Source organism: Argentina silus, assembly GCF_951799395.1.
Source record: "Argentina silus genome assembly, chromosome: 20".
NCBI classification, from domain to species: Eukaryota; Metazoa; Chordata; class Actinopteri; order Argentiniformes; family Argentinidae; genus Argentina; species Argentina silus.
In genome coordinates this window covers 1,509,017-1,641,869 of record NC_139674.1, presented here as the reverse complement: position 1 = coordinate 1,641,869, position 132,853 = coordinate 1,509,017, and the positions used below count along the sequence as shown (strand labels likewise).

The window sequence follows — 132,853 nt, the reverse complement described above, 5'->3', positions numbered from 1 at the left end:
CTATCTGACAACCCCGGGTAGTTCTGCCCAAAAAGACAATTCCCAATACAATTCCAATGGTGGAGTCGGTATTGTTCCTGGCCAAATGAGGTCGATTTCAGGGTGATTTCTTGGCCGTCATCATTTTTTTAATAGCCCAGATCAGACAATAGAATAATTTCTCTTACCTCTATAAAGCGCTGACGTCATATGTAAGAGTCTGAGCCAGGGGCGTGAACAGTGATTGTATTAGCACGAGCAAGTCACTGAGAACGAGCATGGAAGCCTTATGAACCATGCTAGATTTCGGCACGTTGCATCCAGAAGTGCCACAACAATTGAACACTAACACTAAAGTACATAAAATCACATTCTGTGTGCAGTATAGGACAGTACATGCATTATTATTTTGTATATTTTCAATAATAGTTACATGTAGCTATACCACACAGTCATGAATTCAAGATGACAATATAGAAGCCCAATAAAAATTGTATGATGATTCATTGATTTGAATGATGACTGTGATGCATAATAGTTCATTATAACAATGAAGACATTAAAACATTGCTTTTTCTATTTTGTTGAAGAAAGAGAAAGTGAGATAGGAAAAAACAGTAAAAAGGTACTGGATGAAACATTTTGCCACAGGTGTGCCTCTGGGGGATATACTGTATGGTGCAGAGGAATTACATTATGGGGGACACTTATTACAGTGGCCACTTCTGGCCACAATGACTGAAAGGGGGACACTGTTTTTCCCTTTTCAGCTGCTGCACAAGATACGTTAATATAATAATAATAATAGATTAAATTGAAAAGTGCCTTTCTCAGACTCAAGGACACTGTACAAAAGAAAAACTAATACAAAAAGATAAAATCGAAATTAAGTAATTAAAAAAGAAAATGGTGGAAGAGCTCACACAACTATATGGAATAGTGTTACTCAGGACCCATGCCATGCTGTAGGAAGGCGAGTCTGAACAGATGGGCCTTGAGCCTGGTCTTGAATGTATTGAAAGTATCAGAGCATTGCTAGAAACACCAAGAAGGACAAATGTGTGTATTAATGTTTCAGCAGAGGTATCAGGAGACAGGAGATGGTTTTGAGATGGAAGAAGGCAGACTTGGTAACTGACCGTATGTGGGGTTCAAAGGAAAGGGTTGGGTCCAGCAAGATCCCCAGGTTCCTTACCTCCGAGGAGGGGCAAATGGAGCAGCCGTCGATGGTGAGGACGAGGTTGCTGATTTTTTGAAGGAGGGTCTTGGGCGCCACCACCATGAGTTCCGTTTTATTGCTGTTGAGTTTGAGAAGACACCTGAAGATTGGTAGTCATCCATTCTTTGATTTCACAGAGGCAGGAGGTGAGGGAGGGGGGAGGAAGGGCGGCAGAGGGTTTGGTGTGAAGGTAGAGCTGGGTGTCGTCAGCGTATGTATGGAAATTGAGGCTGTGTTTCCGGATGATCTGGCCAAGTGGGAGGAGGTAGATGGTGAACATGTAGCCTTGTTTCACTGGTGCTGGCGCGGATCTGGACCCCCAGAGGGACACGTACTGCCACCTGTTGGACAGGTATGATTTGAACCAAGCCAGGGGTGTTCTGCTGATGCCGAGGGTTGTCTCAAGTCAATCGAGAAGGATGGTGTGTGAGATGGTGTCAAAAGCCGCGGAAAGGTCAAGGAGAATGAGTATATTGATATTGGCATCATCAGCAGCCAAGAGGAGATCATTGACCACCTTGACCAGAGCTGTTTCAGTGTTATTCTTGGCCCTGTATCCGGATTGTAGTTCAAACAGTTGGTGGTGTGACATATGGATCTGGAGTTGAGAGGCTACTGCACGTTCTTGAATCTTGCTGAGAAAAGGGAGGTTGGAGATGGGTCGGAAATTACTGAGGTTGTTTGGGTCCAGGCCCGGCTTCTTTAAGATGGGTGTGACAGCAGGCATTTTCAGTTCAGACAGAGCCAGTTGAGATAGATGAGTTGATGATGTCGACCATGAAGGGGTAGAGGACTGGCAAGCTAGCCTTGACCAGAGAAGTGGGCATGGGGTCCAGGGAGCAGGTGGACGACTGGGAACCAGAGACCAGCTTCATGATGCAGTCCATGTCCACTGGGGAGAAGGCAGAGAGGGAGGAGGGAGGTGGGGGTGGAGGAACAGATCAGTCAGAAGGGTAGGTGGAGAATGAGTGGGGGCGGGCTTGAGCTTCTGGTAGATGGCATCGATCTTACTTTGAGAGAAATCGATGAATCAGTTGCAGAGATCAGAGGACGTGGAATGGAGGGAGTTGTCAGGGGGCTGAAGGAGTCTATTAATGGTGGAGAAGAGAACTTTGGGATTTCCTTGACCTGTGGATATCAGATTTGAGTAATTTTGCTTGTGTGAGGGCAGATCTGTAGGTTGTAATGTGTTCTAAGTAGGCCTGTGTGTGAACAGTCAGACCTGTTCTCTTTCAAAGCCTCTCCAACTGGCGACCCCTAGCCTTCATGGAGCGGAGTTTTGTTTAGTATATATTGTATATTCTTTTGTATTGTATATTTCACATTGGTTGGCATTCTGCGGACAGCAAAGCAAGAATTTCGTTGTACAGGGAAACATGTTTTCTACTGTGCATATGATAATAAACACTTTGAATCTTGAATCTCTTGAATCTTTGAAGGTGACAATGCGGGTTTTGAGGGGTGCCATAGCGAGAAACCTTTGAGATACCTTCAAGTAAGAACAATGAAAAGTATCCTTACAGTGATAATTCCAATCCAATGGAATACTCAGTGATAAAAGTATGCAGCATTCCAAAAATGCGTGACAATCGACCTCTATGTTAAAATGTGCACTTTTAAGTGGTTATATTTTAAAAAGTAGAATGATTATCAAAGAGTTGAATACAAGCAACTCAAGTTCGACCACTCTGCACGTTCAAATATGAATAATTATAAAGTTGAATGCACATGTATGTTTTGCATACAAGCTGTAGGAGGAGTAGCAGTGAAAAGAAAATATAACTAAAAAAAGTTCCAGAAGAAACTTTGTGGGCTTGCAAATGTTTAAAGATGGTTAACTGTGGACAACACACACACAACAGTGTGGTGCACCTCACTGCTGGAACAATCTGCAGAGCACGTTTCAGTTGGTTGCTCTGGTGCCACTCGGGCAAGTTTTGATTGAGGACGTCATTGTTGAAAAATGTGTTTGTTTTTCTTTATTGTGTTTTATAATGTTGTCATTTTGTATTTGTATGATGTATGGTTGTAAACTGTGTGTATGCAGGGCTCCCTTGTAAAAGAGGCTCTCTAACTATAAATAGATAGTTAGAGAGATGAGAGAAGGTTAGAGGAGGTGGTTTTATTGGTTTACAGGAGAGTGCATTGTTGTGTAATTGTTAAGAATACATTTTAACCACTCCGAGTGTGCCATGGGTCTCCTATAAACATGTATCTGGGTCATGAGTCAGTCCCCAATATGGCCTCCAAAACATGGTCTTGTTTTGTCTAAGCCTACCTCTACGCTGTTGTAAATTCATTGCGTTTCACCCAAAACAACAGATGCTCTGCACCAAGGTCAAAGTCGAATGAAACTGTGTTCTGCTCTGTTTGTTATCCCTTTTCGGCTGCTTCTGGAAAGGGTCTGACTCTGGAATGGATTAAATAAAAGATGATTTGGACGATAGAAGTTTAAAGAAAGTTTTATTATGGTAGCGGATAAAGTTAAAGATGGTTTGGTTAGTTGGTTGGGTGGATGAATTGATAGATCTATAGATAGATAGATAGACAGATAGATGGCAGTGGATACAGTTTAAAGTTGGATTGGATTGTCAAGATTAAAAGATGAAAGAGGAGTAGCAACATTATGCTCTTCATTAGAACACGAACCCTAACCCTAAAAAGGCTTCAAGTTAAAAAAAGTCAAAATAGTTTTAAAAGTCAAAATAGTGCAAAGAAAGTTATTTAAGTGCAGTCAGTCTACACATGTTAAAGTTGAATTGAGGTCAAGCTTAAAAAGATGAAAAAGGAGATACATTTTGAAATGACCCCATTAAGAGCAAATAGCCAAACAAATAAATAAGATTTCAGGCAAATTCGAGTACACCCCGAAGGTCATAGATAGATAGATGGATAGATAGATAGATAGATAGATAGATAGATAGATAGATAGATAGATAGATAGATAGATAGATAGATAGGTAGGATGAGCCTGGTGTAGTTCAGTGGAGGTGGTAGAGAGTTGGTTGGTTAAGTGGTTGAGAGTGATTTTAGTGAGATTGGACTGGTAGCCAAGAGAGTGCATTGTTCTGTAATCATTCTAAGAAGGTGTTTTGCAGGTTGTTTTCATTCAAGAGTTGTGAAAGTTCCATAGCAGTTGCAGTACCAATCAGAATGTTGGCCTAAATCAACATCTACCATGTTAACAGGATGAGAGCTTTTTAAAAGCTTAATAGTTTAAAAAGTTTATCAGAGATGATAATGTACAGTTTTTGGCACATTTTACAGTTGAAATGGTCTTAATAGCTTAAAATGTGCTCTACTCAGCAGTAGTTCAAAAATTGCATCTTTTGGTTTCCATAGACCTCCATGTTAAAAAGTGCACTTTCAAGTTTGAATATCCACAGTCAGTTCTGGGTGATTTTCCTAACAGAAGGTCAGGAGTTCAGTTATGACCTGTAATATTTACCTGGCAAACCTCAGTAATGGTTAAATGACTAAATATTGATTTTATAAACTTTGTTAATCCTGGGGCGAAACAGTCCACAAAAAAACGAACTGTGGACGTTTCTCCCCAAGGCCTTGTTTCTACTGACACATTGTATTTGTGTTTGTGTGTGTGTGTTTGTGTGTGTGTGTGTGTGTATGTATGCTCATGTGACCTAACATCATTGTCCCTCTTTCTACAGGCTGTTTATTCTACAACGTGTAATATATACCCGAGATTAGCAAAACAGCGGGTCCAGCTAACTCCGCTACACCGACCGGAAGAGGCCCCAGACCGGCTCGGAAACGAAAACACAGGCGAGGGAGCCGAGGTGGGCTGAGAGCTAGGCTAAAGCTAACTCCACACCGACTCTCACTACCTAGCCTTTTCCTTGCAAATGTTCGTTCCCTGGCAAACAAGATGGATGAACTGCGGCTGCGGATCACCACCCACAAATGGATTATGGACTGTAATATCATGGTTTTCACTGAAACCTGGCTCAACAGCGAGGTTCCCGACAACGCTATCGAGCTAGCAGGGCGCTGCGTTCTCCGAGCAGACAGAACAGCAGGCGACTCCGGTAAGACCAGAGGTGGAGGTTTGTGCATTTATGTTAACAAGACGTGGTGCACGGACACTACCATCACCGAGAGTCACTGCTCAGCTAACCTGGAGTTTCTCATGGTTAAGTGTAGACCTTTCTATCTGCCCAGAGAGTTCACGTCTACTGTTATCACGGCAGCCTATATCCCCCCGGATGCTAATGCTAAGATTGCTATGAAAGAACTGTATGCTGCCATTAGCAAACAACAGACTCTGCATCCCGAGGCAGCCTTCATTGTCGCGGGTGACTTCAATCACTCCAACTTAAAGACTGTACTGCCCAAATTCCACCGAAATGTCTCTTGCCCCACCAGAGGAGACAGGACATTGGACCAAGTATACACCAGCATGGCTGATGCGTACAAAGCCGTTCCCCTCCCCCACCTAGGTCAATCAGACCACCTCTCATTGTTCCTACTGCCCAAGTACTCAGCACTCATCAAACGAGTGAAACCTACAGTGAGGACAGTCAAGGTCTGGCCAGAGGGAGCTGACTCAGCGCTCCAGCAGCGTTTTGGAAACACTGACTGGGGTGTGTTTGCCACTCAGGCCACCCATGACTCCCACACGGACATTAATTCATATGCCTCATCTGTTTTGGACTACATCAATTCCAACATCAGCAGTGTCACCACACTAAAGCGGATCACCACTTTCCCTAATCAGAAGCCATGGATGAACAGTGAGGTCCGACTCCTGCTGAAGGCACGTGACATTGCCTTCAGATCAGGGGATGCTCGGGCCTATAGCTCATCCAGGGCTAATCTGCAGAGGGGCATCAAAAAGGCCAAGCACAACCACAAGCTGAGGATAGAGGATCACTTCAGAAACAACTCTGACCCCCGACGCATGTGGCAGGGCATCCAGGCCATCACTGACTACAAACCATCTAACACCTCACCCCTCTCCGTTGACGCCTCCCTCCCTGATGAGCTGAACCACTTCTACGGCCGCTTTGACAGGGACAACAAGGAGGTGGCCATCAAGGCTGTGCTCCCTGCAGATCACCAGCCCCTCACTCTATCCCCCACCGACGTGTGTGCGGCACTGAGCAGGACTAACGCACGCAAGGCTGCTGGGTCCTGATGGGATCCCCGGACGCGTCCTCAGGGCCTGCGCTGTGCAGCTGACTAAGGTTTGGACTGACATATTCAACCTGTCCCTAGCCCAAGCAGCTGTCCCCGCGTGCTTCAAAACCACCTCCATCGTGCCGGTGCCAAAACACTCCACTGCAACGAGCTTAAATGACTTCCGACCAGTGGCACTCACGCCCATCATCATGAAGTGCTTCGAGAGGCTGGTCTTAGCTCAACTCAAGACCTGCCTACCACCCACACTGGACCCCTTTCAATTCGCCTACCGGCAGAACAGGAGTACAGAGGATGCCATTTCAACGGCACTTCACTCCGCCCTGTCCCACCTCGACAAGACTAACTCTTATGTGAGAATGCTGTTTATTGACTTCAGCTCAGCATTCAACACCATCATCCCCTCCAAACTGATCTCCAAACTCAGGCAACTGGGCATCAACCCCTCCCTCTGCAACTGGATTCTAGACTTCCTGACCAACAGGCCGCAGTCTGTTAGGCTTCACAACCACACCTCCTCAACCCTCACCCTGAACACCGGCGTTCCACAAGGCTGTGTGCTGAGCCCCCTCCTTTACTCCCTCTTCACCTACGACTGCACACCTGTACATGGCTCAAACACCATTGTTAAGTTTGCAGACGACACAACGGTGATCGGTCTCATCAGCAACAACGATGAGTCGGCCTACAGGGAGGAGGTCCAGCACCTAACAGTGTGGTGCAACGACAATAACCTGGCTCTCAACACCAAGAAGACCAAAGAACTCATTGTGGACTTCAGGAAGTCTAAAGCTGGCACACACACCCCCATCCTCATCAACGGGACTGAGGTGGAGCGAGTCACCAGCTTCAAGTTTCTGGGTGTCCACATCTCTGAGGACCTCTCCTGGACCCTCAACACCTCCACCCTGATAAAGAAGGCTCACCAGCGTCTCTTCTTCCTGAGGAGACTAAAGAAGGTCCATCTATCTCCTCAGATCCTGGTGAACTTCTACCGCTGCACCATCGAGAGTATCCTTACCAACTGTGTCACAGTATGGTATGGCAACTGCTCGGCATCGGACCGGAAAGCACTGCAGAGGGTGGTGAAAACTGCCCAACGCATCACCGGTTCCTCGCTCCCCTCCATCGAGGCTGTCCAGGGCAAACGATGCTTGCGTAAGGCACGCAGCATCGTCAAGGACATCTCTCACCCCAACCATAGACTTTTCACCCCACTCCCCTCCGGGAGGCGCTACAGGTCTCTCCGCACCCGAACCAGTAGGTTCAGAGGCAGCTTCTTCCCTGCGGCTGTCACCCTGCTGAACACGAACACTACACCTACCTGACAACCTACTACCCCCGCAACCCCCCCCCCCCACCCGGACAATTGCACTATTGCACTATACTCCCCTCCCCTGCTCTTACTCTTACTCAATACCACTGCTCTTCTGTACATACCTGTCCATACTGTTCATACTGTTCATAATGCACATAATGCACATATCCTATATTTTCTTTAATACTACTGCACATACTGTACATACTTGTTTATACTGTTTATACGGCATTCCATATTTATATTTATTCTGCATCTACCTCATGTTACTGTTAATACATATATACTGCTAGACTGCATTACCTATACAGCTCATATGCTGCTACACTGCTCATACTGTAACTATTTATTCTGCTATAATGCTACTGCTACTCACATACTGCTATACTGCACTGCTATATATACTGCTTATACTATACTATATTATACTGCACTACTACTGATCATATATTGCACTACCTGTAAATACTGTTCATTGCACTTTCTGCTATTTTGCACTTCTGGTTAGACGCTAACTGCATTTCGTTGTCTCTGTACTTGTACTCTGCACAATGACAATAAAGTTGAATCTAATCTAATCTAATCTAATATCTGATAGTCTATTGATATTTGTGTGTGCGTAAGTGTAATTTATTGCCTGTGAGCATGTGGTGTAATTTTTGCGTGCGATATGGTGTCCTACAGTTAACAATGTAGTGGGATGTTGATTAAATCTTTCAATAAAATCAACTTGCCTGGTGGCCATGGTGACTGGCTCATCAGTCAAGTGCAGAGATTTAGGAGCAGAATGCGCAAAGCATCTCCCAGGGTAAAACATTAATATACAGTATTTGTATGTTAAGTGTTTTGGAGGCAAGCATCGTCCACCACAATATGTGGACGTTTCTCCCCAAGGCCTTGTTTCTACTGACACATTGTATTTGTGTTTGTGTGTGTGTGTTTGTGTGTGGTTGTGTGTGTGTGTATGCTCATGTAACCTAACATCATTGTCCCTATTTCTACAGGCTGTTTATTCTACAACGTGTAGTATCTGATAGTCTATTGATATTTGTGTGTGTGCGTGTGTGTAATTTATTGCCTGTGAGCATGTGGTGTAATTTTTGTGTGCGATATGGTGTCCTACAGTTGTAGGTATCCTACAGGTAACAATGTAGTGGGATGTTGATTAAATCTTTCAATAAAATCAACTTGCCTGGTGGCCATGGTGACTGGCTCATCAGTCAAGTGCAGAGTTTTAGGAGCAGAATGTGCGAAGCATCTCCCAGGGTAAAATATTAATATACACTCACCGGCCACTTTATTAGGTACACCTGTTCAACTGCTCATTAACACAAATACAGTGCCTATAGAAAGTCATCATACCCCTTTGAAATAGTTACTATATTTGTCGTACAGCCTGAAATCAAAACCCATTAAAAATAAACTTTTTCCAGCTTTATGTACAAATTTAGCCATACAACATCAAGCTAATGAAAAAAAAAGGCGACAGTTCAGAAGATTTATAAAAAATGCAATTACAGCCATCAATCTGTTTGGATATGTCTCTACTAGCTTTGCACACCTAGATTAGAGAATATTTGCCCATTCTTCCTTGCAGAATTGTTTGAGTTCAGTCAAATTCTGTGGTGAGCGGCAATGGACTGCTCTCTTCAAGTCCATCCACAGATTTTCGGATTTAAGTCAGGGCTCTGACTTGGCCACTCAAGGACATCCACCTTTCTATCCTTAAGCCACTGCGTTGTTCTTTTGGCGGTATGTTTAGGATCGTTGTCATGTTGGAAGGTGAATGACCTGCCCATCTTCAGCTGTCTAGCAGAGGGACGCAGGTTGTCCTCAAGAATTTGGGTGTACTTGGCAGCATCCATTTTCCCTTCAATCCTGACCAATTGCCCCGCTGAAGAGAAACATCCCCACAACATAATGTTGCCACCACCATGCTTCACAGTAGGTATGGTGTGTTTTGGGTGGTGTGCTGTGTTTGGTTTTCGCCAAACATAGTGCTTGGAGTTCAGTCCAAAAAGTTCAATCTTAGTCTCGTCTGACCATAAAACCTTTTTCCACATGGCAACAGAATCTTCCAGGTGTGTTTTTGCATAGCACAAACGAGACTGACTGTGGCACTTTTTCAGAAAAAGCTTCTTTCTTGCTACCCTGCCATACAGGCCAGCTTTGTGTAAATCTTATGAGATTGTTGTCACATGCACAGACAGACCAGTCCCAGCCATAAAGACTTGTAAGTCCTTCAAAGTTGCCTTTGGCGTCTTGGTAGCTTTTCTGATCAATGTCCTCCTGGCTCTGTCATCCAGTTTGGACGGAAGGCCTGATCTAGGCAAGGTGTTGGTGGTGCCATACGCCTTCCACTTCTTAATGATGCTCTGAACGGTACTCAGAGGGATAGCTAAAGCCTTCGAAATCTTTTTGTAGCCTTCACCTAACTTGCGCCTTCCTACAACTGTCAAGTTATCTAGGTGTTACAATCAGTTCAGCTCTGCCCAAACTTGAAAACGGCTTGCTCAACACATGAAGGATGCAAAGGGACAACTCAATTCCTTTCTGGTGTTTTATTTTTCTTCCAGATGGTTTTGATGGCATTGGTAATATGTTGAAACAGTTGAATTGTTGAATAGAGTAGATGAAATGAATTGAATGACATAAGCTTAGGGACTAAGAAATAGGGAATAGGTTGATAACCTTAAAGATAAACAGAAAATAAACATGCATTACTTTACCTAATAAACAATGCATGACAAAGCAACAAAGCATGGCTTTGAATACAGTAAATGTTTAACCATCTCAATTTAATCTAGCACTTCAAGCAATTACTTCCACTGCTACATTATCTGCAGTCAGGAACTATTCAAAATAAAAGGAGTCACCACTCCTACTAGAATTAAACATGGAATTTGTGCTAAGCACTGAATGCAACATAATAAATCATTCCAAACATTTCATACCAGTTGCTTCTTTAGGGTTGAACAATGAGCTGTGTGTTTCTTGTTTGCAGGTTGAGGAATCCAAGCAAAAGGGTGGCAAAGCTAACTCCAAACATTTTTATACCCATGCTTCTCTGGCAGGTGTGCAGGTCAAAGCAGTCCCTCCAGCAACGCTGGCTAAATTGTTAGATCCACCCATGCATTTGGGTTATTCTGCCCTCTTCAGGCCTGGAGTTCTTTCCAAGAAAAGCTGCCGTTCCTCATTTTTAGTGTGTTCTGTCTTTTGACGCAACACCTCCCACTTGACCTCCTGGTTCTTGAACCCAAGGAGGTCACACAAACCTCTGTGTTGGGGCCGGTTCAATTTCAGTTGTCAGGTTTTCTTCTTCTTCAACAGGAAGTAAAACAATGATGCGTCTGACATCCCTATGAAGAACTGTAGCAGGTATTTTGGTTGAGAGTTTCTTTGATTTTCCTTTAGCAGGCTTTACAGTTGGGACTGGGTAGCTGGGAAAAGTTCTGACGTGCACATCTCTGACGATGCCCTTTTTGTCAATGTTGACACTGATGACTCTGGCAAGTCTATACTGACCCCTCCAGGCGTTTTGGTCAGCCAGCCAGACAACATCTCCAACAGCCACATTCCTATGTGTTGTGTGCCACTTACTCCTCACAAATAGATTGGGCCCAGCTAACTGACTCCATTTCCTCCAGAACCGGTCAACTTCTGTTTGGATAGCTCTCAATCTTTTGTATGGGTAGCTTTCAAAGTCAAAGCATCCAAGATGTCCTCTGGGTCCAGTCCGTCCAAGCAGAAGGGAATTTGGGCTGATGTATTCTAGGCAGTCCTCCCGGCTCTGAGTCCTGGCATCTATGGGCCTCTCATTGGCAAGGTTAGCAGCCGTGTAGAGGAATGTTTGAAACTCACTCCATGTGAAGAGTCCTTCTCCTCCCAGGTTGTGCAAGGCCCGCTTCACAGTGCGAACAGCTGCTTCTGCAGCTCCATTCCTGTGGGGGGAGTCTGCTGGGTGGATTTTCCAGCTCCATTCTGTTCCATACTTGGAAGCTTCATTTTCAAGCTCAGATTTACTGAGTTGATCCAGGAAGAGGTAGAGCTCTTTGAGGGCCGGTCTGGCACCCACAAAGTTCTTTCCAGGATCTGACCACAGTTTCTTTGGATGCCCTCTCAGTGCTGTGAATCTTTGGTAGGCCAGTAGGAAGCCTTCAGTTGACTGGTCACTGACAATATCTGTGTGTATAGCTCTGGATGCCATGCAGCAGAAGACAATTCCCCACACCTTGAGCTTGACTTTCTTTCTCACCTCGTCCTTGACTTCATACGGTCCAAATAAGTCCACTGTTGTGTATTCAAATGGTCTGGCTGGTGTTATTCGCTCGGATGGAAGGTCATTCATGATCTGCTGGCACTTTCTGGCCCTGGCCTTTCTGCACACCACACAGTTGTCAACTCTCTTTTTAGCCAGCTTCCGGCCTTTTATCACCCAGGCTTTCTTCCTCATCCGGAGGAGTGTACCTGCTATTTCTTCATGGTTTGCACCGTGGGCCTCTTGAGCTAGGAGAGTGGATATCCATGCCTCATATGGTAGAATCGGTACAGCAGTCTCGTCCTCATCAAAGCTCTGGAACCTTCCTCCACAAACTAATAGCCCAGTCTCTTCATCTCTGTAAACAGCGAGTCTGTTGAGAGTGGTGTCTTGAAAGATTATACCTTCTTGAGCTGCAAGGAACAGGTCTCTTAGTGCATCTTCACACCCCCCGACTGAGTACAGCTTGTTTGGCTCTGGACCTCCAGTTTGTTGAAAGAATTTCCTCCCACTTTGGTTTATCTGAGGCTGAATTCTTGCTCAACACCTCTTTCCATCTCGTTGCAGCTCTCCAAACCCAGGCAACGACTCGGATCAGCCTGGTCAGGCTGCTGAATTTCCTGATGTTAAACAGTTTTGTTACTGCAGAGCCGGCTGGTGGTCTTCGGATCTGAGTCTTAGGTTCATCTGGGTTATTTTGCCCATTTTGCTGTGCATCACTCTGACTTTCCCTCTGAACTCTCCCTTCAGGAAGTACATCACTATTGTTTCTCTTGGCCTGCGCTCTGGTCAGTGCTGCTGAGAAAGATTTCCTTTGAAGTTTGTCTATGCCTACCTTGGCATACGCGGCGACTTCTTTGGCTGACTTCTGTGGCCACTCTTCCACAGGTTGCCGCAGGAACGCTGGCCCATTCTGCCACATGGAATCTTCTTGGAGGTCTTCCGGGGCTGCCCCTCTCGTTATGACATCAGCACTGTTCAGGCCTCCCGGGATCCACCACCAGTCTTCGACGGATGTGGATTTCTGGATCTCTCCAACTCTGTTCGCGAAGAAAGTTTGATATCCATAGCTGTCTCTCTGGATTGCTCCCAACACAGTTTGACTGTCCAGCAGATGGAGCCATCGTTCAATTTCCATTCGACTGTGCTTTTCGACATACTTTCTAAGTCGTGCTGCATAGACAGCACCGCAGATCTCAGCTTTCACTGGTTCTCCCTTTTGGTCCAATGGTGTGAGCTTTGCTTTGAACTCAACCAATCTGACTTGGATGCCTTGCTCGGTCCTCCATCTGAGGTATACTACAGCTACATAGCTCTTGTCACTTCCATCAGAGAACGTTATTCCCCAAGGTTTTCCAATGCAGTTGACTGGTGTGAGGCTTCTGTGGAAGGTGATTTGGCCAAGACGTGTGTATTCCTCAAACAGTTGGATGGCTTCTTCTCTCAATTTTTCAGACAGAGGCTTGTCCCAAGTGTCTCGGGTCAGAGTTTTGCCTCCAGCTTCCTGAAATGCCTTTCTGACCAGAATGGCGCCCTTTTGTTTGGCAGGTGTGACGAGGCCTATTGGGTCATACAAGCTAGCTACTTGGCTTAGCAGTTCTCTTCTCGTCAGTGGGTTTGGAGTTTTCCCTCTCACCTCTTCATCAAGGAGATTTTGGCCAACTCTCATTTTCTTTTTCCTCTTTGAGAAATTGATTGAAGTCATGAGGTACAGTTTATCCTCTTTAACAAGGTATCCAACTCCAAGGGCTTTATTGTCTCCTTCCCTCATTTGGTTTGGGAGAATGAGTACTGTGATTGACTCTGCCCCTTGTTCTCCTGGTACGATCTCCTGCCTCCCACTTTGGCCTGACCGGACCCAGGGCTTGAGGAAGAACCCGCCTGCCTTCAGGATCTCTTCAACCCCTTTGATGTTCTGGTCCAGCTTTTGCAAGTCATTATGGGAAGTCAGGATGTCATCGACATAGGCATCCTCTTCAAGGATCCTACGTTCCTCCTCCAGGCAAGCGAACATGGGCAGTTTTGCTGTCTCTCTCATGGCCAGTTGCGCAATGCACCCTGCTGGTCGATCACCAATGTTGACTCTGGTGATGGCATACTTTTCAATCTCTCCCTCCTCAGTGTCTCTCCAGAGAAATCTGTGGAGGTGCATCTCCAGGTCTTCTAGCCACACAGAATTGTACATTTTCTTGATGTCGCCAAGGGCAGCATGGACGCCTCTCCTGAACCTGAGTAGTACTGCTCGGATGGGATTGAGGACATCAGGCCCTTTCAGCAGAAGGTCATTCATGCTGCCCCCTTTAAACTTCTGACTGCTGTTCCATACCAGTCGCACAGGTGTTGTGAGAGAGTGCGGGTTTGGCGCCACCAAGTGGCTGACATACCATACTGGTCCTTTCCAGCTGGCAATGATCTCTTTGGTGAGTTTCTTTGCTGCTCTTCTCTCCACCATCTCATGGACTTGAGCTGCATATGCTATCTTCCACTCTGGCTCTTTTCTGAGTTGCTTTTCTGTTCTCAAGAAGGTGGCTTCCACCCCACTCCTGTTGTTGGGAAGGGAACTTGGATCTTGAATCCAGGGGTACTTTGTGTCCCAGTGTGGTTCATCACTGTGAGCATCTGCTTTGATGTAGGTGAGGCCTTTCCTTATGATCTCCAGCTCTCTTTCCTCACTCAGAGTCATTTCCTTCCCTCCTGGTTGACAGTTGCCGCACCGGCATCCTCCACACCTTGGTTCGCAAGCTGCTCCAATGCTGTCCCATTTCCACCAATCCAAGAACTCTCTGTGAGCAACTGTGCCTTTGGTTTCAGCTATGAACTCCTGTGTTTTAGTTATCTCTTGATACTTGACAGCGGTTGCTCTCATGGATCGAGCAAAGTGTGTTTCAGACCTGTGTGTGGCCATATCCACTTCTTCAAACAGATCTGGATGTGCTCCACTAACAGTCTTTCCTAGCGGGCCTTCCCATAAGACAAGGTCTCCAATCACCTTCACTCTTTGCGGAGCAAGTCTTCCTTCGTGGTGGCTTATCAGTAGCTCAATGCTCTCTGGTCTCCTCAGATCTCCTAGATTGACCTCTGGGAAGAACTTCTTGAGTTGCTCAGGTTTGATGACTCTGTGGATGTTGGCAATTTCATTCAAACCATAGCAGACAAGCTCATGAGCTCTTTCCGTGCCTATGGTAAGTGTCTTTGCATTCATCATCTTCTCCATGACAGACCAAGCACCTCTTGCAGGCCCCCAGCTTTTCTACAGCATGCAACTTTTCCACAGGCTTCAGTTCTTTGAAACGCTTGCAAAAGAAGAGCTTTTCTCTATGCTTTTCATCTCCACAGACAACACAGCTGCCTTTCCTTGTGGACCGCGTGGACGCATATTTCTTTTCTGGCTTTTCACTCACTCCCAGCTGCTCTAGTTTTTCAAGAATTTCCTTTTGTGTTTTCAGGAATTTAAGAAGGTTCTCAAAGTGATTGTCTGGCGTGACATTACTCCTCGGGTTAACCATGAAGACAAGCCAATCTCTCTTGATGTTGTCAGGTAACTTGCTTTCTATGGATCTGATCACCAGAGGGTTGTTGATGGCTCCTGTATTTCCAAACTCTGTGAGGTCATCCAGGCCCTTCTCTATAGTTTGGATCATGTCGATAACTTTCCTAGGCTGATTTGCTCTTAAAGCAGGAATTTTCTCCAGATCCTCAATTATCTCCAAGGCAATTGTAGACTTGTTTCCATACCTGTTCCCAAGCACCCTGAACATGTCCTCAGCAGTATTGTAAGTAGACAAACGGAGGTCTCTGCATATTCTCTCATCTACACTGTCAAGGAGCTGGATCTTCTTCACCTCGACTGAGCCTGTTGGTTCCCCCTGCTTTTGCAGACTCTCCCAGTCTCTTCTCCATCGATGAAAATTCCTTTTATACCCACTGAACCTGGGTAGACAGATTGGTTTTATTCTCAGTGTCGGCTGTGGAGCTGGCACAGGCATCTGTGGCACTCTCCCTCTTTCTCTCGCCTCTTCTGCAATTCTTTGCGCTGTGGGAAATTCTGCCCTCCTTGCTTCAAAGTTGTTGCTGAATGCTTTCAGATCCTTCACTCTGCCTTCCAGACTTTCTTTTTCTGCTACTGGAATCCACATCTCCCACTCTGCTAGGCTTGTGATTGCATCTTGGACTTGTGTCTTCGCACCATCCCACCGTAGCTCGTAGCCATCTCTATTTACAGCGGTAACAGGTATTAGAGCAACTCCATCACAGGCTGTTTCGGCTCCTTTGATTGCAGACTTCACCTCTTCTTCCCCGTATCTAGGCCATAGGTTGGACAGGATCATCTTCCTGACCTCATCCAATCGTGCTTCGCATTCTTGGAACGTCTTCTCAAGTTCAGTCTGCTGCTGCTTGTTCAGGTCAGCTTCTTCACCCTCATCGGTTTCAGCTTCAATGTCTGCCAGAAGGCCAGTCCTGTATTCGTCATTTGTCTCACTGACCTTCCTCGCGTCCAACATGAGCTTCTTGAACTCCTCTTGTAGTTCACTCTTAGTCATGTGCTTTGCGCCTCTGCTAAGGAAGTTTGCTTGCTTGGTAAAAGCGCTTTTAGCTAAAGTTCTTTCTTGCTTCAGCTCCTTCACTGTTTTCCCAAGAGCTTCCTCCGCCATTTTGAGATGTCAGTCAATCCTCCTCTCTGCGACGACAGCTTTCCTGACTTCAGGCCGTTAATCCTTTTGTCTTCACTGCCACGCTGGTTATCAACTGTCAAGTTATCTAGGTGTTACAATCAGTTCAGCTCTGCCCAAACTTGAAAACGGCTTGCTCAACACATGAAGGATGCAAAGGGACAACTCAATTCCTTTCTGGTGTTTTATTCTTCTTCCAGATGGTTTTGATGGCATTGGTAATATGTTGAAACAGTTGAATTGTTGAATAGAGTAGATGAAATGAATTGAATGACATAAGATTAGGGACTAAGAAATAGGGAATAGGTTGATAACCTTAAAGATAAACAGAAAATAAACATGCATTACTTTACCTAATAAACAATGCATGACAAAGCAACAAAGCATGGCTTTGAATACAGTAAATGTTTAACCATCTCAATTTAATCTAGCACTTCAAGCAATTACTTCCACTGCTACATTATCTGCAGTCAGGAACTATTCAAAATAAAAGGAGTCACCACTCCTACGAGAATTAAACATGGAATTTGTGCTAAACACTGAATGCAAGATAATAAATCATTCCAAACATTTCATATCAGTTGCTTCTTTAGGGTTGAACAATGAGCTGTGTGTTTCTTGTTTGCAGGTTGAGGAATCCAAGCAAAAGGGTGGCAAAGCTAACTCCAAACATTTTTATACCCATGCTTATCTGGCAGGTGCGCAGGTCAAAGCAGTCCCTCCAGCAACCCTGGCTAAATTGTTAGGTCCACCCATGCATTTGGGTTATTCTGCCCTCTTCAGGCCTGGAGTTCTTTCCAAGAAAAGCTGCCGTTCCTCATTTTTAGTGTGTTCTGTCTTTTGACGCAACAACAACTTTATTCCTGGAGGCCTTTTGAAAGTACTTTTCCAACCATGGTGAATTCTTTGCAGAACCATGCACTTCTATAAGTGGAATCCTCAAGAAAAAGCTGGTTTTATTCTGAAGTAATCAAAACCACTACAATTGATGTCAGGTGGGGCAATTAGCCTGGTGTTTGATCTGGAAGTTGATTGGTTGCACCTGAGCAAGTTTATAATGGTATACTCTAAGGGGCTGATCACTTAACCAAACCAGGTATTTCACTAATTAATTTTTACTAATTGTCCAGAATTTTTAATTTTTTAATTTTCACTTTGATGATGAGGGTTATAATGTGTACATACAGCTCAAAAAGTTAGATTTGATTTATTTTAATTTCCAGGGTGTAATGTGACAAAAGGTAAAGATTTCACAGCATATGATGACTTTCTATAGGCATTATATCTAATGGTGTGGGGGATATTTCCTTGGCACACTTTGGGCCCCTTAGTACCAATTGAGCATCGTTTAAACACCACAGCCTACCTGAGTATTGTTGCTGACCATGTCCATCCCTTTATGACCACAGTGTACCCATCTTCTGATGGCTACTTCCAGCAGGATAACGCGCAATGTCACAAAGCTCACATCATTTCAAACTGGTTTCTTGAACATGACAGTGAGTTCACTGTACTCCAATGGCCTCCACAGTCACCAGATCTCAATCCAATAGAGCACCTTTGGGATGTGGTGGAACGAGAGATTTGCATCATGACATGCAGCCGACAAATCTGCAGCAATGATGCTATCATGTCAATATGGACCAAAATCTCAGAGGAATGTTTCCAGCACCTTGTTGAATCTATGCCACAAAGAATTAAGGCAGTTCTGAAGGCAAAAGGGGGTCCAACCCGATACTAGCAAAGTGTACCTAATAAAGTGGCCGGTGAGTGTCTTTGTGGTGTTGTCTCTTAAGACATATCTTCCAAGAGGGAAGTTTTCTAGTAGAATTAGGCACCGCCATCTTCTAACGTTTGGGAGGTCAGGCTGAGTAACACAAACACACTTCAGGCTTATTTGAATTAACATGACTCCAACAGAGTGTGAACAGGTGAGTGCACCAAAGCCGTCACCATGGCAACAGGAAGGGAAAGGGCGGTAACCTGGGAAGAGGCACAGGGAACAACAAAAACACACACACAACACACTACCGCCGTAACAGGGCGTAATGATTTATGGAGGGAATGATATCAGGAAGTGCCTAGAAGTTGGTGCATGAAAGAAGTAGAGCCAGGGGTACCAAGTACTAGAAATATTTTAACAGGAACAATACTAATCAGTACCGGGGATGATGTAATATTCTTTTTGATAATTACGATGGGCTCACCACCAATATTGTAGCAACCCGATAACTGTCTTCAGAAATGAGAGGGGAAACCAAGCCATGACAAGGTATAGGAACCGGGTGAATGATATTGGTGGCGAACAGCCAGGAAGTGTAAATGATTTGCATATGAGGGATGGAACCTACATTTGAATTGTATAAACATGGTTTGCTGAGGGACAAACGGGGGATGCTTCACGAACCACCTCGGCTTTTGTTACTTGTAATAAAAGTCTCTGAATAAACCATCAGCTCTCGTCTTTGGCATTTTATTTTTTAATTATAAGTATTTTAATTTATAATTCCACAACAAAATCTGCCGCCACATAGCCACATGTTCTGAAGTTTGTGAGTTTGCCGAACCCTGTTATGAGAATCTGTCGGTCACTATAAAAATGCTATAAAATGTTTAATGTTTTAACAAAGTCAGGTTTGTCTGCAGTGTTAGCAGCTTGTAGCTCAGTGACACCCAGATCACCATCTGCAGTAGACGTCATACTTGAGCATGTCTCCTAGTTTGGTTCCAGCCAGGTGCTTCTGGAAGGCCTGGTCCATCTGAACACTCTGCTCCTCAGTCAGGTGGTTCTTCCAGTCTCCCACCTCCCCTAGAGACAGACAGAGAAAAGCACCGGCCAGGATCAAAGCAGTACCGTTATTTATCATACGCACAGCATACAGCAGTAAACAGTCCAATGAAATGCTTTTGACGAGCAGTGCAGTGAAATACGAGGATAGGAGTAAAATAAAAGAGTATCAACAAACAAGTGTACAGTAAACATGTTGTCCCCCATGAATGATGTAGCGCCCGTCTATAAAAGGAGAGTGATGGAATGAAGCCTGTGAATGAAGTAAGACGTTTACTAAGACACTCTGGTTGTCTCTTTTACAGTGCTGTGTCCCTGTTGTGCACAGGGAGGGCTTTTCTCTGTTTCTTCCTTTCTCTAGCATTGTGACTGCCGATGGCACTTGTTCTTATCAAAGGTTTTACTGACGATGACTTTTGTATAGTTGATTCACTTACTTAGACAAATGTGCTTATTGTAAGTTGCTTTAAATAAAAGCGTCTGCTAAATGACTGAAATGTAAATGTAACAGGTTAATATATGAACAGTATGAATGTCGCCAAATCACTCCCTGTTTTCTTTATACATCTCCACCTGGTATTTGCTTTGGGCTTTATGTGTGTGTGCATGTGAGTGTAACAGCAGTCGTCACAGTGCGTGAGCGCACAGTTCTCGTCAGAGTCTGGTAACATCTGACCGAGAGGTAAACTGCATCAGGTCCCGCTCCGCCTAATATAAATTGATAAAAGTTGGAAACTGTAATCAGTGATCCATAAAACTGTTCTAGCTCTAATGAATAACCGATACCTGCCCTGTAATTTCTGTAATGATCCGATGTCCATATAAATAGTCACTCAAATCCTGAGGGAAAGCTAACGTTAGCTGGATAACTGTTGCTATATTTCTCTTTGCTAGCGGAAGCTATATTTTCATGCCTTGTGTCATTTCTTTTATCAGGGGAGCCAGTTGTCTAACCCAGGTATGGAGATGGTTTTGTGTCAATCTCTAAATATATATTCCCATTCATAATCTGTTGGCTATGGTGTATGATGTTCACGAGTGCAGCCTCTTTTGCGCCATTTGATGTGTGAGCCCAGTCTAGCTCGCACATCCAATCTAGCTTTGTAAATATGCACTTTTATATACTGTACCATACAATTATAACGAGAATATTAATCCATTTAATCTAATCTTTTGAGGGACTATTTATTTATTGTTGTGTTTTGTATTATATATTGAATTGAGGGTCTCTTTCATTCATATGGGTCATATCGAATCATTCTTTTCTTGTACATTTTTTATTCTGAAACATTCTTTTTATTATTCTCTATATTGTGAATCTATTTGAAATGTCTGTTATTATAATTATTCTGTATATAATATGCATATAGAGATTCTAGTAACATCTGACCGAGAGGGGAGCCAGCTGTATACTATAGCTATGCCACGCCATACCATTGACTGATTATCATCTGTTTCATGTTTTTTTGATTAGCCAGTAAAGACCCTGAGACCGTCCAGTTCTGCCTCCTTTTATACACCAGCACCAGAACACAATGCATCCCACCATCACTAGGCGCAGCATACCGGCTACACATTCGTAGCCAGACTGAAAAGTCATCGGAACCTGTAGTACTTATTTGATCAGTTCATCAGTCTTGCTTCTTACAGCTTTGCGTTGATTTCCGAGAATATTATTCGCAAGGTTATATCCTTACTTCTTTAGGGGCTGCGTCAATTATGCTAACACGAACATCTTAGGCATTTCTATGCTAGTAACAGAGTAACTTGCTTGCAGGGATGTAGAGAGTGTTTGTCATTATTGAGAGTGTTTGTGTTATGCTCCTAACCATCCCTCTGGCGCCACCTTGAGGCCCCGGCGATCATCGCTGGAGCGTCCAGCTCCAAGTCAACAGCGCACCTGTTCCCTGTCTCCACTCAGCACACCTGCAAACCATCTGCAATCACCACCCTATAAGAACCCTGCCTGAACTCCACTCCAGTGCCAGAACGTACTGTGATCCTACGATACCTCGTCCTCCCTGGTTTGCCCCTCGTCGACCCTTCCACGGACCTAGCCCCCTTACCTATTACTAGTGATGGGCAAATGAAGCTTTTGTGAAGCACTGAACCACTTGTGCCAATTGTTTCGAAAATGGGTTCATTACTCGAAGCTTCAGTTACAGTGACCTCTCCTGGCGAAGTGCAAGGCTGCAGTCAAATTAGGCAGGCTAGTTGGTGGACAGGAGGCTTTTAATTACACGCACGCACGCACGCACGCACGCACGCACGAACACACACACCTCAATGAGCAGTGTTGGAGAAACTACTTTACTTTTGTAGAAAAGATCTTTTGTTCTGAAGCATCTTTGCTTTGATCAACCTTGGATTTAAAGTATTGTAACGACCCTGTGAAAGGCCCGTTAGCAATTCCGCCAAGGGAGTTACCGCTCTTGGTGTTGTGGCTAGCGCGGCCGGTTTGTAAGCGAAAGATTGCGAGTTCGATACCCGCTTAAGGCAAGCTGCTCTACCACGCCGTTCGCTACAGCATCTTTGCTTTGATGAAATTCTTTGATGCACACACACACTAAGACTGAATATCATGTTCTATTTACAAATAAAGATTGATGAATGTGTGTATTGTGTTATTGAGGAGAGAGTGCTGGGGAAAATATGGCATAGGTTGGGTGTGTTTGTGTAACTATGGCAGGGGGTGATTATGTGGGATGGGGAACACTCAAAGATTACAAGAAGAACACTCAGAGAATACAAACGCAATACCAACAACTCAACAGCAACAACGCACCTACTACGACAATCCACAAATTGTGCATTGTTTAGAGCGGTTATAAAGTGTTGAGGCACTCAAATTCAAAACTGTCGCAACCTTTCACCTGTCAGAATCGAGACGAGGCAGTGCCAGTGAATCACCTGATTGGACCACGAACCAGTCAGGTGATTCATTCAGGCAACGAAGCAGTTGCTGCTTTGGACGTCATATGTCACGTGATTTTTTTCGCACCAAAGCAAGCTTCGAAGCAGTGCTTCGATAAAATTGTTGGTCAGTGTTTGAAGCACGTATCGAAGCTTCAGTGTCAAACTGCCATCACTACCTATTACTGGACCTGCCTCCTGACCATCTACCTGTCCGTCTACCTGCCCGACCCCCTGCCTGTTTGACTGCCCGCTCTCCTACCGACCCCTGGACCGAACCTCGACTACTCTCTTTGGATTCTCCACTAGTTCCCATTCCCCGTTCATTACATACTACTATCATTAAATACGCCTTTGAGCTTCATCTACCCACTCTGTGTAACGTCGTTTGGTTCCTCAGACTTTCTGTGTAACAGTTTGTCACATAAAAATATTTATTTCATAAACTGTAGTGGCAGACATCCTCATTTTCCACTGAAGTAGCCGCCATCTTGTTATAACATTTTTGTTTTGTTTTTTCACCCAAGTTTAATCAAGATTGTCCAGGTGGTGTCAGAGAAAAAGCTTGAGACATACGAACAGACAGAGACCGAATCATAGTCCCCTCTTCCATTTCATCGGTGGGGGACAACAATATACAATCAATAGTACCAACAGTGAGACAATGATATCATGGTCATCTGGCTGTAGTATGGCAATCACACAGCAGCACCATGCTATAACGATAGACAACAATGATATCCATCCATTATTATAGTTGAGGTGTTTGTAGTATGTTGCTCAGGTAGATATGAATGACATGTTTAGTTGTTGTATCGTTACTGTATGTAATGTGTGTGTGTGTGTGAACTGACCCTTCCTGAAGAAGATGTTGCCATGCTGTCCGTGTGTGTTTTTGGCGTTCTCCTTCATGGCGTTGAAGGTGCTCTGACCAGCGATGTTCTGGACCTGTTCTTCCGTCAGCGAGAACCCAAAGAACTCGGCGATCTGCTTCACCCCGGAAGCCAGGTTCTTGATAGGGACCACAGGAGAGGGATGACATCATCAACAGGTATTCTGGTTGTTGCTGGAGACATTCCGGTGGAATTGTTGTGAGTGAACTGAATACAAGCCTGGTAAAAGGCTTACACCATTATCAAATAACAGCAATATAGACATCAAGCCAAAGTTGATGCTGTAGAAACATCAGAAGGTGTTGAAGCTGTGTGTCACCTCCTTCTGCTCTTCGTAGATGACCACCATGACGTCAGGGTTGTCCATCTGTCTGTTCCAGGCCACAGCGTGGTCGAAGTAGGAGCCCCATGGCACTACAGCAACACAGTACAGTTACACACAGCACCACACACACACACAGCAACACAACACACATGAACACACACACACACACAGCACTGCAACACACATTAACACACATAGCCAGTAGTACTATCTTACAGAGCATTTAGATGTGTATCCAGTATTACTAGGTTAAAGAGCATTTAGATGTGTAGCCAGTATTACTAGGTTAAAGAGTGTGCAGCAGTATTGGTTCATCCTGGTCTCTCTCACCGTCTCCTGTCATGAAGTCATTGAAGAATGCATCCCATGAAGTGGGGGTGGGCAGGAGAGGATTGGTCTTCATGAAGTGGTAAAAGGACACAACTGTGTCTTTCGGGTTCCGGAACACCACCAGCATCTGAAACACAAGGTGTCGTACTGTGACATCACAGCATCAGCACCTGAAGACCTCCAAGGTGTTTAGGTTAGTTTATAAAATGGGTTTGGACAAATATGTCATCTGATTGGCTAAAACTGCGCTCCAAAGAATGGATTAATCTTTGACAATCACACAGCTGAGAAAGGGCTAACAAATATACATATGCCAAATGATGGCTTTTTAAAACAAAAAGCATTGCAAGCATCTCTCTTCCCTCAAATGATGTTCCCCGTAGTTACCACAAAACAGCAATGTCAATATCTCAAACCTAAAATACATATCTGACAAGCCAACACTGTAATAACAGTACCCCTAAGGATGTCATACTGGCTAACAAGTAATTTTTTTGGTCATTTTCTAGTTAAACTGATAGCGAGAATCTAAACAATTCTAGCAGGCTAATGCACTCATTTGCTAGCTAGTTATTGATTAATGAAGTCCTGATAAGCCTTAGTTATTGATTGATTAAGTCCTGCTGAAGTAGTGCTGTAGTTACTGATACAGTAATAACCCATTACCCATCATCAATAACCAAACCTAACCCTGCGTTCTGGCACATGCCGCTAAACCCATTAATGTTATAACAGTGATGATAATGCTGTAATCAGCTGCAGTCAACCTCTGATCAGCGCTCGCTACATCATAGATATTCTCGAACACTCTAGCTGTAGTCAGAATGTTAGATATTCTAGAACACTTTAGCTGCAGTCAGAAATACTCTAGCTCCATTAAAATCATGAACACCATCATGACCTCTGACCTTAGTTTTGTTCCTGATGAATGAGGCAGAAAAAGAATCAGGGTGCACGTGAGTTCCCAGGAACCTTGGAGACGGCATCTCCTTCAACGCCTGGAACACAAACACAGAAGAGAAACAAGACAGGAGAAGGGCTGGTGAGAGATGGAGGACACGGCCTCTAGTCAGGCCATGCTGGCCACCAATAATGCTTTAACATGCATGAGGGGAATGAACGAGAGCACAGAGAGAGGGAGGAGGAATGTCGTTCATCTGTTCAAGAAGCTCCAGACCTTCTGCATGTCCGGTGAGAAGTGCTCGAGGAGAGGAGGCAACTGAGGAGGAGATGCTTCTGGCATGATTTTATGCAGCATACCCATCGTCCAGTTGAACCCTGGAACACACGCACACATACCCACCCACCCACACACATACACACACACACACACACACACACACATAAACATGCAGACGCAGGATCAGGATACCTCCGCTGAAGGCTAAAGCCTGTCACGCCTGAGGTTGTTGTCTGGTGACTCTGGTGCCCTCCTCTGGCGCTCCGGTGCCAGTGCTCTCCCAATCACTAGGATCCATTTCACTTGTGTATTCTGTCTTGTGTTTGTTATACACTCACTGGCCACCTTATTACGTACACCTGTTCAACTGCTCGGTAGCGCAAATATCTAATCATCACATGGCAGCAACTCAATGCATTTAGACATGTAGACATGGTCAAGACGACCTGCTGAAGTTCAAACCGAGCATCAGAATGGGGAGGAAAGGTGATTTAGGTGACTTTGAACATGACATGGTTGTTGGTGCCAGACGGGCTGGTCTGAGTATTTCAGAAATTGCTGATCTACTGGGATTTTCATGCACAACCATCTCTAGGGTTTACAGAGAATTTTCTTGGCACACTTTGGGCCCCTTAGTACCAATTGAGCATCGTCTAAACGCCACAGCCTACCTGAGTTGTTGCTGACCATGTCCATCCCTTTATGACCACAGTGTACCCATGGCTACTTCCAGCAGGATAACGCACCATGTCACAAAGCTCAAATCATCTCAAACTGGTTTCTTGAACAAGACAATGAGTTCACTGTACTCCAATGGCCTCCACCGTCACCAGATCTCAATCCAATAGAGCACCTTTGGGATGTGGTGGAACGGGAGATTCGCATCATGGATGTGCAACCGACAAATCTGCAACAACTGCGTGATGCTATCATGTTGTGGCGGTAGGAATAGGGGGTTAGCAGACAACGCCACCCTGGGAATTGCACCCAGGGAAATATTAACCAATGAACTCTCAATTAGACTTTGGCACACATGTTCGTTGACTAACAGCACCAGAGACAAGGTTCCAAAAATAAGTTATCTTTATTATTATAAAAATAGAGGCTCTACATATAATATACAAGACAAGTATCAATCACACTGTATGAGAGTAGGGGGGGGAAACAAAGCTATCAGGGCTGAGGCTTACCAGCAGGGGGCGAGATAACAGGAGACGGAGGGAGAGGATCCAACAACACCAATCAATCACTCGTGCTCGCACATACACACCGCAAAAACAGGATCAAAATGGCAAAATAAGAGAAAAACCAGGAGGCACACGTGAACACACACGGGGAAAGGGACACCACCACCGAGAGAATCTAGCTGCCTCCCTGCCTTGGGCACTCAGCACCTGAAAAATAAAAGAAGAGAAAGAAGGTGAGGGAATATATAAACAAACAAACAAACAATAAACCCACAACTAGACAAAAGGACAGAAACTATGGTTGGGCGGCCAAGCAGAGGGTTAACTTAAGCAGGACTAACGCACACCATAAACAAAATCCCCTAAAGTAACCAAAACCTCCCCAGAACACACCCACACTGATTGCAACACAGACAGACAACACACAAGGACAAGACAACAGATAGCCGTATCAGTTAAAAATAGCGGTTGTTAGCGTCTTCGCCGCTATCTTCCAGGCAAGTGGCTAGCTCAGGGCGGATGAGGCAGCCATGCAGGTAAGTTACGTATGGCAAAAACAGCAGTAGGCACGGCCACAACCGGCAGTACCTAGAAGGCACACAGGACACCCCATTAGTGCTAAACATAATGGTAAAAACAAGAGCAATAGAGATCCAAATTATGGGATACGTACCAGGAAGTTGACGACTTCCCACTCCAACCAGCGAGCTCACGGAGCTCCGCTAAATGTTTACGTTCGGTATGAATCCATAGAGAATGTTACGCGATCAATAGCCCAGCACGCATCACTGACCAAGACAGGACACCGCCAAGCAACAGGTGGAAGCGCTGCAAAGCGACCACAGCGTGCAAAGAATAAATTACCAGGCTACAACCAAATTAGCCAGAGTCAGAGCATACATAGAAGGAGCGTACATACCGGTAGCCAGTTGACTGGGGGGGCGTAGCAGGAAGTAACGTGGGGACAAATTGTGGCGCCTCCCGACACAACGCTACCTCGGAATAAATAGGACGGTGACGCAAGCCATTGGCTGTGACAGCCCTAATCATTATGAAGGGCTACGCCCATGCGTCTCACCACAATCTACCCCCACATTTTCAGTCGGCGTCCCGACGAGAAACACCTTCAAACCCTCCGGTCGAAGAGCAGCACCGACTGAACTTGACTCAGGGCCACTGGGACACACCCCCTTCTGGCCAGCTGCCTGAGGTAAATGGTGAATGTTAGAATGTTGGCCCGCCATGGCTCTACCTGTCCGGCGTAGAGCCATTCCGCCAACGCTCAGCTCAGGAACTACTAACGATATCACTGGCACACTGACCCTTTTAGTACTTCTATTTTTATTTTATTGTATTTTAAAACTTATTGTGTTGTTGCACTACTCTGTGGCACTGTCACTTTTGCATTTCACTGTATACTTGTATGCACGTGACAAATAAATAAATCTTGAATCTTGAATCTCTACCGGATCCAGATTCTCCACCACCGAGACTACAGGTGTACAGTCAGTATGGACAACTCCACTAGTACTGGGTTGAGTGTCTAGAGTAGGGGAGGGGCCCCTTGGGATACTGGTGTTTACCGCAGTAGATCTTTGTCCAGCTGGTGGCATTGGCAGTCCCCCCGTTGGGGGGTCAGCAGGCCCCACATGGGGGCCCGGACAGGCAGGGACAACAACGGGTGTCTCTACTGGATGTAACACCGATGCCGGGGGCAAGAATGCCAGATCGCCATCCATGTCGTCCTCCATCACGACAACAGTCTCAGCAACCGGCGGACTAGTGTGAGGGGGGCCTACCAGTGCATCGCTCCCCATACGGGCTTTAAGAAGACCCCGATGTACCTGTCGGACTTTGCTCCGATCAGTCACTGGGGCGATAGTGTACACAGCCCCGTTGGCTGGGGGAGCTTTGATAACCTCATATACCACAGAGCTCCACAGGTCCTGAATTTTGTGGCAGCCCCTCATACTAAGATTACGGAGGTAGACCAACTGGCCCTCCCCCAGTGGTAAATCTTTGACCTGGCGATCGTAGACCTCTTTCCGTTTACCAGCTGCAGCCCGGAGGCGGCCTTCAGCCCCCTGAAAGGCAACTTGCAGCCTGGCTTGGTGTTCCTCAATCCAATCATGCACCGTCCCTGCAACAGGGTCGGGTACCGTTCCCAGCAAAAAGTCAAGCGGCAGGCGTGGCTCCTGGCCAAACAACAAGAGGTAAGGGGACTCACCGGTCACTGAATGGGGGGTGGTGTTATAACAAAAGAGTAGTTGTGGGAGGCAAGCAACCCAATCTCTTTTACGAGATACGGGCAGAGTGCGGAGGAGGTTATGTAGCGTGCGATTAAAACGCTCGCACTGGCCATTACCGGCCGGGTGGTAAGGCGTGGTACGTGATTTTTCAACCCCATAGAGCTGGCAAAGTTGTTGGATGAGAGTTGCCTCAAAACAACGACCTTGGTCGGAATGAATGCGAGCAGGGACACCAAACTTATAAAACCACTCGTTGACGAGCACTCTTGCCACGGTGGAGGAACGCTGGTCCTGGGTGGGGATGGCTAGCGAATACTTACTGAACACGTCAGTCATGACTAAAACATTTTCCACACCCGACCGAGACGGTTCCAATGACGTAAAATCTACAGCAAGTACCTCATTAGGCCGTGAGGCCAACAGATGCCCCATAAAGCTACGTGCTGGGGGTTTAGTATCTTTTGCAGTTTGGCATCGCTCGCACTCAAGGCACCAACGAGCCACATCGGAGGACATGCTCGGCCAATAGCACCGTTTACGCACCAATTCCAAGGTACGCTCTATCCCCTGGTGGCCATGCGCCTGATGCAGCTGGGTCAAAACATCAGACTTCAGACTAGCAGGAAGTAGTAATTGGAAATATTCCTCTGCTCCGTCTGAACGAAACATCCTACGGTACATAGCACCTTCCCTTTCCACTAGCCGATCCCACTGGCGCAAGAGAGCTAATGCCGACTTGGACATTTGCTGTCGCTCAGCCGGCCCAGGTTTAACACCTCGCCTCCAGTGTGGTACAACCTCCTGGAGGACGGGATCTTGCTCCTGACTAGAGCGCAAGTGGGAGATGTTATTTTCAGGCAAGGCTGTAACCACCGCTTGAGCCACCTGGGTTACTGGCTGTGCCTGGTCAACCTGCTGTAAGGAAGTTGGAAGGGTCGTGCCCAGGGCCAGATCCGCCAAACCAGGAGGGTCCGAGGGGTTCTGCCTCGACAGAGCGTCCGCATTGCGGTTCTGCCTGCCGGAGCGGTATTTGATCTCATAGTTGAATGGGGCCATCTGGGCAACCCAGCGCTGCTCTAATGCTCCCAGTTTCGCAGAGGACAGGTGACTTAAGGGATTGTTGTCCGTATAAATTATACAGCGTTGCCCCAACAAATACTCCCTAAACTTTTCAGTCAGGGCCCACTTGAGCGCAACAAACTCCAACTTCATGGAACTGTAGTTGGACATGTTGCGCTCAGTGGGCCTAAGACCACGGCTGGCATAAGCTATAGGGCGCACCTTCCCTCCCTGTTCCTGAGAGAGAACGGCCCCTAATCCGCTGTAGCTCGCATCCACTTCTAGAATGAAGGGCAAGCTGAAATCAGCATATGCAAGGACAGGAGCAGTGGTCAGCTTTCTCTTCAGTGCATCGAAGCTTTGCTGGCACTCCCCAGACCACAGGGACAGGACACTAGGGCCTGGACCCCGCTTTAACTTTGTGCCACCCAGCACTGCCACCAGCATATGGAGGGGAGCCGCCAACTTGGCAAACCCCTCCACAAACCGGCGGTAATAGCTGGCAAACCCCAGGAAAGAACGCACCTCCGAGACAGTGTTCGGGCAACGCCAACTAGCCACTGCCTCAATCTTTTTAGGGTCTGTCGCCACCCCCTGACTCGAAATGACATGACCAAGATAGCCAACCTCCCGTTTGAAAAACGCACATTTGCTCAACTTAGCCTTAAGGCCCTCATGGCGTAAACGCCCCAAAACAAGTTCTAATCGTTCCAGGTGTTGGGAAACGGAGGTAGAGAAGACCACAATGTCATCCAGGTACAATAACAAGGTTTGACATTGCTGGTCCCCAAAAATCCTTTCCATCAACCTTTGAAAGGTTGCTGGCGCGTTACAAAGGCCAAATGGCATTCTCTGCCATTCGAAAAGACCGAACGGTGTGCAAAAGGCCGTCTTGGCACAATCACCTACCGCAACAGGGACCTGGTGATACCCGCTGGCTAGATCCATAGTGGAGAACCAGCAGGCTCCTGCCAGTGCATCAAGAGACTCCTCGATGCGGGGAAGAGGGAAAGCGTCCTTGCGGGTTTTAGCATTAAGTTGGCGGTAGTCAACACACATGCGGAGACTACCATCCTTCTTTCGGGCCAACACTATAGGGGACGCATACGGGCTACAACTCTCCGTTATAACTTGTGCCTCCATCAATTGATTAATATGAGCCTTAGCCATCTCATATTCTGATGGTGGAATACGCCTGTATCGTTGTCGAACTGGCACATCATCGACCAGTGGGATCTGATGAGAGATAAGATTAGTACAACCCAAATCCCCCTCATGGGAGGCAAAGATTCCGCTGAACCGCTGTAGCAAGTTCCGGACCTGTTCCTGGTCTGAAGTCGCCAAGACAGAGAGGTCAATTTCCTCGATCTGTGCCTGTACTGACGGCGTTACCATCTGGGAGGTAACAGTGGCTGTCACAGTGCTGACCTCGGTGATGTTTGCTGGCAAACTCACCACTTGAGCACAACACAAACTACCCAAATCGGTGCGGGGATACAGCAACACATCTTCCGTGCTCACGTTCACTACTGGTATGTAGCTAGTACTACGGGTCACCCGGATCAGAGATGGCGAGGCCAACAAGCCAGCAGGAAGTCCTCTATCAGTGGGCTCAAACAACACCGGTGTGTTGGAAAACTGTGCTGAACATGTAGCTGCTACCATAACCATGGTGCCACCTGGAATACGATGGGCTCGGCCCCCACGGACTTTGACCCTCCCTGGCCTTATAGGGTGAGTTTCCGCATAATGACACCGCTGTAAGGCCTCAACAACAGCACTGTGGGCCTGAGAGACAGAGGGCAGGCGGAAGAGGGCAGGACCATGTTGCCCAAAAAGCTCATAGTAGCATTTGTTCAAAATGTTCATTCCAATCACACCGGGTGCCTGGGGGCCAACCCCCCCAGACGGGTCTCTCACAACCAGAACACCACACTGTGGTATGGACTTTCCACAAAGCTCAACATCTAATTCTAAGTAGCCAACATAGGGTATGGCCAGCCCATTGGCTGCCCGGAGTTGTAGCCATTGACAAGAGCGCAGACGGTCAGAGCCCCAGGGCTCAAAATGATTCACAAAGAAGGTTTCGGTGATGGTAGACACCATGGACCCGGTGTCTATTAGGCATGGTACGGGGACCCCACCCATGAGTACATTTAAATGGGGACATGATGATATTAAGCTAGATCTGACGGACAAGTTACTCGAGCCAAGCAACCCCCCACCTGAACTTTGGCTCAGCAGTTCGGTGGGTGCTAGTTTCCCGCCGACAGACGAGGGGAAGACTGTCCATCGCTCCTAGAGTTCGCTGCCAAAAAGGCCTGGGCTCGAGGGGGAACCCGTGGCCCGTCACAATCTTGGGCAAAATGGCCAGGCTGTTGACACCGCCTGCATATGATGGGGTTACCGCGAGGCCTCTGACGAGGACGTTGTAACATGGCAACACTCTGGGACAGTTGATTGAGCTGCTCTTGTTGACGTCTCAACATGTCCTTTAGCTCTGACAGTTCAGCCCCCTCAGTAGAGCTACTAGAAACGGTCCTAGGACCTCCATGCACTGCATACTGGACACCATGTATGGATGGAACAGATTGACTGCGACCCCTCGCGCCACCTGGCATGCCCTCGTGCTCCCACCTGATAGCCTCTGCTCTGAGCTCTAGCATAGTCATGGTTGGCTGGCGTCTTATAAGCTGCTTAAGTTCCCTCCGCAAAGCACCATCGATAACATGCTCAGAGAATTGATCGCGTAACAAAACCTCAACATTCACCAAACCATCGGGTGCACGATGCTTAACTCTATCCATAAGACTCATCAAAGCCAAAGAGAACTCCAACAAGGTCTCACCATCCTGCTGCTTTCTCGAAAAGAAAGCCTCTTGCAGGGCTACATATGACTGGGAGCACCCGTACAACTCCCGGAGAATACTTTTGATCTTTTTGGGATCGTTTCTATCTGTGCTCGGGCGATACTTTATCTCCTCTCTGGCCTCCCCTTCCAAATGGTCAAACAGAAAGAACGCCTGATCATTTACAGAAAGGTGACGTGCCCTCATGCAAGCCTCTACCTCTTCAATCCATTCATTTACCTTAATCCCTGACTTGCCCTTAAACAGGGGACACCTTCTATCCCGGGGTACGAACACCAATCTCTCTGCCACCGGGGGCCCAGGCTCAGCACGCGAGGTAGAGGATGTGCCTGCATCACCCGGAGGTGCTGGATTCGGTCTTTGCTTCAACTTCTCATTGTCGGCTTTAAGCTGTGCCACCCATTCCCTAAGCTGTTGTAGCTCTTCTTCCATGTTTATAACGAAGCTATGACTTACTGTGCCAGCAGAGGTTTTGGTCCACTGCCAAAGGAACACAACAGCCAACTGCCACGATGGTCAAGCCGAGCCCTCTGCTGTTTTTGCCAACATACACTCACACCGTCAAAGAGAAAAGGGTCAATCCAAATGCCTGAAGTGAAAAATAAGCAGGCTTTTACACAAACAACCACGATAAAGACAACAACCTCTAACTATCAGAACATTCGCCTCTGGTGTTTCAGAAAGTCATCCTGCCGACAACGCCAAATGTGGCGGTAGGAATAGGGGGTTAGCAGACAACGCCACCCTGGGAATTGCACCCAGGGAAATATTAACCAATGAACTCTCAATTAGACTTTGGCACACATGTTCGTTGACTAACAGCACCAGAGACAAGGTTCCAAAAATAAGTTATCTTTATTATTATAAAAATAGAGGCTCTACATATAATATACAAGACAAGTATCAATCACACTGTATGAGAGTAGGGGGGGGAAACAAAGCTATCAGGGCTGAGGCTTACCAGCAGGGGGCGAGATAACAGGAGACGGAGGGAGAGGATCCAACAACACCAATCAATCACTCGTGCTCGCACATACACACCGCAAAAACAGGATCAAAATGGCAAAATAAGAGAAAAACCAGGAGGCACACGTGAACACACACGGGGAAAGGGACACCACCACCGAGAGAATCTAGCTGCCTCCCTGCCTTGGGCACTCAGCACCTGAAAAATAAAAGAAGAGAAAGAAGGTGAGGGAATATATAAACAAACAAACAAACAATAAACCCACAACTAGACAAAAGGACAGAAACTATGGTTGGGCGGCCAAGCAGAGGGTTAACTTAAGCAGGACTAACGCACACCATAAACAAAATCCCCTAAAGTAACCAAAACCTCCCCAGAACACACCCACACTGATTGCAACACAGACAGACAACACACAAGGACAAGACAACAGATAGCCGTATCAGTTAAAAATAGCGGTTGTTAGCGTCTTCGCCGCTATCTTCCAGGCAAGTGGCTAGCTCAGGGCGGATGAGGCAGCCATGCAGGTAAGTTACGTATGGCAAAAACAGCAGTAGGCACGGCCACAACCGGCAGTACCTAGAAGGCACACAGGACACCCCATTAGTGCTAAACATAATGGTAAAAACAAGAGCAATAGAGATCCAAATTATGGGATACGTACCAGGAAGTTGACGACTTCCCACTCCAACCAGCGAGCTCACGGAGCTCCGCTAAATGTTTACGTTCGGTATGAATCCATAGAGAATGTTACGCGATCAATAGCCCAGCACGCATCACTGACCAAGACAGGACACCGCCAAGCAACAGGTGGAAGCGCTGCAAAGCGACCACAGCGTGCAAAGAATAAATTACCAGGCTACAACCAAATTAGCCAGAGTCAGAGCATACATAGAAGGAGCGTACATACCGGTAGCCAGTTGACTGGGGGGGCGTAGCAGGAAGTAACGTGGGGACAAATTGTGGCGCCTCCCGACACAACGCTACCTCGGAATAAATAGGACGGTGACGCAAGCCATTGGCTGTGACAGCCCTAATCATTATGAAGGGCTACGCCCATGCGTCTCACCACAATGTCAATATGGACCAAAATCTCTGAGGAATGTTTCCAGCACCTTGTTGAATTTATGCCACAAAGAATTAAGGTAGTTCTGAAGGCAAAAGAGTGTCCAACCCAGTAGCCCGTGTGTTCCCCATTGCTTTGTGGGAGATGCTCCCTGTCCATTTGTGAGTACCCTGTCTGCCAGTCGGTTTTGTATATCCAGTTGTTTACCCCGTTGCCCTAGTTCGTGATTACTATTTCTTAAGTTCAACTTTATTCCACTTGTTAAGTGAGTACCTTTGTTAACGGAGCTTGGTTTTCTCCACTTTTATTTTACCCTTTTTCCCCCAGTGTTTGTTTGTGTATCGTGTCTGTTTAGTCTAGGACTAAACAGACTAAACATGCCTTGTAGTAGTTGAATAAGTATACAGTATTATTAAGGTCTCATTTGATTCATTCTATTTGACCATTCTTGCATTAAAATCAGCACAAATTCAACAATTATTTGCACATCGTGATAATTACATTGGAGTCAGATTATCAATATTATATACATATAATATCACATGGAAACTGCCATGATTATAAATGCACAACAGGGAGGGTGTGTGTGTGTGTGTGTGTGTGTGTGTGTTTGTGTGTGTGTGTGAGATTAGACTGAAGACATTTGACTGCCAGCTGTGTACTGAGGGAGTGAAAACACAACAGTAAACTAACAGCACTGGCGACTAACTGGTTCCTCACAATCTTGTTTTACTTGTTACTTCTATCTGACAACCCCGGGTAGTTCTGCCCAAAAAGACAATTCCCAATACAATTCCAATGGTGGAGTCGGTATTGTTCCTGGCCAAATGAGGTCGATTTCAGGGTGATTTCTTGGCCGTCATCATTTTTTTAATAGCCCAGATCAGACAATAGAATAATTTCTCTTACCTCTGTAAAGCGCTGACGTCATATGTAAGAGTCTGAGCCAGGGGCGTGAACAGTGATTGTATTAGCACGAGCAAGTCACTGAGAACGAGCATGGAAGCCTTATGAACCATGCTAGATTTCGGCACGTTGCATCCAGAAGTGCCACAACAATTGAACACTAACACTAAAGTACATAAAATCACATTCTGTGTGCAGTATAGGACAGTACATGCATTATTATTTTGTATATTTTCAATAATAGTTACATGTAGCTATACCACACAGTCATGAATTCAAGATGACAATATAGAAGCCCAATAAAAATTGTATGATGATTCATTGATTTGAATGATGACTGTGATGCATAATAGTTCATTATAACAATGAAGACATTAAAACATTGCTTTTTCTATTTTGTTGAAGAAAGAGAAAGTGAGATAGGAAAAAACAGTAAAAAGGTACTGGATGAAACATTTTGCCACAGGTGTGCCTCTGGGGGATATACTGTATGGTTCAGAGGAATTACATTATGGGGGACACTTATTACAGTGGCCACTTCTGGCCACAATGACTGAAAGGGGGACACTGTTTTTCCCTTTTCAGCTGCTGCACAAGATACGTTAATATAGTAGTAATAATAATAATAATAATAATAATAATAATAATAATAATAATAGATTCAATTTAAAAGTGCCTTTCTCAGACTCAAGGACACTGTACAAAAGAAAAACTAATACAAAAAGATAAAATCGAAATTAAGTAATTAAAAAAAAAAAATGGTGGAAGAGCTCACGCAACTATATGGAATAGTGTTACTCAGGACCTATGCCATGCTGTAGGAAGGCGAGTCTGAACAGATGGGCCTTGAGCCTGGTCTTGAATGTATTGAAAGTATCAGAGCATTGCTAGAAACACCAAGAAGGACAAATGTGTGTATTAATGTTTCAGCAGAGGTATCAGGAGACAGGAGATGGTTTTGAGATGGAAGAAGGCAGACTTGGTAACTGACCGTATGTGGGGTTCAAAGGAAAGGGTTGGGTCCAGCAAGATCCCCAGGTTCCTTACCTCCGAGGAGGGGCAAATGGAGCAGCCGTCGATGGTGAGGACGAGGTTGCTGATTTTTTGAAGGAGGGTCTTGGGCGCCACCACCATGAGTTCCGTTTTATTGCTGTTGAGTTTGAGAAGACATCTGAAGATTGGTAGTCATCCATTCTTTGATTTCACAGAGGCAGGAGGTGAGGGAGGGGGGAGGAAGGGCGGCAGAGGGTTTGGTGTGAAGGTAGAGCTGGGTGTCGTCAGCGTATGTATGGAAATTGAGGCTGTGTTTCCGGATGATCTGGCCAAGTGGGAGGAGGTAGATGGTGAACATGTAGCCTTGTTTCACTGGTGCTGGCGCGGATCTGGACCCCCAGAGGGACACGTACTGCCACCTGTTGGACAGGTATGATTTGAACCAAGCCAGGGGTGTTCTGCTGATGCCGAGGGTTGTCTCAAGTCAATCGAGAAGGATGGTGTGTGAGATGGTGTCAAAAGCCGCGGAAAGGTCAAGGAGAATGAGTATATTGATATTGGCATCATCAGCAGCCAAGAGGAGATCATTGACCACCTTGACCAGAGCTGTTTCAGTGTTATTCTTGGCCCTGTATCCGGATTGTAGTTCAAACAGTTGGTGGTGTGACATATGGATCTGGAGTTGCGAGGCTACTGCACGTTCTTGAATCTTGCTGAGAAAAGGGAGGTTGGAGATGGGTCGGAAATTACTGAGGTTGTTTGGGTCCAGGCCCGGCTTCTTTAAGATGGGTGTGACAGCAGGCATTTTCAGTTCAGACAGAGCCAGTTGAGATAGATGAGTTGATGATGTCGACCATGAAGGGGTAGAGGACTGGCAAGCTAGCCTTGACCAGAGAAGTGGGCATGGGGTCCAGGGAGCAGGTGGACGACTGGGAACCAGAGACCAGCTTCATGATGCAGTCCATGTCCACTGGGGAGAAGGCAGAGAGGGAGGAGGGAGGTGGGGGTGGAGGAACAGTTGTATCAGTCAGAAGGGTAGGTGGAGAATGAGTGGGGGCGGGCTTGAGCTTCTGGTAGATGGCATCGATCTTACTTTGAGAGAAATCGATGAATCAGTTGCAGAGATCAGAGGACGTGGAATGGAGGGAGTTGTCAGGGGGCTGAAGGAGTCTATTAATGGTGGAGAAGAGAACTTTGGGATTTCCTTGACCTGTGGATATCAGATTTGAGTAATTTTGCTTGTGTGAGGGCAGATCTGTAGGTTGTAATGTGTTCTAAGTAGGCCTGTGTGTGAACAGTCAGACCTGTTCTCTTGCAAAGCCTCTCCAACTGGCGACCCCTAGCCTTCATGGAGCGGAGCTCAGGTGTATACCAGGGGGCGGTGTGTGAGAAGGTGACAATGCGGGTTTTGAGGGGTGCCATAGCGAGAAACCTTTGAGATACCTTCAAGTAGGAACAATGAAAAGTATGCTTACAGTGATAATTCCAATCCAATGGAATACTCAATGATAAAAGTATGCAGCATTCCAAAAATGTGTGACAATCGACCTCTATGTTAAAATGTGCACTTTTAAGTGGTTATATTTTAAAAAGTAGAATGATTATCAAAGAGTTGAATACAAGCAACTCAAGTTCGACCACTCTGCACGTTCAAATATAAATAAAAGTTTAAATGGTATGTTTTGCATACAAGCTGTAGGAGTAGCAGTGAAAAGAAAATATAACTAAAAAAATAAGTTTCAGAAGAAACTTTGTGGGCTTGCAAAGTCTTATTTTGGTAGTTGAAATGTTTAAAGATGGTTAACTGTGGACAACACACACACAACAGTGTGGTGCACCTCACTGCTGGAACAATCTGCAGAGCACGTTTCAGTTGGTTGCTCTGGTGCCACTCGGGCAAGTTTTGATTGAGGACGTCATTGTTGAAAAATGTGTTTGTTTTTCTTTATTGTGTTTTATAATGTTGTCATTTTGTATTCGTATGATGTGTGGTTGTAAACTGTGTGTATGCAGGGCTCCCTTGTAAAAGAGGCGTCAATAAAATAAAATAAATAGATAGTTAGAGAGATGAGAGAAGGTTAGAGGAGGTGGTTTTATTGGTTTACAGGAGAGTGCATTGTTGTGTAATTGTTAAGAATACATTTTAACCACTCCGAGTGTGCCATGGGTCTCCTATAAACATGTATCTGGGTCATGAGTCAGTCCCCAATATGGCCTCCAAAACATGGTCTTGTTTTGTCTAAGCCTACCTCTACGCTGTTGTAAATTCATTGCGTTTCACCCAAAACAACAGATGCTCTGCACCAAGGTCAAAGTCAAATGAAACTGTGTTCTGCTCTGTTTGTTATCCCTTTTCGGCTGCTTCTGGAAAGGGTCTGACTCTGGAATGGATTAAATAAAAGATGATTTGGACGATAGAAGTTTAAAGAAAGTTTTATTATGGTAGCGGATAAAGTTAAAGATGGTTTGGTTAGTTGGTTGGGTGGATGAATTGATAGATCTATAGATAGATAGATAGATAGACAGATAGATGGCAGTGGATACAGTTTAAAGTTGGATTGGATTGTCAAGATTAAAAGATGAAAGAGGAGTAGTGTTTTGTGTGACCATAGCAACATTATGCTCTTCATTAGAACTCGAACCCTAACCCTAAAAAGGCTTAAAGTTAAAAAAGTCAAAATAGTTTTAAAAGTCAAAATAGTGCAAAGAAAGTTATTTAAGTGTAGTCAGTCTACACATTAAAGTTGAATTGAGGTCAAGCTTAAAAAGATGAAAAAGGAGATACATTTTTAAATGTCCCCATTAAGAGCAAATAGCCAAACAAATAAATAAGACTTCAGGCAAATTCGAGTACACCCCGAAGGTCATAGATAGATAGATAGATAGATAGATAGATAGATAGATAGATAGATAGGTAGGATGAGCCTGGTGTAGTTCAGTGGAGGTGGTAGAGAGTTGGTTGGTTAAGTGGTTGAGAGTGATTTTAGTGAGATTGGACTGGTAGCCAAGAGAGTGCATTGTTCTGTAATCATTCTAAGAAGGTGTTTTGCAGGTTGTTTTCATTCAAGAGTTGTGAAAGTTCCATAGCAGTTGCAGTACCAATCAGAATGTTGGCCTAAATCAACATCTACCATGTTAACAGGATGAGAGCTTTTTAAAAGCTTAATAGTTTAAAAAGTTTACCAGAGATGATAATGTACAGTTTTTGGCACATTTTACAGTTGAAATGGTCTTAATAGCTTAAAATGTGCTCTACTCAGCAGTAGTTAAAAAAATTGCATCTTTTGGTTTCCATAGACCTCCATGTTAAAAAGTGCACTTTCAAGTTTGAATATCCACAGTCAGTTCTGGGTGATTTTCCTAACAGAAAGTCAGGAGTTCAGTTATGACCTGTAATATTTACCTTGCAAAATGACTAAATTAAATGACTAAATATTGGTTAAATGACTAAATATTGATTTTATAAACTTTGTTAATCCTGGGGCGAAACAGTCCACAAAAAAACTCCCCAAGACCCTCTTTCTACTGACATATTGGTATGGTATTTGTTTGTGTGTGTGTGTGTGGTTGTGTGTGTGTATGCTCATGTAACCTAACATCATTGTCCCTATTTCTACAGGCTGTTTATTCTACAACGTGTAGTATCTGATAGTCTATTGATATTTGTGTGTGTGCGTGTGCGTGTGTGTAATTTATTGCCTGTGAGCATGTGGTGTAATTTTTGTGTGCGATATGGTGTCCTACAGTTGTAGGTATCCTACAGGTAACAATGTAGTGGGATGTTGATTAAATCTTTCAATAAAATCAACTTGCCTGGTGGCCATGGTGACTGGCTCATCAGTCAAGTGCAGAGATTTAGGAGCAGAATGCGCGAAGCATCTCCCAGGGTAAAACATTAATATACAGTATTTGTATGTTAAGTGTTTTGGAGGCAAGCATAGTCCACCACAATATTAAACAACAGAGGTGTTCTCTCTTAAGACATACCTTCCAAGAGGGAAGATTTGCCTGTTCAAAACGAAAGTCTGAAATCCACTCATATCTGTCTTTTCGTTTGTGGAGTTAGAAAACAGAAAACAAGAATTGGCCCAATTTCTGTCTATGTTGGGGAATCAAATAACAATTGGGGGAAAAAAGAGAAACAAGGGTAATTTTCATGAACAATGGCTTGTTTTTCTTTGTTTTGTTCAGTTTTGCAAAATCAAATAACAGTAATAGAAAGTCAAGAAAACAGACTTTATTCTGTTTCCGTATTTCTTATCTTCTATGTTGGTGAAGGGTGATACTAGCTTCCCTTTTATTGGCCAAATACAAAGCTAGCTTTACCGACCCACACTTTTCCACTAGCTTCACTCAAGGACAAGCCATGCTGTCACGTAGCCTACAGTTACGAAAGTATGAAGTCTGCTACTCAACCAGATTCAAGATTATATCATTGCATGCTTGTGTGTCCAAGGTGGGCATAACCATATACACCCCCCCCCCGCCACACACACACACACACACACACACCACAATTTGGGTGACTTTTGACGGAATAATATAGCGGCCAGTGCGAGTGAAAAGCATAGAATCTGTATTGCTAATTAAATGTATTAGTTCTTTCCACCTGGAGAAGGCACTGTAGGCAAAGCATTACATGAACTATGCTTGAATAAAGAACGCTTTTGATTGTGGGGGGACATGCAGCTTTCGGCCTGTAGAGGGTGCTACAGGACCGTGGCCAGGATGCGGGAGCGAGGCTTTGTCGCACACCTGTTGCGAATGAAGCCTCGTTACCAAATGGCGTAAGATGTGTGTGCCTCTGCTTTTCAGTAGGAGAGTGGCGGTGAAGAACGAAGGTGCTGAGGACACGACGACTGGAAATATCACTAACATAAGACTGAACAATAAACGGGTTGATTCCCAGACCACTACCTCTGTGTCCGGACCATTGCTACATTGATAAACTGACATGACCGTGTGCAGTGGCATCAAAACATGATACCACGAGTAAATCCGAAATCAGAGTTGAAATGGATTCTATCCAGAGTTTTGAACTTTATCTTTTGCCTATTGGAGTGTACGATAAACCTGACAAGTGAAAGATAACACTGTTGCTAACGGTAGCTGGATGAGGAGCATTGGACGTTTTCAACACTTTTAATTTCAATGAGTATGAAGTGTAATACAATGCGATTGTTGCCAAATTTGAGGCATATTGCACATCAAGAAAGAATGAGACCTATGAGCGCTATGTTTTGTGATAATAGAATGCAAGCTGGGAACAAGTCCATCGAGCAGTATGTCACAGACCTTCATCTCAAAAGCCAATCATGCAACTTCAGACATCTGACTCAGGGAAATGGACTTAAGTTCATAGAAGGCAGTTAGCAGGTGCCAGGCATCAGAGAATGCTAAAATGCAGCTAAAGACTCTTGACGTTGTGGAAGGTGGCGGGATAAATCCTATTAGCAAGAAAAGAGTGGGAAAGTGCTCAGTCAAGAGTGCGGGTGTAGCAATACAAGAGGCTGCTGTTGAGACTTTTGACTGTGAGCGTTGTGGGTTTAATCCCTCTCAAAGGAAATGCCCTGTGTATGGGAAACAATGTAGAAAATGTGGGGACACAAACCACTATGCCAAGGGCTGTACTACGACAAGGAAGGTGCAAGTTGTGGAACAGGGAGCAACCGGAGGATCGATGACTCCAGCGGGGATGAGGACCACCGTATCTTCGTGCGAGCAGTCACAGAGGACAGCAACAGGAACGAATGGATATTGGATACAGTGTCCACTGAAACTGGACACTGGGGTGCAGGTGAATATCCTGCCATGGAAGGAGTTTCGACGGCAGAGAAAGAAAAAAAAAATCACAGAGAGGAAAATCAACCTGTGAACCTACAGTGATGAGCCTATTCTCATAAAGGGTATGTGTAGAGTATCACTGTACAAGGGAAAGACTGTTAACACTAGATTTGTGGTTGTAGGAGAAGATGTACAGCCTATTCTAAGTTTACATACATGCGAGAAACTTGGACTGATTAAAAGAGTGCATGTTATTGACAGATAGCTAGTGCAGCCAGCCACAGAGCCGGCAGGAGAGGCCCAACAGTGTGCCTTTGTTGGGCCTCTCCTGTTACGGTTCCCCCTCCTAACCATCCCTCTGGCGCCACCTTGAGACCATGGCGATCATCGCTGGAGCGTCCAGCTCCCAGTCGACAGCACACCTGTTCCCTGTCTCCCCTCAGAACACCTGCAAACCATCTGCAATCACCGCCCTATAAGAACCCTGCCTGAACTCCACTCCAGTGCCAGAACGTACTTTGATCCTACGATACCTCGTCCTCCCTGGTTTTCCCCTCGTTGACCCTTCCACGGACCTAGCCCCCTTACCAACTGCTGGACCTCCCTGCCTCCCGACCATCTGCCTGTCCGACTACCCGTCTGCCTGCCCGACCGCCTGCCTGTCCGACTACCCGTCTACCTGCCCGACCTCCTGCCTGTTTGACTGCCTCTCCTGCCAACCCCTGGACCGAACTTCGACTACTCTCTTTGGATTATCCACTTATCCCCGTTCATTATTAAATACGCCTTCGGGCTTTATCTATCCTCTCTGTGTGCCGTCGTTTGGTTCCTCAGACCTTCTGTGTAACATCTCCTGCTGTTTCGGGTGTATTCAAAGTCATAGGGAAGCTGCCAGGAGTGTATAAGATACAGCTCAAGAAAAACAAAGAACCAGTAATTTACCTAGTAAGGAAAGTGCCTTTAGCTTTAAAGGATAGACTGAAAGCTGAGCTGCAGAAACTGATGGAGCAAGGAGTTGTGAAACGAATCGAGGAGCTTACGGAATGGGTTAACTCACTTGTGATAGCCGAAAAGAAAAACGGGGACTTGAGACTATGTATTGATCCAAATGACTTGAACAAGTGGATTAAAAGGGATCATTACAGACTGCCCACAAAATCAGACATTACAGGTTTGATGGCTGGAGCATATTACTTTTCTAAGCTGGATGCATTGTCTGGATTCTGTCAGATTGAGCTAGACAAAGAGAGTGCAAAATGTTATACTTTCAACACTCCATTTGGGAGGCACTGCTTCCTTAGGTTGCCCTTTGGGATTTGCTCAGCACCTGAAGGATTTCACAGAACTGTACAACAGCTGTTTGAGGGTATTGAGGGAGTGGGTGTGGTCTTAGATTATGTCATCATATGGAGTAACAGTCTTCCAGAGCATAATTCCAGACAAAGAAAGGTACTGCAACAGGCACAGAAGGCAGGGCTCAAGCTAAATAGACAGAAATGTGAGTTTGGAGTGACAGAGCTTACTTACCTAGGAGACAAGCTATCAGCATCAGGGGTTCGGCCCGACCCAGAGAAAGTGAGGGCAGTTGAAGAAATGCCAGAACCTACAGACAAGACTTACAGTGAGTTACAGCGTGCATTAGGCCTAGTTAACTACATGAATAGGTTTATCACTAACCTGTCATCAAACACCAGGGCTTTCAGAAGCCGAACAGAAACAGAATGGCAGGAATGGAGAGGAATGGAGAGAGCTAGAATGGAAGAGAGAGAGCTAAAAAACAGTCTGATAAAGGAGCCCATGCTCAAGTTTAATGACCCAAAGTAAACCTGTCTGTCCACAGACATTTACATTTACATTTTGACGTTCAGCAGACGCTTTTACGCAGAGCGACTTACAGCAAGTACATTTGTCTAAAGTAAGTGAATCATCTATACATCAGTCATCATAAGCAAAAATCTATGCTAGGACCAGGTGCCATTGCCAGTCTCAATGCTAGAAAAAGGAAGGATTTAAAACAAAGTATACATTTTATTATATTATTATTATTAACAGTAGAGGAACTGTACATAGGGGTAGTGGGGGGTGAAGAGGTCTTTAAGAGGGTAAGTCAAGATGTAGCCTGAAGAACTCAGTCCTGACAGCAGTGGGAAGCTCATTCCACCACCGGGTGCCAAGACAGTGAAAAGCCGTGACTGAACAGCACAACCGCTGCATCCTCATAGAGGTGGCAGTGCCAGGCGGCCTGCCGAGGTGGAAGAACGGAGTGATCGGGAATGCATCAAAAGACGGACTCGGAGCGGTGTTGCTCCAGCAGGATGACATAAGACTGGTTCCCCGTGGCCTATGCATCGCACACCGTGACATCAGCTGAGAAAAACTATGCACAAATAGAAAAAGAGACTTTGGGTGTGGTGTTTGGGTGTGAGAAGTTCCATGAGTACATTTATGGGAGGGCAGTAGTGCTTGAAACAGACCACAAGCCTCTCTTGGCAATTGCCATGAAGAGTCTGGGTGATGCACCACCACGCCTTCAGAGACTACTGTTACGGATCCAGAAGTATTACTTGACTTTTGAGTTCACACCTTTCAAACACCTGATAATGGCTGATGCACTGTCCAGGGCCAGTGATGAATCGCAAGCTGCACACAGGCTCCCCTCAACAGAGCACCTGCTGGAGAGAGGATAGCCCAGAGAGGAGAGACACTCTCACAGACAGAGGAGGAACTACGTCAGGATAGCCAGAGCTCTCCGCCCTCTGGCAGAAAATGACAGTGTCAGAGTGAGATGCGGAAATGAGTGGGGACCAGTCGCCAAAGTAGTGCGAGAAACTGCTCCCAGGTCATAATGAGATAAAAACTGAGTATGGCAATGTGCTGAATCGGAACAGATGGCACACTTTGGCTGTACCTCAGGCAGGGGCCAAACAGGCGGTCAGCAGCACGCCACATGTAGAGACGACACCTCAGAGACAAACCCCTCGGAGAGGTGAGCAAATATGTTATATGGTGCATATTGTAGGAGTTCAGATGGTCTATTGTGTAACAAAGTGGTTGATACACTGAGTTCAGTTAACAAAATTAGCTTTGTTATCTGTTTTATGTTACACTCCCTAATGTGCATATCATTTATATTAACGGGAAAAAAGGAAGCTGTATTGATAGTTAAATGTATTAGTTCATTCCACCAGGAGAGGGTGCTCTAGGCGCAGTGTTACATGTTGAACTGTGCTTGAATAACGACCGATTTTGATAAACTGACATGACCGTGTGCAGTCACATCAAACCAGTTCAACAGTAGTCACACAATGTAACCACTCGCCTAGATGACGCACATACATTTCCACATATTGTCACACACTTTCATTCAGTATATTTGTAGAGCATTCACAATATGCTATTTGAATTATACTGTACTTGCTACTGCGCATGGGCGGACCTCTATGGATCAGGCAGCCTTCAGAACAGCTAGTGCATGTTCTATTCATCCATTATGTTATTGCAATAAATACTTTTCGCTTTATAAAGTGTTCCCTCCGTATGGACATTTAACAATAATAATAAAAAACACCCCCGCAGCCCCCCTTCCTACGTGCCTGATTGCAGTGAATAAGTTATAGCCTACACGTGAGATTGTGGCACCTAATGATTGTATTGGTTGAGCACCATAAGCCTACAGATCGCATAGAGATTCGCATTTTAGATTAGTGATATTTACAATTACACATAGGTTGTTCATTACTACTGTCTGCTTTCACACGTTGTGACTGTCATTGTAAAATTGCCCTTTTGCATAAAAGATACGTATCCTGACAACATCGAGTTAAGATCAGATGTTTGACCGTCCGTGTAGGATGGGGTATAAACCTACCTAGCCGAATGGTGCCTATTATTGAATACAAGTGTTACATTTCATGTTCTGATTCTGTTTTATTTGTATATGCTTGTACAATGCAGATACAATACAACAATGTGTAGGTGAGACATCTGACTACTTAGGTACAAACTTTTAGAAATATCAGAGCTGGCTTTTTTTCTCTTTGTCTTAATTTTTAAAGACTCTCTATCTCGTCTCTTCTATCACAGACATGAGGAGTGCAAGAGGTAGCCCATCTCCTGCAGTTCTTGGCTGATTCGCGGGTTTGGCGTTTGGACTCAAAAGAACCGGGTTGCCCGTGAGCAATGAATGGTCTACTGTAGAATTTACTCAGTTACTCAGAATTTACTTAGTTGTGTTTATTTAGAGATAAGTGGTGTATATCACACATGTATGTGGTGAATACATCCGGCTGACAAAAAAAGAAAACTGCCAAAGCATCTTACATTCTTCTGGGTCTTTCTTTTCTATATCTACAAATGCTTTATCATTATTTCATCAAAAGGGCAATTTTACAATGACATTATCACAACGTGGGAAAGCAGGCTGTGGTAATGAATGACCTGTGTGTAATTGTAATTATCAATCATCCAAAGTGTGCTATCGCTATGTGCTCTGTGTAGGCTTATTATGCTCAACCACTGCAATCAGGTGCCAAAATGTCACGTCTTTTGGCTATATTCACTGCAATTTATTTTCACATAGCTTCCCTTTATGAATATACACACTACATGGCCAAAAGTATGTGGACACCCGAACATCACACCCATATGTGCTTGTTGAACATCTCATTCCAAAACCATGGGCATTAATATGGAGTTGGTCACCCCTTTTCTACTATAACAGCCTCTACTTGTCTGGGAAGGCTTTCCACTAGATTTTGGAGCATGGCTGCGGGGATTCGCTCCCATTCAGCCACAAGAGCATTAGTGAGGTCGGGCATTGATGTTGGGCGAGAAGACCTGGCTCGCAGTCGGTGTTCCAAAATCATCCCAAAGGTGTTCAATGGGGTTGAGGTCAGGGCTCTGTGCAGGCCAGTCAAGTTCTTCCACACCAAACTCGGCAAACCATGTCATTATGGACCTCGCTTTGTGCACGGGAGCATTGTCATGCTGAAACAGAAAAAGGCCTTCCCCAAATTGTTGGCAAAAAGTTGGAAGCATACAATTCTCTATAATGTAATTGTATGCTGTAGCATTAAGATTTCCCTTCACTGGAACTAAGCCCCAGACCATTATTCCTCCTCCACCAAACTTTACAATTGGCACTATGCATTGGTACAGGTAGCGTTCTCTTGGCATCCGCCTAACCGAGATTCGTCCATCAGACTGCCAGATAGTGAGGCGTGATTCATCACTCCAGAGAACGCGTTTCAACTGCTCCAGAGTCCAATGGCGTTGTGCTTTACACCACTCCAGCCGACGCTTGGCATTGCGCATGGTAGTGAGTGTTGCATCCAAGGACAGACAATTTTTACGGACTTCAGCACTAGTAAATCAGCTGTAGGACTAGTGTCATTTACCTGAGATCCGTTATCCTCACAGAATTACTTGTTTAACTGGTGCAACATTTTCTCTGGGTAGTAAGGGCCCCCCTCGCGACATTTTAGGCAGCACCCCCTCGCGAATTATACTTCCTACCTCCCGGTTACATATACAAATAATATATACATTATACATATAATTGTATAATTATGCTTTTCAAGACTTAGATTTGTATTATTAAATTTGACTTATACTTTGTACTAAACATTTTAGTTTTAGTTTTGTTGATATTCAAACGAGTTAATCCACCATAGCAACTAATTTATAATGCATTTATTCCGGATGTTGCAAAGATTTTATTTAATTTTCAACACGGCTTTTGCCATTTGTGGATTCTTTGTTACCTGTGTTTGGGATTTATATAGTGTAGTACATTTCTTCATGTCAAGTCTGATCTTGAATCATGTTCTGTTGTTCAAATAGTAGCTACTGAATGTTACATCATTTTCTAAAGTAAACATCTGTACATTTGTTTTATTTATTACCTTGTTTTAGGTAAGATACACTATACACTATATCGATACACTATATTACACCTTTTATGTTGTCCCCAGAATAAAGATATGACATAAAAACATTAAACTCTGCCTTGGTTTGTTTATGGTTATTGTATGTTCTTTAAATGTGAATATATTGATTAAATAAAAAGGCCCATGATTCTTCTCTTGAAAGACTCCACATGCTTCTATCTGCCCGGTGACAACGCACCTTGTCACGTGACGTCACGGCGCGACTGCATTGGCCAAATTTCAGATCGGGGAAGTTGTTTTTGTTGTCAGTCCGGAAGACCTCTCATTTCAAAACTAGGTGGGGTATATTCTGAATTATAGGCATAAACAGGCATAAACACTCATTTGATTGGAATTGTGTTCACACTACCGAGTGCTGTTTATTGCTGTCGTGCTGGCTCAGGAGTAAATAGATTGTCGTGCGTATTTACTTGGTTTTTACAAGTTGAGACAAGTCTTGTCATTCAAGTGGGTTGAGCACAGCAGCTCAACTGTTGTTGTTTCATGATAGCTGGTAAAGATACGTGGATTTTGTGAAGGTAAGGTTTATAAACTTTACGGCAATATGAAATGGTATGCCTACAGACCCAGACACATTTTCGACTGTCACTGTCATCCCTTCGTGTGATATATCAGCTGTCAAATCAGCAGCTAGTCATGTAGCTAGAAACCTTAGCTAGCTTACAGATATATGTGGCAGCAGCATTAGAGAACAATAGAAACCTTATTTGTGTTATTGTGTCAAGATTGATCAATTGTGTTAACTGATGAACATAGAGCTAACTTCCTGAAGTTGCATATGTTTGTTAAGTTTGGACTAATGGGCTCAAATGTTGTTGATAATTGGTTGTTTTGGATTCATGGTACACATTGACAGATTGAGACGATAGTCACAATTGTAAGTGGCTTTTATCCACAGCGACTGTGCCCCAATTTTAGCATTATTACAATAACACCATGCTCAACCAACTGAGCCACACAGGACCACTTTGGTTATGTTAGCTTGTTGTTGGGGAGGGGACTGTTGATTTGTCTCCATCCGTTGGTATGTCACAAGCCATATCTCAGACACCACTGGGACAATTTTGACAAAACTTGGGTGAATGATGCGTCTTGCCATAGAGATCTTGCATTTACAACATTGCACTGATTGGCCCAAGGAGGTGCTATAGTATAGTAACAACTGAAATTCCAAACTTAGAACAAGCATATCTCCTGTCTAGAGCTATAGTCAGGAATTTTGTCGCCCAGCTCCATTACAATAGAACCCTTAACCGTTCTACTCCGCCTCTGGTCCAGCCCGTCCCCAGGACGATGGAGGAAGGGGCGCGGAGCTGTCTGCTTCGCTCGCGCTCCACCTTGGAGCAGGACATCAAGGCCTCCTACCTGATGGATCACATGATCAGTGATGGCGTGATAACAGTGGACGATGAGGAGAGGATCAGGAGCAAGGTGGGTCTCTGTGGAGGGAGGAGTAAAGGAGGTGGATGTCACCCAATTCTAGGCCTGTTTGAATACTGCCAAAATTCATCCTTCCTTCTTACCGTCCTTGAGAAGAAATCACTGATCCTTCACTGACATGACTTGATTGATGAAAGCAATGTAGTGGATAGTTTAGTTGGGCATCAGGTCTGAATCATTTTATATTGATTATCTGTGTGTACTGTGTGTCACCAAAGAAGAGAAATAAAGCCTATAACTCTTCTTCACTAATTTGTCTCTGTCCTTCTTTCTCCCTCTCTCTCTCTCCCCTCTCTTTCTCTCTGTCTCCACCACCCGTCCCTCCTCTCCTCCCCCGTCCCTCCCCTCCTCTCCATCTCTCTCCATCCCCTCCCTCTCTCTCTCTCTATCCCTCCCACCCATCCCTCCCTCCTCTCTCTCTATCCCCTCCCTCATCCTCTCTCCAGCCTACTAGGAGGGACCAGGCGGTGGCCCTGCTGGAGCTGCTCCTGAGGAAGGACAACCGGGCTTACATCTCCTTCTACAATGCCCTGGTGCGGGAGAGCTACGGGGACTTGGCCAACCTGCTCCACAACCACCTGCCCCTCATCTCCCCTGAGGCCCAAAAGAGCTTCTCAGACGGGGGAACGCCCTACGGTGAGTAGGCTAGTGAAACAGACGTCAAGTTGTTGCAAACAGTAGCCCAGAATTCAACAGAATTCAAGTCGCTCTGACCGAGTCTTGTGACCTCGGACTTGCCAACATACGCAACCATCTCCTCAAATACCCGCTGTTAACCAACCACGCTATTGAAAAGAGAGCAATTGAGTGAGGAGTGAATTTGATCATCTCAACTCGGTTACACTAGGCAGTAGTGTTATTTCCTACTCCCCCTGGGTTAAGGAAAATAGAGGAGAGGAGGAGAGGATGCCAGCCTCTGGTGCCGGTTAGTTGTTGATCATCACTGTTGTGGGGTATTTTTTAGAGTATGTGTTGCTGTGAGCTTTGTTATATGGCATCTGTCAATACTGCACTTAGGGTGTGAGATGTGCCAGAGGGGAGGGCCAGTTCTAGTCTGTCTGCTGACTGTGTGTGCTGATTTGTTTCGCTGTGTGTGTGTGTGTGTGTGTGTGTGTGTGTGTGTGTGTGTGTGTGTGTGTGTGCAGAGAATGTAAGAGTGGCGCTGCGCCACGCTGTGAACTTGCCGGCACCACGATGTAAACATTTCAAGGAAAATTAAACAATATATTTAGTAATGATAGAGTAACTACTGTATCTTCGATCGCCAATGACATCATTGTTAAAAACGAAAGTGTTATGATGTTCCTCAATGAATTCAGTTTTTTAGCTGTATTTCTGGCTTATTTTGACATTAATAAACGTGAGTTGGGTTTTGATAATGCAATCCAGAGCTACGCTGTTAAACAAATCCTGGGGAGAACCCTGGTGTGTGTCTGTCTGTCTGTCTGTCTGTCTGTCTGTCTGTCTGTCTGTCTGTCTGCGTGCGCTTTGGTGTATCTGTTCCTCTGTCAGTCCATCCCTGTATTTCTGTGTATGTCTCTCACTCTTATTCTTATTGTTCTTCCTTCCTGTCCTTGTGTGTGTACCAGTCCAGACAGTGCTGAGTGAGGGCGGCGTGCCCCAGAGGCCTGTGGTGTTTGTGAGCAGGCCGACCCTGGTGAACCGGGTCAGGGAGAAGCTGTACCGCCTCCAGTTGGAGTCTGGCTGGGTCACCGTGTTCGGCATGGCCGGCTCCGGCAAGTCAGTGCTGGCCGCGGAGGCTGTCAGAGACCACGCCCTTATCACAGGTAACTCACTGGAGAAATACATGAGGACCATGTATACATACAATATGATGTCATAATCACAGGTGAAAATTAAATTGTCATTTCCAGTGTTTTGGTTTGAATGTTGGCTTCACCAGATGGAATTAGCATTACCCAAATATTAAAAATTAAGTTTCTGTCATTTTCCAGTGGTCTTTTTGTAAACATCTAGTCTTGCTACTCTCCCTCTGTTTTCGATGGGTGTGATTTACAAGGTTTTGTGTCTGTCACCACCATAGATAACACCACCAATAAAGTGCATGGATTTGGCAGAACCTATTGTGACGCTTAATGATAACAACCTGTATCTTCCTACACTCCACACCTTCCCCCACTATATTGTAATTCACTGCCCATCATGACCCACTTACCGCAGCTGTTCGTCATGGTTCTCTGATTTGTCTAATGTTAGCCTACGTATGTTGCACTCTCAAAGACATTGTTGGCAATCTCTCTGTCTGTCTGCTCTCTTTGTCTCACACGGTGCTCTCTCTGTTCTATCACACACACACACACACACACACACACACACACTTTGACTATGTGGTTTCTCTCCTTCTGTCTCCCTCAGAGTGTTTTCCCGGTGGGGTCCACTGGCTGTCCATAGGGCAGCTGGAGAGGCCAGACCTGCTGGTGAAGATCCAGTCTCTGTGTTTCCGTCTGGAGCAGAGCCAGGAGCCCCAGTCCCAGGCCCTCCACCGGCCCCCCAGCTCCCTGGAGGAGGCCAAGGAGCGCTTGCGCTTCCTGATGCTCCGCCGGTACCCCCGGTGAGTAGTCTGCCCAACCACCCAGACTGACAGAACTCACATTGTCTGACATAATGTGTCATATGTATGCCATTTAGCAAATGCTTTTACTCAAAGTGTCTGACAGTACAGTGAACTCCCAAACTAAGTGTTGCTAGCAACATGCTCCAACTGAGCCACACAGTACATGTAGTAGTAAAATCAGTTACTCATTATAGGCTGTATGATGCCCAACAACAGTGGTTCCCAACTTAAGGGGGCGGGAACCCCGGGGGGGCTCCAAAGATTTCAGGGGGGGCATGAGACCTTAGTAGATTTGGGGCTGATTTCCAACAAATAACTATTAATCATTCCATGACATTGCCAAAAAGAATTTACATCGTGAAACCAATCTGAAAAAAACATTGATTTAAAGCTGAGAATCTCTACTTTGACTCCATAGTAATTGTTTGATTTCAAATCCAAACTGTTGGACGATAGAGCAAAAAGAAGGCAATATGCTTCCTCTTTCTAATACTTATGAAGGGCACTGTAAGTTCACTGTAAGTTCTTTCTTCAAATGGTGTGCAATGGTGTGCACATTTTTTAGGTGTGAAATGGCTCTGGGTGAAAATGGTTGGGACCCACATGTCTACAATATACAGTGCCCTGTGTAAGTAATGGGACAGTGATGCATTTTTTCTTCTTTTGGCTCTACACTCCAATGTTTAGATTTTAAATCAAACAATTAAGTTAAAGTAGACATTCTCTGCTTTTGTTTGATGGTATGTGTGTATACATTACAACACTTTTTTATACATAGTCCCCCTATTTCACGGTACCCAAAATGTATGGGACACTTGGCTTGGCAGGTGTTTCTGGTTTGTTAGATGTGTTCCGCCACATCATTTGTGCAGTCATAAGAGAGCTGTCAATGTCTTGATGGCTTTACATTATTTGCCTTTGGAGTCTGCTATTGGTGTATATCAACAATCGGACCAAAGAGACATCAATGAAAGTCAGGGAAGTCATTATGAGGCTGAAATACCAGAACAAATCAGTTTGGAACTTCATTAAAAGGCAAGAAAGCACTCACAAACGCCCTGGTAGGCCAAGGAAGACTTCTACAGTGGATGAAGAATGCTCACCATGATAAAGAAAACCCCCAGAGGCTTCAATGCAAGGTGCAAACCACTAGTTAGCCACACAAACAGGATGGCAAGGTTACAGTTGGCTAAAAAGTACCTAAAAGAGCCTGCAGAGGTTTGGAAAAAGGTCTTGTGGCAGATGAGAAAAAGATTAACATGTACCAGTTGGGAAGTGATGGCAAGAGTAAAGTGTGGAGAAAAAATGGAACTGCCCAATATCCACAGCATACCATCTAATGATGATACAACGGGTGTTTGTGCATATATGGCTTCCACTGGAATTGACAGCAGCAGCAGAATTAATTCTGAAGTGTACAGGAACATCTTGTCAGCCCAAGTACAAGCAAATGCCTCCAAACTCATTGAACGGCACTTCATCTGTCTCCCGGCAAAAGTTGAGTTCCAGTTTAAAATATAAAATTCACAACCAGAACTCATAGCCCAGTACAGGGCTCCGGTACCAACCCTCTAGTAACAGGTTTGGACCATAGGGGTCCGGTGTAGGTTGGTGGTGGTTAGATTCACTCCGCTGTTAACAGCCTAAAAATCCCATAGTTCCCCCAAATCTTCCTTCACTCACTTCCAAGTCACCCCTATAAAACCGTGCATCGAAGCAAATGACCTCTATGGTTAACGGCTGCTCTAACCTTAATGAGTGCCAGTTGGTGTGGTTGCGGATAAAAGATCTATCGGTATGGACAATATACCCAATGGAGGTAAAAATAAGGGGCCAGATATAACCGTTCAGATCCTATGATATCATATGCACAGTAGCCTATAACTTTTTACATTACCAGGAAGAGTAATGTGACTTGTACTAAGTTCTACAATTTAGAATAAAATAATAATAAACCATTAAATTTCTTGACACTGTTGCTTTAAATGCAGGATATGATGTTTAATTAATCATTCAAAGCATTACAGCATAGCTAAAATATCAATAAATGGGGTTACAGACAGCTTGATTAATTGTTAACATGATAATAGAAAAATGATATAAATTGAAAATAATAAAAACCTATCAGCCTGTCTTACTACTGGTCAGTGAAGATTAGAGAGGCTTCGATTCCAAACCCCGTCGAGTTAGACCCGCTTCCTCTATCTGCCGTGTTTGTAGTAAGCTCGAGTTTCCTCTACCCAGCCAAGAGGCTCTGATTCCCCGCAGGGCTTCAGCCTTGCCTCTGACAGGCAAAATCCAGAAAAACTACTAAAATTATTTTCTTTTGGTATTGATTGAAGAATCCTGAATTCTAGACGATCCTGAACTCCCAATGATCCGGAACTCCGATTGATCCTGAAATCCAAATGATTCTGAAATCCTGTGTCCAATATTATCTGTGAAACTGATGAGAACTCCTGTAACAATACTATATCCAAGGGGTTCCTCTTAAAACAATAATACTTAGAAAACAACAAAACTGTAATAATTGTTCCTTCGTGTGAAAACCTATGATAAATGCTCCTCAGAGTGAAAACCTATGATAATAGCTCCTCAGAGTGAAAACCTGTGATAATAGTTCCTTGGTATTACCTAAAGCCACAGCCCCAACAGCTAAGGGTTAAGCCCCGTGCTGAAAGAGAAGCTGTGGAGTTCTCAATTTGTGGTCTAGTCCCTAAACTGAATTCCAAATACTTATCAAGAAAACTCGTCTCCAAAAGTTGTTCAGCGGTGGCAATCCGTAAGTCAGAATATGATCAGAGTATGAGCTCCGGGCTTGGTCTCCAACACACTCAATCCTGCTCCAATGCCTCAAGTATTACGCTCTGCAGCGGGGTGCGCCCAACGAAATGCCCCAAAAACCAGGTTTTATACCCTGGCTAAGGTACCTCCCTGTCTTGTGTATTACGTCTATGTCTGAATCATTGTGTCTATGTCTGGACATTGTCTGTCTATGTCTGAACATTGTGTCTAAGTTTCCATTGTGTGTGTCTATGTTCTGCAGAGCAGGCCTGCAAAGTATTTTTTCAGAGAATATAAAAATAAAAAAGAGGAAGAGGGTATTGCAATAACATCAGATTTCGCAACCCTAAGACTAGGACATTTTCTCTGTCCCTCAGCAAGTATTGCTTTTAGGCCCTATCACATCAACACACTCTCCAACCGTATAACCATATAGTAATCAATCATTTTAAAGACAATGACCCAGAACATACTGCCATAGCAACTAGGGAGGTTTTCAGGCCCAAAAAGTGGAAAGTTGTTGACTGGTGAAGTAAATATTTAAATATTTAAATCCTATTGAACTTGCGTTTCATTTTCTGAAGAGGAGACTTAAGGCACTAGTACAGGCCTGGCAGAGCATTACCAGAGAACATACCCAGCTTCTGGTGGGGTCAATGGGTCGCAGGCTTCAGGCAGTTATTGCATGCAAAGAATTGTCGCCCAAATTCTAAACATGAGTGCTTAATTTGGACATTTGATAAATCTGTCGCATGACTTTTGAGTACCTTGAAAAAGACTATGCATAAAGTGTTATTACGCATAAAGTGGGACTATGCATAAAGTGGCACTATGCATAAAGTGTTATAATTTCTGAATGGTAAAAAAACCCAATATGTACAGAAATACCATCAAATAAAAGCTGAGAATCTCTACTTTATCATCAGAGTAATTGTTTGATTTCAAATCCAAACTTTTTGGAGTGTAGAGCCAAAAGAAGAACAAATGCTTCACTGTCGCATTACTTACTCAGAGCACTGTATATCATAACATGTTATTTCTTTCTTTAAGACTTTTTTTTCAGATTAATAGATTCATCAACTAATGCTTTAGTTGACAATTTATTTAAAACAAAACAAAATGTGATTTCAATATTAGACCAAGGACAAGAAGTTAAAGCTACAGTGAGTGGCACTGAGCCAAGTAAAAGTGTTGTACCAAGGGAGCTGGGTTTTGGGCAAGCCCTTTTGCCTTCATCTATGGGAATGGGAATGTCAATTTGTACCTCGGATTTGGATGCTATCATTTTATTTTCATCTTGTAAATTACCCTCTTACTCCTCATTGTTTAGGCACCACTTTGGGTTTCTTGTCTAGGAATGTTTGGACAATTTGTGACCACCTAAATTGCAAGTTGAAAATTAAGGCTAAAAAATATATATATTTCCACATTAGATTAATCAACACATTTTTTAATCGACTGACAGCCCTAATTATGACTGCGAGTGGTAGAAATGGGTTGAAATGCACATTGTCTTACCTTTAACAGTCATGTCAATAAAGCATGTTTGGATTTAGATATGGGATGGGCGCCCACAGTCACAGCTGTGTGTCAGAGGAGACATCAAACTGTGCTACTTACTCTAGATTAAATTATAATGTACGTTTTGGCATGGCTACCAAAGATGTTGTCAATACTTACAGTAGTATACACTCACTGAGCACTTTATAAGGAACACTATACTAATACTGGGTAGGGCCTCCCTTTTGCTCTCAAAAGCATTGATTCCACAAGATGTTGGAAACATTCCTTTGAGATTTAATGGTCTGTGATGACATGATTGCATCACACAATTCCTGCAGATCTTTCAGGTGCACTTTCAAGCTATGAATCTCCCATTCTACCACATGCCAAATGTGTTCTACTGGACTCAGATCTGGTGACTGGGAAGGCCACTGAAGAACATTGCACATGGTCAGCAACAATACTCTATAGTCGGCTGTGGTATTCAAGCAGTGATTGATCGGTATTAACGGGCCCAAAGTGTGCCAAGAAAACATTCCCCACACCATTACACCACCTCCACCATGAGAAGGTGTACAAGCGTTCCTAATAAAGTACTCAGTGAGTGTCTCATCTCAAATGACTAGTAGAGGCTGTTATTGACCGTTGTCACTTCTCTGATGGTGTGTGTGTGTGTGTGTTTTCAGGTCTCTGCTGATACTGGATGACATATGGGACAGCATGGTCCTGAAGGCCTTTGATATTCAGTGTCGGGTGCTATTCACAACTAGAGACAGAAGCCTTGCGGACTCTGTGAGCGGTATGTATGAATGCACCATTTAAGCTCTTTTGCAGTGTTATTCTGTGTGTGTGTGTGTGTGTGTGTCTGTGTGTTATACTCATGGGTGTGTGTGTTGCCCCTGCCCAGGTTCTAAGTCAGAGGTTTCAGTGGAGAGTGGTCTGGATGAGGATAAAGCTCTGGAGATCCTGGCCCTATATGTGAATAACAAACCCCAGAGACTGCCGGAGCAGGCCCGCAACATCGTCAGAGAGTGTAAAGGTATACACACACACACACACACACCTCTACTGCTGGGAATTTTCTCAGAAACATAAATCTGAACGACTGTGTTTAATGATAAAAAATGGTGCCATGATTAAACTCAAGAATTTCCTTTTCCAATTTTGAGAGAAAAACTTGGAACGGTTCTAGGGTTAGCTCTAGACAGGGACAAAGCTTCCCCGAAAAAAAGAAAACTGAGGATGTGTGTTTGCCCTACTCCAAACGAGATAATAAGCTCAACCAACCAACCTTTCTTAAACCATCCCCTTCACTCCTCTCCAGGCTCCCCCCTGGTGGTGTCCCTGATTGGGGCTTTGCTCAGGGAGTACCCCGACCGCTGGTCCTACTACCTGCGCCAGCTGCAGCAGAAGCAGTTCAAGCGCATCCGCAAGTCCTCATCCTATGACTACGACGCCCTGGACCAGGCCATGGCTGCCAGCATTGAGGTCCTGCCCGACGATCACAGGAAGCTCTACACAGACCTCACGGTGCTGGAGAAGGACGTCAAAATACCGGCAAAGGTCAGGCTGGTTGAGATAGGGCAAGGCTAGGTGGCAAGGCTAGGCTAACACACCCTTTTCAGTTAAAAACTCCCTAGTTGCTATGGCAGTATGTTTCGGGCCATTGTCTTACTGTATGATGAAACGGCATCCAATGGATTTGGAGGCATTTGCTTGTACTCAAGCAGACAAGATGTGTCTGTACACTTCAGAATCCTTTCTGGTGTTGCTGTCAGCAGTAACATGATCAATTGATACAAGGTAGCCAGTTCTTGTGGCAGCTATACATGCCCAAACCATAGTCCTCCACTGGAAGTCTTCCTTGGCCTACCAGCCCCTTTGCAATTGCTGAGCTCACCAGTGCTTTCTTTCTGACTCTTTCTTTCACTTTTTTAATGTTATAAACTGTTGATTTTTCTGATATTTCAGCCTCATAATGGCTTTCTTGACATTCATTGACATCTCTTTGGTCCTCATGTTGACAGCCACCAATAGAAGACAAATGCAAAGCCTAGAATCAATACTAGACATTGACGTCTCTCTTATGCCTGCACAAATGATGTGACGGAAAACACCTGACTAACCAGAAGCATGTGTCAAGCCAATTTTTCAATACTCTCACATACAGCATCTCTTCCTCCATTACTGCACTGTCTGTGGACCCATCTGACGAGTGCCAGGTATTTAGTGTAGGATATCTTCTGTGCCAACCTTTTCCTTTCCACCTCCGCAATATAGTGCATAAGTACACTGATGGAGGTTTCTATAGGTGTTCCCTACAGCTACACCTTTCTGTTCATCCACCCTAAAGACAAGAATGACCATTTTAAGTAAAACTATTAACTGCCAAGCAGGCCACTGTCAATGACTGTTAACAAGCTAGCCCAGCACATTTTAACACCATGAAACAATGTTTTATAAACTGTCATAAATAAATGTTTGATTACTTACTCACACATCCACACACAGTTTGAAGACGGTCTTCCTTTCTTGCGTAAGGCATGGACATTTCTAAAGAGCATCTTCATTCTCTCGAACTGCTGTGACTTCATTGACGTTATTGCCGTCATGGCAAGACTCTCCTCTTGGGGAGCTGTGTTCGTGATTTTGCACTGCATTGGATGTGAGACTTTGAAGACTTTCAAAGTTTGAGGTTTTTTGTCCCCAGTACAAACAGGTTATTCTGTGCTTTATCTTGGGTGTAAAGATGACAGACCATAACATAAGGTCCTGTTTTAGCTCAAACACAAGCCATTCACGCATTTTCATTGGGATGGATGAATGGAGAGATGGAGAGATTGGATAGATGAGAGAGGAGAATAGAAAGATCAAAACAATTAAGATCTTAATCAGTGTGGGTTATACTGAGTGAAGCAGTGAAGAAAGGATGATTCTAGGTAGTTGAAAGGTTAAATAAAGATAGAAGGTTAGGTAGATGGTATGTTAGAAGGTCATAGATAAATAGATAGGATCACTCTGGTGTAGTTCAGTGGAGTGGGTAGAGGGTTGAGTGGTTGAGAGTGGTTTCAGTGGGGTAGAACTGGTAACAAAGAGAGTGCATTGTTGTGTAATCATTCTAAGAATGCATTCTGCAGGGCTTCTGTTGTTTTTATTTAAAAATAGTTGGCAGTTGCAGTAAAAAGGAGCTCACAGAATGTTGGCGTATATCAACATTCCACCATGTAATACTTTTGGGATTGAGTGAATGGTGAAGCCTGTTCTCCAGTCTAAGTAAGTTAGTTTAATCTTGTTTAAAGTCAGTGTGCTGTTGGTAGCTTGTATATTATGCTGTGGCTATCCTGCCCTAAGCTAAGGAACCTAGTTTCTATTGGAAGCCAGCTGTTTGAGGTCAACTGCTGTGAAGTTTAATCTTGTTTAAAGTCAGTGTGCTGTTGGTAGCTTGTGTATTTTGCTGTGGCTATCCTGCCTTAAGCTCAGGAACTTAGTTTCTATTGGAAGCCAGCTGTTTGAGGTCAACTGCTGTGAAGTTTAATCTTGTTTAAAGTCAGTGTGCTGTTGGTAGCTTGTGTATTTTGCTGTGGCTACCCTGCCTTAAGCTCAGGAACCTAGTTTTTATTGGAAGCCAGCTGTTTGAAGTCAATTGCTGTGAAGTGCTGTCAATCTCCAGTGGGAGGGCCTAACACTATCCTGCAAGGTATTTAACTCCTGCTCACCTTGGACCAGGATTAATACATTTGGGATTGAGTAAGTGGTGAAACCTGTCTGGTCGTTAACTGATTGTCAGGTGGGAGGGGCTGCTACCCTGCTAGTCATCAGCAATCACAGAATCTGCATTTATATCGTGACGATCACAGAGCGACAGCCTCTGCAACAGCCTCCTGACACAAAGACGCTTGACATAAAGACGAAGGAGTCAATCTGTGGACTCCATTGAGAAAGGCCTGAGAGGAAGGCCAAACTACGACTTCGTTTTTTCACTACTCTGAGTGTACTGAGTGCTACCTACATCTTGTATTGCCCACAAACCCTCTATCTCTATACCGGCAAATATCACAATGTGCTTCCTCCCCATTCCTGTTATTTCATCCATCAGGAGGACACATCGACGCTACACCCCCACTTGCAACCCTTCCAATCTAATCTACCCACCATGCTCAACTGACTACGACCTCACTGTCACGGGAGGACTTTGGCTATCTCAGCCTATTCCTGCTTCATGTCCCTCCACTTCCTTGCTCTCACAGAGACATGGATTACACCGGATAACACAGCTACTCCGGCAGCCCTCTCTGATGCCTACTCCTTTTCTCATTCCCCTAGACTCTCTGGTCGAGGAGGAGGAACAGGACTCCTCATCTCTATGTAGTCACATAATGTCCTTCCCTTGTCACACCTGTCCATATCCACCTTCGAATTCCATGCTGTTTCTGTCACTTCCCCTGTCAAACTTCACATTGCTGTTATCTATCGTCCACCAGGTCAGCTTGGCCACTTCTTAGATGAGATGGATGTCCTTCTCAGCTTCTTCCCTGAGGAAGGCACACCGCTCTCACTACTGGGTGACTTCAACATTTACTCGTCTGGAGCACCTGACCTTCTCTCCTCCTTCGGCCTTACCCTGTCCCACTCTCCTCCGACTCATACGGTGGGCAATCAGCTCGACCTTGTCTTCACCAGATCCTCCCATACCTCCAACCTTACTGTTACCCCTCTTCCGGTTTCTGATCATCATTTTGTATCCTTCTCCCTTCCTCTCAAATCCTCCCCCTCCTAGTCAGTCTCTACCCACACTGTATCCTCTTGTCGCAACCTGCGCACCCTCTCACTCACCGCTCTCTCTTCCTCTGTCTTATCCGCCCTACCCTCTGTTGAATCCTTCTCCCTTCTATCCACTGATGCAACCTCCTCCACCCTCCTGTCCTCTCTTTCCTCATCCTTCGACTCTCTGTCCACAGACCTCAAGGCCGGCACGATCCTCTCCACGTGCTCCCTGGCTGTCTGAAACCCTGCAAGCTTGTAGAATAAGGCTCTGGGCAGCTGAGAGGAAATGGAGAAAAACTGGCCTCTGTGATGACCTAGACCCTTATCTTTCTCTCCTCCTCAACTACACCTCATCTGCATCAGCTGCAAAAGCTTCTTACTAACATTCCAGAATTCAATCTTCTGCCTCTGACCCAAGGAAACTGTTCTCCACATTTTCCTCACTCCTCAACCCACCTCCTCCCCCTCCTCCCTGTCTGCGGATGACTTTGTCACCTACTTTGAAAAGAAGGTTGATGACATTAGCAGCTCTTTCCTTCTACCTCTCAGCAACACTGCTACCTTTCCTCCCAAACCCACTGTGCTACACCCGGTCTCTGGTTTATCAGATTTTTCCCCTCTCTCCCCTGATGATGTTCTAAAACTGGTCACATCCAAGCGGGCAACCACCTGCCCCCTCGATCCTATCCCCTCCCCCTTTCTCCAATCCATCTCCAAAGACCTCCTTCCGTTCCTTACCATCTTAATCAATTCCTCTCTATCCACAGGATCTGTCCCAGCTGCCTTCAAGACAGCCAGAGTCAAGCCTCTTCTCATGAAACCAACTCTTGACCCGTCCGCTGTCCATAACTACAGACCGGTATCCTTTCTCTCCTTCTTATCTAAAACCATTGAACGTGCTGTCTCGAACCAACTGTCTAACTACCTCCTTCAGAACAACCTCCTTGACCCTCACCAATCCGGGTTTAAGGCTGGGCACTCTACTGAGACTGCTGTCCTTGCTGTCACGGAGGCCCTCCACTCTGCTCGAGCTTCCTCCCTCTGCTCTGTTCTCATTCTTCTGCACCTGTCCGCTGCATTCAACACAGTAAACCACCCAATCCTTCTCTCCACTCTCTCAGAATTGGGCGTCTCTGGCTCTGCACTCTCCTGGTTTGCATCCTACCTGGCCGATTGCTCTTACCAGGTGACATGGAGAGGATCGCTGTCCTCTCTACATGCCCTCACCACTGGGGTACCCCAGGGCTCTGTCCTAGGGCCCTTACTGTTCTCCCTCTATACCAAATCTCTTGGCTCGGTAATTTCTTCACATGGTTTCTCCTACCACAGCTACGCAGATGACTCAACTCTTTCTCTCTTTCCCCCCTTCTGACTCCCAGGTGGCAACACATGTCTCTGCGTGTCTTGCAGACATTTCTGCTTGGATGTCAGCCCACCACCTCATGCTCAACCTTAACAAGACTGAGCTGCTCTTCCTCCCAGTGAAAGCCTGCCCTCTCCAAGACTTCTCCATCACAGTAGAGAACTCTACTGTGACCTCCTCCCATACAGCCAAGAACCTTGGGGTGATCCTTGACAACCACTTATCCTGTGTGGCGAACATCACAGCGACAGCACGCTCCTGTAGATTCTTCCTCTACAACATCAGAAGGATATGTCCATTCCTCACCAGAGAAGCAGCACAACTTCTGGTCCAAACACTTGTGATCTCTCGCCTCGACTACTGCAACGCACTCTTGGCCGGTCTCCCCGCCTCCACCATCAGGCAGCTCATTCAGAACTCTGCCGCCCATCTGGTGTTCAATCTCCCCAAATTCTTCCATGTCACTCCCGTTCTCCGCACCCTTCACTGGCTCCCGGTAGCAGCTCGCATCAGATTCAAGACCCTGGTGCTCGCCTACCGGGCGGCAAAGGGAACAACCCCTCCCTACTTGCAAGCAATGGATGTAGCAGCCGCACTACTCTGTCACAGATTTTCACTGTCCTGGCGCTCCGCTGGTGGAATGAGCTTCCCACTGCTGTCATGACTGCAGAGTCATCATCAATCTTCCGTTGTAGATTGATCTCTTCAGGCTACATCTTAACGGCCCCTCTTAAAGACCTCTTCACCCCCACTACTCCCCTGTACAAGTTTCTCTCCTGTTAATAACAATCTCCTGATCTGAGCATTGATTACTTTATCTTATGATGACTGATGGATAGATGATTCACTTACTTAAACAAATGTATTTGTTGTAAGTCTCTTTAGATAAAGGCGTCTGCTAAATGCCATAAATGTAAACATTCCACCATGTTAACTGGATGAGAGTTTTTGGACTTACAAAAAGCTTAATAGTTTAACAAGTTTAATGGGTATCAAAAAGCTTTTTATCAGAGTTGATGAATGTTAATTGCTTAAAAGGTGTAACATGTGCAAATCGGCACTGGTTAAAAAATGGCATCTTTTGGTTTCTATGTTAAAAAGTTCACTTTCAAGTTTGTAACATTTTAGAAGTCAAATAGGTATCAAAACCAAAAGTCATAGCAAAGCAAGTAAGACCTCTCTGCATGTTTTAAAGTTGGATTGGTGTGAATAGCTTAAAAGTTGTAGGTGTAGTAGGTGGAAGATTTGGAATAATAATAAGTATGTCGAAGACCTGCTGAAGCAAGCCCACATAATAATAATAATATGTTGAACAATAGTTGGACTTGCTGAAGCAAGCCCACAAAAAAAGCTATATCGAAGAACAATAGCAAGCATTAATTATTATTAAGTGTGTTGCAGTATAATAGTTGGACTTGCTGAAGAAAGCCCACTAAAAAGGTGATTGGAATATCAAAAGTTGGAGTTGCTGATGCAAGCCCACTAATTACTGACAGGTTGTTGCACCAATCAGATATCTAGAGAATATGGGTGTAAAGGTGGGAAGAACAGATGTAACTCAGCCGAAGAGCCCTGGCCGTTGATCGCTGTTGGCCAAAGAACTGGAGCAGATGGTGTGTGGTCAGATACAAACTGTCTGTGGGTAGAGACTAGGCTATTGCTTTTACCCGACACAACATCAGTCAGTTATCTATAAGGAAAGAATGTGTCAATATGTTTCAACAACATTGATGTTCCTCTGCAGGTTCTGTCTGTTCTGTGGGATCTAGAACCGGAGGAGGTGGAGGATGTTCTCCAATCGTTTGTCAACAAGTCCCTCCTGTTCAGAGACTGTCACCACCGGCCGTACCTTTACTACCTCCACGACCTCCAGCTGGACTTCCTGGCTGAGCAGAACCGCTCTCGAATTGAGGTGGGTCTCCCACGCTAAACACATCACATGGCTGTCTTAGTTTACTTTAGAGAACCTTTCTGGCCCTGTATAAAGAAACATTAACTGGTTCTCCACAGCAGGGCTTACGCCGTGCGTGCCAAGGCCAGTTGCTTTTCCACAGTCACTCCCAGGCTTAAACAGGACTTACTCCAGGCCTATTCTGTGCTTAAAACCCGGGATTTTAGCCTCCTCTACCCCCCTGGTCCTTATGAGGCCAAACAGGGCTAGGGGTGCTGTTTAGAACGAGGGTGGGATATTCTTATCATCCAAGTGTTTTAGTTGGCTAGCGAATTTGGTGGTACGCAAGCATAATCCAAGTTAGCTCGCTGTAAGTACACAATCGAATGGATTTGAATAGCGCTTTTTACAAATGCAATAGTAATAAAGTGTTTAAGTTACCAGAACCTGTTGGGAGAATTTGATGTGTTGCTAGTGTCTCAATAGTTCTCCACCTTACAAACTGCAGAATGTAAACAAACTGGCGATCATACGGGGCAGGACTAGAAAGCCCAACTGTGGAAATTCAAACAGGCTTGTTCACCGGGCTTTGAACACTAGCTGGCCGCTAGTAAGCCTTGGCACGCACTAGCACCATTGTCGGAAAGTGGCCATTGACTTATGGTTATTATGCATTTTTGCATATTAAGCTTTTTAGTTGAAATGTGTGTGTGTTCCAGAGTCTGCACACTAAGGTGGTACGTCAGTACCAACAGTTCTACAAACAGGGTCCCCCCACCTCAGGAGATGAGGAGTGTCTCTACTGGTTCAGATTCCTCACCTACCACATGGCCAAAGCTAACCTAACACAGGTACTAACACACACACACACACACACACACACACACACTTGAATATTTGATTTGGGTTCACAGTAAAGCGTTACCTCAAAGTACCCAAAAAATAACAAAGGTACACAGATACAGTATCATGGAAACAAGTGACACTGTTGTCGCAACACAGCTAAGCTTCCCATAGAAGCTAACGCACACACACACACACACACAGCTAAGCTTCTCATAACAGCTGACACAGAAATGTCTTGCAAGCTGCTTAGCTTTTTTCTTTTTGCAGGCCATGTACAGGTAATGCACATGTCCAAGGCTGCCAAATATCTGTACCACTAGCTGACACATTCTCACTGAACCAACCTGCCACACACACCCACACAGCGGACAAGTACTCTGTCACTTATCTGTCTCTCTTTCTTCTCCTTGTCATTTTCTTAATCTCTCCATTTTGTCTCTCTGTGTAGGAGTTATACTCTCTCATGTTCTCTCTGGACTGGGTCAGAACTAAGGCCCAAATGATGGGCCCTGCTCACCTTATCAATGACTATGTGGAGTATGGACCCATACTGGACAAAGAGGTCAGTATCTACTGTAGTGCCACCACCTTCACTGTCTTACAATGTCGCCACTTAAAAGGGTTAAAAGTCAAACAAATCTTCCATCAATTAATTAATCAACAACCTCTCTAAATCATTCATGCTGAATCAAATCAATCTGATCAAATTGAATTGAAATGGAAGTACCCCTCAACTCTGGTCAAAGCCCTCCCCTCCAGCTTCCAGTCTGTGATTGTGCTCCCCCCAGAACAGCGAGGTGCGGGGCCACTTCCAGGAGTTCCTGTCCCTGAACGGCCACCAACTGGAGCAGCGGCCCTTCCCTGATGTGGTGCAACTGGCCCTGTCCCAGCCCGACACCTCCGAAGTCCACCACCAGGCCCTGTTGCAGGCGCAGGACCATGCCAGCAGGGGGAGACTCTACCTCGACTGGGTGTACGTCCCTGACTTCCTATGTGTTACTTTCAACTGTGTGTATGCTGATAGAACAAGCCTGCTCTCTCCTGGCAGGGCTGCTACATCAGGCCTGACCTAACCTACCCCTAACTGACTCTCAGCTTTAACTGACTGCTCAAAACAAGCTCACAAGCGACTTCAGCTGAATGTATATGTCCTCTCACTACTCAGCGTAGTCACATTCGTGCACACACGCAGGGACGCACGCACACACACACATTGAGGTGCCCCCTAAACACCTGGGAACACACACTGTGTAAGGGTAATAGAGAACCCACACACATAACACACACACATAAATTCAGCCTTTAGAGGTTGCACATTAATACAATATGGAGCCTGAAGTCACTTTAATGTGCTGTAACACACTAACTGTGGCGGTGGTGTTGTGTGTTTTATCAGGAACAAAAGCAGTCTGGACAGTCTGTCTCGTCTGGTGGTCCAGCCCCACCAGGGCTCCATCTACTCTGCCTGCTTCTCCCACGACGGCACCAAGATCGCCTCCTGTGGTGCCAGCAAGACACTGCGGGTAAGAAACACACACACATGCACACGTGTGAGGGAGATATGGGAAGTTCATAAAGTGCACAGCCCTCTCCTCAATTCTGCAGAATGCAGAAAAGTATGAATAATACATACAGGAAACTCTCAGACTTACCTTGGTTGTTTTTCTTATGTATCTGGATGAATGTGTGAGTACTTGTGTGTGTGTGTGTGTGTGTGTGTAGTGTGTGTGTGTAATGTTTGTGTGTGTTCCAGGTGTTTAAGAGCACCTCAGGGGAGAAGCTCTTGGAGATCCAGGCCCACGACGACGAGGTGCTCTGCTGTGCCTTCTCCCACGACGACCGTCTCCTAGCAACCTGCTCCAGCGACAGGAAAGTCAAGGTACAGACAGGCATTCTTTGTAGACTTCCTCCATATTACTTTCACCTAGGCTATGATTGCAGATAAAAGGGGACCAGGGAAGATGCATCCACAGAGTTTGGTTTTTCCATACATGAAGTATCTCTGGTCTCTGTCAGTAGAGGGGACAGTGGTGCATCTCTGCTAGACTAGAGTATCTCTATCTCTGTCTAGGTGTGGAGTGTGGAGCGCGGGACTCTGATTCGGCAGTTTGAGGAGGAGCACGAGGAGCAGGTCAACCACTGTCAGTTCACCAACACACGCCATCGCCTCCTGCTGGCCACTTGCTCCAATGACAAGTTCATGAACACAAAGGTGAGGGCCTCCCTTAGCTGTGCGTGTGCGCATGTTTGTGTGTGTGACTGGGATTGACTCCCCATTGAGTATATGCTGGGTTCCTCCTCCCTCACTCACTTTTTCTAATAGTTTTCAGTCAGTCTCTGTATCCATCTCACTTACTGAGACAAATGTCCTTATCGTAACTCGCTTTGGATGAAAGCGTCTGCTAAATTACTTAAATGTCCTCCTCCATCTCTCTTTCTTTCTTTCTTTCTTTCTTTCTTTCTTTCTTTCTTTCTTTCTCCTACTATGTCTCTCCTACCACACATTACCCCTCCATTTGTCCACCCCCTCTCCCCCCTGTCATCTCTCTCTCTCTCTCTCACTAGTTGTGGAACCTGAATAAACCCTCCTCCCAGCACACCATGTTCGGTCACCTGGAGCCTGTCAATCACTGCTGCTTCTCCCCTGACGACGCCTATCTCTCCACCTCCTCCAATGACGGAAGCCTGAAGGTGGGTGGGCAGGACCAAGTCATGTTCTTTAGACAGACTGAAATGAAACACTATGGAGGTTTAGAGATTATGAGTGATGTGTGTGTGTGTGTGTGTGTGTTACAGCTCTGGGAGGTTTCCTCTGCCAACGAGTGGAAGAGCATCAGTGTGCAGGACCTGTTCCTGGACCAGAGTGATGAGACGGACGTCATCGTCAAATGCAGTACCTGGTCAGCTGACGGGAAACGCATCATATGTGCTGCCAAGAACGCTGTCTTTGTAAGTAGGGACGTGTGTGTGTGTGTGTGTGCGCGTGTCTGTACATACATACTCTGTATGAACACAGACATGTGTCAGCATGTGCACTTCACTATGCAATTCCCTTTCTGTGTACCCTCTGCGTAGCCAACATATCCATTGCCTTTCTGTATAGCCACTGCACAGCCAAGATGTCAGTGTGTGTGTTATAGACAGACTTGTCAGCAGGTGATCTTGCTGTCAGGCAGGTAGGGTAACGTCCAAGAAGGCAGCTTGTCTCTCGTGTGTGATATTTGGTTCCGGTCCAGTGGAGAGGTTAACTGGCTGTGTGTCCAAACTGAGAATGAAGCCTTCCTCTTCCTCTGAGACATCTAAAGGCCCATGTCAATTTGTGTTGGCTGAATACCAGGAATCAGCCAAATGTCAGATGTGTTACCTACTCTGTGTTGTCAGCTAGCCTCCCGAAACCCCAGATTTGATGTTATGGATGGACTGTGTGTGTGTGTGTGTTTGGTTATTCAGCCACTATTGCTAGTTTATAATAGTTTGCAGTCTGTATCAGTCTGTATCTTTCTTTCCTCCTCCACCCCCCCCCCTCCCCCCGCTCTCTTCACACCCTTGCCCAGTTTTAAATCAATAAGCAATTGTATCAATATACAAGGATTGGATACGTGTAAGCAATGTCTGGTAGGTAGGGGCTAGTGTCAGTCTCTAGGGTGAAGAGGCTAGGGGCTGTTTCTGAACATGGCCTCTGACCATGGTGTAGTGATAGATAGATAGATAGAAACTTTATTTATCCATAGGGGAAATTCAGGTTCCAAGTAGCTTAAAGACATAGAGACATCACACATAACATACACATACAACATACAACCTACAACATAAGCAGGATTGTAAACAGGAAGTCTATATGAACGCTATAGACAGATAAGAATAAAGATACTGAGAAAAATATACTAAATACTAAGTAACAGACAAGTCCACATTGATGTGCTGAGGCTGTATGATAGGGGTGACAGGGCAGGGACTGACCCTGTGGTACAAGATGGTTCAAGTATGATTTGGTGAGGTGCAAAAAGGTAAGGCAAGACAGTGCAATTATAGGTCAGGAGACCTGCATTAAATACTAAAAACTAAATACTAAATATGGGCTAAATAAATATGGACTATTTTTTTTAAAAGTGCATTTAGTCCAGGCTGGTGGAGGGAGGTAGGGGCTGTGTGTAAGGCCTAGCATAGCCAGTAAACATTGTAATTAATGAGGTGAAACAGTAAGGTACAGGACAGTAATGTGATACAGAGGGTGGAGGTTATGCAGAGAAGTCCATCTCTTTGCCTTTGATTGACATATTGTATAGTTGTATGGCTCTGGGGACAAATGATTTACTCTGACAAATGATTTACACCGTCTGTCAGTTTTGCATGTCAGTGCTCGTAGTCTCCAGCTGATCAAGCTCTTCTGCTGGATGATGGTGTTGTACAGTGGATGACCTTCATTGTCCATGATGGTGAGCAGTTTGCTCAGAGTTCTTTTTTCCGCTACTGAAGTGATGCTCTCCAGTTCAGCTCCCACAACAGAGCCAGCTTTCCTTACCAGCCTGTCCAGTCGCCCGGCATCCCTCTTCTTAGTGCTTCCTCCCCAGCACACCACTGCATAGAAGAGAACGCTGGCGACCACAGACTGGTAAAACATCCCTAGGAGTTTGCTGCAGACATTGAAGGACCGCAGCCTCCTCAGGAAGTACAGCCGGCTCTGTCCTTTCTTGTAGATTGCATCAGTGTTGGCTGACCAGTCCAGTTCATTGTCCAGGTGTACCCCCAGATACTTATATGTGCTGACCACCTCCACATTGACTCCCTCAATGGAGACTGGTAGCAGAGCGGGCTTAGACCTACGGAAATCCACCACCATCTCCTTGGTCTTAGTAGTGTTGAGTTGTAGGTGGTTGAGTTTGCACCATTGCACAAAGTCCTCCACCAGGCTCCTGTACTCCCCCTCCTGCCCATCTCTGATACACCCCACAATTGCAGTATCGTCCGAAAACTTCTGCATGTGGCATGACTCTTTGTTGTAGCAGAAGTCAGACGTGTACAGGGTGAACAGGACAGGAGAGAGCACAGTTCCCTGTGGTGCTCCGGTGCTGCATACCACAGTGTCCGAGAGGCAGTCCTTCAGTCTGACAAACTGTGGCCGCCCTGTCAGGTAGTCAGTCATCCAGGATACCAGGTGGGCGTCCACACCCATCTGCAGGAGCTTGTAGTGACAGTGTTCCTCAGATAAACACTAACCGGGATTCCTCATCCGGCCGACTCTGACATCACCTCATTGAAGTTGAGATTTGAAACGGTTAAGTTAAGGATTAAGGTTAGGTAAGGGTTAGGGTTAGGGTTAGGTTTTGGGTTCAGGGTATGGTCATCCTAAGGATCCCACTTAGCCTCTACTGTTTTCCTTCTGCCTTTCCCAGGTGTTTGATGTGCAGACAGCAGCCATGGTTCTGGAGATCAGGACCAGTCGTCTGAGCACAGTGCAGTACTGCCATTCCTGTCCCACCAGCAGCCTGCTGGCCATCGCCCTGTCACACTACGCTGTGGAGGTACTGGACACACACACACTTCATTATTTTATTTTTTTAACCCTTATTGCACCAGGTGCGTCAATTAAGAACAAATTATTATTCACAATGACTTACACATGCGTACACACACACACACACACACACACACACACACACACAAACAAACATCTACAGATTGTCACTTGGGGTAAGTCAACTTAAAGTGCGACCACAAGCCCCATGGTACGACATTGTGTGTGTGTGTGTTCTGGCAGCTGTGGGACATTGAGGCCAATAAGAAGATGGCTGACTGCAGTGGTCATTTGAGCTGGGTCCACGGTGTTCAGTTCTCCCCTGACGGTTCTCTACTCCTCTCCTGCTCCGACGACCAGACTATCAGGGTAAGAGCTGTGTGTGTGTGTGGCTGTCTGTCTATTTGTATGTCCCTTTTCATATGATCCCCTTGAGTATCTTAATTTGTTCATCATCAAACATTTGTTGGAAGTTTTCAGACACCAGAAATGGTCTAATATGGAGACAAGTCCCACACCATCTGTTTGTGTTTAGTGACATTTCACCCTCATTTCTGTATTAATTGACAGTTTTTTACATATTCAGACAGTAGGAATCGGAGAGGGAAAAAGAGAAAGTAAAAATCTTAAACAATATATACAGTGCCCTACATAAGTAATGGGACAGTGAAGCATTTTTTCTTCTTTTGACATTACATTCCAATAGTTTGGATTTGAAATCACAACAATTACTAGGAGGTTAACATAGAGATTCTCAGCTTTTATTTGATGGTTTTTTGTGTACATATTGGTTTCACCATTCAGAAATTACAACACGTTTTATGCGTAGTCCACCTATTTCAGGGTACCCAAAAGTGATGAGACAATTGCTTTGACGGGTGTTTCTGGTTAGTCAGATGTGTTCCATCACATTATTTGTGCAGTCATAAGAGAGCTGTCAATGTCTAGTATTGAATCTAGGCTTTGCATTTGCCTTTGGAGTCTGCTATTGGTGTCTGTCAACATGAGACACTGAAAGTCAAGAAAGCCATTATGAGACTGAAATATCAGAAAAAACATATCAGAAACATAGCCTAAACCTTTGACTTACCAAAATCAACAGGAGCAATCTCCAGGAGGTAGGCGTGAATGTGTCAGAGACTACCATCTGCAGAAAACTTTTTCAGAGTTACAGAGGCTTCACTACAAGATGCAAACCATTAGTTAACCACAAAAACAAAATGGCCAGGTTACGGTTTGCTAAAAAGTACTTAAAAGAGCCTGCAGAGTTCTGGAAAAAGGGCTTGCGGACAGATGAGACAACATGCACCAGAGTGATGGCAAGAGTGAAGTGTGGAATATTATGTGTTATGGCTTAGGCATGTCTGGCTGCCACTGGAGCTGGCTCACTTGTCTTCATTGATGATGTAACTGCTGACAGCAGCAGCAGAATGTATTCAGAAGTGTACAGAAAGATCTTGTCAGCCCAAGTACAAGCAAATGCCTCCAAACTCATTGGATGGCTCTTCGTCATACAGCAGGACAATGACCCAAAACATACTGCCATAGCAAATAGGGAGTTGTTCAGGGCCAAAAAGTGGAGTTGTTGACTGGTCAAGTTAATGTCCAGATTTAAGTCCTATTGAACATGCATTTAACTTTCTGAAGAGACTTAAGGCAAAACATCCTCAAAACAAACAAAAACTGAACCTGGCTGCAGTACAGGTCTGGTAGAGCATCACCACAGAAGATACCCAGCATCTGGTGGGGTCAATGGGTCACAGACCTCAGGCAGTTATTGCATGCAAAGGATTGTCAACCAAATACTTAACATGAGTGCTTCATTTAGACATTTGATAAATATGTCCCATCACTTTTTGCGGCCTAAAATAGGGGGACTATGTCTAAAAAGTGTTGTAATTTCTTGGTAAAACCAATGTGTACACAAATACCATCAACTAAAACCTGAGAATGTCTACTTTAACCTCGTAGTAATTGTTTGATTTTGAATCGAAACTTTCGGAGTGTAGAGCCAAAAGAACAGAAAAAGCTTCACTGTCCCATTACTTACACAGGGCACTATATAAAAGGAAAGGGAAACAGACGAGGTGGAATCGCATCATAGAAATAGCAAACCGACTCCAACATAATTTTGAAGTGAACTATACCTTTAATCTTTCTCATGCCGTACAACACTTACTCAGTTAACCCTGCTCCATACAACCCTCTTCAGCTGTGGGAGACGAAAAAAGTCCACACCTCCTCCGCTGTGGGTCTGAAGAGGGACTCGGATGTGCTCTTCAATCACAGTGACTTTACCGTGGTTGCCGCTGACAACCGCAACAGACTGCAGGTGAGAGGGAGGGAAGGCTGGGCAGCTGTGTGACAGACAGACACGATGATGGGCCGCAGATGGCCAGGTGTGGAACCAGCGGGGGGGGGGTTGTTGGGTGTGTGTGTGTGTGTGTGTGTGTTTGACTGAGAAATAGATCCGAAAAGTTGGGAGTGTGTGTGTTTGAAATTGAATCACATCCAGAGATGTGTGTGTCAGGTGCGGAATGGGAGGACAGGAGCAGTGATATTCCAATCAGAGGAGCAGGAGTCTCGTATCCGTTGTACCTGTATCTGCAGACAGCCCTCAGCAGTGGTACTGGGAAGAGAGGATGGCACTGTACAGGTGAGACCACACACACACACAGACACTATTCTAACCATTAATCCAACCTTCATCCTTACCCCCAAGTTGAGAGTTGAACACTGTGTGTGTGTGTGTGTGTGACACATTGGCATGCCAGGTGTACTGTACTCTTTCTCTCTTTCTTTCTCTGTCTCACACTCTCTCTCCCTCTCTCTCTTTCTCCCTCTCTCACACTCTCTCCCTCTCTCGCTTTCTCCCTCTCTCACTCTCTCTCCTTCTCTTTTGTTCTCCCTTTCTCACACTCTCTCTCCCTCTCTCTCTTTCTTCCTTTAACACACTCTCTCTCTAGCTTTGAAGAGTACCCTCACCTCTGGCTCTTTACCTCTAAAATGATCTATTATATATTTTATTTTTCTTCTCTCTCTCTCCCTCTCTCTCTCTGTTTCATTTATTTCTCTTTTTTATCTCTCCTCCTGGTCTTCTTCTCCATCTGCTCTCCTTGCTCCATCGCTCCCTGTTTCTGTGATAGATGGTTGTTTGCTGAAGTCCTGGTCCCCTTCGCTGAAGTGTGTGTGTGTTTGTATGGAAAAGGAAGATATCCTTGAAGCTAACACACACACCGTCCCTTGACACGTGTATGATCCAGCTTGGGCAGGTCCTAAGGCACTTGTGTCATTAATTAAGTGGCCCTCAGCTCTAACTAATACATGGGTTCATGGATTTTAATTATGCCTCTTCAATCTGAACCTCCGTGACTCCCCTCTCCTGACACAACCTCTCTTGGCTCTGGTAACGGAGAGAGGGGGGAGGAGAAATAATGAGGACTGAGGGTTGGAGTAGAAATGAGAAGTTTCAGTAGAAACTGTGTGCGCTTGCTTAGCTGGCTAAACGTATTCTAATTATTGTTTGTGGAGGAGGTTTAGTGACAGTTATATATTTGAGATATCTTCAAGTAAGATAAATAAGCTTTTGATGACCATTGAAACTCATGTTGAGTTGTACAATATGAACAGTATCAAAATGATTTCTTCAGCTTTCTTCATTAAAACTTGTGTGACCATTATGATGTTTGGTTCGGTGTTCCTAGCTTCAGCAATGTAAGTGGGGTTCTAAGAATTGCAAAGAGCCTGTTCAGTGGAGTGAGTCTTTAATCGACTATAAGTAACTACTAAGTAACCTTAAGTTATCCCTAACTCAAGATTCAAGATTCTTTATTTGTCACGTGCATACAAGTATACAGTGAAATGCAAAAGTGACAGTGCCACAGAGTAGTGCAACAATACAATAAGTTTAAAAATAGAATAGAAGAAAAAAAGAAGTACTAAAAAATATACACTATGGACAGTATAAACAATATGAACAGTATAAGCAGTAAGCAATATAAATAGCAGATGGATGATTATGTGTGTGCATATGTGTTATGATGGCAGTGAGTGTGTGAGGGGGGCACTGGTGGGGTCATCGTTGATGATTCTGATGGCGTGGGGGAACTAACCCAACAGTAAATATTGCTATACTTAAGTTGCTGAAGAAAGAGAAAGTGAGACATTATGGGGGACACTGACTGCAGTGGCCACTTCTGACCACTATGGGTGAAATTGGGGAACCGTTTTTTAAACCCAATGGAATGCTCATAGTGTTTGCAACATAAGAAACTTTGTGGGCTTAATATAAATAACAGTGCGTGCGTGCGTGTGCGCGCATGGTTCTATAAGTACCAGAAAATGGATTCATGTGTACCAAATTCATCTTAACAGCTTATTTACATTTTTGGTCCATGTATGACTTGGGAGATTTGCCCATTAATTGTCAACTCTTGAATTAGATATCCAATCCCTTTATTGGCTGATTTGGAGTGAATCCATCCCAACCGTATGTACAGTAGAGTTGCTTAATTCAGTGTGTTAATTCAACTCTAAACCACACCACCTGGCCATTACAGCACCAAGTAAACAATAACAAACAAACAAATACACCAACATAGTAGACAATGGGCTGTAGAGTTGGCCTTCAGGAACTGTTGTTGAGTCACTGCACTATAGTATGTACCTGTACTCACACACGTCTAACATGTGTCTACATATCTCCTGTACATGGATATATACTAGTTTATAGTGTACATGGATATATACTAGTTTATAGTGTACATGGCTATACACTCGTTTATAGTGTCATGGATGTATCCCAAAGGTGCTCTATTGGATTGAGATCTGATCAGATGGGTACACTGTGGTCATAAAGGGATGGACATGGTCAGCAACAATACTCAGGTAGGCTGTGGCGTTTAAACGATGCTCAATTGGTACTAAGGGGCCCAAAGTGTGCCAAGAAAATATCCCTATATTTACATATATTATGTAAATATATATATATATGTAAATATTATATATATTACACCACCACCACCAGCCTGAACTGTTGATACAAGGCAGGATGGATCCATGCTTTCATGTTGTTTACGCCAAATTCTGACCCTACCATCTGAATGTCGCAGCAGAAATCGAGACTCATCAGACCAGGCAACGTTTTTCCCATCTTCTATTGTCCAATTTTGGTGAGCCCGTGCGAATTGTAGCATTTACATTTACATTTATGGCATTTAGCAGATGCCTTTATCCAAAGCGACATACAACAAATACATTTACATTTGTTTAAGTAAGTGAATCATCTATCCAACAGTCATCATAAGACAAAGTAATCAATGCTCACACCAGGGGCCATTGGCAGTCGTAATGCCAGTAGGCTAATTTTTTTTAAATTTTTTAAAATATATTTTATTAGCAGGAGAGAACTTGTACAGGGGGGTAGCAGGGGAGAAGAGGTCTCGGGGTTAGGGTTAGTATAGGGGGGGTAGTGAGGGTGAAGCGGTCTTTAGGAGGGACTGTTAAGATGGAGCTTGAAGAGATGGGTTTTCAATCTACGGTGGAAGATCTGAAGTGACTCTGCAGTCCTGACCGTTGTGGGAAGCACATTCCACCAGCGTGGCGCCAGGACAGTGAAAAGCCGTGACCGAGTAGCGCGTAGAGGCGGCGGTGCCAGGCGGGCAGCCGAGGTGGAGGAGTGGAGTGATCTTGCAGGGGTTTGGGGGCTAACCATTGTTTGCAAGTAGGGAGGGGCTGTTCCCTTTGCCGCCCGATAGGCAAGCACCAGGGTCTTGAATTTGATGCGAGCTGGGAGGGTGAGGAGGATGCGGAGGAGGGGCGTGACATGGGAGAATTTGGGGAGATTGAACACCAGACGAGCGGCAGCGTTCTGGATGAGCTGTAGAGGCCTGATAGAGGAGGCGGGGAGTCCGGCCAAGAGTGCATTGCAGTAGTCAAGGCGAGAGATTACAAGTGCTTGGACCAAAAGTTGTGCTGCTGCTTCTCTGGTGAGGAATGGACGTATCCTCCTGATGTTGTAGAGGAAGAATCTACCGGAGCATGCTGTCGCTGTGATGTTCTCCACACAGGATAAGCGGTTGTCAAGGATCACCCCAAGGTTCTTGGCTGTATGGGAGGAGGTCACAGTAGAGTTTTCTACTGTGATGGAGAAGTCTTGGAAAGGGCAGGCTTTCCCTGGGCGGAAGAGCAGCTCAGTCTTGTCAAGGTTGAGCTTTAGGTGGTGGGCTGACATCCAAGCAGAAATGTCTGCAAGACATGCTGAGACACGTGTTGGCACCTGAGAGTCAGAAGGGGGGAAGGAGAGAAAAAGTTGAGTCATCTGCGTAGGTGTGGTAGGAGAAACCATGTGAAGAAATTACAGAGACGACACATTTGGTGAAAGCCGGATTGGTGAGGGTCAAGGAAGTTGTTTTGAAGGAGGTAGTTAGACAGTTGGTTAGAGACAGCATGTTCAAGGGTTTTAAATAAGAAGGAGAGAAGGGATACCGGTCTGTAGTTATGGACAGCAGACGGGTCAAGAGTTGGTTTCTTGAGAAGAGGCTTGACTCTGGCTGTCTTGAAGGCAGCTGGGACAGATCCTGTGGATAGAGAGGAATTGATTAAGGTGGTAAGGAACGGAAGGAGGTCTTTGGAGATGGATTGGAGAAAGGGGGATGGGATAGGATTGAGGGGGCAGGTGGTTGCCCGCTTGGATGTGACCAGCTTTAGAACATCCTCAGGGGAGAGGGGGGAGAAATCTGCTAAACCAGGGACTGGGAGTTGCGCAGTGGGTTTGGGAGGAGAGGTAGCAGTGTTGGTGAGAGGTAGAGGGAAGGAGCTGCTAATGTCATCAACCTTCTTTTCAAAGTAGGTGACAAAGTCATCGGCAGACAGAGAGGAGGGAGGAGGAGGGTTGAAGAGTGAGGAAAATGTGGAAAAAAGTTTCCTTGGGTCAGAGACAGAGAATTGAATTTTGGAGTGGTAGTAAGGCTTTAGCAGCTGATGCAGATGAGGTGTAGTTGAGGAGGAGAGAGAGATAAGAGTCTAGATCATCAGGAATGCCAGATTTTCTCCATTTCCTCTCAGCTGCCCGGAGCCCTATTCTACAAGCTTGCAGGGTTTCAGACAGCCAGGGAGCGCGTGGAGTGGATGGTGCCGGCCTTGAGATCTGTGGATCTGTAGCCTCAGTTTCCTGTTCTTAGCTGACAGGAGTGGCACCCCGTGTGGTCTTCTGCTGCTGTAGCCCAGTGTTCAGAGATGCTCTTCTGCATACCTTGGTTCTAACAAGTGGTTATTTGAGTTACTGTTGCCTTTCTATCATCTCAAACCAGTCTGGCCATTCTCCTCTGACCTCTGGCATCAACAAGGCATTTTCGCCCAGAGAACTGCTGCTCACTGGATATTTGCTCTTTTTCGGACCATTCTCTGTAAACCCTGGAGATGGTTGTGCGTGAAAAATCCCAGTAGATCAGCAGTTTCTGAAATACTCAGACAAAGCCCATCTGGCACCAACAACCATGCCACGTTCAAAGTCACTTAAATCACCTTTCTTCCCCATTCTGATGCTCGGTTTGAACTTCAGCAGGTCGTCTTGACCATGTCTACATGCCTAAATGCATTGAGTTGTTGCCATGTGATTGGCTGATTAGATATTTGCGTTAACGAGCAGTTGAACAGGTGTACCTAATAAAGTGGCCGGTGAGTGTATATACTACCCTATAGTGTAGATGCTGTTTCTGCCACCAGGGGGAACCCCTGACTTTGTCTTTCAGGTAAGCTGCGGTAGTCAGTCTCTCTTCACCATCAAACCCACTCTGCAATTAGAATGTGGAGAAATGATTTTAGGTAGATGCACTGAATTCCAATACAATGCCCTCAGTGTCTGATGTCTGCTGTAATTGCTACTTTTAAATGTTCTATTCTTGAAATACATTGCTGATTTTCATTGAGAGGGGAAGAGAGGGGAGACGAGCATTGGAAGATGGAGAATGACTGTGTGTGTGTGTGTGTGTGCGCACTTGTGTGCGTGTCCAGTGGGGTTGGGAATAGAATCATACAGCCAAAAGACACATATCTAATTCACACCAGATAATGAAGTACAGTAAAACAGCCTAAAGTAGTGGCACAGAAGGACGTGAGCCAGCTAGCAGGCATGTGCACAGAGACCATAGACCATTTTAATCCTCCAATCTTGACATTTAAAACATTTAAGTTATGCATATCCATTTAGGCTACATTATTACATTAAGAACAAATACACATTTACCTCGAATTGATCTTGATTTCAGGCGGCACATCAAAGCTGCAACAGATACAGTCCCTTGTGATGGTGTACCAGATGATACAATGGTCATGATGATAGAAGAGGAGTCAATTAAGTTTTAAGTCATTCCTGTGAAATACGCAGACTGGTCTTTTATGAGGTACCGTTCGCACAGACCCCTCTGGAGGATTGCTTCCCCCATACAGGGATGTCAATGGGAATGGACACGTCCTAAAATGGCATATGCGATTCCCATATTAAGATGTGTAAATATGTGGTCTCCTCTCTTCCATCATCGCCAGCACAGAGCCAGTAGTCGTAATAGCTAGTAACTACAGTAGAAAAATAATGATTTATTATTATTATTATTATACTTTATACTTTATACACTTCTCCATCAAAAACTGTGTGTGTGTGTTTACAGTATGTGTGTGTTCTACTGCAGGCAGCAGGGACAACAGCTAGGCAGTTCCTGAGCACCATGGGCTGGAGGACTCTACAGCTGCTGACCTCACACAGGGGGTTGGTGCTGGCGATAGGGCTAGAGAGAGGCAGCGTGCAGGTACAGCAGAGAGTGTGTGTGTGTTTGTGTGTGCATGTGTAAGAGAGGGAGAGAGCATCAGTAAGATGTGCACTCCCATTATTGTGTTCATCTGTATGGGAGTGTGTGGGTATGCATGTGTGTGTGTGTGTGTGTGTGTGTGTGTGTGTGTGTGTGTGTGTCTGTGTGTGTGTGTGTGTGTGTGTGTGTGTGTGTGTGTGTGTGTGTGTGTGTGTGTGTGTGTGCGCGCGTGCGTGTGTTGACTCCATCTAATGGGTATTGTGATCAGTGTCAGGGTGAGAGACCAATCCATTAGTGTGGAAACCAAGTGATGTATTATTTAAACAAGATTAAAGTGTTATAGCACATCCCATGATTGCACTTTGGATGTGGAAAACCACTTTAGATGTTTAGCCCCTCAGCCCAAGGCGCTTTCATCAATGTTTACCGCTGCTTTCTGATTACATCACTGCTACTTTGTTGATGTTTACACCCAAACATCTCAAACAAGCAATATACACACATATATATATATATTATATGGACCATGTCGCCTCAAGCTCTCTCCACGCTGTTACTCTGAACCTTGAGTGTGGTCCGACAGTCTTGTAGCTTTGGAAGCCTGCATCCCGATAGCATAGCAAACAGCAATTTGTGTGTGTGCCCGGAGGCTACTCTTCTCATGCCTTTGAACCTTTTTCTCCAAGGTTTGAATATTTTAGTATGAGGTGAATCCTTGATCAGGCTATCACCCTCTTCTCAGAGTGGACATACTGGTACAACTTTTTACTAAAGTTATAAGCCTGTATTGTTCTTCAGGTTTAGTCAGTTACAGGTTCATGAGGGTTAATTGAGTTTATGTACCAGTATTCACTTTTTTTTACAGTTATGATATTCATAATATTGCATATGCTGAGTTGTTGAGTAGTTTTTTCATGAACCTTTTATTTTTTACAGTAATGACCAGTAGTATTTATGGAATACAATTATGATCTGCATTATTTCTTCACCTTTCGATGTAACAGTGCACAGATGTATCAGGAACATATTTAACAATGCAGTAATGGCCCAGTATAGTGTTTAATTTTGACAGAGAAGTTAGTCTTGAAAATCTAAAGTTAGTAAAATGATGAAAATCCATTTCAGCTTGGTTTAAAACCAACGTTGAAGTCAAAGTTTCAAAGTCAGTCATAATTCTGAAGATGTCTGATGTACAGTAGAGTTGGTCAGAACATCCTTTGTCTTCCTTGTAAGACTAAAGCAATGTTTGTTAAAGACAAAGTTCTTTAAGCATCAGAGCATATTTGTCTTCCTCTGATAGTGTCTGGTGGACATACAGACACAGCTGTCAGACCCTATCTGCTGTTGGCCGTCGGACAGGACTGATCAATCACACTCCGAGGCTGCCATTTGTAAATTATTTTTTAGTTTATTTGCACCATTTTGCACTCTCCGTCTGTCCTCTCTCTCTCTCTTTCCCTCTCTCTCTCCCCCTTTGTGTATCTCTCCTTTATATCTGTTTATTTTGTTATTTTATTTTCGGACGTTGTTCCTCCCCATAGCAAATGTAATGCACCTGTCTATGAAATAAACAACATGCTCACTCCAAAACGTACTGCTCAGGTGCTGAATCCTTGTGTAGTATCTAAGTGAATGAAAAAATGTACAGCGCTCCAGGGAATAAACTTTAAATCATTATTTTAATGCACGGACACATTTCAGTGTGCGTGAATAGTAGTCTATTCAATTTAAAGTTGATTCACTGGAATTCTGTCCATTTGTTCATTTACGAGTCACCTATTTAGCCACATGGAGATTATGGATCATATACTTGAATCATGTATCACCCCAACTTTAAAATGTCTCTCTCAGCATCTATTAAGCTACTCTTCCCCTTAACATCTCTTCCCTCTTCTTCTCTCTCTCTGCCTTTATCTCTCTCTGTGTCTCTGTGCTTTGACTGACACAATAACATTGGATTGAATCTCTCGCTCTCTCTCCCCCTCCCCCCCCCCCTCCCCCTCTCTGCAGGTATTGGAGGTGCCGTCGGGGACCCCCCTGGCAACTCTGGTGGGCCACACCCGGACGGTGCTGCACTGTCAGTTCAGCCAGGATGGACACACACTCATCACCTCCTCCGAGGACACCACCATAAGGGTGGGTTTATCTCCCCTCTCTCTTTTCATTGGTCCTTCTTCTTCTTCTTTTTATACACCTCAGATTATTGTCACCTTTTTGTTTTCGTCTGTTCGTCCTTGGTTTTCGTTCATTACGATATTCTCTCTCTCTCTTTGTCTCACACTCTCTCTCGCTTTTCTTTTCCCCTTTCTTTTCCCTCTCCCTTTCTATGCTTTTTCTCAATCTCCCTCTCTTTTTCTCCCTCCTCTATTTCTCAGAACATTAAATGAATGTTCTCTTCCACCTACCTGTGACATCATTGCACTCTTTGTCCTCTCTATCTCTCCTCTTTCCTCCATCCCTCTCTGCTTTCTCTTCCTTCCTCTCTCCCCCATCTTTCTTTTTCTGTCTCCCTCCCCTCCCCCCCCCCCCCCCCCCCCCCGTAACAATGTTGACAGATTCTCTGTCTGAAAGGGGGAGGTGGGGGGTGATGTTTCTGGATCGTTCCGCTCTGTCACCCCTCTCCACAGCTCCTCTGTTCCGCCCCGCTGCTCATCAACTATCCTCTCCTCCTCTTCTCTTCTCTCATCTAATCTTCTCTCCATTCAGGACAGCCTGTCCACGGCAACACACTTGAAAAAAAAACTGTCTGTGAGAAGGGTTCTACGTGGAACCCAAAAGGGTTCAATATCTAACCCAAAAGGGTTCTACATTGAACCCAACAGGTTCTTCAAAGGGTTGCTCAATGGGAACAAATGAAGAACCCTTTTAGAACCATTTTTTCTAAGAGTGCACACATCACTGCCTGTCAGAGGCCAGAGCCTCATTCGGTATTCATAAGACTACTGCTTATTTCACTATGCATGGTCTATCTACTGTTTATTCATGATGAACTCATTTGAATACTGATTAACAAGCTTGTCAGGAAAGGGAAACCGTTGTTGCAGATATATTGAGGAAATGCTGACTGAAAGAGAATGTAAATAGCTTGATGGCGTCGCTGTTAACCTGTGATGGATGCTAGCCTTTGTGTCTAGCTGTGAGGGGTGGCTACTAATCAGCAGAAGGATGTAGCCTACATTCACACACCCATGATAGAAATGGTTATTGCATTCTGTTCGCCATTTCCCTTCATGTAAACCTGAAAGCCACATGCTCACAGTGTGGCAATTCCTAATTTTCCTGAAATTAGTTATTTTTTTGTTGCATTTAGCAACACCTACTCATTCCCAAATAAGCATAGAGGCAAGCGTTGAGAGCACAAGTGGGGGTGCAATATAGGATCAGATAGCAGAAAAAATGGCCAGCACAAGCAGATGTCCAAATAGCGTACAGCTTCTCTTTGACGATAACACGGAAACTTCACTGGCCGCACATGCAACGACATGCGAGCATTGCAAAATGATTTGACGCTCCTGTTCTATTCAGTCATTTCATCCACAGCGCTAACGGGTGTCCGCCAATATCCCAGAGCGCCTGGTTTCACCCGCTTCTCAAATAAAAACTGGTTTGATTGTCGTCACATGCTGTTGTAAGCCTGTATATATCAGATGCTATTACTATATTTCTTATTCCTATCCAATCTTCTCATATCTATACAAGGTGCCAGAGTATCCGGGGCAGGTGCTATTGGTCATTTGGAATTAGGCATTAGAGTCTCATCAAGTTTTCGCATCCCCTAGGGAGGTGTGGTGTAACGTCTGATCCCCCCCCTCTCTCTTCCCCTGCAGGTGTGGAGGTGGAAGAAAGGCGTTTGTAAGGTACTTCAGGGCCACACGGAGCAGGTGAGACATTTCTCTCTGCTCTCCTCCTCCTCCTCCGACGAGACACGCCTCCTGTCGTGGTCCTTCGATGGAACTGTCAAGGTAATACACATTCACGCACACACACTACACACACTATACACACACAGACAGAGCCTCTAGCATCTTATCACACTATCAGACACACTATCACACTCAAATGTTCAGTTCGAAGTGGCCTGTAACTAGGGAACAACAGATGTGCACTGTACAGGAAATGGAGCAAGTCATCTTCTTGACGGTCATTGCAAGAGCTGAGGATTGCGGGAAAATTAACAGCAGCGGTGGCTCTACAATGCCCTCCGTATTGGAAAGAAGAATAATATTGTCCTTTTTTAGCTCTATACTCCTACAGTTTGGATTTGAAATCAAACAATTACTATGGGGTCATAGTCGAGATTCTCATCTTTAATTATTTATTTTTTTTAGATTGGATTCACCATTTAGAAAGTACAACCTTTTTAAACAATCATATAATGTCTACATAAAGTACTCATGTTTAGTAATTGGTTGACAATCCTTGGCCTACCAGTTGGTTTGCGATTTGAGCTCAGCAGTGCTTTCTTTCTTTTTTAATGATATTACCAACTGTTGATTTGGATAAGTGATGTTTTGGATATGTTTCTGATTTTTCTGATATTTCATAATGGCTTCCTTGACATTCATCGATGTCTCTTTGGTCGTCATGTTGATAGACACCAATAGCAGACTCCAAAGGCAAACGTAAAGCCTGGAATCAAAACTAGACATTCAGAGCTCTCTTAGGCCTGCATAAATGATGTGAGGGAATACATCTGACTAACCAGAAACTCCTCTCAAGTCAATTTTCCAATCTTTTTGGAGGGGGACTATGTCTCAAAAGGGTTGTAATTTCTAAATGGAGAAACCACAAAAAAGAAAACATTGAATTAAAGCTGAGAATCTCTACTTTAACCTCATCGTAATTGTTTGATTTCAAGTATAGAACTAAAAGAAGACAAAATGCTTCCTCTTTCAAATACTTGGAGGGCACTGTACTTTAACTTCACCAGAAATTACCCCAGCAGTTACAGTGAATAATACATTTTCTTTGTAGAGTGCGTTCCCAAAAACTCAATGCATATATACAAGCTACATAACAGCACTCTATCAATATGAAACATGCTGTTAGTTTTAAATGTACAGCTCCAAATATTAGCATCGAACCCCCTATTATCAGGTGCCAATATGCATTTTAGGATAGTTGCCCGGGTGACTGAAATACGCCACAGTTTGATGATGTTCGGGCATTCCGAACTAATACATTGTCTACTTAGTGTACTCCATAGTTCCCTATGGCAGATCCACCCTGTGCATTGTGGGAACCAGGATTATCCCTTTGGATCAGAACATGGCCCAAGAGAATTGCAACATCAAAGTGTTTGTGAAAGAGAGAAAGCAGCGTAAACAGTAGAAGGGGCTAGCTTTGTACAAATTCGAATTGTTTCATTGGGATGACGGTTCAAGTTTCAACACTGTTGCCAAAGAACTTGATAACAAGTGTACAGTAAACAGTCCCCCACGAATGATGTAGCGCCCCTCTATAAAAGGAGAGTGATGGAATGAAGCAACTATGACACTCTGGTTGTCTGTGTTTTACAGTATTGTGTCCCCATTGCGCAGAGAGCTTTTCTCATGGTATGATCACCTTCTGTGACCAAAGACAAACATTATTTGGGCTCCATTAGGCTACTAACTCTTATTGATGTAAGACGCCTTTACTTCAAACACAAATTTCACCAATGGGCCAAGAAAAAATATGTGCACAGCCAATATTTCCATCAGTCTTGCTACTTACAGCTTTGTGTTTCTTTGTGTATATTTCTCAAAATATAATTCCCAAATACGTTAGCTAAGACAAAATTATTTGGTTACAAACCTAGGTTACACAAGGTTTCTGTATTGACATACTATGCCAAGTTTCGGTATTAAATTATACTGCATAACAGACTTCAATCACAAAATATTATTCCCAAATGTGTTAGGCTATACTCCTACAGCTGCGTGTAGTGCTTATTTGATTCATTATCATGTCTTGCTTTTTACAGCTTTACATTGATTTCTCAAAATATTTTTCCCAAATTCGTAAGGCTATATGTCTATTGCATTAATCTACACTCCTAGCTCTCCACATTGGAACCTATTATGACATTTTTAATGATGAATCAGTGTTACCTCGAAACTCCTAAACAATCTCTATGACAAGACACATTTTTCACCGTAGTTTCGTCAAAATTGGGCCAATCAGTGTAATTTTGTAAATGTCACATCTGTACGGCAATACCCATCAGAATTGTCCTCGTGGTGTTGGAGAAAAAGCTTGTGGCAAACGAACAGACAGAGACCAAATCATAGTCCCCTCCCCAATTTCATTGATGGAGGACAATTAGACAATTAATTAAACTCAGCAATTCATTAGTGCTTTATCTACTAACTACTATCTAATTCTGGATTTGGCCTTGATGAAAAACTCAATACAGAGGGTAATGGATATAAAATAAACACTCATTAAATGTTGAAGAGAATGTCTGGATATGGAATTGATGTGGCCATCATAGGTGTCTCTCTCTCTCACTGTGTAGATGTAAATGTTGTGTTCTTATTTGTCTCTGTCTGTCTCTCTCTCTCTTTTGCTCTATCCTCCCCTCTTGCTCTTTCCCCTTCTCTCTTTCTTTCCCTTTCTCCCTTCACCTTTTCTCCCTCTCCCTCTCTCTCTCTCTCTCTCTCTCTCTCTCTCTCTCTCTCTCTCTCTCTCTGTCATTCTCTCTACTCCCCCTCTCCCCTCCTCCCCCTCCTCTCTCAGGTGTGGGACATGGACAGTGGGGCCAGGCTACAGGACATTGTGTGCCACCAGGGGACGATCCTGGCCTGTGACGTGTCCCCAGATGGACGCTTCTTTGTCACCACGTCCACTGACCAGACCGCCAAGGTAACAGAGATATGTCATCATTATGGGATTACAAGGAAGTGTCATGCAAGTGTAATATAATATGCAAATGCCCTGTAGGCCTACATATAGTGTTCAATTGTGGTAGAATTCATCTATATATCTGTATGCTCCTTTTCTGCCATGCACACAAGCATGTACATATTTACATTTATGGCATTTAGCAGACGCCTTTATCCAAAGCGACTTACAACAAATACATTTGTTTAAGTAAGTGAATCATCTATCCATCAGTCCTCATAAGATAAAGTATAGGCAGTCACAATGCTAGAAGAAGGAAAAAGTATTATTATTATTATTTTTTTATAACAGGAGAGAAACTTGTACAGGGGGGTAGTGGGGTTGAAGAGGTCTTTAGGAGGTCTTTACATATGCACTTAAGCAAATACATACACTTAGGCACGCACGCACACACACACCCACACCCCCACCCCCCGCAAGCCTCAGAGGAGGCCGATGCCTTTAGCCTCTATATGACCTATTACTGGTCGGTGGTTTAGCTGCAGAGCTGATATCCATGGCTGGCACTCTGCAGAGGAGTGAGATGTTGGCAGGGAAGAGAACAACGAGGTGATAGATTCTGTCTTCACAGAAAACAAATGACCTTATCGCCCTGGAGGAGCATATTGGAAAGAGTTGGTTTTATTGATTTGATTTAGTTTATTTGCCTCGGGACAGATAAAATAAAAAACATTGACACAACAAATTGATTTAACACCAATCGCATGCATTCCATCATAATAATATAATAATAATAAATCATATAAGCTTTTATTTTACATCATTGACCTTATTCCCTAGTAATTGATATGGAATAACTGTTATTAATGTATAATAAGCCAAGTACATATCATGGGGGGTCACAGAGAGGGTCAGTCTCCACATCAATCATCCAGTAACGTGTGAGAAGTCCTGGCGTATTTGAGAGTAACGTGCAGCAGATGGTTCCGGAGGTTGTTAGCGGAGCGGTTCAGAGGGTCAAGCCGCCCCCTCTTCCCCTCTAGCAGTCAGTAAGTCTGACCACCGCCCACGGACCGTACCGCTGCCCTCCCGACTGCCTACGGCCCAGGATGCTGCTCCTGCAGTGGGCTCGACTTTGGCTGACTTTCACTGACTCTGTGGGCTTTGGAAAGGCTTTGATAATCGGGCTATATTCTCTTTCTCTCTGTCTCTCTCTGTCTCTCAGACTGTTTTTATTGCTTTTTCTCCTTGTCCCCCATCCATGTTTCTTATCCTTTACCCCCCCCCCCCCTCTCTCTCTCTCTCCCCTACCAATTTAAGCACAGGGGGGTGGGAGATATCAGAGGTTATTTACTAAATAGATTCAGGCAACATTAAAGGGCTGCAACCACAGAAATGATGTTGAAATATGCCTACTGTTTACTGTAATTTAGAAAATGGAAAGAGCATAAGTTGTTGTTGTTATTTTTGGTCAGCTTTGTGGTCATAAAAGGAGATCGGATGATTTGTGTTCATTATACCACACACACAATCAGTAAGGACAAATGAACATTGCATCTTGAAAAGTATTGACTTACAAATGCTCACACAGAGTCCTAAATTCGGCCATATTTTTGTGAAATATAAAGGTACACTAAACGTGAATTGCGCAATTGATACATACATTGAAAAGCACTATTACAAACTCTGATATATGTATTTTTTTCAGTGGGCAGGTGTTACAAGACAAGCTCCCAGTTGCAGAGTGAAACGCCTGCTTAGCAGACGTGTGAATACGAGGTGCTTGTTGCACTTGTGTTAACAAGAGTGACTAGAGCAGGTGCCTAACTCAGCCAACTCTGGATAGGGCTGTCACTGTACTGAACCAATAGAAACAGAATACATTGCCATTCCTAGTAGTTGTAATGTGGTAAACATGTAAATAAATAGCCTTGAATGTCTTATATAAGATATGTAACACTACTGCATATTCACAGTGAAGATCAAAGATAGACAGACTGGTAATACAGATATACAAAAAGTGCTTCCAACCGTTGTAGTGGTTGTTGATCTGTTGGTCAGTCTCTGGGAATGGCTATTGGGTCAGTGTCCAAACTGGCATTGGATGAATGCATGTTGGAGGAGGTGTGTGTGCGTTTAGCGGATGGTGTTCTCATTAGCCACACTGCTTGCCTCTGTTTGTTCACCAGACCAGTGAGCTTTGATTAGTGATGAGAGATACTTCAGTAATGATGTGGCATGGTAGCCTAGAGGGCTGGAAACACTCTCCTTTACCTTCCACAACTCTCTCACACACACACACACACACACACACACACACTGTCTCACTCTGTCTCCATCCTCTAATATAACAGAGGTCAAACCCTGCGCCTGTGTCTTTGTCTAATATAATAAAAGACGTCATCCCCCCTCTCTCTCTCTCTCTTTCTCATCCTCCTCCTCTCCCGGCCTTCAGATGAATGCCAGACGTTGTGTCCAGACATAGTCAATCAGCTGCCAAACTAAGTTTTTAATTATCCTGTTATGTCCTTTCCATCAGGCAGCAGAGAATGAGAGTCAGTGAGGGGGGGAGAGGGAGAAACGGAGAGAGATGGAGAGAGAACTCTTGAGCCTCTTGTTATGCAGTGCAGTGAGCATAAAGCATATCAGTTAGACTGAAAATAATGCATTTATTATCTAGCAGGGATGGAGTGGTAGGCAAATCAGCCGGTAGACGAGGGACACGAAATGACTAGCATGAACACTAAATACAAAAAATAGTATAAAAGGTCAATATTAACTATATTCACTGTTAATGTGTGCTCACGGCGTATACGCTTTATCTCTGTGTGATCCACAGTATTATTTATACACATTGCCTTTGACATCTGGACCTGACTCTTAACTTGCTTGACCCCTCAGGTGTGGAGCTGTGCATCCTGGGAGTGCGTGCACGTCCTGGACGGACACCAGGACTGCGTCCGCAGTTGCCGCTTCTCCTGGGACAACAGACGTCTGGCCACAGGAGACGACAATGGAGAGATACGCGTGGGTACAACGATAAGGATTAGGAGGAGGAATGAGGGATGGAGGGAAGGACTGAGGGGTTTAAGGAATGAGAGGAGTGGTGGAAGGAGTATTGGAAGGAAAGAGGGAGGAGACGGAGGGAGTGGAGGAGTGAGAGTGGAGTAGAGGAAGAAGTCAGTCAGGTAAGGAAGGAGAGAAAAAGAAAGAAAGAGAACACAAATTCTCTGGAGAGAGGGAGGAGAAGATGGAGCAGGTGTGTGGGATCACAGGGGGTATGAAGAGGAGGGAGGAAAGGAAAGGAAAGACGAGGAGGAGGATGTGAGAGAGTGGGAGAATAGGATTGTGGAGACAGTTGGCTAGATTGACTCCCTGAAGCTCTAGCATCTGCACCGCAGAAAGGGAAGAAGAGAGATGGAAAAAGAAGAAGCTAAATAACAGATAAAAGGCAGTAGGCCTAAAAGGCTTATGCCAGGAGAGAAGGTCTATTGCTGTCTTAAAGGAATACAATATCAGCCACGTGTCAAAATTGCATGGGGAAGTCATGCCCAAATCATCTCCAAGTCATTGAGTCTTTTCAGAGATACATTTTCAGAGATGACTTTGGCATGACATTTAAAACATGCAAATTATTGGGTACATTGACTTCCATTGTTTTTTGGTAAAAACAAATGGTAATATTAGTTTTGGCAGTGGGTACATAATAATAATAATAATAATATAACATTTATTTTGTATAGCACTTTTCTCAGTACCCAAAGGCACTTTGAGTATTGACAAACAAATAACTACAATAAACAAGCAAATACAATAAGACAATAGACTACTGGCTTTGAGTGTTGGTGTTAGAGTTGAGCTGTGGTCTGAGGGTCCTCCTGTGGTTACATGTGATCTGGGCTGAACCAGGATGCTCACCATAATTGCTCACCATAATTAGGAAATACTACAAAACAATTATCCCACAGATCAGGAACGCTTTCCAGGAGGTAGGCGTGAATGTGTCAGAGACGACCATCCACAGAATATATCACCCGCCACATCATAACTACAGAGACTTCACTGAAAGCTGCAAACAAAGTCAAAGTCAAAGTGGCTTTAATGTCAATTCTTCACATGTCAAGACATACAAAGGAATCGAGAGGATGTTTCTCACTCTCCCACGGTGAGACAGATAAAGTGCCCAGGCACAACAGATAAGACAAGACATACTAAAAGTAAAACATTCAATAAAAATAATTTAAACAGTGCAAAAAGAACAGTCAGTAAAGACAGTAAATAGCAGCCAAATACTGTGTATTCTGTGTACAAATAATAGTGCAATAGTAGATTATAACAATAGAATAGTAGATTGTCCAGAGTCCGTAGTGTTTTTTTTTTTTTTTTGAGGGGGGGTGGGGCTGAAGGGTTGGGGGGGGGGGGGGGGTTTCAGCTTCCTGACAGCCTGGAGGATGTGGCTGGGGGGAGTGAGGGGAGAGAATTTAGCTTCCTGACAGCTTGGGGTATGAAGCTTTTCGTGAGTCTGGTGGTGTGGGCACGGAGGCTCCTATACCTTCTTCCAGAAGGCAGGAGGCTGAACAGACTGTGTGCGGGGTGGCTTGCGTCGCTCACAGTCGAGGTAGCTTTTCGGGTGAGGCGGGTGGAGTAAGTGTCTTGCAGGGAAGGGAGTGGAGCACCAATGATCTTACCAGCTGTGTTCACTATGCGTTGCAGTGCTTTCCTGCTGTGTTCGGTGCAGCTACCGCCCCACACAGTGATGCAGCTAGACCACTAGATATAAACCACTAGATATCCTCAAAAAAGTAACTAAAAAGTCTGCAGAGGTCTGGAAAACGGTCTTGTGGAGTACCAGAGTGATTACAAGTGGAACGTTTAGAGAAAATGGATCTGCCCACGATTTACAGCATACCGCCTCATCTGTGAAACATGGTGGAAGGGGTGTTATGGTTTGGGCACGTATAGCTGCCACTAGAACTGGCTAACTTCTTAATTCATGCTTGCTGATAGCTGACAGCAGCAGCAGAATGTATTCTGAATTGTACAGAATCAACTTGTCTGCTCGAAGCAAATGCCTCCAAATTCATTGGAAGGTGCTTCATCAAACAGTAAGACAATGACCCAAAATGCCATAGCAACTAGGGAGTTTTTCAAGGACAAAAAGTGGGAGTCAGTCTCCAGATTAAAATCCTATTGAAAATGGCTGCAGTACAGGCCTGGCAGAGCATAACCAGAGAATATACCCAGCGTCTGGTGGGGTCAATGGGTCGCAGACTTCAGGCAGTTAATCCAAGGACTGTCGACCAAATACTAAACATGAGTGTTTTATTTGGACATTATATGAATCTCTCCAATTACCTTTGGTGCCCTGAAATAGGGGAACTATGTATAAACAGTGTTGTCATTTCTAAATGGTGAAACCAATATGCACACAAATACCCTCAAATAAAAGCTGAGCATCTATACTTTAACCTCATAGTATTGTTTGATTTCAAATCCAGACTTCTGGGTGATAGAGCCCAAAGAAGAAATGCTTCACTGTCCCATTATGCATTCATGAGGCAGAGTGAACATGTGCATCCTTCAGGAGAAAGTTAGAGAATGGGAACAGAGCCTATACAATTGGTTAATGTGTGAACTGTGCCCCCTGGTGGTCCCTAGCCTGAACTACTCTATTATTCATGATTGGCAGAATCCATCAGATTGAATTACATGGACTTAAAAATATCCCATCTTGTTTCTATGGAAACAAATGTGAGTCATTCTCTGTGAATCACACATGATGTTAAATATGGCTCATGGTTAGGTTGCATAACAAGTCTAAAATGAATGTATTGAAGTCCTCCATACTAATACTGTATGGTTGTTTATTGTCTATGCTTTTCTCGTTAAAAACGCGTATCGCTCTGTGATGGTGTTCCTGTGTTGACATTTCATACAACACTGCATGTGTTTGAGATGTCATTGAACAAGTCATTTGTAAAGTCTGCAAAGAAAAAGCAGGGGCTAAGACACGGTTTGACTGTTTTTTGCTTTTTATTTGAGAGAAATCGGTTGAGCAGTTTTTGATGCTGAAGTGGATTTTTCACCCCTCAAATATGTCTGAATTATGGCTGACAAAGTGGCCATGGCTAGTGGCTACCCATAAGGCTAAGGGTTAAGGTCATGGTTAATGAACATATTGTTGTATAAGTATATGTACATCGTATTCACATTGGTGTATCACTGTTCTTCCAACCTTTTCAGCATGGCCAGAAAGTTACGACTACTATGGATATTTTAACCCTTTACTTACTGAGGGTTAGATGGATTGGGAACAGCTTGTATGAATGAGGATTTGGCCTGAATGTTTGTTAGGTGCCGCAAATGAATCAAGTTCCCAATTAAAGGGGCACTTCACAATTTTTAACCTATTTTAACCGTTTGTTTGCCATATAGAGGTCTTTCACTGTGTTTTAAGCCAATGTCTCCCATGTCTGATCCCACTAATGTCTCCCTCAGCTGTGGAACGTAAATGATGGGAGCCTGCTGAAGGTTTGTTCTCGTGACAACAAGGACACCATGGAGTCGCTACACGGTGGCTGGGTTACCGACCTGCACTTCTCCCCCGACAACACCGTGTTGGTCTCTACAGGAGGGTACATTAAGGTAAGACACACACACACACACACACACACACACACACACACACACACACACACACACACACACACAATCATTGGATTGTGTGTGTGTGTGTGTCTCTCTCTCTCTGATTACCTCCAGTTTTACAGGAGACAGGTTCATGAGGGGGGGTCAGCCTTGGCAAGGCACTGATTGGCTGTTAAACCAGGCGATGATGATGTAATCCCCAGGGGTCAGGGGCTCTGATTGATGGCGCTTTATACCTCGGTTTGTTCCTGTGTTGTGTGTGTGTGTGTGTGTGTGTGTGTCTGTCGCTAGCAACACTCTTCACATATGTATGGGAGACAATGTTGTTTCTGCCCTCTTTGTTGAAAAGGTAATGACAGAATGATGCATGTATCAAGAGAGATGACAAAAAACTATGATAGACATAATTATTTCTATAAGAAGTGGGGTATTTCAATGAATAACTGAGTTATTGTGTGATGCAAAACAGTGCAAATACAGTGCCCTCCATAAGTATTGGAAAGAGGAAACAGTTTGGATTTTAAATCAAACAATTAATAGGGGGTCAAAGTAGAGATTCTCATCATTAATTCAGTGTTTTTTCTTTTTTCAGATTGGTTTCACCATTTAGAAATTACAACCCTTTTTACATTTACATTTATGGCATTTAGCAGACGCCTTTATCCAAAGCGACTTACAACAAATACATTTGTTTAAGTAAGTGAATCATCTATCCATCAGTCATCATAAGATAAAGTAATCAATGCTCGGACCAGGGGCAGTCACAATGCTAGAAGAAGGAAAAATTATTATTATGATTATTTATTTTTTAATTAACAGGAGAAAAACTTGTACAGGGGGCTAGTGGGGGTGAAGATGTCTTTAGGAGGGACTGTTAACATGTAGCCTGAAGAGATGGGTCTTCAATCTATAGCGGAAGATTGGTAGTGACTCTGCAGTCATGACAGTAGTGGGAAGCTCGTTCCACCAGCGGGGCGCCAGGACAGTGAAAAGCTGTGACCGAGTAGTGCGGCTGCTGCATCCACATAGAGGCGACGGTGCCAGGCAGCCAGCCGAGGTGGAAGAGCGGAGTGATCGGGCAGGGCTTGGGGGCTGACCATTGCTTGCAAGTAGGGAGGGGCTGTTCCCTTTGCCGCCCGGAAGGTGAGCACCAGGGTCTTGAATCTGATGCGAGCTGCTACCGGAAGCCAGTGAAGGGTGCAGAGGAGGGGAGTGACATGGGAGAATTTGGGGAGATTGAACATCAGACGGGTGGCAGCGTTCTGGATGAGCTGCAGAGGCCTGATGGTGGAGGCAGGGAGACCGGTCAAGAGTGCGTTGCAGTAGTCTAGGCGAGAGATCACAAGTGTTTGGACCAAAAGTTGTGCTGCTTCTCTGGTGAGGAATATCCTTCTGATGTTATAGAGGAAGAATCTACAGGAGCGTGCTGTTGCTGTGATGTTTGCCACACAGGATAAGTGGTTGTCAAGGATCACCCCAAGGTTCTTGGCTGTATGGGAGGAGGTCACAGTAGAGAACTCTTCTGCCCTCTCCAATGGAGAATTGGAGAGGGCAGGCTTTCCCTGGGAGGAAGAGCAGCTCAGTGTTGTTAAGGTTGAGCTTGAGATGGTGGGCTGACATCCAAGCAGAAATGTCTGCAAGACACGCAGAGACACATGTTGCCACCTGTGAGTCAGAAGGGGGAAAAGAGAGAAAGAGTTGAGTGTCATCTGATTTCTATACATAGTCCCTCTATTTCAGGGCACCAAAAGTAGTTTGACAGGTGTATGTTTTTAGTCAGGTGTGTTCCGTCAAAGTCAAGTTGAAAGTCAAGGAAGTCATTATGGGGCTGAAATATCAGAAATACAATCAGAAACATAGCCAAAACCTTAGACTAACCAAAATCAACAGGTTGTAAAATCATTAAAAAGAAAGAAATCACTGGTGAGCTCAGAAATCTCAAATGTGTTGGTAGGCCAAGGAAGACTTCTACAGTGGATGACTGAAAATTGCTCACCAATTTTCGGTCAAACTGTCCCACAGATCAGGAACACTCTCCAGGAGGTAGGCGTGAATGTGTCAGACTACAACCCACAGAATACGTCACCAGCCGAACTACAGAGGCAAACTGCAAGGTGCAAACCACTAGTTATCTTCAAAAAGGATGGTCAGGTTGCAGTTTGCTAAACAGTACCTAAAAAGCCTGCAGAGGTCTGGAAAACTGTCTGGTACATGATAAATTCGTCTTATCTGTAAACAAGAGTGATTGCGGGTGAGTGAGGGAAGTTTGACAGCAGAAGCAGCAGCAGAATGTATTCTGAAGTGTACAGAAACATCTTGTCTGCTCGATTACAAGCAAATGCCTCCAAATGCCTTCACAAATTCATCATAAAGTAAGACAATGATCCCAAACATACTGCCATAGCAACTAGGGAGTTGTTCAGGGCCAAAAAGCAGGTAGTTCTTGATGGGCCAAGTCAATCTTCGTATTTAAATCCAATTGAACATTGAGGCAGTTATTTCATGCAAAGGATTGTCGACCAAATACTAAACATGAGTACTTTATTTGGACATTATATGATTTCCAATACTTTTGGAGCCCTGAAATAGGGAGAGTAAAAAGTTGTAATTTCTAAATGGTGAACCCAATCTGAAAAAGAAGAATTAAAGCTGAGAATCTCTACTTTGACTCCATAATAATATTTTGATTTCAAATCCAAACTGTTGGATTGATTCCCAGGTATAATTTAGCTAGGAACTGGTTATCTTACCAAAGCAAAATCAATACTCTCTGTATGGGCATTTTAATCCTGACTGGTTTCAGGAAAATTCAACAGGCATTCTTATCTCAATTGTCTCACACACTCAAAGAGTTGCTGATGTGAGCTCAAATTCTTTTCAAAGAGGAGGTAGAACATGTAGAAGGTTTCAGCTATTGGGTAGGAAGAAAGTAAATAGTGCCAAGAAAAGACTAGATACTTCGTAGGCTAGTTGTATGGGGTGCATCTCACTAGTCTAAATTGGCATCTTTGCTTTGTGTTTTCTAGTAAATTTCACTTGTCCTCTTTTTCTTTATTCTTTTTCTTCATCTTGGCAGATGAAGGAGTGGAAATTAGGAGAATTTTAGATGATTGAGATGCACCCATAATTGACGCTCAAGAAAAATGATAATGTGATTATTATTATTTTTTATTTCTTGGCCTACCCCTCAAGTCTTCTGTTGTTTTTCATTTAGAGAGCTTAAGGCCCCAATTATCCTGTTATATGACAGTCACAAATGTCTTCTTCTTTTGCTCTGCAAATGCAATGACACCGTATTTTGTACCATGTGTGGCCTTATATCAGAAACCCAGCAACAGTTCTCCCATTAACGGAGAACTTCAGCTCATTAAGCCTTTTGAAATCCATCAATATGTCATCTTGTCCAGTGTTAATGAGTGAACTCTATTGACACTAATGTACCGTTTATCTACTCCAGTTTCTCTCCTTACCTCGTAATGATGCTCATTCTTATTCGGAGTGGCCGAATGACAGATTGCATTTATCACTCCATCGTTCTATTCTGACGCCCTGTCTTCTCTTCTTTTCCTTATCTTCCACCAAGGCGCGTCAAGCTGATGGATCAGCATGTGTGGATGTAACGGGCGGTGATTGATTATTATGCCTGCGTGGAAGGGGAGAACCCTGTGCAATGAGCATTGATTGATTTATCGTCCTGTCTGACAGGATGAGAGGTGCCCTGTCAGTCACAATAATTAATATAGCAGGGCGTATTCAGGGTAAACAACAAGTCATTTAGTTTGTCCATCAAGGAAGTAAGATGATATGATTGGCAATGGGTATGTTAAAGGCACGGTCTGTATAACTTTCATTTCCAGTCAAGAGTGCATTTTGTTTGGGGGTGACTGCAACTTGTTGAATATGGCATTTTATACAAGATTCAAGATTCAAGATTCAAGATATTTATTAGTCATATGCACAGTAAACAGACAGTTACACCACACAATGAAAATCTTACTTTGCTAGTCCCCCCTAACACAACAGACTAAACTAAAGAAGAAAAAAAAACTAGTTCCATATATACATATACAAATTCTATATTGCACCTGGTGGATCACAGTTATAAAGTTATAAAGTGCGCTTATGCATTGTTGCAAATTGCATGAGGTATTTAGTGCAAACAGTAGTAGTGCAAACAGTAGTGAAGTCACAGCAGCAGTCAGAATGTCTGTCGAGTTCACAGTTGATCAGTCAAGTCAAGTAATGCAAGTGATGTGGGGGGGTGGAAGGGGGAGGGCTTTGTGAGGTAGCTTGTTCACAAGCCTGATGGCCTGTGGATAGAAACTGTTTGTCAGTCTGGTGGTCCTAGATTTCAGACTCCTGTAGCGCCTGCCTGATGGTAGGAGAGTGAAGAGTCTGTGCTGGGGGTGTGTACAGTCCCTGATGATGATGTGTGTTCTCCTGGTGACCCTGGTGTTGTAAATGTCCTGAAGTGAGGGGAAGGCTGCTCCTGAGATATACTGTGCAGTTTTTATCACACGCTGGAGTGCCTTCCTGTCCTGGGCTGTACAGTTTCCATACCAGACTGTGATGGAACTGGTAAGGGTGCTCTCAACTGTACATCTATAGAAGTTGCTGAGAACTTTGGATGGCATGCCAAATTTCTTCAGCCTTCTTAAGAAGTACAGTCGCTGCTGGGATTTCTTAATGTTCTGTTGTGCATTGTGAGACCAGGTAAGATCCTCGCTGATGTAGGTTCCGAGGAATTTGAAGGTTTTCACCCTATCCACCTCTGTCTCATCTATATGCAGTGGTGTGTGCTGCACACTCTTCTTTCGTGGATCAATAATCATCTCCTTGGTCTTGTCTGCGTTCAGGGAGAGATTATTGTCCTGACACCAGGCCACCAGATCCGCCACCTCTCTTCAGTAGTTGGCAGTAAAATTGTTAATATAACACATTTCTCTATGATGCTACGGTAATTGACTGTCAGATGTCATGCACCACTCTATTGAGGTGTGCTTGGAGTTGTGTGACAACCACTTCTGACTAAGACAGTTTGCAGCTACACTCACCAAGAGGAAGAATCATTTAGCAAGTCTAGTCAGAATGAGACAAGACAGAAGTGATGAGTTTGATGTTGGCTACAGTGACTGACGTGTAAAGTTGTGTTGTGTGTTAGGCTACAGTATGATGGGATAGGAGGCTTATTCCCTGGGAAACCTCTGTCTCACTGATGTCTGTCACTCCTTATTTGTCTCTGTAACCGAAGAAGCTCCTGCCTTAGACAATTCTCTCCCTCTGTTTTTCCCCTCTCTCTCTCACTCTCTCTCTCTGTCCATTGTTATCGTGCTCTATGGCATGCACTCTCTCTCTTCCTCTCTCTCCCCCTCCTTCCCTTTATTTCTCCCCTACTACTCAAACACCTCCTGTCTCTCTCAACCTCCCCCCTCCCCCTCTTTAATTAAAAGCAGCAGGCTGGTCTGTTGGGTGGTGTGACCCTCTGGCCTCCCAGAGAGTGTGTTCCTTTCAGAGAGCATTCACCTCAGCAGCTAGGACAAGTGTTGTGTGTAGTAGCTCACACAGCCTGTCTCACACCTGTGAGAGAGCCCAGACACGAAGCAATACATTACACACACACACACACACACAAACACAGTAGTGCTGCCATAGGCTACATTCAGACTAAAAGTAGTGCTGCCTCTGTCTACAGGCTACGGTCAGACGGACTAGTGTAGTGCTGGCTCTCAGTCCATAGGCTACGTTCAGACTACAGTAGTGCTGCCTCTCAGTCCATAGGCTACGTTCAGCCACGGCACATATTCATTGTTGCCGAAATGCCATGAACGTCAGCTAACTCAGCTTGCTTGAATCAACCGCCAAGATGCGTCCTTCACCATAAGAACCTTTCTACTGAATAAACTGTTCATGCCATACGATAAGTCAAATGCATCCTTATATTATTTTACTATTTCAGCCTACAAGTATCAGCGATAATTTTGACAATGTTTTAGCACATGATCATATTTGACCTACGTATATGGCTTTGAATGAAATTACGCAATTATTCCTGAGAGGTGATGATTTTGGGAACGCGGCATAGGGCACAAATTCTTTGAGTAGGTTAGCTTCAGGATAAGTTGCTATAGTAATTTACCTGGCTAAAGGGTGAGCCACCTTTGTGACCAGGGTTATCCCGAATTTGGTCAAAGTTAGCTCTGTAACTCCCTTAGCTCGCTTCATAGGCCTCTGTACTGTCACCTCCTCATGAAAACACAAACACAAATCACACTCAAGCATATGCTAAGGTACACACACACACGCACACACACAGAAATACACAGAAACACACACACACACACACACAAAACACACCAGCTTATCTGCAGGTACACTGAGATACAGACACACACTCACAGGATCAGCTTGAGGTGCCGGTAAAACAATCTGTTATGGTGCCATCATCCAACGGGAAGCGGGAGGTGTGAAAAGGCTCATCCTGACAATAACACACACACACACCAGAAGGCCCAGTGTAATTCACACTCATCAGTCATACCTAGCTTCTACTACTAGCTTTGGAACAACAATTTGCAGCCAACGACTCCTCGTCAGTCTAGAAAGGCCTTCGAGTGATCACAGACTGCAAAACCAAATCCCCCCACTCTATGGATGACCTCAGATTTGCAAATGACCTGAATGACTTCTACTGTAGATTTGACAGACAATGGAACAGTCCTGACCAACACAACCAACCCCCCTCCACAGCTATCTCATCTTCCCAGCCTGGACAGAGACACTACAACAGCCCCCGCCCCCCTACACAATGGACCCAGACAGCCCCCTCCCCCCCATCGCACCTCTCTCCATCCAGGAGAGAGACGTCAACAAACTGTTAAAGAAACAGGACCCCCGCAAGGCAGCTGGACCAGACGCTGTCTCCCCTCCACACTGAAGCACTGTGCAGACCAGCAATCTCCAGTGTTTACGGACATCTTTAACACTTCACTGGTTGAATGCATGGTACCTGCCTGCTTCAAAACATCCACCATCATCCCAGTTCCCAAAAAGCAGAGGATCACAGGCCTTAATGACTACAGACCTCTGTGAGAATGAAGACCTTTGAGCGCCTCGTGCTCACCCACCTCAAGGCCATCACCAACCCCCTCCTCGACCCACTGCAGTTTGCCTACAGAGCCAACAGGTCTCTAGACGACGCTGTCAACATGGGACTTCACTTCATCCTCCAGCACCTAGACTCCCCCGGCACCTACGCCAGGATCCTGTTTGTGGACTTCAGCTCTGCATTCAACACCAGCCCCAGCTCTCCTTCAGGACAAGCTATCCCAGCTGAGCGTGCCTGAACCCACCTGCAGGTGGATCACTGACTTCCTGACAGACAGGAAGCAGCAGGTGCGCCTGGTAAGCTTGTCTCGGAGCCCCGGATCATCAGCACCGGAGCCCCACAAGGCTGTGTGCTCTCTCCTCTACTCTTCTCCCTCTACACCAACAGCTGCACCTCTAGCCACCCTTCTGTCAAACTCCTGAAGTTTGTGGATGACACAACCCTCATTGGATTAATCTCCAATGGTAATGAGGCCGCCTACAGAGAGGAAGTTGACAGCCTGGCTTCCTGGTGCAGCCAGAACTACTTGGAGCTGAACGCCCTAAAAACTGTAGTAGACTTCAGGAGAAGCCCAGCCCCAACCTCCCCCCTCATTATGTGTGACTCCCCAGTTAACACTGTGGAGTCATTCAGATTCCTGGGGACAATAATTTCAAAGGACCTCGGGTGGGTGGAGAACATCACTTCCACCATCAAGAAGGCCCAGCAGAGGATGTTCTTCCTGCGGCAGCTGAAGAAATTCAACATGCCGCAGAAAGTGATGGTCGAGTTCTACACGGCCATCATTGAGTCCATCCTCAGCTCATTGATCACCGTCTGGTTCGCTGCCTCCACTGCCAAGGACAAAGGCAGACTGCAGCGGATCATTCAGTCAACCGAGAAGGTCATCGGCTGCAACCTGCCATCTCTCCTGGACCTGTTCCACTCCAGGACCAGTAAGAGAGCAGGAAAGATCATCATCCCTTCCCATCCTGGTCACAACCTCTTCCATAGACTTCCATCTGGCAAAAGGTTACGGTCAATCAAGACTAAAACCTTGCGCCACCTGAACAGTTTCTTCCCCATGGCAGTGGGGCTCACAAACAAGCCCCCTGCCTCTCACTGACTCTGGGACTTCCACCCCCCCCCCCCCCCCCCATCCTGTCACACACACAATGCACTGTAATTTGTAACTTATAATTATTTAGACTTATTCTAACTTATAGTGTACATGCCCCATAATCATTTCACAGCCTCTGCTCTTTTTTGTAAATTTGTAAAGTAGTTAATGCTATTTTGTTAATATTTTGCTATTTTGTAAATTTATCGTCAATATTTGCTATTTGTTTTTTATGTCCATGCACCAACCTCACCAAGTCAATTTCCTGTATGTGCAAATATACTTGGCCATAAAAGGATTCTGATACCGTCCTTCTTCTCCATCTGAACCAACTATGCAACATGTGTCAACACCACTGTAAAAACAACAACACAATTCTAATTCTAAACAAAAGGCAAAACAAGTTCACAAATACATAATATATATAGTATTTTTACTTAGAATGTTGTATTCTTTGGACTTCATGTAACAAACACCTTTCAGTACTAGGATGTTGTGTTGACCTCTATGTAAGCACTAGAATACTAGGCCAATTCTTATCAAATGATTTCTAAGTATCTTAAAGGGATGTTCAACCTTTGTAACCATAGCTGTAGTCAATTGACCCATATATTTTTTCGGTCCATATTCCACTTCCTAATGATTTTCATAGTCAAAATCCAACAAACTGTGTACTAAGTGTGGCAATTGGATCCCATGGGTTCCGGAAATATATTTAAAACATCTTACAAACACTCCAATCCAAAGTATACAGTAGGTTAGAAGTGTGCACTGTTTAAAATATGCATGTTGTCATTGCACTACTGCGGCAGATAGTAGTTGTGAAGACGTGTGAAGTGCTGCTGAAAGCCACCACAGGGTGGAGGAAAGAGCTTTGAAGGATGTTTGAAAAAATCCATCCTTCTGTGGTAGAAATGACTGACAGTGCTAACATTTGTGTTCCTTCCTTGTAACAAAAATAATCACGAAAATAAAAGAGAGAGAGACTAGTTTACGATTGCTGAGCCTTGCTTAACCAGCTAGATAGATAGATAGATAGATGAACTCCTTACGCAAATGACAGAATATCTTCTGTATTTGGCCAAACAGAGTTGATTATCAGATCAGGTTGATTACAGAGACATGAAGAGTGGAAATTGTTTAAATATCAATTATCTTAACCAGGACCAACTTGTGTTTTTCAAATATCCTTATCTATTCTCATAATAATAGATGATGCAGCCTAAATACATACATATAAATAAACTGTGATTTGATTCTATGGATTACAGAATAAAGTTAGGATTTCATGTGATATAGGTTTAAGGATTTGGGGTTTCATTGGGATTGTGACTGAATAGAAAAGGCTGGACAGAGAAGATTTGTTCTATCTCCCATCCTACTTCATGGCTGTGACAGAGATGCCTATGTATACATTGTGCAAAGAGCGCAAAACGTGTTTTGCAACGTTCAATTCCCCTTTCACCTTTCTCCATCCCTTTGTTAACAACAGTCTAACAACCCGCTTCAGGTTTTCACCATCTACCCCATTTGCTGCTCATGTTCAGTTTGTCAACATGTCCCTAAATAATTTGTATAGGCCCTATTGGATGATTAAAACTGAAACCATTGTCAATTTCAAGCTCAATGACTATTAATCCCTGATGTTTGAAATGTCGCACACAGCCGCATTTACAAAACAAATGTCCACATTTTTGCCTCTTAACAAAAATGAACATTGATTGATTGCTTTCAAATAATACTGTCCTTGGGCTGCTGATCAATCAAATATTGTTATGCACTATCGTTGTAGTGTTACAAGGGCGTGTGTGACCTGCCCTTTTAAATTGAATCTAATCTCTTGTCATCTCTTAAAAATTGATTATCAGTAGCGAAGAGAAGATGATAAATTATCTACAGTGGGCCAGTGTTTAATACGAGCATACCGACATCGCAGCTGGCTCAATGTCGCTGCTGCAGCCGATTTGTTCGAAATAATGTTTATCAAGGACATCATTTTGAATTTTTGTGCCAACTCTGGCCTACTGTAGGCTAGATCACTGCCCATTACAGACCCATTCCATAAAGGGATTTTGGGTGGTTTAAATTACGTAGAACATTAAGAGCTTGCATTATTCCTAGCCAACATTCCTAGTCTTTGGCAGTTTTTTTTTGCCCGCAAAAAAATGTGTTCCTTGTTTTAATGAAGATTTGCTAGTGATATGGCCTAGCTGTTCTCTATTACTGTAGCATGAAACCTCCTGTCCTCGGCCCCTCCCTCCTTGGTGTGGAGCGGGTGTTACAAACCACGCAATAGACACAACATGTACAGAAGCTCTATTAATCTAATAGGTCTAAATCTTTCCTCATTTGTCCTCAGTCCTTCACCATATGTCCAATATAGTCAATAGAATTACTTTTACTTTTGAAACAGACAATAAGTGGATCTCCGGGAGACGCAGCAATTAAGCTACAAAGAATGGAAACACGGATCTGGAATTAAATCAACAGAAATAACTTATGAATGTCTTGGTAATGATTTGTAGCCTTTTCTTTGCAGTTTCTACATTTACATTTAATTTTTTTTACATTTACAGTTTCTATGTGTTCGTAATCATTGGGCTTTGGCACAATTATATGATTTATTATTGTAATTCATAATTTAAACAGGGTGTCGCATTTCATGCAATAGGCTATTCAATTATAATCCATGAAATCCATGAAATAAAACAGGGCAAAATTGGGACTATTGGAAATACATGTTCATGCAATAGGCCTACATTTTACATGACTATTTGTTCCGTGTGCATTTTGGCACTTGTGAAGTTCACCAGCCAGGTTACTGTTTAAAAGATAGAGCAGGATCAAAAACGAAGAGAATTATAAAAGGAGGAGAAATTAAAGCATTTTACTCCATGACAAATTTACTCCATCAGTGTCAGTCTTGTGGTTAAACTACAGGCCAGTTGCCAGTCACCCTAACTGTGTGAAGTTTGGTGAGCACATTGTTTTGGAAAATCCATCAGTTCTGTAACCTTCAAATTACGTTGGTAACGGACACAAATTAGATTAGATTAGATTCAACTTTATTGTCATTGTGCAGAGTACAAGTACAGAGACAATGAAATGCAGTTAGCGTCTAACCAGAAGTGCAAAATAGCAGAAAGTGCAATGAACAGTATTTACAGGTAGTGCAATATATGAGCAGTAAGTAGTGCAGTATAATATAAGTAGTGCAGTGTAAGCAGTATATGAGTAGCATTAGCATTATAGCAGAGTAAATAAGTTACAGTATGAACAGTGTAGCAGCATATGAACTGTATAGGTAAGGCAGTCTAGCAGTATGTATATGTATTAACAGTAACATGAGGTAGATAGCAGAATAAATATAAATATGGAATGCCGTATGAACAGTATAAACAGTATAAACAGGTATGTACAGTATGTGCAGAGTATTAACAGTAGTATTAAGAAAATATAAGGATATGTGCATTATGTACAGTATGAACAGTATGGACAGATATGTACAGAAGAGCAGTGGTATTGAGTAAGAGCAGGGGAGGGGAGTGATAGTGCAATTGTCCGGGTGGGGGGGGGGGGGGGGTTGCAGGGGTAGTAGGTTGTCAGGTAGGTGCAGTGTTCGAGTTCAGTAGGGTGACAGCCGCAGGGAAGAAGCTGCCTCTGAACCTGCTGGTTCGGGTGCGGAGAGACCTGTAGCGCCTCCCGGAGGGGAGTGGGGTGGAAAGTCTGTGGTTGGGGTGAGAAATGTCCTTGACGATGCTGCGTGCCTTACGCAAGCATCGTTTGCCCTGGACAGCTTCGATGGAGGGGAGTGAGGAACCGGTGATGCGTTGGGCAGTTTTCACCACCCTCTGCAGTGCTTTCCGGTCAGATGCCGAGCAGTTACCATACCATACTGTGACACAGTTGGTAAGGATACTCTCGATGGTGCAGCGGTAGAAGTTCACCAGGATCTGAGGAGACAGATGTACCTTCTTTAGTCTCCTCAGGAAGAAGAGACGCTGGTGAGCCTTCTTTATCAGGGTGGAGGTGTTGAGGGTCCAGGAGAGGTCCTCAGAGATGTGGACACCCAGAAACTTGAAGCTGGTGACTCGCTCCACCTCAGTCCCGTTGATGAGGATGGGGGTGTGTGCGCCAGCTTTAGACTTCCTGAAGTCCACAATGAGCTCTTTGGTCTTCCTGGTGTTGAGAGCCAGGTTATTTTCGTTGCACCACACTGTTAGGTGCTGGACCTCCTCCCTGTAGGCCGACTCATCGTTGTTGCTGATGAGACCAATCACCGTTGTGTCGTCTGCAAATTTAACAATGGTGTTTGAGCCATGTACAGGTGTGCAGTCGTAGGTGAAGAGGGAGTAAAGGAGGGGGCTCAGCACACAGCCTTGTGGAACGCCGGTGTTCAGGGTGAGGGTTGAGGAGGTGTGGTTGTGAAGCCTAACAGACTGCGGCCTGTTGGTTAGGAAGTCTAGAATCCAGTTGCAGAGGGAGGGGTTGATGCCCAGTTGCCTGAGTTTGGAGATCAGTTTGGAGGGGATGATGGTGTTGAATGCTGAGCTGAAGTCAATAAACAGCATTCTCACATAAGAGTTAGTCTTGTCGAGGTGGGACAGGGCGGAGTGAAGTGCCGTTGAAATGGCATCCTCTGTACTCCTGTTCTGCCGGTAGGCGAATTGAAAGGGGTCCAGTGTGGGTGGTAGGCAGGTCTTGAGTTGAGCTAAGACCAGCCTCTCGAAGCACTTCATGATGATGGGCGTGAGTGCCACTGGTCGGAAGTCATTTAAGCTCGTTGCAGTGGAGTGTTTTGGCACCGGCACGATGGAGGTGGTCTTGAAGCACGCGGGGACAGCTGCTTGGGCTAGGGACAGGTTGAATATGTCAGTCCAAACCTTAGTCAGCTGCACAGCGCAGGCCCTGAGGACGCGTCCGGGGATCCCATCAGGACCAGCAGCCTTGCGTGTTTTTCCTTTAGGTTATCTTCTGTTGTCTTCCATATTGCAAATGCAATTGTTGCGAGAATAGCGCCTCTGCTTAGTGTGAGAATAAATTACTGACTTTGATTATAATCACAGGAGTAATTATACGATTTGGGTACATTTATTTAAATGTACTTTTGGCAGGGTACCCTTTCTCAATACCAACCATGAAAACAGCAAGGTTCCAATCACAAAAACCAAAGATTATAATTACAGACACACTTTTGTAGTTGCAAATGACGTTGGATACAAATCTAATATGATTGCTGTGAGAATAAACGCCTCAGTTTACTGTGAGAATAAATTACTCACTTTGATTACGCCTATAATCACATTATGTACATACAATGTTGTTATATAATAATATAAATATCTCACACAGTATGCTGACATCTTCCCTCTAACATAATATTCAACTTCAATGTGTGTGTCATTGAGGTAGGCTACAGATAACCTTGTTGAGACCAGGCTTTCCTAGTTCGGAAAACCTGGGGAAATCCTTTGCAGAAGGTACCTACAAAGAGGTAGAAACATGTTTGAAATGAGTGACGCCGCGCAACACGTTAAACCAATCAAATACCTTGCTTTGACAGAGCTCAAAAAAGTTTTTCCTTTAGGTTATCTTCTGTTGTCTTCCATATTGCAAACTAGCATAGACAACAAGTCTCTGCAAAATAGTCCTACCCGGTCGGAATAGACAATGCACATAACAACAACCAGCCATTCATCGGGCATGTAGGGGAGGGTTCTTGGATGGTAACATCCAATGTCAGAGCACATTCTCCCATTACTCCATCCAGTTCAATCCAAGCCAAATCTGTTAATCTGTTAAATTTCCCCAGACCTCCAAAAGAGGCGTGAGAACAACATAATTTGGAAGTAAGGATATGGAAGACTAGGCCATAGTAAGTCTATCCATTAGAATTGCTGAAAGATGACCCCTGGTGTTTGCTAGAAAATAGACTCACTACTGCTATCGTCTTTGTTGACAAATTTGTATAGTCATAAAGTAAACTCGTAAAATGTCCCTTCTGAGAACTTTGTTGGACATTTTAGTGAAGTCACTATATCAAGCAAAAAAATCTAATTTTTAACATTGTTGTTTTGAAGGAAAATGCACTCTCACTGAACAGCAGGTTAGGGTTTAGTCTCTTCTTCCATTGAGCTTTATTGATTGGCTGACAATGAAAGAATAAGCTTGGTTATGACTTACAAACCAATAGTAAAACTTCTGAACAAGAACAGAACACCTGCAATGTTTTTCTTGGAAGTAGCAGAATATGTATCACTCTAACACTCCCTGAACGCTTAAAAAATTACTTGATCCTCCCTCTACAAACATGTTGGATTCAAATATAAAGTCGTTAGTAGAGCACCTAAGTGAGATTGCTTATAGGTCGCAAATCCAGTCTCCTGCTGATCAACAATACGCACGCACAGACAGATCAACGCCTACCCAATACCAGTGGCATTTAACAGGCTATCTATCTATTCAAAAAGCAAAACATATTGGTTTTTTAAAATAAATCAATAAAGCACATATCAGTATCAATGTTTTGTTTTCCATTTTTATGATCGAATCAACACCCACTCTGAGTGTTCATGAATAGAGTGGCAATACGTCCACTAGTGCGGAATTGTCAAAGCTTTAAGTTCCATGCAAGTTCGCTGCTTTCCTGCCTTACCACCCGCGCAGCTTTGTTGTCTTAGGCCCTTTTGTGTGAAAAGTTTGGGTTTCAACTGAACAGCATTTTGGTGTATAAAAGAAGATAGAAAAGATACACAATATGAAGGACAAGCAAGGGGTTTGGAGGGGCAGATGTTGGTGCTGCACTGAATGTGACAGCTATGAGCAGGGAGAGGGAAATCACTGTGGCTACCTATCTGAGAATTAAACCAATGGTGAGCTAGGAAAGTGTCCACCCCATGCGCTGGGCTGTGATTGTGAAGCATTGCACAATATCAAAGTTGTGTAAATTGCAAATTGAATGACCCTCCCCTCACCTGTATTAAAAAACACATTCCCCTCTCCCGGAATAAAATTGGAAACGCCTGACCCTCCCCGAAATTCCTCCAGGTACCTCTCATCATAAATAACCATCAGTCTCTCAGGCAAATGTTAAACAAGGAGAAATGTTAGAACGTGTACCATCCCTTGCAATACAAGGTTCTCTACAGTAGGTATCAGTTGTGATAGGACTGCATAATAAAGTGCTCTCATTAACCTTCATTTCCCCAGGTACGCTCTCACACTGTATGTTTATTAACCCAGCTGTCAATCAAAGCTAGCTCTGATGTCACTTCCTCAAGGGGCTTGGGCCATTCCTACATAGCCCTCTAGTATGCTAGATTGGTTGGTATTGTAGCAGGGTGATGTAACACACACACACACAAACAAACAAACAGACACACACACACACACACACACACTGTAGATGGATGTGAAAGGTTTTAGATGAAGGCTTTTGCCTGTCACTGCTGTTGGCAGACTTCACTTATCACTCCGCCTGTGTTTCTCCTCCCCGGGTGATTGAGGATGAAGGGAAAACATCCAACCTTATCTCACCTTTTCACACTCATGCTGTTGTTACTCTGCTGGTCCCCCCAGACTATGCTCTGGTACTCTCATCATAACGTTATCACTCTATCTCTCTCCCGATGTCCCTTTATTCTGTGTTATTTTTTTTATTTATCACAATTCGCCTCCAATCGTTAAATTTTTCTGTCTTTTTCATTTGACCCCTTCTCCCTCTATCTTAATCGTCTCTCTCTCTGTCTCTCTGTCTCTCTCTTGTTATCTCTTTCTCTCTTGCTCTATGTGTGTGTAGGGTGTCAGGCTGTGAAGCTTCTGGGGCACAAATAAAGTGCATCATACAGTAGGTCAAAAATGTGCATGTTGTTATCTCAATGGTGAGCTACCTCAATGCCACTGGTGCGGCACATAGTAGTTGTCAGAATAGTGCTGACATTTGCGTTCCCTCCTTGTAACAAAATAATCACATGAGTATGAGTGATAAATAAAATGAGAGAGAATGGTTTGTGATTGCAGAGTTTTGCTTAATCAGCTTGCTTACATAGTTTCATGGATTACAGAATATCTCTTATATTTGGCCACACAGAGTTTATTAGGTAGCAGATCAAATCATGAATTACAGGGAGATGAAGAGTGGAACTTGTTTAAACATCAAGTTATCTTAACGGGGACTAACTCGTGTTTTTCAAATATCCTTTTCTACTCTTAGACGTTTTTGTTTAGTTTAGTCATCACACATTCTCTCAGATGTACAGCAACACGTGACAGCATATCATATTTGTGCCACTATTCAAACGTATTTGATAGGCTATGTGTTATTGTATGACCTACAGAAATTAACATTGATTGATTGTTTTCGATTAATAATGTCCAAAACTATTGTCACAGACACATAATAAGACTAGACTGAGAACAATATCTTACTCTGATGCAGCAACGATAATGAGGGAGCGAGGAACAGTAGTCATGATGAAATTAATTAGCTCATTTAATCCTAAAGTTAGAGGCTAACCATATTTAAACCTTTGACAAATCCACAACTGGACCTTTGAATTGTGTGACTGAATCCTAACTTGTTTAAAGTGCATTTCCTGCAATTCTACACATTTTAACATTTTAACATATTAAAATATAGAGTTTGTTTACTGTAGGACCTGTTTACATTAAATGAAATAAAACAGGACAAAATTGGGCTCATTAGAAACGCATTTCATGCAATAGGCGATGGGTGTGTTATTTTGAGAGCTTTGATTCAGCTCGAATCCGACGGGATTCAAGGGGTTGGGTCTGGGAGTTTCTGAGAATCTACTGAAACGATGGTGCAGCTGCCTGGCCGGGATAGGCAGGCGCGTGGCAGGGTACCCTTTTTCACTATCAACCCTCGAAAACAGCAAGGGTCCAATCCCCAAAACCAAATATGATCATTCCCCTCTGCAATACATGTAATCTTAATTTAGAAATGAGCCTATCATCAGTTCTGTAGTAGCCTAGTAGCAAGTTACGATGGAGTAAAGATGAATGCAATAGGATTGCTGCGAGAATAAATTACTCACTTTGACTATAATCATAGGAGTAAGCTATACATATAGTTTCGTTATATAATAATTTATTTATCTCATACAGTATGCTGAGATCTTCCCTCTCACATTTTCTAACACAATATTAACGACTTCAATTGGTGTATCTTTGCTCAAAGATGCCTCCTGGTGGTTGTTTAGCCGAGGTGTAATGCCCCTCCAAAGATGTGTGAAAATGGCCAGTAGACTAAGACTTAACCGTGCTCTGCTATCATTGACAAATTCATATGTTAAACACTGACAGGCTGTATCTTGGTCTTGAGTTGGAGAATGGTACAGTAATGTGAACACTTCTTACTAAGAGTGGTTTTAGTAAGATGTGGTTAGTCAAAGGAGTGAAGATCATAGCATCCTCTCAGGCCTCTCTCTCTCTCTCTGTTATGGTTGTTAAACGCTAAGGCGGCACTGCAGGCTAATGAGGGATTGCAGTCCTTGTTCTCTTTGATCAAGAGAGGGGGAAAGATTAGTAAAGAGAGGGGAGAGAAAGAAAGAGAGGGAGAGAGAGAATTGGAGTCATAGGTGACCCAAGGTAATCCCTAGGGATTGAACGAGGTAGATTTGAGAAAGAGAGAGATTAAGAGACCGAGAAGAAGACATTAGTTTGGGAGTGAAAAAAAGTGAGATCACGTTTCTCAGATGAATGAGGTTAAAATAAGTAACCCCCCCACACACACACACTTACATACTAAATCCCTGTTGCTAGAAACACCTGGGTCTTGTTTTATCAAACCCAGTATCTGCTCTCCCTTTTAAACTTTTCCCCAGGCCGTTACTGTAAAAGAGAATGTTCTCTCAGTCAATGACCTGGTGAAATCAGTGTCTAATAGCCTAATGATAATGACATGGTTGTTTAGCAGATGCTTTTATACAAAAGTATACAGTAAATACATAGTCGCTATACTGTGTATGGCAACTCTGGTGTTACCAGCGCCATGCTGGATTTGTTCAAATTTTGACCTATGGGGGAGCTTTTGAGGTAGGTAGGTTCCCCTTAATAGAAATGTTTGGAATGAACTATAAAAGCAGATTAGATTAGATTAGTACAGAGACAACGAAATGCAGTTAGTGTCTAACCAGAAGTGCAAAAAAGCAAAAAAGTGCAGTGTGAACAGTATATACAGGTAGTGCAGTATATTAACGGTCAATCTGGTGTCAGCGGTGTCCGCTCAGCATTTACAGCGAGCCGCCAGGGCTTTCATGCTTCGTGCGCTCCATGGAGAGCAGAGCAGAGCGTGTCTTCTCTGCATCCACTAGTTTGGGAGGATGTACCTCCGCCACCTACCATCAACCAATCATGTCAATGCGGAGCTCTACAGAGCTGTATGGAGCCCTCGGCCTTGTTACAAGGCAGAAGACATCGCCGTAAGGAGGCACGGCAGCACCATAGGGAGGTTGATTTCGCATCCACGCAACTCCAGAATCTCCGCCTCATCCTTTCTGTACAGACCCTCCACAACGCAGTGCCAGATCAAGCATACCTCAGCTTTTACTCATTATTCAACATATTGAGTCTTAGTATAAGACTGGAACAAAGTTGGCTGGTTTTACCAGCTATCTAGCTAGCCAGATCACATGGCTAAAGCTAGCTAACACTGGTAGTTGTTTATTGATGTGAAATCCTACGCACTAGCAAGATAACTGTCACAGCTGTGATATGAGCTCTCACGCTGTTTTATCTACACATTGTAAAACTGGCCAGTTTAGTCTTGGCTGTTGTATTTGAACCAGGCTTTAAACGTTAAACGGTACTTATTTGACCAACGAAGCATGAAACATTTTGTTTTTTATCCAGCATTCAGATTTCACATTATATTTATTTCTTTGAAAGAGTGAATTCAGCCTTGACTTTGTCCTGGGGCTCTTCTGTTTTCAGGCTCATGGTGTTAACATGGTCTGTTGAGATGTGTTGTTAGTAATCTGGGTTAGGGTTAGGTAATCTGGGTTAATTGTATTTGGCTGTGGGAGGAGAGAGCTTGTTTCTCTGTAGATGGTGAAGAGAAAGAGAGAGAGGGGGGGGGGGGGGGGGATTTAGATAGCGAAAGCAGGGAAGGGATTGAGAGGATTTCAGTTCATGTATATACACACATATTGAAACACACATACATACACACACACAAGCCAGGACACATAAAGGGCATACAATATGCATACCCATGCACTGATCGGCACACCTACTCATGCCAGGACACATACACACTGTATACAGACACAGACACACACATTGGGCCATTGTATATGGGCCAACAGAGGATTCCCACAATGCTCTCTGAGACAGTGATAGAGCCAGAGACAGATAAATAGAAAGAGGGAGACTCAGAAGGGGCATAGAGGGGAGGAGACAAAGGGAGTGTTAGATAGATACACATTTTTCAGAGAAAGAAGAGAGTAAGAGTGAGGGGAAGGAGACCAAGAGAGGGAGAGAGACCAAGAAAGGGAAAGAGAAAGACAGAGAAAGGGAGAAGAAGAGAGACAAGGTAAGAGATGGGGCAGACAGAGAGAGAGAAACGGGAAGAGAGAGAAGGAGAGGGTGAGAATGAGGGGAGGAGTGAAAAAGGATATTCTGGGCATCAATATTTCAGTTGGCGGAGCCTTGGATGAATTATTCAGACTTTGTGTCAGGCAGTGTTTCCCTCTCAGCACAGCTCTGGGTACACACACATATGCACACAGACACACACACACACGCCACTGCTCTCTCAGATACATACATGCACACCGTAATACACACACAATGACACACAGATGCCATACACAATGTATTCATGCATAGAGTACACACTCTGTCTCTCTCTCTCTCTCTCAAACAGATGCAAATAATTCTCATCTACCTTTTATTTTATTCTTTCATTCTTTCCATGTTTAAAAGCCTTTATTTGTTTGAAAAACAATGGAACTGTACCTATTTTCCCTGGGCACTCTAGCTGGGCTAATTTGTGTTTCAGAATGATGAATTACACACACACATACACACACACAGAAATACACACACACATCAAATTACACACACACACACACACACAGAAGTATACGCGCACACACACACACATTTGCGTTATGACTGGGCCAGCCTGTTTATGTAACATATGCATGAGTTCTCCCTGGGCAGAGTATGACAGATCGAGTTTATTCCAGTGCTACTGTATGCATGCTGTATTAGGTTTATGTCTATACACACACACACACTTGCACACTAAGGGCATACACACACACACACAGACACACTCATAGCATACACTCAGGTACATTGACACACTTACAGTACGCATACAATCTCACTATATATGACGCACATGCACACGCACACACACACCCAGTGTGACCCAGATGTCTGTGTGTGGGCTGAGTTGAAATATTGAGCAAGGCATTGATGCCTTTGTAACACTGTGTGATGAGTGTGTGTTTAGAGATGCAGCTATTATAGCCAGTGTTTCTCATTGTAAAGGAGCCTCTTGCCTCTTTAGTGCTCAATGAGATGTTTATCTTGGTGCGTGCGTGCGTGTGCACGCGTGCGTGTGCTGAGCTGACCAATTACAGACCATACTGGTTATATAAGATGGGGATGAACCCAGAGACCTTTGGCTAGGAAAAGGGATAGAACGAAGGGGGGTGGAGTATTCCTCTGCTTCCCCTTCACCGTATCTTTATATAACCCCCTTTATCACCTCTTCTTCCTTATATACACTTTCTCTTTCCATCATCTCGCTCCTATTCTCTTTCTCATCGTCCTCTTTGTTATCTTTTTTGTCCTCCATCCCTTTTCCTCATTCTGTTTTCGGTGCCTTGTTTTGGGGGTTGTTAGACAGGACTAGGTGTGGGTACTAGGGTTGGGCCGATGTTCCATATTATTTTATATTATCATTCCATATTATTATTGTGATGCATGGAAATGTTATGTTATTGTTCTTTTATAGAACAGTAGCAATGCATCTACTGGTGAAAACATGTCTCTTTGTTTCACCAGACTATTTTCAACACCAGCCATATATTCTGTGTGTTGCAGTTCAATCATGAAATGACATTATCTATATTAATATATCATGATATCATCTGAAGTAATATCGTGAATAAGAAAATGTTGATATCGCCTAACCCGTGTGTGTGTGTGTGTGTGTGTGTGTGTGTGTGTGTGTGTGTGTGTGTGTGTGTGTGTGTGTGTGTGTGTGTGTGTGTGTGTGTGTGTGTGTGTGTGTGTGTGTGTGTGTGTGCGTGCGTGCGTGCGTGCGCTCGTAATGTGTATGTCTTTGGGCATCTGAGCAAACATTGTTCTCGTCATTAGTGTTAATTTTAGCAGGCTCAACGGGGGGGGGGGGGGGGTCAAGCTGTGCTTGCCCACAGTGTCCTCCATAAGTATTGGGAAGAGGAAGCATTTTGTCTTCTTTTAGCTCTATACTCCAACAGTTTGGATGTGAAATCAAACAATTACTATGAGGTTAAAGTAGAGATTCTCAGCTTTAATTCAATGTTGTTATTTTTTCAGATTTTTTAAACATACTCCTCGTATTTCAGGTCTCCAAAGTATTGGAAAAAATCATATAATAATATAAACAATCCTTTGCATGCACTAACTGCCTGAAGTCTGCGACCCATTGACCCCACCAAACGCTGGGTATATACTCTGGTGATGCTGTGCCAGGCCTGTACTGCAGCCATCTTAAGTTTTTTGTTCAGATCTTTTGCCTTAAGTTCCTTCTTCAGCAAATGAAATGCATGTTAAATTGAATTTAAATCTGGAGATTGACTTGGCCACTCCAGAACTTTCCCTGAAAAACTCCCTAGTTGCTATGGCAGTGTGTTTGGAGTCATTGACCTGCTGTATAATGAAGCTCCATCCAATGAGATTGGAAGCATTGGTTTGTACTTCAGCAGACAAGATTTTCTGTACACTTCAGAATACATTCTGCTGCTGCCTCATCAATGAAGACAAGTTAGCCAGTTCTAATTGGCAGCCATAAACGGCCAAGCCATAACACCCCTCCACCTATTTCATAGATTAGGTGGTATGCCAGGGATTTTGGCCAGTCCCTTTTTTTCTCCACCTTTTTCCAGAACTCTGCAGGCTCTTTTAGTTACTTTTTAGCAAACTGTAATCTGGCCATCCAGTTTCTGTTGCTAACTAGTGGTTTACACATTGTAGCCTCTGTAGTTCTGCTGATGAAGGCTTCTGTGGATGGTAGTCTCCGCTCCATACACGCCTACCTCCTGGAGAGTGTTCCTGATCTGTGGGACAGTTGTTTTTTTTTTTTTCTTAATTATGGTGAGCATTCTTCGGTCATCCACTGTAGAAAGCTGCCTTGGCCTACCAGCCCGTTTACGATTGTTGAGCTCACCAGTGTTTTTCTTCTTTTAGATGATGTTCCAAACTGTTGTTGTTGGCAAGCCTCTTTCTGATTTCTCAACCCAATAATGGCTTCCTTGACTTGACTTGCAGTGACTCTTTGGTCTTCACGTTGACAGACACCAATAGAGGACTCCAAAGGAAAACATAAAGGCTTGAATCAATTCTAGACATTGGCAGCTCTCTTATGTCTGCACAAATGATGTGACAGAACACACCTGACTAACCAGAAACACCTGTCCAGCCAATTTTCCAATGCTACTAGTTCCCTGAAATAGGGGGACTATGTATAAAAAGGCCATGTGTAGGCCATCTTTAGAAACAGTGAGGATATATGCAGTAAAAGTAAATGTGCATCCATACATAATTCATAGATCTGAAGTAGCCTAGTTAGCTATCAAGCTAGTTATCGAACATCCATTGTTTTAAAAGCTGACATCTACAAGCTTGCTAACTATTTGAATTAGCCACTACTTACCATTGGGATACATGCAGGGTTCTATCTGTTGTAGGGTCATTCCATAAATTAGGGAGCCAATGACCATTTTGTGGATGGAAAACCTGTGAGGGCTGTTACAAAGACATTTATGTTTAACTTAACAATGTATGTGTGATAGAGAATAACACAGGACATTTCAAACACTTGTTACATCCTTGTATAGGCTTGGTGCCTTCACATATTTAGCAAAAATCGTGTGACATAAAACTATACTGGTCTTTCCCTTCATATTTCATTGTGTTATTAATCAGTATACACCATTTCATAATAATACCATCTACAGTTAGGTGTGGAAATATTTGGACAGTGACAAAAATTTCATAATTTTGGCTCTGTACGCCACCACAATGAATTTGAAATGAAACAATCGAGATGCAATTGAAGGGCAGGCTTTCAGCTTTAATTCAAGGGGTTGAACAAAAATATCGTATGAAACATTTAGGAATTGCAACCATTTTTATACACAGTCCCCTATTTTCAGGGGCTCAAATGTAATTGGACAAATTAACATAATCATACATAAAACGTTCATTTTTAATACTTTGTCGAGAATCCTTTGCAGGCAATGACTGCCTGAAGTCTGGAACCCATGGACATCACCAAATGCTGAGTTTCCTCCTTTGTGATGCTTTGCCAGGCCTTTACTGCAGCTGTCTTCAGTTGTTGTTTGTTTGTGGGTCTTTCTGCCTTTAGTTTTGTCTTCAGCAAGTGAAATGCATGCTCGATCAGGTTGAGATCAGGTGATTGACTCGGCAATTGCAGAATATTCCACTTCTTTGCCTTAAAAAACTCCTGGGTTGCTTTCGCAGTATATTTTGGGTCATTGTCCATCTGTACTGTGAAGCGCTGTCCAATCAACTTTGCTGAATCTGAGCAGACAGTATATCCCTAAACACTTCAGAATTCATCCGGCTGATTCTGTCCTCTGTCACATCATCAATAAACACAAGTGACCCAGTGCCATTGGAAGCCATGCATGCCCACACCATCACATTGCCTCCACCGTGTTTTACAGAAGATGCGGTATGAATCGGATCATGAGCCGTTCCAAGCCTTCTCCATACTTTTTTCTTCCCATCATTCTGGCACAGGTTGATCTGTCCAAAGAATGCTGTTCCTGGGCTGGCTTTTTTAGATGTTTTTTTAGCAAAGTCTGGCCTTTGTATTCTTGAGGCTTATGAATGGTTTGCACCTTGTGGTGAACCCTCTGCATTTGCTGTCATGAAATCTTCTCTTCATGGTGAACTTATGACATAAGTTAATACTTAATACTTAATAATAATACTTAATACTTAATCTTATGACATAAGATAATGACATGCCTACCTCCTGGAGAGTGTTCTTCACTTGGCTGGATCTTGTGAAGGGGTTTTTCTTTACCCTGTGAAGGATCCTGTGATCATCCACCACTGTTGTCTTCCGTGGACATCCAGGCCTTTTTGTGTTGCCGAGCTCACCAGTGCGTTCTTTTTTTCTCAGACTGTACCAAACTGTTGATTTCACCACTCCTAATATTGACGCTATCTCTCTGATGGATAGTTTTTTGTTTTTGCAGCCTAAGGATGACCTGTTTCACTTCCATTGAGAGCTCCTTTGACCGCACGTTGTGAGTTCACAGCAAAAGCTTCCAAATGCAAATGCCACACTTGGAATCAACTCAGACCTTTTACCTGCATAATTGACAAAGAAATAAGGAATAGCCCACACATGTCCATGAAACAGCTTTTGAGTCAATTGTCCAATTACTTTTGGTCCCTTGAAAAAGAGGGGGCTACATATAAAAGAGCTGTAATTCCTAAACCCTTCCTCCAATTTGGATGTGTACCCTCAAATTAAAGCTGAGAGTCTGCACTTTAAGACCATATTCATTATATAACTGTAACTTGAATATGTTTTGATGCCCAAACACCCCCTCCACCATGTTTCACAGATGAGGTGGTATGCTGTAAATCTTGGGCAGATCGTTTTTCTCCAAACGTTCCACTTGCAATCACTCTGGTACATGGCCATATTCATTTATTCTGTCCACAAGACCTTTTTCCAGACCTCTGCAGGGTTTTTAGGTACTTTTTAACAAACTGTAACTTGATCAACTTTTTTGAAGGAAACTAGTGGTTTGCACCTTGCAGTGAAGCCTCTGTAGTTCACCTGGTGACGTATTCTGGGGATGGTAGTCTCTGACACATTCACGCCTACCTCCTGGAGAGTGTTCCTGATATTTGGGACAGTTGTTTTGGGGGTATTATTAATTATAGTGAGCATTCTTCAGTGTAGTCCACAGTAGAAGTCTTCCATGGCCTACCAGCCCGTTTGTGATTGCTGAGCTCACCAGTGGAGTTTTTTTTTCATGACACCCACATCCAAAAGGCCTGTTACTTACTCAATGCACGTGTGTAATTGTGTAATAGTGTCTTGCTTTTTTTGTAGGACATCAGCTGAGTTCAATTAAAAAAAATGTAGCCTAATCAATTTTTACCGTTTTTATAATACGCATATGACTAAATAATGTTATTTTCATATTAACCCTTTAATGCCCAATGTTGCATATCGGCAAGAATGTCTTTAAACGGCTAGTAAAATGTATGTACACGATCAATTCACAAAAGGAAACTATTGCCTTGATCAAGAGATCCTAATAAATACCTTTAGTACCTTCTGATTGTTGTTATTACACCAGCCTAAGTTTTCTCTGAAAAATAGCAGAAAACAGGTCTATGAACACAGAAATTCTGCTCCTTGTCTCGTAGTCTCATACGTAGTCAAAAAGACCCTGAAAAGCTCCATGCCTGATTTAATGTTGTACTGTAAAAGCTTCAATCCATGCACCTTCTGGTGGATGCAAACAGAAGTACAACTTGGTGCGCAAGGAGGAGTTTTAAATAATCTTAGGTGTATTCAGGCTCTGCGGAGCTTTCCGGAGCCTTCTGGCTAATTGAGTAGCACTGCAGCATCACGTACAGTTGTCCGCGGGAATTTACAATCTATTGGGATCTATCTGTATAAGCACATCAGCCAGCTGCTCAATGGAGGATATGGATGCTCTCTCTCACACACACACACACACACACACACACACACACACACACACATACCATCATATCTCTTACTGCAGCGCTTTCTCCAGCAGACCTTTTCTATGGAGAGACCTCTACATCCTTCTCTCTCTCTATCTCTCTCTCCTGCTCTCTTTCTAAATCACATAGCAGGGTATAGTATTTCAGGGGCCTTTTGTCCCCTTGGCTAGTTCTGTGTCTGCCCTGAGCAGACAAAGCTTTACACTCAGTCCCCATGTAGCATTAATCAGAGCCCAGACCACCTGGCTATTCAGTCCTCCACACTGATTTTTCTCTTTTTTTCTCTCATTCCCTTGTTCCCTTTCTCCCTTGGCCTCACAACTCAACTGATAATCCTCTTTATGGGGGGTTTGAGTTGTGGAGGTTGTTTTGACTCTATCTCTCTTGCCTCTTTTGAATCCATCGCTTTTTCTATCTATCTTGCCCTCTTTGGTCTGTGTCTCTCATTCGCCCTCTCTCTCTCAGATGCCCCTCAGTGAGATGTGAATGGACACAAAAGGATATACAGTGCCCTGCATAAGGAACGGGACAGTAATGATTTTTTTTCTTCTTTTGGCTCTACACTCCAGAGGTTTGGAAAAAAATAATCTATGAGGTTAAAGATTCCCAGCTTTTATTTGATGGTATTTGTGTACATATTGGTTTCATCATTTAGAAATTACAACGCTTTTTATACATCGAGGTTTCCGGTTAGTCAGGTGTGTTCCTTCAAATCATTTGTGCAGGCCTAAGAGAGCTGTCAATGTTACTCTAGTTTTGATTCTGGGCGTTGCGTTTGTTTGCTATTGGCGTCTGTCAACATGAGGACCAAAGAGATGTCAATGAAACTCAAGGAAGCCATTATGAGGCTGAAATATCAGAAAAATCTATCAGAAACATAGCCAAAACCTGAGACTTACTTAGAATTCAACAATTTGTAACATCATTACAAAAAGAAAGAAAGCACTAGTGAGTTAAGCACTGGAGGATCTGCCCAAGATTTACAGCATACTACCTCATTTGTGAAACATGGTGGAGGGGGTGCTATGGTTTTGGAGTACAGTTAGGTCCAGAAATATTTGGACAGTGACACAACTTTCATAATTTTGGCTCTGTACGCCACCACAATGGATTTGAAATGAAACAATCGAGATGCAATTGAAGGGCAGGCTTTCAGCTTTAATTCAAGGGGTTGAACAAAAATATCGTATGAAACATTTAGGAATTGCAACCATTTTTATACACAGTCCCCAATTTTCAGCGGCTCAAATGTAATTGGACAAATTAACATAATCATAAATAGAATTGTCATTTTTAATACTTTGTCAAGAATCCTTTGCAGGCAGTGACTGCCTGAAGTCTGGAACCCATGGACATCACCAAATGCTGGGTTTCCTCCTTTGTGATGCTTTGCCAGGCCTTTACTGCAGCTGTCTTCAGTTGTTGTTTGTTCATGGGTCTTTCTGCCTTTAGTTTTGTCAGCAAGTGAAATGCATGCTTGATCGGGTTAAGATCAGGTGATTGACTTGGCTATTGCAGAATATGCCACTTCTTTGCCTTAAAAAACTCCTAAGTTGCTTTCGCAGTATGTTTTGGGTCATTGTCCATCTGTACTGTGAAGCGCTGTCCAATTGCATAATTGACAAAGAAATAACGAAGGAATAGCCCACACATGTCCATGAAACAGCTTTTGAGTCAATTGTCCAATTACTTTTGGTCCCTTTAAAAAGAGGGAGCTACATATAAAAGCTGTAATTCCTAAACCCTTCCTCCAATTTGGATGTGAATACCCTCAAATTAAAGCTGAGAGTCTGCACTTTCAGCCCATATTCATTATATAACTATATGTAACTTGAATATGTTTTGAGCTAAAATAACTAAAATTGTGTCAGAGTCCAAATATATATGGACCTTACTGTATATGGCTGCCACAAGAACTGAGTAACTTGTGTTAATTGATGATGTTACTATTGACAGCAGCAGCAGAATGTATTCTGAAGTGTACAGGAATATATTGTCTCCTTGAGTACAAGCAAATGCCTCCAAAATCATTCACAATGACCCCAAACCCACTGCCATAGCAACTAGGGATTTTTTCAGGGCCAAAAAGTGGAAAGTTGATTTAAATCCAATTGAACGTGCATTTAATTTCCTGCTGATAGGATTTTAGGCAAAAATACCTAACAAACAACAACTGAAAATGGCTGCAGTACAGGCCTAGCAGAGCATCACCAGAGAAGATACCTAGCGGCTTGTGGGGTCAATGGGTCGCAGACTTATGTAATGCATTATTATTATTGCATGCAAAGGATTGTCGACCAAATACTAAACATGAGTACTTTATTTGGACATTCTATGATTTTTTTCCAATACTTTTGGAGCCCTGAAATGATGCGGATTATGTTTCAAAACTACTTTTTGAATGGTGAACCCAATGTGAAAAAAGAAAAATCATTGAATTAAAGCTGAGAATCTCCATTTGATTATTTGATTTCAACAAACTGGTGGCATATAGAGCTAAAAGAAGACAAAATGCTTCCTCTTTCCAGTACTTATGTAGGCCACTGTATAAGGGATTAGCAGTCAAGCTGACAACAGTACCTCAGTCAGTACACAGCCACCTGTGCTGCCTCTCTCAGCCCAGCTGTGTGTTCTTTGTGTGAAGAAAGAGAGAGAGTATCAAATGGTTTCGCTTCTTTTCTGTCACAGCCTATAATTCCCTGTCATTGTGACGGTGTGACTATGCTGTCTGTTTGAAGCCAGTGGTCAGAGGATCTGGCGTAAGCTGTTGGACCTTACAGTAAATAAATATGGAAGGACAATGAGTTTGAAGGATATTGGGAGGTATACACGTGTGTGTGTGTGTGTGTGTGTGTGTGTGTGTGTGTGTGTGTGTGTGTGTGTGTGTGTGTGTGTACACGTACATTTTTGTGTGCATGTACCTGTAGCAGTACAGTATGTCTATAGTATTGGTACAGTGCAGTGGAGGTAGAAATCAGAGGACGAGGCTCATTAGAAATGCACAGAACAGAATGAGGAATGGTATCAAACCCGAGCTCATTGTAATGCATGGAATGGAATGAGGAATAGTATGATTGATACCATTCCGTTCCATGCATTACAATTAGCCCGTCTTCCGATTTCTACCTCCCTCACCTGGTAAAGTGTGTGAGACATTGTTCTACATTCTTACGGTCTCTTTATTCCCAAATATTTATAGGCAGATAGAGGTAGTGAGAGAGAGAGTGGAGGAGGGAGGTGTGAAGGTAAAAGGAGAGACGGAGGGGGGGAGCAAGATGTAGTGGTGAGGTTGAGGATGGGGTAGAGGTCTAAGATGGGTTCCATCTTGTCATCAGAGGGCTTCAGAGTTATGCAACATGGTTGTGCGTCACTCCCTCCCTCCTCCATAGACAAAATACTTAATGAAATTGCCCTAATCTAATGGGAAAGATGGGCATCAAATCCAATGACACAATAAGATGATGCCTATCTGTTTCATTCATATGGAATTCAGGCTTGTTGCTACGGAGACCTTCTAAACAACATATGGTGTAGAGTGTGAACTCAACATTAGACTGATTTTGAGGTCTGGCAAAACTTTGATTTGGGAGTAAACTGTTACTTTAAGCCAAAACACACATCTGCAGCCATATGTCCAGTCTGGTTTTACATGTAATATCTATAGACCCTGTTGTTTTCCTTGCTTTTCCTCAAAGACAGAGTAGGACACAAGGCAAAGGTATGTTGAATCATTGAGGCCCTATCGACTGAGCGCCGCACACAGCAGGCTGTTCCACACGCTGCACACTGAAGTCAGTGATTTGTGTGTGTGTGTGTGTGTGTGTGTATGTATGTATGTATGTGTGTGTGTGCGGAGGTAGGGAGGAAGTAATATTCGTATTCACAATGGAGTTATGGTCTACTGGTGGGTTCACAGACCGTGGCCAACACCCCTACAGATGTCTGTACATACAGAGCCATTACACAGCATGACCAGACAGGCAGTGACACACACACACACACACACACACACACACACACACACACACACACTCTAGCTAACTCTAGATGGGGACTGCAAGGGCAGGGATATGCTAATGAGGCCTGTTCAGTGCTGTTGAAGGCTTTGTATGATTAATCAGTGTGTGTGTGTGTGTGTGTGTACGTGTGTACGTGTGTACGTGTGTGTACTCTGGCATGGTGGTATAAGGCATCTGTCGCTACTCCACAGACTCGTAAGACTTTTTAACTAGACCCACAGTAGCAGCTGGGCCATAGAAAGCAGCCTGATGACGCATCATACAACACTATACTTCCACTACATTAGACTGCATTACACTTTTACTACATTATACAACATTATGCAGTTATTTGTACTGGTGAAGTGGAGTGTTTATAGTTGGTCAAGTGCTGTGTTGATAACCCCAAAATGATATTATGTTTCAGTTTGAGGCACCACTCGTACACTCACCCAGAGACACACACACACACACACACACACGCTCTATAAATTATTGACTTTATGCTCCTTTGATGATTCATCCCGGAGAGATGGAGCTTCAGTGGAAAATGTCAGCTTTAGCGGTGAAGATTAAACGGAATCGGTTAGTAAAGCAGCCTAAAGAGGTGTGTGTGCGTGCGTGCGTGCGTGCGTGCGTGCGTGCGTGCGTGCGTGCGTGCGTGCGTGCGTGCGTGTGTGCATGTCAGAGAAGACCAAACTGCATAACTGATGTGTTTATCAGACACCCCCAAAAATACTGTCTTGTCTTGGTCGCACTTTTTTAGGAGGACAACTCAATTTCCCTCTCAGGGGACCAATAAACTTATGTATTTATGAATTCCTTTGATTTGTGGATTCAGAGCCACACGTGATGTGAACACAAGTTTAATCTGTTTCAAAGCACTAGTATTGATTGAAGCAGTCATTGAGGCTAAGATTACCGGTCAGGGAAAGATTTAGACATCCAATCATCTCCAGTTGGCAGGGGTTTAATATGAGCACACCGACATTGCAGCAGGGTATTCCTGTGTCATTGTGAAGTGCTGCTGGAAACCACCACAAGGTGGTGACAAGAGCTGTGAAGGATGTTTGAAAAGAGAATGGTTTGCCTTATCAGCTTGCATTATTAGATAGCTTGGCAATATCAACTTTATAATAGCAGCTAATGAATTGCAGAGATGAAGAGTGGAAACGGTTTAAATATCAGGTGATTTTAACGAGGACCAAGCAATGGGACCAACTCCTATCACCTCTCATACCATCATCACAAATTCTCTCACAGCACAGAGAAACGGGGAAATGTTTTAACAGTCTGATATGAATAAGCTCGAGTCAGCTTTAATAATGTAACAGAATGATTACAGGATTGAAGTTAGGATGTTGGGTTTCAGTGGGATTGAGACTGGATGGAAAAGTAGTCTACAGTTGTTATCATTAAAACCGTCATGATAGGGTGCGAACGTCCACACTTTCAGCAAGGGCAGCCTTCTCTCATTCACACAATGTAATAATAATAATAATAATAATAATAATAATAATAATGCATTTATTTTGTATAGTGCTTTTTTAGGGATCGTTTGAAGGGGGAGAGCATTCTGGAACCATCAAGAAAATGATTACCCTCCCCTATCAACCATACAGTATATCCTAAGAATAAATGTTCAACTCCTGGCTGGCTCAGAAACTTGTAGTTTCAACAATAATGCAATTATAAAAACACATCTCACTCCAGTTATACTGGATTTTAGGTGGCTCTAACCATCCGCCACGCCCTCTCTCCATCCTCTCTAGCGAGAGTTGGATATTTTTAGTTGAATAGGACACTATTGAGAGGCCGTGTTGGTAAAAATGACAACCATTATTGACAACTAATTTGGCCATGTCTCTTCAATGTCTTTCACAGCAGATTTGTGTATTTAATTTCCGACCGGAACAGACATTTTACGATAGCAGTTTCTAATTCCATATTGCCGCAAATACAAACAGCCTTTTGGACTTGCAGTGGCTACTGAATACCTGAGGCTCTCAAAAGCAAATTAATACAAATGCAAATCATCAATACAGGGCTACAGGGTCCGTCCGATGTATTTTCTCCGAAATATGTAGAGGAGAAAGGAGGAGCGCAGGGACCGTGGCACAATGCATAAAGCCTCCCACTGTGCAGTACATCAGCCGAACTGCACTCTTTGCTTTGTGAGTGCACTGTGTCCATGTAGCCTACTGCTAAAATGTGTGGAATCAACTGAGAAACATTATTTCACTATCAGTTAATAATATGCAATTTCGTGGACACACATGTTCCATGTCTGACATCATTTTATGAAGTTTCAATGAAGACATTATTTGTTCTAAATTAAGGTTTATCCAAAGACATCATTTTGAATTTCATCGACCGGACAATAATGACTTATTTTCCAAATTGAAACAACTCATAAGCTACTCTTCACATAATTCATCAGGCGGCAATGTTTGTAAACACACTATAACACACTGTAAGCATATCCATTATGTTCAACAATGCCTCCTGGCGGTTGTTTTGCCGAGGTGAATTACCTAAAGTAAAACTCACTGGTGCCGTCGCAGAACTCCTGCGACATCGTCACACCAGCGGCCCAATTCTAAACTTCTGCCAACTGTATCTGATTCTGTTAGCCCACATTGACTGAAAGTAAGTTAACTCTCTTTCTCTCTCCATTTTCTCTCCCACTATCTTTTACCCCCCTTCCTCCATCTGTCCGCCCTCCCTGTTCTCTCTCTCTCTCTCTCTCTCTCTCTCTCTCAGTGGTGGAACGTGGAGAAAGGGGAGGCCCTCCAGACCTTCTACCCCACAGGTTCTAACCTGAAGAAGATCCACGTGTCACCTGACTTCTCCACCTTCGTCACCATCGATAACATCGGAATCCTCTACATCCTGAAGAAGGTGGAATGAGAAAGGGGACGTATGCCTGTAAGCTCCATCCCAATAGTCTACAGGGGCTTCCTCCCCTTTCTGCCGTTTTTTTAAGTTGAGATGAGGGAGAGGAACCACAAAGAGGAAACCACATGAACTATTGAGACATGTAAGAGTTATGGGAAACAGTAGAAAAAGGGGTGTGTCTAAAATCAGACACACTTCCTGTGAATAATCCATCATTCCTATTGCTACGTCTCTGCATGCCTTAAAAGTCCCAAAAATCCAATAATGATGCAAATGGAATCTGATAATATCATCATGATTCAATTTACAATGCTGTAATTGTTGTATTAAGGGACCATTGAACAAAAATGCATTTGATTCTTACTGCACTGGGGTTGGTTTTATTGCATGCAATAACAGGAGATTTTCAACACTGTTTTTAATTAAGGTATGATGTACTATTGGTGATGAACTCATGAAATGCACCAGCCTTATGATTTATACCTCTATAGTGATGTTGTTAGAGGTGGCTGGATTGTTTCTATGCTTCTAAGTGCACTTCTTTTGCACTGCTTTGTCAACCTTCTGACTATCCCGTTTGAATATCATGGTGGAATTCCTTCCCCATGTCATTCTGTTATCTTCACCAGCAAATTGTATTTTGTCTGTTTAAACCTGTGTATGTGGACTAACTAAAGCCTTAATCTGAACATGGAAAGGGTTTTTGGGGCATAACCTTGTAATTCATTATTCAGGAATCAAAAGCAGGGTTCAAACTGCACTGTGCCAACAGGGTGCCGGCACTCCTTTTTACTAATCAGGGCTGCCTCAAATTATCAATGTTGGCCCCCTCATACGCATGAAAGAACATTAAGGAAGCATTAATGATCCCCAAAGGGCTAGTGTGTAATTGGAACCTTGACCAAAGGCATTATAGTCAGAAAAATAGCATGTTATTGTCTAAGGCATTTGGATCAGCCTTATGATGAAATCTACGGTGATGTCTCTCGGCATTTTGGACACTAATCATACCGATGGAACCTTTTTGTACTAATCTTTTTTTAATTGTGCATACTATTCTTTTCATAATAAGTACATATAGAATATGTTTTCTTACTACTGAGTCAACACCTCCCTTTGCAGCAGGTACTACAATCATTCACCTCATGCCTGTATCAAGATGATGTCACTGTACAAGTACAATCAGCCTTCCTTCCTGTCCTCCCTGAGGTAATCCCTGACCTAGTGCTGTTGGGTTGTGATCAGTGATGACTTGGGGAGGATGGGAGGAAGGGAGAAGTGTTAGAACAGGGCCCTTTGTCTATGATGTCATAACATTGGACCATTCTCTATGTGTGTGTTAAACTTAAAAGAGACAATTCCTGTCAATCAAATATGGGAATTCTCTGTCAGTGAAACTCTGTCAAATTCTCTGTCAATGTGAAATGTTGAGGTCTTCTCAGGATATTATTATTGTTATGGTGAAGTGCTTTGTACGTGTAATTTATAATGCTTTTGAGAATAAACCTTCTAATGCAAGCAAAGTGTATGTTTCCCTCCATGAGAATCCTGCAGCTCTGTTACTCTTAACCCATATTTAAGGGGGCATATTTGCGACAGACATATCTAGACAGTGCATGCTGTTTTAGACAAAAATAAGGATGTTTGTTGCCAACCAACTGAGGGGGTTTGCAGTGCATGTGTGTGCGTGCGTGTTGTGCTTCCGTATTGTGTGTGGGTGGTGGAGACTGCGTGGTGGTCAAAGAGCAGCTCCTCTTGGGAGTGCTTGCCGCTGACATGGCGTTGGTCACGCTCCGCCTGTCTCTGACACGTCTGGCCGTCATGCCACTGATGGGAACGGACAGGCCCATGACATGCTGCCCGTCTCCTGTCCACCACTGTCTCTGTCTCTGTCTCTCTCTCTCTCTCTCTCTCTCTCTCTGTCACAGCTCGAAATGTCAAGGAAAGCGCTGAGGACCGTGATTTTGGGGATGATAAGGTTGAAAGTTTAGACCGCAGCGAATCAATGAAAATTGTTTTGGGTATGTTATTACAAAATCATGAGTTTATAAGAGCATGCCAAGAGCCAAGCTGAGCTGAGCTGAGCTGTACTGAGCTGGCCTGGTGAATCCACCATAGCTTGGGTCAGGCCTGTATTTTGTAAAGCCCTGAACTGCTTTATCAGTCACTGCTGATTGTCATTCACTATTTAAATACAAACAATCCAATCGTGACTAGACGATTGAGCTTGAGGCCGCTGTATGAACTTTCCCCTCATTGTGTCAGCACAGTGTGTGTGTGTGTGTGTGTGTGTGTGTGTGTGTGTGTGTGTGTGTGTGTGTGTGTGTGTGTGTGTGTGTGTGTGTGTGTGTGTGTGTGTGTGTGTGTGTGTGTGTGTGTGTGAGTGAGTGAGTGAGTGAGTGAGAGAAAGAGAGAGAGAGAGAATACATTTGCATGGCAGAGAATTATAGTGTGTGACAGAAAAGAAGAGAGGCAACACAGGTGGCTGTGTACTGAGTAATGTTCTGTTGTCAGCTTGACTGCTGACCTCTCATATATATCCTTTTATATCCATTCACATCTCAATGACTCTACTGCCAAACATGAGCCTGAAGTCTGGATTCAGAAGATAGGTCCAATTGGCTTAAACAGTGGTGAAATCTGAATATACTTTTTTGAAAGTTGAAAGTGTGCGCGCGCGCGCGTGTGTTACACTGCCCGATCAGTGCCTTTGTCTGTGCCTGTGTATGTTTGCATACACATTTAGCCCTGCGTCCTCGGAGCACTGTGAAGTTTTAGAGCCTTATTGAGGTGCTCTCTATCCTCATTAATTCCCTCTCACTCCTTAATTAATCATTGTCTCTGGCTGAAGTAATTAAAACTATAGTGTCAGCTCACAACTAGGATACTTTATCAGGCCAAAAATGTCCCTTTGCAAACACAGGTAATTTATCCTCTTGCCACCATGCTAAAAAATACAATACTCTAGTCTGATCTGCTAGTCTACTTAACCTAGTTAGCTCACTTAGCACTTGGGAATGATGGATTTAGGTCTAGGCTAATGTTAGATCTTTATGCAAATTGTTAGATCTTTGTAGCTTGTCATTGTGCGAAAGAAACTCATCTTCCCAGAGTCCTAGAGTAGAGTATGGGAGAGAGGAGCTGGAAGTATCAAGACAGGCTTCTCCGTCTGCAGTCTGAGCAACATTTAAAACTTTTCCCCTCCCCTTCCCATAATCCCTTATTAATGTTTCATCTTGTGGTCCTCTGTGGCTCAGTTGGTAGAACATGGCGCTAACAATGCTTAATAATAAAAGCTTGGATAAAAGCGTCAGCTAAATGGCATATATTATATTATCTTTTTATATCTTTCAGTCTGAGGGTTGTGCTCTGCATGAATGTGCATGCAAATATGTGTAGACATAGACACAGACACATACAGTACAGTCTCAGACAGACAGACGCACAGGCACAGACACATACAGTACAGTACACACACAGACACATACAGTACAGTGCACACACACACACACACACACACACACACACACACACACACAGACAAGCATGCAGACACACATACAGACATGAAGTACTGACACATGAAGTACTGTACAGTAAACACACACATACACACACATGCGCACATAGAGACAGACACACACACACACGCAGTGACTGAAGCATGATGAATGTTACTGTGAGCCATCTGCCCTGCTCTCTCTGAGGTCTCAATGTTGAAGAGGCTCTTCCTAAAGATATGATGTAACCCACTTCTCTGTCTCCATAACCCCCACAGCACCACAACAACCCCACAAGCACTAAACAGTTATATCAAAACAGAGGTTCACTTTGCAATGAACTGAGGCTGTTTTTATATGGATGCTTTGCATGTCATGCCATCTTGGTCTGATGTCATAAATGACATCATACAAGGGTTGCTGTGGGGATAGAGTATTGAGTGAGACCATTGTCTCAGGTCAGATAGCAGGACTCCGTCTGTACTGATCTGTCTCGTATCTTGCAAACAGTCATGGGATAGATCAAAAGTAGCCCGACTAAATTGTGCTGTCATATACAATGTGTAGAGACTACTTGTAACTGAAATAATACATCTGTCAATTATTGTCATGTTTTTCCTCCAGCGAATGTCTTAGTTACATGAGCTTCGAAACTAGCAAAGGACTTTGGTAGTTGAAGGTGCAGCTATTACTTAGTTTGGAAATGTACACGAAAACTAGCATAGATTGTTCGGTGAGCCAGTCAGCTGAGCCACTCACATTTCACATGAAACGAAACAGGTGCTTTACCCGTAGCTGTGCAAACTTAACAGTGCATATCAATTATTCCAAAAGTGACTTCAAACAGTAACAGTAACTAACAATGTATATTGAGTTTTCATGATTTTGTAACATCGCATGAATCTCACAAATTAGTATCTATTTTATCATGGATGCTTTCTAATCTTCAGATCTGAAGATTGGTTCCACGTCCTACAAGACAGGTCGGTCGAGGCTCAGAATGTCATGTAGGAATGACGCCATCTCTTGAAAAAATGTATGTGGTATGTGGTGGCTAAAAATTAGTAAATTGTTTTGAACTTTCTTCTGGGTAGTCATGGTTATGCTACATGATGTCACAGTGACATCATCAGAGAGTTCCATGGCTGTTATTGCTAAGAGGTTTAACACTGTGATGAGACATGGGTGTTGACACAGAAAGGCTGTCATGGCTACTCCTAAATTGTCATCAGTAGGTTTCTATTTCCCATATAGACAGTAGGCTAAACTATTTAGAACCAGAGCACTAATGGTGCATTACTTAGAAGTATTACATTATGTGTTACTGTAACTGAGATGCTATTGAAAGCGATTTGCACACCTACCACCTTTACGTTTATTTTGAGGGTATTTTTATCAACAGACAACGCTGCAATACGTATTAAGATTAGAGGAATCCACAACCTAAAATGCATAAACTATTAGAAGGATTGGTAGAGGCTTGTAGTCATGTAGAGGTTAGGGTGTTCAGTTATTGTCCAATTGTTATGACTAACAATTGTAAAGTGTTTAAATATTTACTGGGTCAATATCAGGCTTTTTGATCCTATGTTCATACATATGTTTCAAACACAATTTGTAAAGGAAGCAATTGACAGTGATATGTTGGTGAGAACAGCAGGCAAAAGTAATGGGAAGTAATGATATCTGAAATTAATGTAGATCAGAATATGACCTGCCACTGCGTTGATTTACTGTTGGTTTTGCGAGAGATGCGAAAGATGGTGCCAGTCGCACGTGGGGATACATTTCTCACCACGCAGTTATAGATTAGCGTTACTGACAGTTGGCGTTGCTAGGTTGGCGTTGCTACGATCACGTATTTCTCTCGCTGTTTCCCTAACAAAGGCTAGGAAGGCCAGGACAGAGCCAGACAAGTGTAGCCAGACAAATGTTGTCCCCCACCAATAATAGAACACCCCTCCTTATTATCAGTGTTGCTTCTTCCTCCTCTCCTCTTTGCACCCTATTATGACGTTTTTAATGACAACAACCTATCATTTAACCGCACCATAATAAGATGAATCAGTTTCACCGCAAAACTCCGAAACAATCTCTATGGCAAGAAGCATCATTCACCAAAGTTTAATCAAAATTGTCCCAGTGGTGTCGGAGTTAAAGCGAGTGACATACGAACGGACAGAGACCGATTTCATTGTGGTTGACAATAAGTTTAATTATATAGTTTAATTAAGCCATTACAACAACTTTTAACGATCAAATGATGGCGCAAAATGTTTCCACACTCTTCAGTGATATGAAAAACCAAAAGGAAAAAGCTGCTAATCAGTTCATTTTGGTGTGAGTGGAGTTTGTTCTGCTCTCCCATAGGCAACCTGTATAAAAAACAGCGTTTCGTCTCCTTATTGGAAATAACCGCCCAATAACCGCCCAAAGAGGCAGAGTGAATCGGCTTCCTTTAAAGAGGCTTTGGTTAATCCTAATGCTGTTATGATGTCATAATGGGGTTGTCAGGTTCTAGAATGTTCCAGTGAATAAACAGAGGGGGTTTAGCAGCGAGGACAAAGGCATATCTTGAACACATTCTAGATATGTGTATTTGTAACAGGTGATTATTTTTTGTATCTCTTCTTATAGGATCAAATATGACAACCAAATTGTTTGAATTTGTTTTCCCTGTTGTATATTGCTTAGACTGTCTGTTTTTCCATGTTGTTACAACATTTGTATTCCGTTGGCAGTAATTGAGTCTTGCTTACATCCAAATACTGAAACCTGGATAAACATTTCTTATGGAGGACTGGAGTAATGTCAGTCAGGGTGACTGGAGCGTTGGTGAGGAGATGATACAACAGCGGGAGAGAAGGCCTGACTGGTGATGAGGAAAGTGCCACTCAAGATCCAGCTCTTCGTTAAAGGCATTAGGAGGGATGGAGAGAAAGAGAATGGATTTAAGAGACTGGAGGAGAGGATAACTGAGGGAGGGATGATGAGGAAGATTTGGAGAAGGTGACAGAAAATGCAGAGGATGGAGGAGGAGGAGAGGGAAAAGTGTGTGTTAGTTTGAGGAAAAGAGGAGAGGAGAGATGAGGAGGGAGAAGTAGGAGTGCAAGGAGAGATGGGAGGAGTTGATGGTGGAGGGGAGCAGAACAAGGAATGGAGACAGAGAGAGCTGGAGGAGGAGGAGGAGAGCGATGAGATGAAGAGAAATCAGGGAGGAGAAAGAAATCCTGAGGGAAAAGTTGCGG

The 132,853-nt window shown here is 43.9% G+C and overlaps 2 protein-coding genes across 15 annotated transcripts; one reads left to right on the top strand and one right to left on the bottom strand.

Moving 5' to 3' along the window:
- Positions 1-19,086: 19,086 nt before the first annotated feature.
- On the bottom strand, positions 19,087-34,285 carry LOC310820176 (sulfotransferase 6B1-like). 11 transcript variants are annotated; one of them, XM_083691732.1, is made up of 10 exons: positions 34,273-34,285; positions 33,357-34,181; positions 32,852-32,984; positions 26,221-26,424; positions 25,028-25,128; positions 24,759-24,848; positions 23,851-23,977; positions 23,515-23,609; positions 23,157-23,313; positions 19,087-19,410 (listed from the first exon to the last, which is right to left on the bottom strand). In XM_083691732.1, exons 5-10 carry the CDS (start codon positions 25,112-25,114, stop codon positions 19,280-19,282), a joined length of 687 nt encoding a protein of 228 aa, XP_083547858.1. In that variant the 5' UTR covers positions 25,115-25,128; positions 26,221-26,424; positions 32,852-32,984; positions 33,357-34,181; positions 34,273-34,285; the 3' UTR covers positions 19,087-19,279. The 11 variants fall into 11 exon arrangements, with proteins under 11 accessions (XP_083547858.1, XP_083547855.1, XP_083547854.1 ...); XM_083691729.1 differs by having other exon boundaries at positions 33,357-33,941; positions 34,027-34,279; XM_083691728.1 differs by having other exon boundaries at positions 33,357-33,560; positions 34,027-34,279.
- Positions 34,286-48,311: 14,026 nt separating this feature from the next.
- On the top strand, positions 48,312-126,819 carry apaf1 (apoptotic peptidase activating factor 1). 4 transcript variants are annotated; one of them, XM_083692428.1, is made up of 28 exons: positions 48,312-48,336; positions 49,338-49,490; positions 49,946-50,135; positions 51,089-51,286; positions 51,876-52,071; positions 57,048-57,160; positions 57,269-57,400; positions 57,686-57,924; positions 64,233-64,400; positions 65,099-65,230; positions 65,674-65,787; positions 66,014-66,198; positions 66,622-66,748; positions 66,979-67,104; positions 67,297-67,437; positions 67,791-67,916; positions 68,022-68,174; positions 70,619-70,747; positions 70,984-71,109; positions 72,953-73,072; positions 73,271-73,396; positions 79,428-79,544; positions 81,555-81,680; positions 83,372-83,506; positions 86,265-86,390; positions 89,271-89,396; positions 92,868-93,014; positions 125,971-126,819. In XM_083692428.1, exons 2-28 carry the CDS (start codon positions 49,353-49,355, stop codon positions 126,115-126,117), a joined length of 3,903 nt encoding a protein of 1,300 aa, XP_083548554.1. In that variant the 5' UTR covers positions 48,312-48,336; positions 49,338-49,352; the 3' UTR covers positions 126,118-126,819. The 4 variants fall into 4 exon arrangements, with proteins under 4 accessions (XP_083548554.1, XP_083548552.1, XP_083548553.1 ...); XM_083692426.1 differs by lacking the exon at positions 48,312-48,336 and adding an exon at positions 48,384-48,577; XM_083692427.1 differs by lacking the exon at positions 48,312-48,336 and adding an exon at positions 48,384-48,577 and having other exon boundaries at positions 49,290-49,490.
- Positions 126,820-132,853: the final 6,034 nt, after the last annotated feature.

What these genes read in the sequence shown, in the direction of transcription:
- apaf1 (XM_083692428.1), top strand. Translation starts at nt 49,353, where the DNA reads ATGGAGGAAGGGGCGCGGAGCTGTCTGCTTCGCTCGCGCTCCACCTTG. An exon ending in CCTTGCGGACTCTGTGAGCG is followed by an intron (nt 57,161 to 57,268) that starts GTATGTATGAAT and finishes GCCCCTGCCCAG; the next exon opens with GTTCTAAGTCAGAGGTTTCA. An exon ending in CCGACGACCAGACTATCAGG is followed by an intron (nt 71,110 to 72,952) that starts GTAAGAGCTGTG and finishes AACCCTCTTCAG; the next exon opens with CTGTGGGAGACGAAAAAAGT.
- LOC310820176 (XM_083691724.1), bottom strand. Translation starts at nt 25,147, where the DNA reads ATGTGTGCGTGTGTTCCAGGGTTCAACTGGACGATGGGTATGCTGCAT. An exon ending in TCATCAGGAACAAAACTAAG is followed by an intron (nt 23,978 to 24,758) that starts GTCAGAGGTCAT and finishes CTTGTGTTTCAG; the next exon opens with ATGCTGGTGGTGTTCCGGAA. An exon ending in TCTACGAAGAGCAGAAGGAG is followed by an intron (nt 23,314 to 23,514) that starts GTGACACACAGC and finishes GTCCCTATCAAG; the next exon opens with AACCTGGCTTCCGGGGTGAA.